This window comes from Hyaena hyaena, unplaced genomic scaffold (assembly GCF_003009895.1).
Source record: "Hyaena hyaena isolate Hyena2069 unplaced genomic scaffold, ASM300989v1 scaffold_1039, whole genome shotgun sequence".
Classification (NCBI taxonomy): Eukaryota; Metazoa; Chordata; class Mammalia; order Carnivora; family Hyaenidae; genus Hyaena; species Hyaena hyaena.
The window spans coordinates 262,338-406,516 of NW_024081674.1; the positions used below are offsets into that span (position 1 = coordinate 262,338).

Below are 144,179 nucleotides of genomic sequence, written 5' to 3' on the forward strand. Positions count from 1 at the left end.
ACTCACCTTCAGATGTACAGACATGGATCTTTCTGACACCCTGGTGTGCTGTGCACAGAAACCTTTGTTAGGTTGTGGGTATTCTACTGGTTATAAATATGAAGGGGAGAGACAAATGGAATGACTTATGCAGCCGTGATGCTGATGTCACTGCCAAAATATCTATTCTAATAATAGATAAAAATATATAACATGTTTAAATAACAACTAAATCTACAAATTTATTATTCATAATTTGTTCCTTCAATCAAGTCTCAAAATTTGAAGACTAGCATAACAAATCATTGAAATACTTTTGTATTTAAAGGGTCTCATGTTCAAAATATGCAAATTTTTTTTTAATTTTTAAGTGAGTTGGATTATTTCTTTGTTATTTAGTTACCTATATAAATTTAACACTGAAAAAGAAATTTAGAGATCTCATGGTTGGGTATCTCAGAAAATTTCTCTTTAAAACACAAAGTAAATCAAAACATAATGATTTAGACATAAGGTTCTATTTGTTCCCAGACAGTATTGCAAAAGCATATGTTTCTAAAAGTATCAGGAACCATTTTAAGAAAAATGGTTTATTCCTTTGATACTAAACAGCAGCATTAAAAGCAGCATTTTTGTTTAGAGAACATGAAAGTGCTTTGATCTAACTTTGATCAAACGTCTTAGAAGTATAAAGTTTACTTCAAAAAATCATTTTTTTATGAAAATATCTACTAATTTCATTTGTTTCACTAGTTGGTTAAATTATGGCATGCAAAACAGAGACTGTATATATATATTATATAAGACAAGATTTGCCCTTATATTTAGCACATTTAGAACTATGCCATATGTAGAATCAAACATAATTGCCTATATGGAGAGCTGTACTCTCCAGTACTTCATGGTACTCTTAAGCTCATGAAAGAATCTTGTTGCTAATATTTAAAAAATGGCACGTTAAATTCTGAATTATATAGTACTAAATATATATTACTTGCTTGTGTTAAAAGTGTTAATAGACATTAATTAAAACTAGAATATTATAAAATAGAAATGTTTTTATCCTATAAAACCTCTCACAGACATTAAGTTTTAATGAAAACATTGGAATTACTCTTCATTGATCCCCATATCTTCTCTTCCTCCCATATTTCCATTCCCAATAATTTGTTTAAGCCACACATTTTGATGTGGTCTTGACTTCTCTCTTTCCCTGGTCTACCCTTATGCTAATCAAATAACTCACTAACATTCTTTATTCTGCTTTCTTAATATTTCTAGAATCTATAATTTGTCTTCATCATGAAGACAATATTCAGCTAAGCCCATGATCTCTAGCTTGGTTTACTGCAACAGCCTATGAACTTAGCTACCTATGTCTTGTAAATAAACTCTTGTAATTCACTTTCTCTATGGCATTCCTTCACTCATTCATTGAACTAATATTTATTTAGTCACCTACTATGGAACAAGGCACTGTTCTATCTGTGACTAATTTTTCTAAAACTCAGAATTAATTGTATTATCTTCTTTAAAACTTTCCAGTGAGCTCACTTTTTTTCTGGGAAATCCAATTATTTAGAATCCTTGTATATCCTCATTACTTTGCTTTCTGTCAATACTGGTCCATTGCAAATGTTTAGATTTTTTTCTCTCGCTAAAATTTCCCTTTCCCCCAGTGCTTTGTTAAGACTCTTATATATCCCCATGTAGTACTCATGAAGAACACTCATTATATTCTATTGTAAGTGCCTCACTAAAATGTCTCATCTCTTAAAAATATGCTCCTTGAAAATAGAGATGTGCCTTAGTACTCATTATATGTAGACTATTCAGCAAGATTTGGAAACATCAGAATCTCACAAGTTACTGGTTAAACAAAGTCCTGGTCATATGCTAGGTTTACTTTTCCACCGTTTATATCAAACTTTTTAATCTTAAATAAAATATTAAAAGTATATACTGAAAAAGCTTATTAGGTACATTTCATGTCTCTCTCTCTCTCTCTCTATATATATATATATATATATAATTTTTTTTTTCTAGAGTCTGGACCACTCAGGAAGGATAATAAACCAAGAGTTATGCAAACCTCATAAGAAAGGTAAAGAAAAATTCTGCGACTGGCAGAATCTTTAGTATTTGGGTGTGAAGAATACTGGGAAGAATGCAGTGCAGTATCTGTGGTATCTCTGTCAAATATGCTTAACCTGAATCTAATCACAAGAAAATATCATACAAAAATAAAATGAGGAAAATTCTCAAAATAACAGGCATCAAGAACTCTAAAGACAAGTAAAGACTAAGGAACTGTTCCATATTGAGAGAGTTGAAGTAGACATGACTTCTTTAACACATGATCCCACAATCTGGGATCCCGGATTAGATCCTAGATCTTGGGTCCTGGATTAGAATTTATTTGTTTGTTTATTTTGCCATAATGGGTATCATTAGACAGTTGATAAAATTTACATGAGATCTTTGGATTAGAGGGTATTGTTAGTGTTAAATTTCTGATTTTGATCAATGTACTACATTTATACAAAGAATGCCCTTCCCTTTTAGTGATTATACACTGAAGTATTTAGGAATAATGGCACATCATGCTTTCAAATAGCTATCAATTGATTGAGAAATATCTAATGGGAGTATATGTGTGGGAACTTATAGGTCTGTGTGGAAAGAGAGAAAGAGAAAGAAAGAGAACAAACATAGTAAAGTGAGTAATACTAGAAATATTCGCAGCATCTGGAATTTCCTGTAGGGTCAATATTATTTCAAAAACTTTAAAAGCATAAATAATATCAGAGAAATAAAAAAAGAACTTATTAGGTGGAGAGCTATGGTCCATTAATATCCTTAAATGGAGAGTCATTCATGGAGTGGATGACTCAATGCAACAATGTACCTATTTTCTTCAACTTGATCTATCGTTTCAAGGCAATTTCAATAAAAATTATAGTACATTTTATTTTTGTAGAAATTTACAAGCTAATTATGAAATTTATATGTAAATGCAAAGGGGTAATATATCTAAGATTGTTTTGAAGAATAAAAATATATCTAGAGGTTGCACCATTCCGGATAGATCTACAGTAATTAAGAGAATGTGGTAAAAGTGCAAGGATAGGCAAATAGCTCAATGAAACAGATAAGCGATACATTGATTCATATTTCATCACCTGATTTATGCCAAAGTGCCTCTGCACAAAAATGAGAAAAGGTGATTTTTTTCAATAAATGGCATCCGGTCAGTTGGAATCTATATGAAAAATATGAATGTTCACCCCACCATACACAAACATTAATTCGAGGTAGTTTATAGACATAAATTTGAAAATTAAAATAAAGCTTTTAGAAGCTAACATAGGCAAATATCTCCAAGACTCTAGGATGGGCAACAATCTCTGAGTAAATATATAAGAAGATAATTTAAAGGAAAGATGGATAAGTAAGATGTTAAAAACTAAGAGACTATTTATCAAAAGACACCATCAGAAAGTGAAAATCAGGTCACAAGTGACAGAAGATATTTAAAATATATGAAAACAAAAAAGAACATATACAGCCACATGGAGAACTGCTACAAATCAATATTTAAAGGGGTGCCTGGGTGGCCCAGTTGGTTAAGCATCCGACTTTTGATTTCGGCTCAGGTCATAATCTCATGGTTCATGTGATCAAGCCCTGTGTTGGGCTTTGCACTGGGTATGGAGCCTGCCTAGTATTCTCTCTCTCCTCCCTTTGTCCCTCCCATGTGCTGACGCTCCCTTTCTCTCTCTCTGACTCTCTCTCTCTCTCTCAAAAACAACAACAAACAAATAATAATAATAATTAAAAAGTCAGATATCCCAGTAAAAAGTAAAAAAACTCAAACAAACACTTCACAAAAGAGGATACACAAATGGCCAATAGCATATGAAGAAATGTGTAACATCATTAATCATCAGAGAAATGAAAATTACCACTGTGCCATCTACCAGAGGTAGAAAGTAAAATCACTACAACAACAACAACTGATTATGCCAATTTTGAGTAAGGATGTGGGGAAGTAGAACTTTTTATGCTACTGGTGGGAGTTCAAGTTAGAAATCCACCTTGGAAAATAGTTTGCAGTATTTACTAAAGCTGAAAATATTCATGCTATTGCTCATCAATTCCATACCAGAAATATATACATGCACCAAAAAGTATGTACAAGAAGTTTTATGGCATCATTATTTGTGATATCTCTAAACTGGAAAGAACCCAAATGTCCATCAATAATGAAATGGAAAAATACAGTTTGCTATATACATACAGTGAAATATCATTCAATGAACTATTCCTATATGCAAGAGGGATGAATCTCACAGACATAATAAGGAATAAAATAAGCCAAGCTCAAATAATTCATACTGTTACACTCCATTTATGTAATATAGAAAACATTCAAATTTCTCAGTAGTGACAAATACCAGAATATTTTGTTTGGATACATCATTGATAGTCTTCTGGTGTGCTGATATCATTCTACATCTTGAGCTAGGTGACAGTTACACAGGTGAGTTAATTTTGCAAAACTCAGAGACATATGCCTAATATTTGTGCATTTTGCTAAATATAGAGTATGCTTCAATAGAAAACATTAAGTGAACAATAAGAAATCAAGCCCCCAGCTCATGCAGTTTGGTCAGCTTCATTGCAATTGGTAGCTCAGTGAAGATTAACAGCACTAAGCCACCAGAAATCTATTTACTTTAATAAGCTATTCTAAAACTTTTGAAAACAAATAGCAAAAACATGAAATACATATTGATGGCAATATGTGATGCTCAACATTTAGCTAAGAAAACATTTTTTTTTATTTTACACCTCATAGTTTTAAGATTGCCTTCTTCATACCTTCAAAGATTACCTTCAAAGAAAGACTGCAACTTCGACTGACTCTTTTACCCAAGATAGAAATACAAATATAGGAAGAAAATCTGAAAAGGAATTACCAATATAGTGTCATATTAAATTTCGGATCACATTATTTGACTATATTTCATTTTATTTTAAGTACTTACAGCATCCTTTATTGTAGAAATAAGAAGGCAAAATGCTTATTTGATCAAATATAAAGAAAACATTATCTTTTGAGTACTTGTCTCTATCACACATTTTGGTAAGGATAAGAATTACTATTTCTGGAATCTTCCCTATGTGGCTCTAGGTTAGAACTTGCTAATAAAAGTAATCTGTGTGAGATATGGAAGACAGAAGTAAAGCGAAAGCCATTATTTTCAAAGATCAGTCATGGTGTTTTAATCAGAGCAACTGTAGATGACTTTATAGGCTCATGCTGTCCCACTGTAGCAGATTTTGCAGAACTCTTCATGAACTCCCTCTCCATATCCCCATCTTTTGGCTAAACATACCTCATTATTGGACTTCCCTTTGAATACTAGCTTTTCCTCCCGCTCCAGTGAGTTAGGCTGAAGTTGTTAGTTATTGTTCCACTGATCTGGAGCATTCCAGATGTTCACACTAGCTCTTCCTGCTTTTGTGTCAGCTCTAATTCTTTTTATTAAACTCCTCACTCCCATAAAATTTTAATGATTCAGTTTTGCCTACTGAGAAGCTACTTTGACATTTCACATATTGAAGTTTTCTAACTTTACTGACACATTCACATATTTTTAATTAAAAAATGAACAGGATAACTTATTGACAGATTATTTAAATGCTTCAAAATAATTTAAAGAGATAAAACTCATAAAAATAAGTGCAATGAACAAATGTTAGCAGGGAAAGTATATTTTCTGTACTCTATATGACAACTTTAGATTTCTTTAGTATCCATACTTAATAACGTAACAATCTTCCTACTTTTAAGATTGAGTGGCTTCCTTTATTGATCTAAATGTCTTTGCAAACTTCACTAGGTAGTTAACAAACTTGAATTACTTGCCACAAGTTATTATTTTTTTAAATCCTTGTACTTTATCAAGGTTATAGGAATATTTCCAATAGATTTGGTTTTTGAAATATATTCTATGAAGCATAATAGCTATAGATATTAAGATTTTGCAATGTTAGCATTTTCATGTTAGAACAATGTCAATTAACAAAGGTCAAAAAGCATCCTTATTTATGATTAGCTTCAAATAAAGTAGGAATTTAAGTGTATTATCTGAATATCTGTTGACTACCAGATATTCACAGGTTACATACTTTGTGACATTTTTCAAAGATCCATAACACATAAATCCATAGATATTAGGTCTGTTTACCATACCCAATTCTAAACCAGGGACATCCTGCTTAGGAAGCATTCCATACATAAGAACTCTTTCCTAAGCAAGTACTGTCAATTTAATCTTTAGGAAGCCAGCTGTTAGCATGCTTCCCATAAGGTTTTATGAAATCGCACCCTCCACCTCTACCCTGCTATAGGAAAGAAATGAATAGCAGGTTTGCTGCTTTTTTACGGATCCAATGAGCTAATCCATGTAAAGTATGTAGTACAATGATGGGAAATATTAATAATGGCAACAGCAATTATTATTATCATTATTGGCTATACTGTTTTACACTGGGAGTTTACGAATGGTTGAAAATAATACAATAAGAGCTAAGATGTACTTAGTTTTGTGAAATGCAAAACTGTTGGTATCCTCTTGCATTCCTTTTGGTCTAATGACTTAGTGGAAAATATCTTTTTACCAAGCATATTTTAACAAAAAGGCTACAAACCACAACAATGAAGCATTAAAAGGAAGAAATAAGGAAAAAGAATGAATGGGAGAGGTAAGAGACAGGGAAAGAGAGAGGAAAGAATGAAAAGTATCAGTAGTATGAAAGGTTTAGATAACTCAATTTATGGTAACATGGAATGCTTTAGTAACACACAAAGTTTTGCTAGTAATTTGACACTTTCTTCTAAATGTTTAATTCAAAGGTGCATCACTAATTCACTTTTATTTCATAAAGTAAATAATATAAAACATACTTCCTTCACATTTCAATTACATTATTTACTATTACCAACTCAGAGAAATTATAAAAATAATTTTAACTATGTTGTCATACCAATAATCATCATATAAAGATATATTTACAATTCTATATTTTGCTGCAAAGCAAATATATTTTATTACAAAACTAAACCACTTGTGAGATGGAGTTATATTTAAAGAAATTTTTTAAATTTTACACTTTTGATAAAACATGGTGCAAGCATCTAAATATTAAAAGCTAATTTAAGCAAATCAATTGCTTTATTCTTCCTACTACTAAACAAGAAAAGAAAGAAGTCTAGGGAAAGAAGTTTAATAAGCTATTATCCAACACCTTAAAATCTTCCATTGTAAGGATTGTTTTGCAAGACATAATTGTTTCCACATAATTAAGTACCTACAAAAATAATGGTTTCAATGATTACCAAGGTTACCCAAGGCAAACACAATAAATTTAAAACGGGAACTAATCTAAAATGTGTTTCCCATATTCAGATCCATCAGAGACTAATAAGATCATACTCGAAATGAAGTAGCTATGTAAATGAGGGCACATGGAATATTCAATCCTTAAGTGACAAACTTTCTCTGAATTTCCTCCTCTTTCTCACTTAAAGAAAACTTTCTGTATTTTCAAGATTTTAGCAAGAAACAATGGCTCTGGTGGCCTCTTAAATTTGAACAGAATTTTGAATGGACATTATTACCTTTTCAATTTTCACTCCCTGGGGAAGAATGAAAATACTAAGAGCACATCCTGATGAGTCTGTAATTGAAAATAATTTTACCATTCTATTTGTGTAGATATAAAAAAAAAAAAATAGAAGCAATATTTACAAGGCAGTTAAGTTCTTTAACAAGGTTAACCAAAAGAGACAAATTCATCTAAAAATCTTAGTAAACAGCATAAACTAATTTGATTGATTACATTGTATAAACAATTATGTTAATAGGTAAAAAATAGGTTACCCTATTAAATTTTTAAAAATAAGTTTCAAATTATTCCACAAAATACAGTTTTCTGTATGTAGGAGATATAGCTAAAACAAAGTAATTCAAAAATAGGTCGGCAATAGTATAACAAACATACAGGAGTGAGCTGCTAATATCAGACAAGGTAGATTTCAGATAGAAAGCCTCAAATAAGAAAGAAAAGAATTGAGAGATTTTTTTTTCTACAGAATGTTTTCTAAGAATGTCTTCTAAGGTCATTTGTATTCCCGCCTTTATTAATTTTGGAATTGCTATAAATAAAGCGTTTTTCAGACTGTTCACTAATTAGGTAAAAACAACAACAACAACTAAGCATCCAAACAAACAAGAAAAGCCCCATAACTGATAAGCTGCTTCCTGAAATAACCCTGAAATGTTAATATAAAGGACTGGCTGGCAGAAGATGATAAGGAAGTAATAGTATTTTTAATTGGCACTTATTCTGAATACTTATAATACCAACTACATGAAAAGGTGAAAATTATTCTCTATTAACAAAAAACCAAATTTCTCTTAATTCAGTCAGAGGGATTCAAATGTAAAGAAATTATATAGTCACAATAAGAGGTACTTTATTTAAATGAATATTTATTTTTAAAACAATTGAAAAGAACAACCACATTTCTATGGTGATTGTACTTACTATAACAAATGTGTTTATTGGGAAAAAATAACCTTAGCTTGATGTCAGTTTCAGTCTAATGAGTGGAATAGACCCAAAGTTACATAGTTGGACAGCATAAAGTATAATATTCTCTGGCTGTATGATTCGATGGTAAATTGACAGAAGACCTGAGCAATAACTTAATGCTGCCACCAATCTAATTTCTAATTTTGGAAGATTTCATTTTACTTATCCCTTGTATCCTTACTTGTAAAATAAAAGTATTCATTTAAATGATAACTAATAACATTTTTATTTTAATATTTTGAGAGGTTTTCACTTTTTAGAAACTTTTATTGAGGGACACCTGGGTGGTTCAGTCAGTTAAGCAGATCTCAACAGTTTGCCAGTTCAAGCTCTGCATCAGGCTTCCTGCTGACATTGCAAAGTCAGCTTGGGATTCTGTCTTTCCCTCTCTCTCTGCCCCTCTCCTGCTCATGCCCTGTCTCTCTCTCAAAATAAATAAATACATTTTTTAAAAAGAATCTTTTTTTTGAAATATAGATGCTCATAATCATTATCTTCAAAACATTCCTTCCTTAAATTCACAAAATACATATTATATATCTTATATATTTATATAAGCAAATATGTAAGTTATATATCTATAATTAAAACAAATTTTCATAAAGTGATACTCTTGTTAAATCTGAAACACAATTTTCTCTTCTTTTCTCTTTTGTTTTATCTTTAAAAATATTGCCTTGATATACTGAGTTATTTATACAAGTATATAATTCAACAGTTTTTTTCTTCCATTTAACAAAATAGCTATGTTTATGCACATCAATGAAACTGTACTTTATTTAATCTGCAGATACTGATAGCTTTTGCAAGGATTGACATGTGAATGCTGAACAAATATTATTAAAATATTCCAATTTCAGTCAAGGAAAGTATGCAACAAAGTTATTACTATGGATTTAATAATGTACCTAGTCTTTAAATAAATGAACAAGATAAAGAGAAGAATGATAAGCCATCACATGGGTTTTTACTATTCTATAGATCATGTTCTTAACCTTGTGTAGGAAAACAGTAACTTAGGAGTTAAAAATGTGGGATGCTATCTAAAAGGAGACAGTGTCAATTAGAAGGATAGGTTCTCAGAGATAAATAATTTAAAAAAAAGAAAAAAGAAAAAAAAACCAGAGATATTCTGAAGCACACATTGGCACTGTCCATTTAAGCAGTGACCAAGGGGGAAAAATATAATTGTTTCATTTATTTATTGAAGTGTTATTTACTGAATACCTATTATTGGGTTTTTTCTACTTAATAATAATTACTAGGCACTGTTCTAGTTATTGAAGAGTACATTGAAGAAGACAGACAAAAATTTTCCTTAAAGAATTTTCATTTTATTGTGGTGAGACATACCCATGTCTTCACACAGTCTTCCCTCTATGACTATCTGTGTCCTAATTCCCATAAAAATACCAGTCATATTAGATTAAGATCCATCATAATGACCTCATTTTAACTTAATTACCTCTTTAAAGACCCTCTCTCAATTACAGTTAGTTCTGAGGTACTGACAGGATTTCCATATATGAATTTTAGATAAATACAATTCAACTCATGACAAAGCCCAAGGTTTTTATACTAGTTTATTCATGTAAGCACCTGCTGCCTAATACATATCAAATTTTCAGACCCCCAGATACAACGCATATGCCCTGCACAAACCATATTGATTTTATAAGCAGTTTAGGCACAGTGAACCAGTTATCACTTCATGAATGGCTCAACTGCCAAGTTCCCCAGTGCCAGTCAGGAGAGAACTTTTCAAGTAGGCTTTTCTAAAAAATACCAGTCTCAGGCCTACTGCATTAACTCTTTTGTGCATAGGCAGGCTGACAAATTCAGGGTTATTTTTAATTTGTGATACATTTTGGGCTAAATATATACATATGTTTATTACAATTATCAATTTTTGCTTTGATTTAAAAAAATGCAAAAAAATATTTTTTGCAAGTTAGTCTATGGTAAGCAACTTGGCCACTACTTTCACTTTACTTATCCTCCAAACTTATGTAATTTAAAAAATAACGGAAAATCATCTAGTTATTTTGTATAATGTTAGCAGAATAAAGATTTCAAATTACAAAATCAAAAACAGGGGGAAAAGAATCTCTATTGTCTCTGAAACAAGCAAACAAATTTAGAAAAAACTAATTTTAGCCATTAGTTGAAACCACAGCCTATGAGAAAGGCTTATCCAACAAAGAAAGAAGATACTAACAGCAGGCACATACCTTATCCAATCTCCATTTGTGGGAGGATAAACCACAGATAAACCACAAAGTGTGTAACTGCTTTGAAGGAGACATGACAATATCTGTAAGAAAAATAAATGAAATCGGCATACCCTTAATCCAGAAGTCTATGTAAAAGAATGCTTATTGTAGAACTTTTGTAGCAAAATCTAAAAATCCATAAATAGAAGACTGGGTAAGTAAATAATGGTAGTAACAGCATTAAACCATTTAAGTATAGTTAAAAATAAATTAAATCAGTGTACTCATATTAAATGACTTTCAGTAAAAAAATGGAACATGTAAAACATACTTAGTAACATAAATTTGCTTATGTTGGAGAGGAAGAATTTCCTCTGTCCTTCAAGATTATTCTAGCTGGACTAAATCAAATTGACATGAGACAGATTAACAGGAGAAAATCAAATTTAATAGCATATGTACTAGAAATCCACATAGGTATGGAAATTCTAAAGTGAGGCAACATGATGCTTAGGTGAACTAAGGAGTGGGGGGAGGGGTCTGAAGATTCAAAGGGGGGAAAGATCATTAGCAGGAAGGTAAAAGGAGATGTGTGGAAACCAAGGTTGCCCCAGTATTCAAAGCAGTTTCTTAGGTAAAGAGGAATCCCTGTTAATAGCTCTATTCCTGGTACAAACAGACAGTTGAGGGGGAGGAAAAGAGATTTTTCTGAATCTGCTGTGTTTAGATTTTTTTTTAACTCAAAATAATCTTCATGCCAAAGTGGCCTAACAGGCAGAGGGGCTGCCCTTGGCGCCTACACATATGTATAATGATATACATCTTATCATTGTTTGCTTTTGGGTTGTGAGTCATAGGATCTTGGAATAAGGGTCAATTATTTTACTTTATATTATTTTGATTTTTACCCACACATGCTTTATTTTACCATTATAAAATTCTGCCTCCTCTGCCTGTAAGGGAAACCAAAATGATTAAATAAATTATTGGACGGTGAAATTTGAGGACTATCATAGGAATCAGTATCTCTTGAATTCAAGATAACATAAAAGGCCAGATTGATAATTCAGACTAACAGAACTCAAAGATCTTACTCCATATCAAGTTTTAAGTGTCAATTAGATACTAATAATTCCAAAAATACATGTAATCATGTGATAGGTAAAACAAAGAAGTCCATGATCCCTAGTGTAGTTGCTCAAGTCCTATTATACAACATTAGATAGATGCACACGTTAATAGATGAGGTTCCTATGAAGGTTGCACTTACTTACTTCACTTTCATATAGTAACCAACTCAGGTTATATGACACTTCTATTTTCTAGAGAGAAGGCTACATTGGTTATGTAACATTCCCAACCAGATATTATCCATAACTCCAGTTTGTTTACCATAAACAAATCTAAACAGCTAGGCACATCCTGCTAAAAATATCCTGTATAAAAAAATTATTTTGCTAGCAAAAACCTCTGTTGTTGTTGCTGTCCCAATAGGATTGTTATCAACATGTTTAGAAGGGGATTAGTTCAGCTTCCTTGCCTTTTTTTCTTTCCCTGGAGCACCCCCAATAAAAGAAGAGACTGTATTGCAAACCTGCAACTTAACTTCCTTCTTTCCAGATGACAAGCTATGTTGGACATACGGATCCATTATATTTACATTAGAATGAGAACAGAGGTAGTTAATTCTTAAAAGCCAAAAAAGAAATTAGAATTTAATTCAAAGTGTAGTGAATTTACATTCTTCATTAAGAACAAAAAATGACTAAAATGGATAAAAATAAAAATAGATTTTGATAAATAGATGAATAGTATCATAGTGAATTATTGAGTATGTAAAGTAGTTTAGAGATTGTATCTTTAACATCTGAGATAGAATTGAGGAGAGAAACCAGTACATCAGTCCTGCCCCTCATGTCTTATTCAGGCTCTGTCAGGGTCATAGTGGTACACACTGAAGATAATAAAATTATACCATGTCGTAGTTTTATTGTTATTTTTCTATTATTCCCTCTAATTTTAAACTGATAAAGTCTAAAGTGACAAGTACATAACTGCATAGTTTGTTAATATTTAAGGGTAGGGGGATCTGGAGAAAGGTGGTCAAAATGTGAAAAGTTCCAGTTATAAGATAAATAAGTGCCATGGATATAATGTACAACATGATGACTATAGTTAACACTGCGTTTAATATATAGGAAAGGTGTTAAATATGTAAATCCTAACAGTTCTCATACCAGGAAATTTTTTTCTTTGTTTTCCTTTTTTTTTAAATTATATCCATATGAGATGATAGATGCTAGCTAAACTTACTGTGGAAAAAATTCACAATATATGTAAATTAAACCATCATGCTGCATGCCTTAAACTTTTACTGTGATGTATATCAATTATATCTCAATAAACCTGAGGAAAAATATTTTTAATGTAAGAAATAATTTTATTTAAAAAACGATGTGGAGAAAGAATTGTTTGCTGATTAAGAATCCCTTAGAACAGAACCAATTTCGAAGCTTTAAGATGAGAGGCAAATTCATTTTTCTAAGCCCAAATTTCCTCTTTGTAAAATGGAGTTTGTAATAACTGTCTTCCAATGTTAATGAAAGGGTTTCACAATGCACGCCTTGCTAGCTACCTAACACAATGAATGGTACATCATAAGCATTAGTTATCTGTTGTTATGTAACAAACTGTCCCAAAATGTAATAGCTTAAAACAACAGACATTTAGTATCTCACAATTCTTATACCACAGGAATCTGGGCACAGCTTAGCTGGGTGCATCTAGTTCAGGGTCTCTCACAAGGCTACAATCAAGCTGTGGCCAGAGCTGATATTTAAAAAAACAAACTGCAGCTACTTGATAAATACAACAAAACTACTCATTTTACTGGATAGGATTTTCCAACAATTTCAAAAACAATTTTTCTGCCACACCAAATGTTTATCACATAATCAATCTCACTAATAACAGTGATTAGGATTGTGAGGGCAACATATTCCAACAATTAAAATGAAAAGAAAAAAATCTTACTCAATGGAGAAAAGACAAGTCTTTCCAATAAATGGTGCTGGAATAATTGGATACTCACATGTAAATGAATAAAACTCAACCCACTCATAAAAGCTAACTCAAATGGATTGAATATGTAAATGTAAGATCAACTCATGGATTAAATATGCAAATGCAGATCTGAAACCCAAGAAACTCCTAGGAAAAAAATGTAGAAACAAAGTTCCCTGACATGGATCATAGTAATAATTTTTTGATTATAACAACTGAAGAATAAGCAACAAAATAAAAAATAAAGAGGACTACAACAAACTAAAAAACTTATGCATAGCAAAAGAAACTATTAACAACCTACAAAATGGAAAAAAAAATGCAAACAATATATCTGTTAAGGAGTTAATATCCAAAACAAAGAACTCCTACAACTCAATAACCAAAAAAAAAAAAAAAAATCCAAAAATCCAACTTAAAAATGGGAAAATGACCTGAATAGACATTTCTCCAAAGAAGATATATGAAAAGGCCAAAAGATACATGAAAAGATGTTTGATATCACTAGTCATTAGGTAAATGCAAATTAAAACCAAAATGATATATTAAATCACATCTACTAAAATGGCCATTAACAAAAAGATAAGGAATAACAAATGTTAATGTGGATATGGAGAAAAGGGAACCCTGTGCACTGATAATGGAATTTTAAATTAGTACAGCCACTATGGAAAAACAGTATGGAAGATCCTAAAATAATCAAAAATAGAACTACCATATGACTGAGCAATTCTTCTTCTGGAAATATATACAACAGTAACAAAAACACTATCTCAAAATCATGGCTCCACCCCCATATGTACTATAGTATTATTTACAATAGCCAAGACATGGAATCAACCTAAATATCCATCAATGGGTCAACGGATGAATGGCTATTTCACACACACACACACACACACACACACACACACACACACACACAGAGGATGGAATATTATTTAGCCAGAAAAAAAGGGAAATCCTATCTACCATACATGACAACATGAATGGACCTTGAAGGGACTATGCTTAGTGAAATAAGTCAGACAAAGAAAGACAAATGCTGAATGATCTCTTATATGTGGAATCTAAAACAAGCAAGCAAAAAACCCAAAAATTGAAAAATAATACCACCCACCACCACCACCACCAAACTCCTAGAAAAAGAGGTCAGTCTTGTGGTGACCAGAGGTGGGTGTAAGGTATCGAAAAGTACATATTTCCAGGTTTTTAAAAATGTTTTATTTATTTCTGAGAGAGAGAGAGAGAGAGACAGGGTGAGCAGGGGGTAGGGGGGTCAGAGAGAGAGGGAGACACAGAATCTGAAACAGGCTCCAGGCTCTGAGCTGGCTGTCAGCACAGAGCCCAACATGGGGCTTGAACCCATGAACTATGAGATCATGACCTGAGCCAAAGTCGGGCACTTAACCGACTGAGCCACCTAGGTGCCCCGATATTTCCAGTTTTAAGATAAATAAATACTAAGGATGTAATGTAGAGCATGATGACTATGACTAACAATGCTATGTAACACATAGCTAAAACTATATAGAAAAATTATTAAGAGAATAAATCCTAAGATTTCTCATCACAAGGAGAAAATTTTTCTCTTTTATTCTTTTCTTCATTTCCTTTTTATTGTATTTATATGAGAAGATGGGTGCTAGCTGAACCTACTATGGCAATCATTTCATAATATATGTGAATCAAACCATCATGCTATATGTCTTAAGCTTAAACAGTGCTATGTCAATTACTGCTCAATAAAACTGGGGTAAATTTTTAATTAATTAGTAAATTAATCAGTAATGTCCCTATTAATGCTACTCAAAGTGATGCTAATAATAAAATTATTGATTGAACATCTCTACAGACCATGCATTTTGCTGTTTTTAATCGACTTAACTCATCTAATAGCCCTATAAAATAAAAGTTAGCATTGTGAAAATTTTGGAGCAGAGGAAACTAAAGCCAAGAGTTGAAATAAATAGGATTCAAACCTCAAGTCTACATTATTAATACTGTACTATACATTCTTGTTGCCTTTTACTATCAAGGAATTTTCCCCACCTGTGATGTGCTGCATGACTGGTTACCTTAATTTTATCCTATTCTCATTTGAAACCTTAAACTGGACATAATGTTTCTTTTATTTTTTTTTTAAATGTTTTATTTATTTCTAGGAGAGAGAGAGAGAGAGGTAGAGAGAGACAGCGTGAGCAGGGGAGGGTCAGAGAGAGAGGGAGTCACAGACTGAAACAGGCTCCAGGCTCTGAGCTGGCAGTCAGCACAGAGCCCGACGCGGGGCTCGAACCCACGAACCGCGAGATCATGACCTAAGCGAAAGTCGGACGCTTAACCGACTAAGCCACCCAGGTGCCCCTGGACATAATGTTTCAACATTACTTTTTATTTAATATTTCACTATGATTTGTTTGTGTTATCATCTAAAATACATACATTGGGAATAAATGAAGAATTTTCCCAGTTGATACTTAATTTGGTTCCCTTCTTTCTGCATGGTCTGCATCACTTAACAAGTCAGAAATCTGTATTTACTGTCAGCTTTTCATCATCAAGATAAATATAATATTGAAAAATAATAATTCTAGTGTAATTTAGAATTTAATCTAATTTAATCTAAATTAAATTTAGAATTTAATCTTACCCACTTAAATGGGTAAGATACTGACAAAGAGATATACCTTTTAATTTGAAAAGATACTGTGTGGTCTTTACCATATTCTTGTGTGTGTGTGTGTGTGTGTGTGTGTGTGCGCACTATTTAATAATGACTAAAATGTAATCAAGAAATGAACAGCCTGAATGCCTAGCACAGTACTGTGCACTGCTGACCCAGGAGATCCAAGCAATGTAACTCTCATCAAAAGCACCTAGAATCCTATTAAGGGCCTAAGACCCAGAGAGAGTCATCAAGTAATGAGAGATAAAAAAATCAATAAAGGCAATAAAAAATCAGGTGTTAATTTCCTCTGCTGTAGTGGTAGTATTGTACTAGTGATAGGGACAAAATTTCTCTTAACATATTTTTTAAATATAAATTTCCATATTCTCTTTTGTAAAGATCATAATTATTTGAAAAAATCTAAAACACCAGCAAAGAAGTTATTTTACAGAAATATAGAAAAGCAGTTAACATTTGATAAATTACATATCTTCAGAGAATGGTTTACTTCAATATTTGAGTCAGTTCTCATGGCAATAGGAGGTGTGTTTAATCAGAGGCAGTAGCTAACCAAAAGCTAAGTAAGCTTTTACCTACCAAAAACAGACCACTTCAGAAAGTTCTCATTTTTTTTTTTGCCTACTTTTGCTGACTCAATTATGGGAGGTTAAATAAAATCATTATATCTCTGTAAGTCTTAGAATCATTTAGAAACACACACACACACACACACACACACATATATACGTATATATATATCAGGATGATTCTGATATCTATAATTTTGTAATTTCTAGACAGATCCTTATTTTGAGCCCTCTGTCTAATCACTATATTAGTGACTATCACAATAAAACCTTTTTTGACATTCTCAATATATCCAATTTTCTCCATTAGCAGGACATTCTGTAACTTTTCATACTTGGTTGAATGGTGTCCTACCCTAAAATTTAATCCACTCAGAACCTCAGACTATGAAATTATTTAGAAATAGAGAATTTGCTGATGTGGTCTGGTTAAGATGAGGTCATACTGAATTACTGTGGGCTCTGAATCAAGGATTGGTATCCTTAGAAAGTGTTATACTAGTGATGATTTGAAAAGCACATTAATGTTCACTCCCTCTTGAGGATGAAACCCCAAGACTTCCATGTAAAAAAGCTTGATCTAAACACCTGGAATATGAAAAGAACATCTGTACAGAGTGGTCCAGCAATCCCAACCATTCAAGCCATCCCAGCCAAGGCCCTGGCTGGACATGTGAGTGAAGCCACCTAGATTATTCAGCTCCAGCTGAGCCAATCCAGACTAAAAAAGAAATGTCAGTTGACCCAGAGATTTGTGAGAAATAATAAATCATTGTTTAAAGCCATTAAATTTTGTGAATGGTTTGTTACAAAGGAAAGACCAAGATAGCCTCTGAAAAGACCTGGAAGTTCATGAAACTTCAAACACATGCTCCTCTGTCATCTCCAAGAATACTACAAATCCTTCTTCACACATAACCATCATGGACTTTCTGCTTCTCTATTCTCACATTCCAACTGCTTTCCTTATAAAAAGAACTTACTTGTTGGATGTGGGGTTTTTTTTAGGGAATTCATTTGCTTTGCTGGTGTGACTGTTCTCTCTAGAATTCAAGATTATCTGGCCTTGTCAGCTTCACCATAGCAATCATTCCCATCAGCTCTGTTGTTTTTAAAGTAGGTGAGATGGGGAAGAAACCAAAGTTATTACAGTGTCGCCTCAACTGTCTCTCAAATCCATTCTTTCCCCTTCATTCTTATAGACTCCTTATTTCAGGACTTCAGTGTTTCTTGACTATGTAACTACACATAGTGAAGTCTCTCAGGCCTTCTGTCCAACCCCAAAAATCCATCCCCCATATTTGTTGCCAGAATACTCCTCTAAGTTGAGAATTTGCTTAAAACCCTTTGATGGGTTCTCATTCAGGTATGCCCAAGTCAAGACAAAAAAATATACTGGGGGTTCACTAAATGTTCGCTAGGCACTATGCTAAGTGTTGTGCATATTATATTGAATAAACCAACAGTTGCTTTCCAGGAATTTCCATTCCCTTCAAGAAAGATTGACAGGTAAAGAGATATTTTTGATGTAATATGAAAAATGCTAAGATGGAGGAAAGCACAGAGGAAGCAAATTTGGCTAAAGCTTAGAATGCCAGAAAAACTTTAGAGAGATGATGACACTTAAGCAGCCTTAAAAATTGATTGAAATTAGCCAAGCAATGAAGTGCACAGGACTGCCAGGCAGGGGATAAGAGCACAGCAAAAACACAGTCTTGAACCAGCAGGTTCAGTTCCACACACAAGTCCACATCATTTGAGACCCAGTTTTGAGAGGTGGTGAGGGAAGTTGTGTCTTCAAAAGGGAGAAGAGAGCTGTGTCTCTTCTATATAGGCAGTATAATATCCCTCACAGGTATCTACATTTTAATTCCCAAGACCTGTGAATATGTGTGTTTCATGGCAGTGAGGAATTAAGATCGCTAATGGAATTAAGGTTGCTAATCAGCTGACCTTAAAATAAAGAAATTATTGGAGGTCATCTAGATGAGCCCAATATAATCAACAGATTTTTAATTATAGAGAGGAAGGCAGAGGTCTGAATCAGAGAGACATTTTGAAGATGCTACATGCTGGATTTGATGTGGGTGAAGGTAAAGCTTCTAGAAGCCATAAAGAGGTAGGTCGGATATTGTGTCCAACTCCTCCAGAAGAATGCAGCCTTGCCAACACCTTGTTTTCAGTAGAATGAGATTCATTTCATGCTGCTGACCTCAATTATTGTAAGATAATACCTTTATGTTGTCTTAAGCCACAAAGATTGTGGTAATTTGTTACAGTAGCAAGAGAAAACTACTACAGGGGCCAAGTCACAGAGGCTGCTATATACTTTGTTAAGTCTTAGGGCTATTGGAGATTTACTACCGGGGGGAGAGAGATGGCATCAGAGATCACTTTGATAAAAGATGGCTTGTTGGGATGAAAGGTGGCAAAGAGATAAGGCTGTGGTGATCGCACAGACAAAAGAATGATGAGTGGCTTAACTGAGGGAGTAGAATACAGGTGGATAGGACAGGACCAATTAATTTCAGTGATAAAATCATTAGGACTAAGAGGTCAACCGAATGTGGGGAATGTGGGGAAAGGTAAGTATTTAACCACTATTTCTCAGTTTCTGACTCGGGTAGATACTGATATTGTCACTGAGATGGGAAATACAGGAAGAACAGGGCTTTAGCTTTGTCTTGTTTTGGTGAAGAGGTGGGTTGAGACTTAAGTACGTTGAATTTGAGACAATTGTGAGACATCCATGTGGAGAGGGGCAGTGGACTAGATCCTAAAATCAGATTTCCAATTTAGGAGTCCTATGCATCTGAGTGCCATTAAAACAAATAGAGCAGATGTAAAACTAGCGAATTGATTAAGAAATTGCCTCTGGGGCTATTGTTAAATAGTAATTATCATTCTCCTTAAACCTTTGGGGGGGAAAGAGGCAACTATTGGCAAGGCTGTTTGAAAAATGTGGTGAGTATTTAGCACAGTATCTAGAGTTAGTATATTCTCAGTAAGTAGTAGTTATTACTACTAAATAGCTCAGAAATAAGAAAGAACAACAGTGGGTTAAAGAATATTAAAGGTCTAAGTCCACATTGCTGACAAATCAGATACAGTCTGGGCCCTCAAAGTCTTTCTAGTCTAGTTAGCTCCTTGAGGACTGGGCCAAATATTACTCACCACCATATCCCCAGTGCCCTGCTCACTGATGGGCCCCAAGGAGTCAGGTATTTTATAAATTCTGGCTGGATGGTTGACAGGAGGCGAAAAGGGGATCTAGGAGAAGGCAAGGAAGGCAGAAAGGAGAGAATAGAAGAGAGAGAGGAGAGAGCTGGAAAGGAAGGAGGAGACTAGAGGAGAAAGGAGGGCAGGAGAAAGGCAGTGAGCCTCAAAGGAACCTAACGAAAGTGCCTTATGTGAACCTGGAGGGGGAAGGTGGGGATGGGGTGCTTTCAGTGGATGAAAGGAGGCACATACAGAAAACCAGCCCTCTGTCCCTAGAAGGGGCTGTACAATTGCTCCTGGATTTTGGTTTTTGCCCTCTCCCTCCACTTCCCCACTTCCCTCCCCCCTCCCCTCCACCCCCCTGCACCTCCACCCTCCCGCGGGCCAAACCATAGCTCCTTCCTTGGAGGCCAGGAAAAATCAGCCAGCCACCCGCCTACAAAGTTTTCAAAGTTTGGATTTTGGTTTGGCATGACTGAGCGGTACTGATTTCAGAGAGAAATAGTACACTGACTTGTGACTCTCAGACCAGGCTCCTGGGACTTATTTCCCCAAATCTGGGGCGCTCGTGCCGCAAGCACCTCCGGACGGCAGCACCCTTCTAGGGCCTCCAGGTTCGGAGCCTGGAACGCCGCGAGCGTGGGGCCTCGCGGACGCGGGGTACTGGCCATTCCGGGTCCAGTCGCGACGGAGGGACGACGACGGGGAAAGGGGTGCGAGGGGAGGACCCACACGGGCGGGCGGCTGAGGACAGAACGGCCCGGGCTGGCGATGGAGCTGTACCTCAGCGCCTGTTCTAAGGCTGCTAGCGTCGCTGCCACCAAAACGGCTACCAGTGGCCTGGCCTCGGAGAGCCAGCAATGCGGAGACGTGAGTGGCAGGCAGGCAGCCAGCCCGGCGTCGCGGTCCTTGGCCCGGGCTTCCGGCCCGGCGGGCGGGGGCGGGGAGAGCGACCGACCAGTCGCGCGGTTCCTAACCGCCCGCTCCTGGCGCCCTCGTGCGGCGCAGCCGGTGGCGGTGGCCGGGGCTGCGCTGGCCGCCACTGGCTGGTGGTGGCCCGGGCAGCGGGAGGTCTCCCGGGGCTGTCTGGTAGGGTGGGACCCTTCGACCTTGACCGTTTGACTCTTCAGTTCATTTGGCTGGAGCAGGGGTCCATTTGCCTAATACCTAAAGGGAAAGACCAAACTCTCCAATTGCATCTGACAGGGCGTGCACAAAACCCAGTTTCCAGGGGTCGGAGTGGGTCAACTACTGGATCTGCCTCTTGGGGTCAAGTTGCCTATGATCCCAGGAAGCAACACTGTATACTATACTACGAAGTTAAGTGAAAAGGTAAAGTAATTTCTCATTGTCTTACGTTGGTTTTCTTTGCCCTTTTCTACTTGCTGTTAGATTCAGGAACTACATCATACAAAGTCTGTTTAGGGAATTTGCGCTAATATACAGAGAAAAAAATAACCAACCCCATATCTAACCTAAGGTATTGTTTAGGATGCATATCAGGCAACTTCATATAGTATAGTTTGTGCAGAATCTTGGGCTAGAAAGTTTAGATTCTTAACTCTGTCTTAATTTATAATTTACGGAACCGCGTTGACATGTCTTTATACTATCGCTTTACATCTACCTATTTAGTGAGATTTTGTTGCAAACCTATTTGGTTGAGAGGGGAAAGGTTATCAGTGCTAGAGCTGGACATTTGATTGTGTTATGATTTTAACCAAAAATAAGTTCGACAAAACTCTCATTATAGAACACTTTTCTACGATTTTATTTTGAGTTGTATTCTATTTCATATACTAAGTGAGAAAAAAAATGAAGTTGAAATGAGTTAACACGTTCAGGATTTAACTAATGACTGCATGATTTGCCCCAGCCTCCTCAACCAGTTTTTTCCCAGCCAATCCAGAGCCTCAGCTTTTTCCACTTGAGGTCTTTTATACCTACTCACACATACTACATAGTGTTTCTGTGCCTTTGTTCCTTTGTTCTGTGCCTTGCCTCCCAAACCTGGCATATTCTTTCCTCTTCTGCCCAATCTGTGAATTTGAACGATCTTTCAAGATTCTTTCTGATTACAGCTCCCAATCAGCTTATAGTTCCTTAAAATTTGTATTGCTCTTGGTTTGTATAGTTTTCCTCAACAGTATAATTTTATGATTATAATTTTGTTTTAAATCATCCTGGAGTATAGTATGCTTCCTTCAAACCCTTTCATGTTTTTAGTCCTCAGCACCTCCGCATCTCTACCCTCAAACCTCACCAGCCTTTGACCCAGTAACTAATGCTGAAGAAAGTGCAGGGCATTCTTTTTCAGTGTTTCTTTGATCAATATTTAAAAAAAAAATTATGAGGAAGAATTCTGAGTGACCCTCCTGCCCTTCTTTTATCTATGATGTCATCAGAAATGAATAACCCCACCCAAAAAAGGGGGCACCTGGGTGGCTCAGGTAGTTAAGTGTCCCACTCTTGGTTTAGCTCAGGTCATGATCTCACAGTTAGTCAGTTTGAGCCCCGCATCCAGCTCTGTGCTGACAACAAGAGCCTGTTTGGGATTCTCTCTCTCCCTCTTTCTCTGCCCCTCCCCCCTCACACGCGCGCATACGCGTGCCCTCTCTCTTTCAAAATAATTTTAAAAAATGAATAAGCCCCCTTGGTATTTGATACTTGCCTAATAAACAGCTTTAACCTGACTGATCCTAATAAATGTGATTTCCTATAGTAAGTTTAGGATGTTGAACTTTTGCTGTGATGGTTGTATGTTTCTCAAAACCAAACTTGGGCTACTGACCTTTTAAACATATCCATTCATTGGATATATCTGGGTGGCTCAATTGTTAATGTCCAGCTTTGGCTCAGGTCATGATCCCACAGGTTTGTGGAGTGGACCCCCACATTGGGCTCTGTGCTGACAGTGTGGATCCTGCCTAGGATTCTCTTTCTCCCCCCCCCCCCTCTGCTCCTCCTTAACTCATGCTTCCTTGCTCCCAATCTCAAAATAAATGAACAAACAAAAAAAGTATGTTTTTTTCATGGAAAATATATAGTTTTCCTTTTAAAAACAAATTTGTTCTGTTAGAATAGAGCAAGTTCACTAAAAATATGCCACCTCACACTGTTAGACTGAATCACATCCAAACTAGCTTTCCTAAAGACATGCTTGAAACCTCTAACATCTCTTCTGTAGGGTGTAAACTTAGCCCAGTCTATTGTTTGCTTATTCAAATATACCATTTCTGTCAAATAATAATTCACTTGTCAATTACTTTTTGAAAAGGTGTCCTCTCTATTCTTTATTATATTCATCCCCCCAAACTATCTTTATTTAATCATAATTAGTCACCAGACTATTTCCCTGAAGAATGACTTTGTGAGACCCTTCTTTTTCTTTCAGTACAATCTCCTCAATAAAGTAAGGCTTTATGTTTACACTTTTAGTTTTTTGTTTTGTTTTGTTTTGTTTTGTTTTAAGGGAAACTAATCACTGTAATTGACAACAGAATGGTTACCTTGGCTCCAATGAATGGATATATTTAAAAGGTCAGTAGCCCAAGTTTGGTTCTGAGAAACATACAACCATCACAGCAAACATCCCTTAGATGTTAACATCTTTGAAAAAAGATGTCAGTGTCTTAAAAAAGTATCATCAGTCCACTCCTTGACTCATGATTGTTGATTATTCCCCTTACAGGAAAGATATGGGCTTATATCTGGTCTCACTGAATTCAAGACAGTGTCCTATGGGATTCTTTTCTTTGCCTTCTCAGAGAAGCATTGGTAATTAGTGAATTCTGCTTTATGATTTAGGTCCTTGGAAGAGATTGAGCTGGTGTCAAACAAGGGGTCAGAAACTTATCAAGGAAGCTTTTAAATAGAAAAGGAAAGTTAGCATCCTATCATTCGTAGAGCCTGTCCCTTTGCCTACCTATGAAACATCCTCCCAACCTACCTGGAGGGAGTTCTTTATTGGGTCCCACCCAGCCAGGCTCCTTAGTGTTCAGAATCTGACTGAGGTGGCTACTATCAGACTGAACACGGAGGTTACAAATCGGCACCTGCAGACAGATCTGGATTGGTGCAAAATGTGTGGGGTTTTATCAAGTGAACTGAAGGCCCACAAGCCATGCAGGGGCTCTCAGGTTCACCACATTTTCCACACATTCCAGTTGCCTTTCACTTGAGCCAACTCCTGGTTTGACTATACTTGAGACTAAAACGTCATTTTTTCTGGCCAAGAAAACTTAAAGGAAAGCAAAAAGAAAATTGCAGAGGCAATATTAGGACGATTTCCACACCCACTCATGTCCTCTACTTTTTCCCTTTCAGAAATTCCCCCATAACCCATTATCACCATCCTGCCATTGAAAAATGGACTAAAAACTCATACACACAAAACAATCCACCTCCCTTTTGTAATGTTTTAATTTACAAATGGGATTAGATCATTCATCTGTTTCCTCTAACGTAACAGAGAAACATGACTATTAGCTGATATTTTCCTTCTTTTATATATTAATGACTATTGTATACAGTGGTGGTGGTATTTGGTCTTTATACATATGAAGAAACTTCAATCTTATCAATATCTATTTTTTAATGTTTATTTTTGAGAGAGAGAGAGGTAGTGAGTATGAGTGGGGGAGCAGCAGAGGGAGAGAGTGAGACAGAGAATCTGAAGTAGGCTCTGAGCTGTTAGCACAGAGCCCAATGCGGGGCTCGAACTCACAGACCATAGAGCCATGACCAGAGCCTAAGTCAGATGCTTAACGCTGAGCCACCCAAGTGCCCCATTATCAATATCTTTTATAATTGGCTCTTCAATATGTTGAACTTCGTAATATAGACCTCGATTTTTTTTTTTTTCCTGACTGTAGCATTCAGGGATCATTGGGTTTCTTGTCTTAGATAAGACCTCAATTCAAAATAACTCTTTAATCGATTATCTTTAACATCTGATTTTTAATTTCTACTATTTTTGTTAAACCTGTTTTCATGAATCTTGATGAAAGGCTTTCTATTTTCTTCATTTTCAGATTATTGATATATAATAATCATAATTAACATTATCCTTTTATCATTTAAATGAAGTGAGTACGTTGACCTGGAAAAGGGAGGAGTAAAAGAAAGCTTTAGGTTTCTTTATACATTAAAGCAAATTTTATTCTATTCTATTTCTTCCCTTTTCCTTCTTCCTTCTCTGGCTCAGGACAAATGACTGATGGAGATCAGGGAAGGAATTAATTGAATAAGAGTAAGTTTTTAGAATAAGGTCAGTGGGGAAAAGAGGGAGGAATAATAAATTTATGTTGCCTAATCTGAGTCTTTTCTGACTCTCGTTTTTCTCGACACCAAATTGTTCTTGCATGCTTTATTTTCAATGAACATTCCAGTAATTTCAATAGGTTGACATTTAAAAGTGAAATTCATTAGTTTTACCTTTACAATATTTTAAAATCTGTGTTTGCAGCTTTTTCGACCTTCTTACGGTTTTAACCTGACTGATCCTTACTGTCGACTTTTGGAAAACCAATATAAAAGTCTCCATGATCCACACTTAAGAGCATACTATAAGCGCAAAGATATCCTGAGAAGATTAAAGAAGGGTGGCTATATCACCAGCAATAATAAAGTGGGTTAAAGGTTAATTCTTTTTAATCATTGCAAACCTCTAAGACTTGATAAAGCTTGCTTCTATACCTTACTACAGGGTCTGTATCACCTTTAACTTGGTCATGAGAAATACTTAAGGAAAAATTTCATAAATTACTCAGTATTTGGGGGAAGGAAAACGAATTGTTTTTTCTAAATGAAACTACTTCTTTCCTCCCTCACCTTTTTTTAAAATATCAAATTATGATTACCAAATAATTTGAGGAGGTAAAGTAATTTTCCCAACTGTATCATAGTCCTCTTTCTCTGTCTCTAATATCACTCTATGTTTGCCAAGGATTATGTCCTGTAAACTTTTTAAAAGCTTGAGACAAAATAGAAATCTAGCAAAATCAGCCTGAAAGAATAGTGATGGGCTATATTCTTATTGGGGTTGAATATTATTATTACATTGGTCTTTTAAAATCTCAAGTTGTGTGTACTAAATTGTCTACCATGGCATAATGCATACTAATAAAGTAATAGTTTTGGAAAGATATTTCTTCTTGATTAAATATTGTAGAGAGATACTGCTTGCAAAATTGTTAGCATTTTATTACTCTTAATACCAAAATATTATCAAATGGTATGTCATTACTGTTTTTCTTCTGGAAAGTAATTGTTATGATTTTTAAATACTTGTATTTATATATTTTTGTTATTATTGTTTTGTTTTCTAGATTGTATGTACCTTGAGGGAATTGAATAAGTACAGGCAATATCTTACCACTTTGAAATTAGACTTTGAAAGAAACTATATGAGAGATCAAGTAAGTTAAATACTTAATTTGGCTTCGTTTGGAAGAAAGCTTTCTTTGTATGCAAAATATTTTCTTATAATAGTTTTGACAAACTACTTTTTTCAAATGAAAATTTAGAAGGTGAATATAATATTTTGAAGTTGCTATATTGAGCTAAGAAAAGAAAAGGGACCAAGACATCTATCTATTAATATGCCTGTGGTAGCTCACTTAATTTAGGAATTAAATTACCATTCGGATATGTCATTTCTACCTGACCTAGGACCTATAGGAAGAATCTATTGTGACAGCAAGATTCTTATTTTTTTTTAAATTTTTTTTTAATGTTTTATTTATTTCTAGGAGATAGAGAGAGAGAGAGAGAGAGACAGCGTGAGCAGGGGAGGGTCAGAGAGAGAGGGAGTCACAGACTCTGAAACAGGCTCCAGGCTCTGAGCTGGCGGTCAGCACAGAGCCCGACGCGGGGCTCAAATCCACGAACCGTGAGATCATGACCTAAGCAAAAGTTGGACGCTTAACTGACTAAGCCACCCAGGTGCCCCGTGTGACAGCAAGATTCTTAAGCTGGAGCCCCCAAACAGCAGGAATAATAGGAGAGGAAGAATATGATAGTTATAATGTCCCACAGGTGACTGAAGGAACATGCACATTGTGTATTGTACCCCATAAAAAAATGTTCTTAAAGGTGAAGTGGAGTGTATTGGCATAGAATGAGTGGGTATAGATTGTGACTTCCTTTCAATATTTGACTCAAAGTTTGTGTGAGACTGTGTGCCCACATGCACATGTGCATTGGTGAAATCAGGGTTTAGGCTTAAGTGGGCTGGATAAAAATGAGAAATGTATGTGTATTTGTACATTTACAAATTTATATTCAAAGGTTAAGAGTTGTAGAAAAATAATAATGACTTCCCTAAACTATTAGATGTTCTGTGTTTTCCCCAATTTCTCCCCTGTGCCTACTGCTTCTCCTCCCCTTCTTCCTTATTTTCACTTTTTCAGAATGGGTAGAAAAATAAGATGAAATATTCATCATTTATTTTCAGAGAAAGACGTCTTTATTTTTGCTCAGTTGTCCATGTCTATAATAGAATTAAGCAGAAGTATCTATTCACAAAATACTAAACACTAAATAAAAAAGAATATCATAGGACAGTTTTATATCTGGAGAATGCAAAAAGATTTGATATATATGTGTGTATATATATCCACATTTACATACATATATGTCTATGTATGTGTATATATGATATACTTTTTTTAAATAGGAAATGCTTGCAAAGCAAGTAAATAAACTACAGGAAGATAATCAAACACCTGGACGCTCTGATGTTGCACGGTTCCAAAATTGGTTATTACAGAATGACACCCAATCTATTAAGGACCAAGAACGATTATTAAGGAACAGGTAAGATTGAAGTTAATGCATATATTTATGTATATATTATAGACCCAGATACATAAGAAGATACTAGAATTAATTGAAGGTAGGAATTTTTTAAGAAAATGAGACGCTATTTAACTCCACTACTATTCCTACTGTGGAGAGAAAAGGAGGTACAGGAATTGGGAAATTATGGTGGCAAAGCTGTGCAGAGAAATTTCTACCAGAGACGACAGGGTTTCTAAGAATCCAAAAGGTAATCCAAGCTGATAACTGAAGAACAAATCAGATCCAAAAATTTTCCTATTGTAGGAGATGAGGGAAAGCATTGTTAGCACATGCTTCCTTTTTTTTAATTTTTTTTTTTTTTTTACTTATTTTGAGAGATACAGTGTGAGTGGGGTAGGGGCAGAGAGAGGGAGAGAGAGAGAAAGAGAGAGACAGAGACAGAAACAGAGACAGAGAGACAGAGAATCCCAAGAAGACTCCATGCTGTCATCACAGAGCCCAGGGGGGCTGAATCTCACGAACCATGAGATCATGATGCCTTAAAGGTCTATGAACAGAGCTGATAGAAAATCGGTAAAATTCTTGCAGTTTAAGAAATAAAAAAACAAGCCCAAAGGTGGTTTGGGAATATCAAAGCAGATGATGCCATCATAAGGGAAACAGCCAAAACACTTTGACTTATATTTGCACTTTTACTTAGATATTTGGATATGATAAGTAGGGAATTAGAACAACTTGAGCGTACAGCAGAAGAGCAGCACCTGCTCCGGATGGATAGAGAAGAAAGACGACAGCGAGAATACACAAGAAGAAAACTTAATCTTCGTAGAAAAATTGAAGAGGTAAGATAACAAATTTAAAATATTGAAAGATTGTCTACAATTGTTTCAATTGTAACTAATTTAGCTGTGCATCATACTTCCTGAAGTTATTTCAGGTCTGAATCATATATCCCCATTAATCTTTCTTCACAGCTATAAAATAGAAGTTGTTACATAAAATAATGAGGCTGACAGCACAAACTATGTATATAAGTCTTAAAGAGATGGTTGTGAAAGTTGCTAGAACACTGTTTAACTCCCCTTAAGTCTTTATTGTGGGGTGTAAAAATTTTTAAATTTAGCTTGAGTAAAAAATAACCATCCTGCATCCCTAATAGGAGTGCAGTAAGGAAAGTCCATCCTAAACCCAATATGACTTTCATTATGCTTGTCCTGATTTCTCTTGGGCCCCTGACATGTTCTAATTTGCTTGTTGGTGGTGGACAGGACACAAAGGTTTATTGTGAGCACGTACTGAGTATAGTATCTTCATGCTCCCTAGGAATGGAAGACAAAAGAGATGCTACTTCTGATGAAGATTGGCGAAGATGTTAAAAGAGAAGCTAGGATAGAGGAACAACGGCGTCGAAGCAGAGAAGAGAGTGACAGGAAGGTAGGGTGAGCTTTAAAACCTCTAATTGGGACTGTTTGAGCAGAAGTTTTCGCTAGTTTTGATATCTGAGTGTACACTTTGTGAGATAACAATGGACCAGTTACCCCAAATGATACGCATTATACAAAACTGAAAGTTATGAAGTTCACTATATTTTGGCTATATTATATTCTGTCTATAATTCAAAAAGTACTGTCTAATTATTTAATACAACTGCTTTTGACTTTATCTCAGGACATAAACTATACTTGTAATTCCTCTAGAAAGAAAATGACAAACTGATTTTTCTTAACTCAGAATTTCTTGGAAAAAGTTCTCAGTATTTCCCTAACAGCTGATTTTTTAGACCAACTATTTTTTATTTTAAATGATACATAATACTTTATGATTTAGAGTGCTAGCCAGTGTAAAGAGAAAGAGAAATTATTTGTAATCCCAGCACCACCTATTGTGGTAGATGCACACATTGTGTGATACTTCTATGAAAATTTATTACAATAAATAAATTCATGTTATTACACCTTATAGAGTGTTTCGTAAATTGCTTTTTCATTTAATAAAATAACACTGACAACTCTCCATGTCAATTAATGTTTGTCTAAAATTACAAGTAATTTCAATAGCTTATTGATTTTTCATTTTTTAAAAATTTTTATAGCTTTTATTTATTTTTGAGACAGAGAGAAACGAGCATGAGTGGGGGAGGGGCAGAGAGAGAGGGAGACACAGAATCTGAAACAGGCTCCAGGCTCTGAGTTGCCAGCACAGAACCCGATGCGGGGCTCGAACCCACGAACCGCGAGATCATGACCTGAGCCGAAGTCAGACGCTCAACTGACTGAGCCACCCAGGTGCCCCAATAGCTTATTGGTTTTTATTTTTTATTTATTTGTTTTTAACAGAGATAGCAGGGGAAAGATAGAGGAGGGGGAGAAAGACAGAGAAAAAGAGAGAGAGAGAGAGAGAGAGAGAGAAGCTTAAGCAGGCTCCGTACTCAGTGCACAGCCCAACATGGGGCTTGACTCCACAACCCAGGGATCATGACTTGAGCAAAAATCAAGAGTTGGACACTTAATTGATTGAGCCACCCAGGCACCCCTCAGTAGCTTACTGTCGACAAACCTATAGTGTAAGATATACATAATTTGGTTATATTGATACATACTGCTATGTAGTATTTTTTAATAATATAAATTTAAACATGTATGATGATATTTTATTCTACTTTTGTTACATATACCTTAGTATTGTCAGGGCTCATATGGTGAGTGCAGCTTATTCCACCTTATTGTAATTATTATTTTCTAATACTCACTTTCTTTCAATGGGAGTTCTCTCCAAAGTGACCTTTTTGTTTGCTTCCAGACATTTCTGAAAGTATCTGGTTTGGAGAGCAACAGAATGCCCCATGTCTCCCCTTTTTGCCTCATGCCCATTACTATCCACGGAGTCCTGGCCAGTTTTCATGACAACCAGTGCAATGCGACAAGCGCTGGCACTGGAAGTGCCGGTTAGACACGGCCCCTGATGATAGACATGGTGATGCTGCAGGATGCTTGAGCCATGTTCATGGCAGAGGGCTATCTGACTTATTGATATTTCCAATGGAGTTATTCTAAATTGTTTCTCTTGAATTGTGTTTTAAGAGAAGTTTTCAATTCACTGGTGTATCCTACTTAATATTTTTTAAGATTGACACTATATATCTTCATATAATTTGTATATTTATATATATTTTTACTCCAAAGTATGTGCTTAAATTACAGTTATGAAAATCTTTAAAAGATTTTGCCTTTGTATCTTTGTAAAAAATCAGTTGTATAGTGGATGTGTATTTTTGCACTCTTTTCTACTCTTTGGTCTATTTGTCCATTATACTGCCTTGATTACTGTACCTTTTATAGTTCTTTAAATTAGTAGTGCTAACCTTCTAAGTTCTTCTATTTTTAAGTTGTTTTGGCTAAACTAAGCCTTTTACATTTATATATAAATTTTGGAATCAGCTTTTCAATTTCTCCCAAGAAATCTTACTGAGATTTTGATTAGAATTATGTTGATTCAATTGATCAGATTGGGCACAATTGATCTCTTTATAATATTGAGTCTTCCAACTTGTGAACCAAATATTTATCTCCATTTATTTAGGTTTCCTTAATTTTTGCAGTTTACAGGTCTTACACATCTTTTGATAGGTTCATCCCTAGGTATTTCATAATTTTTATGCTATTATAATTGGATTTTTAATTTTAAATTCTGATTATTTGATGTTAGTACATAGAAAAGCAAATTTTTTATATTCATCTTGTAGTCTGCATTGACAAAATCACTTACTCTAGTAATTTATTTCTAAATGCCAGTTGACATTCTAAATAAATGATTATGTTGTCAATGAATAAAGGTTGTTTTATTTCCTTTCTTTGGATAAAGATGCCTTTTTCATTTTCTTGCCTAATTGCACTGATTTATAACCTCTGTTATAACCTAGAATAGAAAAACTGATAACAGACATTACTATCAAATTTTTTTTATCCCTTCTCTCCTTTCCACAGGCTTATATTAATTAAGCTGCTTGATGTTGTTCCACATCTCACTTATACTCTTTTCATTTTGTAACTTTTGTCTCTCACTCTTTCCTTTTGGATGGTTTCTTTTCCTGAATGTACTTTAATTAATCTCTTCTTCTGCAATGTCTATTCTGCTATTAAAGCGTATTTCATATTACATATCTCATACATTTAAAAAATTGATTTTGGTCTTTTTTATATCTTCCATGTCTTTTCCTTACCTTGTAAATATATGGAATACAGTTATGCTTTAATATTCTTATCTTTAATTCTAGCATTTGTATCATTTATGGGTCAACTTTAATTGATTGATTGACTCATTTTATGGATCATATTTCCCTGCTTCTTTATACACTTGGTGCTCTTTGATTAGATGCCAGATATCATGAAATTTACTTTTTGGGTGCTGAATATTTTCATATCCTTCTAAATATCCTTTAGCTTTTTTCCTGAATGTAGATAATTTCTTTGGAAACAGCTTTTTAAGATTTGTTAGAATGGGCCAGAGCCATGTTTATCTGATACTAGTTACTCCTCACTACTGAAGCAAGACCCATTTTAGTACTCTGCCCAATGCCTTGTGACTTATGAAGTTTTTCGGGAGTGGATGGTGAAAATAGGCATGATAGGTTCCAAGCACTGTTCTCTCTAATCCTGTAGGATGGCCTTGGTTAGTTTCCTCGCATACCCGTACTGATCCATTCTCCTGCTGAATATTCTAGGGAACCCTTAGAGGATCTCTAGGGTTCTTTCTCTCTGTAGTTATTTCCTTTCAGGTACTCAAGGGTCAATATTAGCCCAGAGATTATAAAAGAAAGTCACATTTCATATATTATGTCTATCTCTGTTAGGCCTGGGTGATTTGATTAAGTCACTCAGGAATCTTCCAACTGAAGATGATTTAGTAATTAGCTAAACTCTTCAGAATACCTATGGATTAAAAGACCCCCCTCCTAACCTGTAACTAGACCAGTTCCCTGAAGGTACATAGTAAGGTTAATTGTATTTAAGTGTTAAATGCATTCTTCATGTTTAATCACAGATAGAAATTTATCCCTTTCTGACCTCCCAAATTTGTACCATGTAACTTTATAAGGCATAAGAGAGGAGTGACTGTTGATTTCCAATATATACTCTCACATTTTAATTATTTGTTGCATTTTTAAACAGAAAGCTGATGTTAACTTTATATATCTTAATATTTTAGAAACAAGCCCTTCTAGAAAAAAAAATGGCTTATCATTTACAAAAAATGCAAGAAAATGGCTTTAAAAGAGAAGAGATGGGAAACAACAATACGTTTCATTACAGAGAACAAGAAGGAACATATAAAGAATGTGAGAACATTAAAAAACTTATGTAAAAAATGCTTATCTATGTATTTATGTAAAGCTCCTTTTGTAAAATTCTGTTTGTTTACAATTGTTATCTGCTTTGTGCTGGGCACAGCTCTAGGCATTTCTCTATTACACTGGAAGTGGAAAAATAGACATATATGTAAAAATTGAGTCAAAGTGAAATAATCTTATCAAGTGGTTCAGTAGACAAGTATGCCTATACTGCAGTTCTAACCCACTTCCCTATACTAAAAATAATGTATTTTTTGCTACTAAAACTGTAAAACCTTGTATGTAAGATAATTGCTATCATATACCAACATGCTATTCTACTGTGTTGCCATCCGTAATGAATAGACAGTACCAGAAAAAAAAAAGGGTCGGATGGGACAGGAGGTCAGGGAATAAGGAAGGGACGGAGTGGAGAAGGGAGAGTAAGGAAGGAAAGAAAAAAGAAGGAAACGAAGAGTTTAAAGGAGGGATATTCAGTTATCACTTTGCTATGCTCAATCTCTACCAACTTTCTTTTATTTCATAAAATATATTAAGTTTGTTAAATTAAATCAATGATATTAACTATAATTCATAGCCAGAATGCAAAAAATGTAGATTTGCTTTAAATATAATGACTACGCAGTATCAGGAAAGAACAAAATCATCTTCCATCCCATCAATCCTATCTCTGTCCCATCAATTCTCTTTCTAGACGAGAGCCTCCTTGTGTCGCTCCAGTAGATTACTAACTCGTTTTCCCTGGCTCTTTCTTCAAACCTACTTCAAATCTATTTTTCAAATTGCTACTAATTACACTTTAAATCTGTTCTGAGGCTTTCTTCTGGTCCCAAAACATAAAGATCCCCATTGCCTCTTAACTGAAGCTCAGACTTTTGAGGCAACCATTCTAGAGCCAACCCAAAGCTAACTTTTAAACTTTGTTTCATACTGCCTCCTTGAAGAAGGCAGCTATGATCTAGGGGTGATGTACATAGGCTCTGGAGCCTAACTGCTAAAGTCCATAATCTGTACCAAACTGCTTTACCATAATCTATCCATGAAAATAGCTTGGAAAAATTACTTCACTTCTTTGGGCCACAGTTCACGATCTGAAAACAAAAATAAATTCTCTAAATTCTCAAAAAGATCTCAAAAGCTCTAGTCTATAGTAAGCACTCAATTTATTTCATTGTCCAATCAAATGAGACCACTGACCATTCCTAACACACAAGGTCCTTTTCTTACTTCTTTGCATCTCTTTGTCCAACTTTCTTAGCCTGGAGTGATGTGCTCAGTGTCCATCTATCCCAATTCCACAACTCTTTAAGCCCCACTGTAAGTGACATTCCACAAAGTCTTTCTTAATAACCCTAATTGGAAGATCCATCTCCTCTGAATCCCGCTTAGTACTTTGTATCATTCTCAATACACTTATTACATACTTCCCACAGTCTTAATCACCCATAATATCATAATTCCCACTTTTGTGTTCACAGAGCAGATAGTACTGTATTATGTATGCAGGTATGCATGTGTGTATTTGTGTCTAAAATATATATTTGCTAAATGGACTAATTCAATCTCTTCAGCTCATTGAAATAACAAAAACAATCTAACATTTCAGAAAAGAAATCAGTTTAGTAATGATATACATTCCTACAAATTCAACTGTTAACCTTCTCAATGGGAAAAGAATTTCAAATAGACATTTTAAACTTTGTTACCTCAAATCCCTTCTTGAAGAAGATGTAAATGGGGATGCCTGAGTGGCTCAGTTGGTTAAGCATCCAGCTCTTGATTTGGGCTCAGGTCATGATCTGACTATCATGAGATCAAGCCCTGGATTGGACTTCGTGCCGAGCTAGGGTGCCTGCTTAAGATTCTCTCTCTCCCTTTCCCTCTGCCCCTCCTCATCCTCATGTGCATGCATTCTCTCTCTCTCTCTCTCTCTGTCTCTCATCTCTTTCTCTCAAGAAATAAAGATAAAATAAGAAGATGTAAATGAATCTAATTTATATTATCAAGGTGACATGAATATCTGTTTTACACTTCCAAGTAATATTGTCATCTTCCACCAAGTAGACAGCTTCCAGAGGGACAGAGAGACAATGAGAGAGAAAGGGATTGTTAGGTGAAATTTGCTCCAGTGGGAAGACAGATTACTCTCATATTTATGTTTCTAATGAAAACCCATTGAGTACACATGACATGAGGAGACTTTGTCCTCCTTAAATGGTTAAAAATAAGAATCATAATTACCTCTATCACAAAGGAGTAATATGTATACAGTAGCCTATGTCAGGCTGGGAGGCACATCCAGGAACTGCAATAGTCACTGTGGGCTAGTGGGTCTCTAGCCAGGAGCTACATTGATATGCATCCCCACAGATCGAAAATATATGTTACAGCTTGTCTGGATGTAGCTTTTCTCTCTACCAGAAAAAAATTCTGTCCCTCCAAGTATATCTTTTAACTTAGAGTGATAATTGCAAGAGTCATTATCTTCCCATGTCACATCTCTCCATCTTCTCCAATACCTCCCAATAATCCCACATATAAATTAGCATAAGGCTCACTTCCCTTGGGCTTGACAAAATAGTCTATCTTGGGTAATTCTGTCATTACTATTACTAAAAATAAATGTTTTATTACTTTTTTTAAAGCTTATTCTCCAAAGAAGAAAATGAAGACTTTTGATAATATAAACTTAGTTTACCAAGTTGGTGAACAGAGACCAAATAAAGGAGTATATGGTAAATGAATATTTTGATGATAAATACTGTAGTAATTTGAGGAAAGGCCGAGTTTGGATAGCGTCTTTTGCTTAAACGCTTTAAATGCCTAAATCTTCTGTTTTCTGTTGTCAAATGACTGATTTAGAGTGATGCTTACCAATAATGATACTGCTTTCAGAATTTGATCTGTAGTTACTGATTTAGTGCTCTAAATTTAACATTATGTCATAATTTTAGAAAAACAAAATGAAAAGTCAATTGCTGTTAAACAGTCTATGAAACCTAAAAAAATGCAAACCCGATTTTTATGGTATTCAAAATGAATTTAGGAAACTGTGAGGTTGGTCAGAAATTAACTCCAAAGCTACTCCAAACCCTACTGAATTTTACTTTATTATGTATCCCATACTGTTACTTCATGTTGTCTATGAGGGCTCACTGGATTAGACCAGGAGCACAAATGGCAGCAGAAAACTCCCCCAAATAATACACTGTCAAAAGTGTGAGACTGTTAAAAATTGAACAATATGAATCTCCTCCCACTACCAAATTTCCAGGGAAAAATTAAAGCAAAAAAGTTAAATTACTTTGGCAATATTGGTTCAAATCTAAAGAAAAAAATTCCACCATCTTTCCTCCCTGAGTATGTAATTTGATTAGTCTCCTCAAGACTCAGAAACCTGGGGAGCGACAGAGCTGCCTTAGCAGAGGCTGTCTTCCAGTCTCAGGACCACTGAGGCAGCTTTGCCTCTTAAGCTTCTTGGGTCCTACTTTTAAAGTTCAAGGACTTTTTTTTAAAGACACCAATAGTTATTACAATGCATGCAGTTATGACAACACCAACCCCACCTCTACAAAACGTATATGTTCATCAGTTGAAGGAGCTTTGGGTTGTTTCCAGGTTTTGATGATTATGAACAGAAAACTCAGAAGTATTTTTAGTCAGCTTTTTATGTAAACAAGGGATTGTTGAGTCATGGCAAATGTATGTTTAAGTATACAAAGTACTGTTCCAACTGCTTTCCAGAGTGCCTGAAATATTTTGCATTCCCATCAGTAATGCACCAGAGATCCATTCGCTATGTGTTCTTGCAACCATTGTATTATCAGCAATTTTTTTATTTTAGTCATTCTAATAGATCTAGTGTTATCTCATTGTGATTTTCATTTGCATTTCCCTGATGGCTAATGATGATAAATATATTTTCATATGCTGTCTGCCACTTGTAAATCCTGCTTAGTAAAGTATCTGTTGAAGCTTTTTGCTCATTTTTTTTTGGGTAGTTTTCTTACTGTTAAGTTTCAAGAGTTATTTATATACTCTGAATACAAATCTTTTTCAGATATGTGATTTGCAAATATCCTCTCAGTCTGTGACTTGCCTTTTAATTTTTTGTTCCATCGATCAATTTATGTGTCTGTCTCTTTGCTAATACTGTAATATGTTAGTGTAGCTTTTGACTGTCTTGAAATCAGGTAGTATAATACTATCATCCAAAATTTTTCCTCAAAAAATTTTAGCACTACGTTAATTTGTTTGCCTTTTGCATATAAATTTTATGATTAGTTTGTCTAAAAAAATTAGGGTGACATTTTTTAATGAAGTACATTAAATCAATCTATAGATCATTTTAAGAAGAAAAGAAATCTTCTACAAGTCTTGGCCTTCCAACCCATAAACATAGTATCTCTTTCTGTTAGTTTAGGTTGTGCTTGATTTCTGTCATAAGTGTTTTTATAGTTTTCAGCATAGAGTTCTTACATATGTTGTGTTATATTTATACATAAGTACTTCATTTTTTGATACTATTATACAAGACATTCTTAAAATTTGTTTTCCAAGTGTCCATGACTATACTTTTTACTATACCTCTTTTTACAGATTTTTAAGTGGTTGTTCTAGATAACACTATCTTTTCACAATTCCACTTAACCCTTTAAGTGGAATGTAAATATTTCCACTATATAGGACGCCTTATCCCACATCCCTTTGCTATAGTTGCCCTATGTATTACATCTACATACATCAAGCATCCATTCAAAGTAATATGTTTTAATTTAAATAGCTAAATGGAAGAAGACTAACCTATTATATTTACCTAGCTACCATTTTGAATGCCCTTTAATTTCTGATATCAGAGGTTTCTTTTCCAGTATCTTTATTTTTCAGTCTATAGTACTTCTCTTAGTATTTCTCTTAAAACAGATTTTCTGGCACTGAATCATCTTAGTTTTCCTTCCTCTAAAAATGTCTTTATTTTACCTTCATCCTGAATGATAGTGTTTTCATTTGATATAGAATTGTAAGTTGACATTTTTTTCCAGACTTGAAAACTGTTCCATTTCATTGTGTTTCCATAGTTCTGATGAGATATTGGCTATATTTGAATAGTGATCCTCTGTAAGTAAGGTGACATTTTTCTCTGGTTGTTAAAATTTTTGGGAGTGGGAAATAGTTTCTAGCAATTTAATTATGATATGTGTTGGTGTGAATTTCTTTCTTTTTTTTTTTTACCTGCTTTAATGTTCACTGAATATCCTTAAACTTGAGTTTATACTTTTGCCAAATTTTGTTAAGCAGACTTCCTTGTCTCACAGAACTACTATCCAAATCTAGTGATTATTATAATCATTACTTTTTAAATATATTTACTACATGGGTGTATATCCTCAAACTACATATATACATATAGACATAGACATAGATAGATACTATTAAAAGTATTTTAATGTAGGGGCGCCTGGGTGGCTTAGTCGGTTAAGCGTCCGACTTTTGCTTAGGTCATGATCTCGCGGTTCGTGGGTTCGAGCCCCGTGTCGGGCTCTGTGCTGACTGCCAGCTCAGAGCCTGGAGCCTGTTTCAGAGTCTGTGTCTCTCTCTCTCTGACCCTCCCCTGCTCATGCTGTCTCTCTCTCTCTCCTAGAAATAAATAAAACATTTAAAAAAAAAAAAGTATTTTAATGTAACTGATAAGCTGTTGTATCCAGTCTTATGTGACTTGCTTTTTACACTAAGCATTATGTTTCACAAGTTTTATCTCTGTGTTGTCTGACACTTTATTTCATTTCACTACTGATATATCCCATTGTGTGAACATACCACAATTTATACATATATGTCTGTTGATGGAAGTATCTGTTATTTGACCAATACTGCACCAAACATTCATATATATATATTCACACACACACACACACACACACACACAATCTTCTGGTAGTCATTGAAAAGAGATTCTCTAGGGGTTATATGCCTAGATATGGGATTTCTGAGTCATGTTTCCTTTTCTGAGAAATCATATTTTCAAACCTCTTGTCCATTTTCTTACTGGGTTTTCTTTTTCCTATGGATTTCAAAGATTTTTTAAAAATACTAGAAATCATGTTATTTTATATATATGTATATAGTTATATATAGTATAATAAATATAATATAATAAATTTTAAACCAGTCCCACATTCTTGAGATTAACCTTATTCATTCATTATGCATTATCTTTATCATTATTGTTAAATTCAAAATATTTCATTTATAATTTTTGCAACTTTGTTCATGGGGGATGGTGACTAAGGTTTTCTTTTCTTGTAATGTCTTTTAGTGACTGGTGTCAGAGTGATTTTGGTCTCAAAATATGAGTTATGAGAGTAGAAGGATTCTTCTTTAATTTTCTGGAAGAGTTTGTATATAATTAGTGTAATTTCTTCTTTAGATATTTGGTATGATTCAGAAATGAAGTCAGTTGAGCTTGGAGTTTTCTTTGTGGACGTGTTTTTAACTACATATCCAATTTCTTTAATAGATATGTAGTTCTAGTTCTTCATATCATCTATTCATGAATGATATTAGTTTGTGTTTTTCAAGAAATTTATCCTTTGTATATAATTTTTAAACCTACTGCCATACAGTTTTCATAATATTCCTTTCCTTTATTATTATTTTTAGTATTATCTATATAGACTTTTGTTGTGCTGTTATCTCTAATTTTCCTGATTCTACAAATTTGTGTCTTTTTCTTGGTAATCTGGCTTATCACTTTTATTGAATTTTTCAAAGAATTAGCTGTTAGTTTCATTATTTTCTTTCTTTTTTCAATTTCTTTGATATTCACCTTTACTATTTCTTTACTTCTGCTTACTAAATATTGATAAGGAACTGGAAGAATTGAAACTCTGATGCACTGCTGAATGGTCTGTAAAATGGCGTGACCACTTTGGAAAACAGTGTGTTGTTTTGTAAAAGTTAAACATATACCCACTAATAGGTATTTACCCCATAGAAATGAAAACACAATGACTTGTACATGAATTCTCATAAAAGTTCATTTGTGAGAGGCCAAAATGGAAACAACCCAAATAGCAGGTAAACGGATAAAAATTTATGGTGTATCCATATAATGAAGCACTTCTCAGAAGTAAAAAGGAACAAATTACTAAAATATGTGAAAACATTATACTGAGTAAAAGAAACCAGGAAAAAAAAAAAAAGAGTACAAACTATAAGATTCCATGAATACACAATTCTAGAAAATTCAAGCCAAGCTTATGTGAGAAATATAGAGTGGTGGTGTCAGGATGGGAGGAGAAAGAAAGATGGATTACAAAAGTGGGTGAAAAAAACTTTTAAGAGTATTAGAAAAGTTATTTTGATTGCAGCTTCATAGTTGTAGACATATTTTAAGGTTGAAATATTTTCATTTTAAATGAGTATAGTTTATTATACTTCGATTACACTTCAATAGATTGTTAAAATAAAATAACTATGGTTTTCTCTCTCATTTACTTTTAGGAACTGCAGCAAATGCTATTTATCAATCTCTAAGTACCACAAAAAATATTGTCAAAAAATCAACTTCAGTTGTACAGGTTAATGGTACTGAACAAAAGGTATAAAATTATGCCTCAAACTTTTGTATGGTGATTACTTATCTAGTTAACTTTTCACTTTTTTGACTGATCTCTTTCACTGGCATGATACCACTTGTTTAAGGATATTAGGGTCTATTCATGAGGCCAGATTTCCTTTCCTTTCTTGGGTGTATTGAGTCACTATGTAATTTAACAGAATCTAATCCAAAGATTTATCAATTATAATGATAATAATAGCTAAAACTCATTCACTTTTGGCCCAGCTCTGTGCTAAACCAGAAGGAAGGGAAAATGAGGAAATTGGGACACACAAGATACAAAGATGAGTAAAACATAATCAATTCTCTTGAGGACTTACTGCCTGATAGGGCAGACAGATACAAAATGTTATCACAATAAAACAATGTCAAAATCAAAGACAACTGTTTAATTAAACTGTATGCTGGATTGGAATAGGTTAGATTGTATTTCCCTGAAACAGACTGAATGACTCTAAACTGTAGAACCAACCATTGGATGGATTACTATGCCTTTAAACAAAATATGGAATACTAGAAAAGGAACAACTTTGTACATTGCTACATATTGAACTCAACTTTAAATTTGAGATCCCTGTAGAAGGTATTCTAGGAGGTTGTTTATATATATTTTCCTGAGACAATTTTCATGTGAGATTTAGGGGATAAAAGAGGGGAAAAACTGTATTAATTTGGTTGATTGACAGTGACAAAATTTCTTTTAGAAGTACAGTTACTAATTAATGTTTTTCTCTTTAATGTACCATGTAGAAAGATGGAGTAACTAGAAAATCAAATACTTTTGATGATAAAGGTGAGAAAATGAAAACCAGTCATACTTGTTATACTGTTAATTTCATAATCATGACAATATATTTTTTCTTTTTATCATATAATTTTTCAATTTTTTTGCTGATTATAACAATCATGGTTATTTTGGATAATAAAGCATGGTACAAAATTGTTTATGAATATAGACATAATTAGCTCACATTTCAGAGCTTGCTTGATGAGTATGGCTTTTGAATTTTGCAAAGTACGGAAAAATTTGCAAAGTGACACAGGGTCACTGCTGTGGCTGTTTATAGTGAATGATTATATTACTGACGTATATGACTCAGTAAATTACAGTACAGAGAACTGTCTCTGGAAGTTCCCCACACTCCAGTGCCATCAATTCTCCATAGACAATATATCCTATTTCCCAATTTCCCTTCAGTGGACTATACAATAGCTAAATTTTCCCATACCTTGTTAGATCTCTGGAAGGCACTAAAGTTATTCACATGCATATCCTACATATACATAAAGAAAATATTAGGCACCTCCATCCAGTGGCCAATGATCACCTCGAATTCCATAGAATATCAAACTCATCATCAAAATGTTAATTACTCTTTGGCTCTTTATTGTATTTTGTATCCCAAAGTTGCTACTTTCTTTCTACTCTGTCTCCTTAATTTCCTTTGCCCTTTCCTCTCTTTTCATTCCCACAGCCTCTACCTTGTTTCTTTTATCCTTGGCTATTTCAGTTACCTTCCCCCATTGTTGTCCTCCTCTTTTTAATCCCCATAAATTTTGCTGTGAAAGTAATTTTCCTAAAACACAGTTTGGGTTATTTCCTTATCCAAGTAGTGAGTGGTTTTCCATTGCAGACTGAACAGTTAATTCTGGCAGTGGTCTGTGTTTAATTATACGGACTAAGCTGGCCTAATAGAAGTTAGGTTCTAATAACTTCTGAACTAATAAATTAGCATCAGAGGTTAAGGATTTCAGGATTATCTCTAAAGGCAATGGTGAACCACTGGAAATTTGTAGCCAATGAACACTAAAAAAAGGTCATGTAATTCTTGGAGATACCGCTTTACCTCAAATAAATCCCTGATTGTGGTAATTCAGTGATTGTGGCAGCTCAGCAGTGGGGACTTTGGATCAAATCTATTCATCAGCATCTCCCTCGTTCCAGAAATATGAGTTCCTCATAGGTAAAATTAATCTGTTCTTTCTCTAGGAGCTGTAAATATCTCAGCTCAAAATTCAATTACTTCAGCTCAAACTTCACCCACAAGATACTGTCCGAGATCTTCACACTCTTACTTGGATCCTCCAAAAGATGAGGTATATAATATTTCTTTGCTCCAAATGCAAGCAGAATTAATGAGAGAGGTACAATCTTATGATCAGCATGGGTATAAAAATTTTCATTCATGAAGTGACCATACCAAACAGCTTCATTCCCTGAAATTAGTCATACCATAATAAAATTTTAATAGCCCTAGGATAATCTTCCTAAATATAGGCTACAACATTGTAGTTTTCAGTACATACCTGCAGCCTTCAGAGGAAGTATTAATTTGGCCTTCTTTGGTTGGGCTTCTACTAATACTGATGGAGTGTTCAGATGTAGTCATATTATCTCTCTCCTTTGTTTTTGACCAGTGATCAGTTACCTGGTATTGAAAAGTTAGCAGCATAAATTCAGGGTATATCTTCTGATATACATTACATTTTTTTTCCCCTCCGTGAGTTACCAACTTGTTTTAGGAGTCAAAACCACATTCCATTAGTAGCACAGTGTTAACTGGTTCACCTGGTGCTAAAGAATTAACATGGCTTGAAAATGGAAATTAACTAAGTTCTCTCCAAATGAATTCTACTTGAATAGGGTAGGAAGTGGCATCACTTTCTGTTTCTTCGAATGCATAATAATCAACAGACTATACCACACATAACGTCTAAGATGTATATTTACCATAAAATGCTTTTCTGTAGTGCAGTTTTATTATAAACATTTTACAGTTCAGCGTTCTACTATGTCAATATCCACCTTAAGTATGCTAAAGTATAAAAAGAAATTTCTTAACAACTTTGGCATTTAAAATTCTCATATTACCTAACAGATTCCAAAGGCCGTGTCCTTTACTAAAAAGCAAACAAACAAAAACTCCTATAAAAACAACCTAAATTTTCTTACTGACCTTTTTTGGTTAATGTGTATATTATTAAATTTGTCATCGATATTGATCTCAAATGAGTACCAAATGTCCACAGATTCCTAATTTACTATGAGAAAAGCATGGCCATTTTATTATGCTAAGTATTACATGCTGTATCCAACGGGTTATATGTGGTCTATCACTGTCATAAAATATTTTTTTTGGTGGCCGATGTTCAGTTCTCCTATCTGGTGGGCAAAAATAGAAGCCTGTTTCACTGGATTTACCTCCTTGAGCAGATTGAGTTCTTGAACAAATCAAGAGAACCACATCCCTCTGTAATCAGAGAACCTGTTATCTGCTTTCTAGCTCTAAAACTTTTCTCCCATTGTAGCATTATCAAAAAAGCATGACAGGGTGCCTCATAATATCTTGGTTTGTGAGTTCAAGCCTAAGCATTTGACTTTGGCTCAGGTCATGACCTCGTGGTTTATGAGTTCAAGTCCCATTTCAGGCTCTGTGCTGACAGCTCAGAGCCTGGATCCTGCTTCAGATGCAGTGTCTCCCTCTTTCTCTGCTCCTCTCCCATTCACACTCTGTCTCTCTCACTCTCAAAAAATACATTTAAAAAAATACTTTAAAGGGTGTTATATGTAAACCAACTTGACAATAAACTATTTAAAAATAAACAAAATAAAACAAATTCTAGAAAAAAAATTTTAAATAAATTAAAAAAATTTTTTAAGCACACTATTCTTCTGTCCCATGGAGTTGACTGACATATTTACCAATTAGTGCATTGCACAGATAGTTCATTTTAGGATGCTAGTGAATATTACTGTGCAGAAAAGAGTTAACAAAGTAGGCTTGAAACTGGTGTCTTTAGAAGGGCCTGTCTGCAAGGTTGCCCTCTGGCTAGCATTGGGAAGATGACTTTTCCAATAGTCCCGAAGTAATATGGGAAGTTTCCATAGCTGGATGGATGGTGCACTATACTGCAAATAACATGATTTTTGCTGAACATCTGATTTTCTTTTGAGACGCTGGAATTTTGATATGCACTAAGGTACAGGGGTCCTCATAACCAGCCTTCAATAAAAACCTTTGAGTGCTGAGTTTCTAATGGATTTCCCACGATAAAAACACTGTACATTTTGCTGCATTTTTTTTAATTGCTAGAGAAAAGAGCATACACCAGTGTGTCCTCTCACAGGAGGGAGAGAGCATATGAAGAACGGTGCATAGATTTTTCAAGATTCGGCCTATGTCTTTTCCCCTTCTTTATCCTACAGTGTATTCTTTTCCTATAGTAAATCCTAGACATGAGTACAACTATATTCTCAGTCCCATGAGCCTTTTCAAATCACCAGATGTGTGGGCAGTTTTGTGTATCTCCCACGATACAACTATGAAATTTTAAATTCTGTAAATACCACAAAATGCATGCAATTCTTAAAAATTGACATTTAAGAGTTCTCAAAATCTTAAATTTCTGTATTTTAAATATATAAATAATAGTCTATGTTCAAATCCTGGAGGAGGAAATCCTTTGAGGATGTTTGTTTTGTTGTTTGGATTATATAGAAGGAGATAAACGCTGGTTTGAATGAACGATCAAACAAGAAATCAAGCTACTTCTGTCAATCAGGTAAACATCGGTAACAGCTACTGAGTAAGTTATGCAATCTATTAATTCATTCTTTCACTAACATTTATTGAGTTCGTGCTTCATGCCTGGTACCATGCTAAGTATTCCTGGAATGTTTGGTACAACTCACTGGAAAAATATTTAACCTCATCCTGGCTCCCTTAACGAGAAAAACATTTTTAAACTACAGATTCAATAAATTTGAAGCTATTCATGTATTCTGTCTCTTTTATCCATCTAAATTTTCAAACTTCTTGGCAGAGAGTTACCATATATCCTTTTCAAATGGATTATATTATTGAAAGGCAATGTAGCATAATGGGTAGGAACATATATTCTGACCCAAATACTTAAGTTGAATCCACATTCCAACACTTAAAATTTTTGTTTGGCCAAGTTATTTAACTTCTCTGTTCTTTATTTTTTCTACCTCTAAAATGAGAATGTTACCTAACCCAAGTTCACTGACCATCACTCCTCAAGAGAGGAGTTTTGATTGGAAAGAAATTTGAGCTTTATTCAGGAGGCTGGCAACCTGGGGAGAGGTGGACTCTTGTCCAAGATTTTGGTCTGACCATAAGATTTTTAAAGGGGTTTAATCAGTTAAGGGATACGCAGTGGTCTGTGACATTTCTGGATAATCTGCAGACTCAATGATGCCAGTTATCTCAGAGCTCGGAGGTTGTGCAAGTTCTAGATCCTTGGTGCCCAGGGTGGGGGCTGTGCAAGAAGGTGCAGTTCCTTGGTACCCAGGGTGTGTGCAAGACCACTCTGTTCTTTCTGCATAGGGGAGCAAGGTCTACTAATGTGCAAAGGGAGGACAGTAAAGTCATTTGTGTGATCTTGCAAATGAAAAACAATTTGTGTGATCTTGCAAAACAAAAACAATTTGCTAAAAGATTGCTGGGCCAATCAGAAAGCTGAAGTGGCTTCAAACAGACTTCTGGCCTCTATGGCCTGAGAACATTCCAATCCTTCATTGCCCCATGGCCAGTGGTCTGTAAATCTCAAAGAAAGTAAATTAGTTCTGTTATAGATCAAGGGCCTTAGGTCAGGAAGGAAGGAGTATGTTAACTTGAAGCAACTTAACCCTTAGAACTGGTTGGAGTCCTGTTACAAGAACAGCAATTATACATCATTCATGTGATTCCTATGGCAATTCAGTAAGTCAGTATTTTAAAAGTGCTGAGAACAATGTGTGCCACTTGATTGGTGATATGTAAGAGATTTTGAAATGTATGGGAAAACTTGATATGCAGTATTTTTTTTCTAATTCATATCTAAATTCTAATTTTGTCTTATTTTGTATTTATGAATTCATCTTAAAATTTTAAGTATATTGCATTTCTAGTTTCCCTTTTGATATTACTTTCCAATTTAATTGCTTTGCAGATTGAGACACGGCCTTATTGTACGAGCTTTTTCAAATATCTGCAGGATTTCTGTACTGGCTTAGCACATGATTAGTTTTTAAGAGTTGTGTATGGCTGAAAACAATAAATATCCACTTGGTAGTACCATGTTCTAAATATTTCCATTCAATCAAGATGTTTAGTTGTGTAGCTCAAAAATTCTATATACTTACTTTGATTTACTCTGTTCTAAAAATCATGGGGATGGGGCAGCTGTGTGGCTCAGTAGGTTAAGTGTCTGACCGTTGATCTAGGTTAGTTATTAGGCACATCGAGGACTATCCTGGTGAATTGAGGGATTTTTTTAAGCTTTCATTTAAATTACACTTAATTAACATACAGTGTAATAATATTAGTTTCAGGTGTAGAATTCAGTTTTTTATTAGTATGTGTGATCTTTACCATAAGTGATGCTTTTTGTCTCAGATTTAGTAGGTCTGAAACTAATACAGGTGTATCAGCTTTAAATCTTACTATCTTTTTATGGATAGATGTGACTTTTGTAATCATTCTAATCCTGCATTTGTTTCATTTTTACTGAGTCTTAGAATTTGACTTTTAATTGAATTTAAGCCATTTATATTTATGTTAATTACAATCTTTGGAAGATGTTTACTGCCATATTAGTGCTTTGCTTGGTTCTGCTTTTTCATATTTTCTTCTAATTTCTCCTTTCTTGCTTTCTTTCAAAGTATTTAATTTGCTTTGATTCTCTTTCAGTTTATTAACTTATTTTTAAAATATTTTTTTAAAAAATAATTTTTGAGAGAGAGAGAGCACAAGCAAGGGGGGGTGAGGGCAGAGAGAGAGGGAGACACAGAATCTGAAGCAGGCTCTAGGCTCCAAGCTGTCAGCACAGAGCCCAACATGGGTCTCAAACTCATGTGAGATCATGACCTAAGCCAAAGTCGGACCCTTAACCGACTGAGCCACCCAGGCGCCCCAATTAAAATTATTTTTAATCCAGTTTTCCTTCTACTGTTTTAGAAACTGTATGCTGTGTATATTCCTTTTGACAATTACTTTTGAATTTTAACATGTATACTTAAAGTAAAAGTTAGAATAGTTTATTACTTCTAAATCACTATCTCATATTTAACCAATAATTTAGTTTTGATTTTTTTTACCAGCTAAATTAAAATTCTGTTTTTTATACATCCAGGTTTTGTTTATATTTTTTCATGCTTACCAATATTTTTTTGTTTATCATTTTTTTGCATTTTGTACTTTATAGAATTACCTTCATTCTTCCTAAAGTAAATCCGATGTTAATACAGTAGTGAATCTATGTTGGGAGTAAATCCTCAGATTTTATTTGATAAAATTCTATTTTACCCATGTTCTAGGATATAGTTATGCCTGGGTATACAAGCTTTTAAGAACAATTATTTTTCTACTAGCACTTTAAAGATACTCTTCTATTTAAATGTTCTACTTTTTTCTACTTAGTAATTCTTGTGTAAGTGATTCTCCCCCTCTGCCCCACCCCTCCCCCACACACATCAGTCTGCTTTTAAGGCCTTGACTTTGTTTTTCCTTAGTATCACTGTGGTGAACAGATCTGGACAAGTTTCAGCTATTTTTCTCTCCTGTATTGCCTCTTCTCACTTTCTTTATTATTTTCTTCTAAAACCCCAGTTATGTATATGTTAGGTATCTTGTTTTTCTTCTACATCTTTTAACAACTATCATATTTTCTATTTTTCTGGTGCTGCATTCTGGTTAATTTCTTCAAGTTTGTCCCCCAAACCACCAATTTTTCTTCAGTTTACCTAATTCAATTCAATGCATTTTGAAAATTTTCTGGTTAAAGGTTTTATATGTATAGACACACACACACACACACACACACACACACACACACGTGTGTGTGTATGTAGGTATATAATTTCTGAATAGTTATTTTTCAAATTTGACTGGACTTTTTTGATAGGTTCTTGTTCCATTCCTGCGTTTTCCAATTCCTTCTTCATATATTTAAACAGAAAAAAATCACTTTTTAAATATTCTATATCTAGTAATTAAAATATTTTAAATCATTGATGTCTACATCTAATGCTTTTGTTCTGCTAACAGCATGGTGTTCCTTCATATCTGTGTGTGTGTGTGTGTGTAGGGAGCATTATTAATGTTATATATGTGAACAGAGGAGGGAGGAGGGGCAGAGACACACACACACACAGACAGAGAGACAGAGAGACAGAGAATCCTAAGCAGGCTCTGTGCTGCTAGCAGGGCTCAAACTCAGAAATAGGCTTCTAATAGGCATCTGAAAAGATATCAATGCTGGTTCATTTTAAATTAATTTTTTATGGAATACACAGTATATTTGAACCTCAAAGTCATATAAGAATTCATAATTGCAGATTATCTCTTAAGAGATATTATTGGGGCATCTGGGTAGCTCAAAGTGTCTGACTTTGGCTCAGGTCATGATCACACAGCTCATGGGTTCAAGCCCCACATGGTGCTCTGTGCTGACAGCTGGGATCCTGGAGTCTGCTTTGGATTCTGTGTCTCCTTCTCTCTGCCCCTCCCCTGCTAGCTCTCTCTTTCTCTCTCTCTCTCAAAAATAAAATAAACATTAAAGTTAATTTTAAAAAAGAGAGGTTTTTATTTTTCCTTTCCAAGACTGAAACCAAGACATAATTTATTTGTGCTGCTACTTCTGCGGCATGTGTTTTTTTAAAAGACAACTCTTCCACCAGGGGCATATAGCTCTTTGGGTTCCAGGATATTTTTAGAGATTCTTAGTTTTGATTCCCCACCTTTTATTTTCAGGTATTGTCAATGCTCATAAAGCAGGCATCAGCTTTAACACTTGCTTACCACTCTAGATTTGTGCTACCCCCAAATTTTTTGCTTGGCTGTTTTAAAAGGTCAGTTTCAATGTTTTATATAGAATTCAGGCAAAATTTTATATAGGCAATTTTTTTAAATTTCTAACTCTCACATATTAATGGTAACCACATAAACGTCTTTTTTTTAATTTTGTTTTTAAAATAGTACTGTCTTCACACTTAATCTCCCAGTTATTCACTCTTAACACCAGTTACTTATCCAAACTGAACATACACAAAAACATATCCACAAAAGCAAACCCCAAAAATGTTCACAGGATTTAAATAAGACTTTTTTATACACATCACTAGTAGCAACTGATTACTCATTTACTGAAAGAAACAAGAGTTACATTTAAACTTGACTGTCAACTGGTTCTAATTACTAATACTACTTCCTGAAATAAGGGCATTCTTTTTGTCTACATCTTTTATTCATTTGTGTTTTTGAATAGTTGACATACACCAATTCAGCATGCCTGTAGAAATGTACTACAGAGACTTCCTATATCACTTATATGCAAAGTATTTACTAAAGCCCAGTAATAGAATCTTGGTGGATTATGTACAAAGTAAGTTAGACAATATTCAAGCAGAAGGAGATTAATGACAGATAAACCAGTGAATAAATGGTGGGGAGCATATTAATTAAATAATGCATTCAGCAAATAAATGTTACTGAATACTGTGTGTTTAAGTGCTGAGGATAAAGTGGTAAATTTATGTCATAGTCAGGAAGACAGAAGAGTAAACATTTAAGTATGATATAACATAATGAGTTTTTATAATAGAAATATGTGTAGAAAGCTTTAGGAGCACTAAAAAAACAATTATTTACTTAGGCAGGTCTTTCTAGTGGAATTAACACAAACTGAATGAAGCCTAAAAGATGAGAAGTTAAAAGACAGGGTGCTCAAGGCAAAGGAAATGGCACAAACAAAGGCCCAGAGGCATGGAAAACATGTTATATTCAGGAAACCATGCCATTTTATGTCTCTGGACTATAGAACATATATGAATATATAGGCTAACCAGAGTAGACACTACAGAGGTAAGGACATCAGATTGTATGGTATATTTTATGCCTTGCTAAGGAATTTGGACTTCATCATGGAGAGTCTCTGGAGGCAGACAGTCTCAGAGAATAAAGATCTACTAAAGGATATTAATTTCCACTTTACAAGTTTCTGGGGAAGAATACAAACTAATTATAATATTCTTTTTCTAATAAATAGGACCTCAGATTCATGCCACAGCCCGGGGTACTTTCCCTTCTCATACTTTCACAAATATGTAAGTATCTAAGAAAATTAATGTGTAATTATAAATTAATACTTTAATAATCACGAGTGCTATTCAAAAGCAAATGATTACATGTAATCCTCTAGTAGTTCTACTTAAAATTTCTGTCTTTTGCAAACTCTCAGCACTAAGTGTAAATTGTAAAGCAGACAAAGCCAATGTTCTTCCTCTTCCTTTTCTGTTTCCTTAGCCCCACTGTGGTTCTACACTTCCTCTATATTCAGAGCCTTCATGCACCTTTCAAGTGTATTCTACATTAATGCCCTCACTTCAGGAGATTTCCAGGATCTAAACTTTGTTTCTTTACTTTTATCCCCTTTGAAACATTTACCATTTCTTAGGCTTCTTGAGATTATTGGCTTCCTAAGGATGGTAACTTAATTTTCAAGTATTAATGACTTCATCAATTATTCTTCTACTAAAGGGTATTTTCAGTATAATCCCAAATAATATCCACTGATGATGGAAATTGCAAGTCTCTGGAGAGAAATTTTTAGGGCCTGAGGGATTTCCACTACTCAAAACTTGGTGGTCACCTGTTCTTCTAGTAATTATGTATGATCTTATCAACTTTAGGAGAAAAACTATTATTTTGGTCCCGATATCAACACATTTTTAAAAAGTGATCAGCTCAGGTCATGATCTCATAGCTCATGGGTTCAAGCACTGCATCAGACTCTGAGCTGTCAGCATAGCTTGCTTCAGATTCTGTGTCTCCCTCTCTTTATGCGTCCCCCCCATAAATAAACATTAAAAACTTTTTTAAAAACAGGAATGTGACAAATGTATGATGGACAGTCATAGTCAGACCCGAAAGTATCTTTGGTTGTGTTTTATTTGTATTCTGACCTGAAGTTAGGTTGACTAATGCAGCATACTACTGGAGGAAGGAGATAAAAATAGGGCAAGTTAAAATAGCACAGAGCTCATTGTTTTTACATAGAGCAACCATTTTTCTTGAATAAACATTCTTTGGCATGCCGAAAACCTTTGGTTAATTTTCAGAGTTCAGAAAACTGAAAAAAGTGATTATTAAATATTTACCATGGAATTATTAAAAAGATTTTTTGCCAGTTTTTTCACTGCTTTAATAGAGGAGTAGGCTTTTAGAGCTTCTTACTCTACTCATTTTTCACCAATGTCATCCTTTATCTGGTTATTACAATTGTGTGAAGTGTTCTTCATAAAGCTGGTTAACTTTATTCTTAGGCGTTTTACTCTTTGTTTGGATCCATATGCATGCCTTTGGGGCAGAAACCCTGTTGGGGACAATTATTAGTCAATAGGTTGGACTCCTTGAGTTCTATCTGGTGTCTACAGTATAACGTGAAGGGAACATAAAAATGAATCTGGGAGAGTTAAACTGTAAAATATCTAAAGGTAGAAAACTATGCGTAGATTGACCTGAGAAATCAGATCCTGAAAAAATAAAGAAGGCCAAAAGACATGTCACTGACATCAGCTCTCACGCTCCAGGTTCCATATTGCAAAAATATTTTAGTCTAAATAGGGTTTCTACCAAGCCCAATTTCTGAGCGGAAATCAGTGAAGGGTTTTTTTTTTTTTTTTTTTTTTTGGTGTTTTTGAGGGTAATGGGGGTGGGGAGGTTGGTATTTTCTTGTTTTTTCTTTTTTCTACCAAGATTTAGTATGTACTCTCAGTCTTACTGTCTCAAATGATTGAACTTCAGAGTTTGGGAAAAATTGAGTTTTATAATGGATAGAATAAGCTTTCAAAAACAGAAAGAGAATATCAGTTATCTTTTAAGAAAGTAGGAATAGGGCCTATGTTGAAATTATGAGAGTATCATATATATGAATATAAGCAAAGAACCCATGTTGAAATTTATGAAAGTATCATATATTCTTAGATCTTGTTTTATTAACTACTTGGTTTCTTCCTATAATTTTCATTATTGTTCTTTTATTTGTTACAATTCTGAAACTGTGTTTTCTATTTCATTAGAGTGTGATGATAAATAATTCTAACTAGAACTCATGATAGAATATTTCCATATATCGAAAAGGTCTGTATGTAAGCTGGTATTCCATGGCTAGACAATTATTTTAACACATAGTTATTGAATAATCATTCACATATTCCCTTCCTGCTGTTTGATGAGAGTGCAAGATTGTCAGAAAGGTCTGGTCAAGTACCTTGCCACCTTATGGTGCCTTGTAACGAATAGAAAGGAGTAGCCCACCTTCTCCCTCCAATTCTGTGCCCTCCTCCAGAGAGCCACAGAGCAGGCATGGCAAAGGAGGGTCAGAAGTAGAATTTTTAGATAGATATATATTTTTATGCAACAGCTACAATTTTATTACTTCAAGCAATAAAATATGTGGGCCAGTATCAAAGGAACAGGTTAAATTGGGAGGAGGGGGAGGGTTTGACAAAAAATAAAGTTTATTCTTCCTTTTGAATTTCTATAGAAAAACCCTCAGATATAAAGACAAGAAATAGATGATTAATTATTAGAAGTTTTGGAAAAAGTTATATAAATTCTTGACCCTAGACAATAACTAAACGCTTAACCTTTCTTCACTTTACAGAGAACAGAACTGCATACAAAATTGCTTGCAAGAAAAAGTATGTATCATTGATGAACAGCATATTAATAGTATTTTCTAATGTGTCATAATAGAAAAAAACTGAATAAAATAATGAGGAATCACCTACTGATATTAATATCTTCCTCTTTGCCTTTCTTTAAAGCTTACTTTCAATTAACCCTTAAATTTTTTAGTGATCTGAAGTTCTTTTCAAAAGATAATGTTGGCCCTTCCAAAAGAAGTCTCATGGGCATAGAAGTGTGTGGAATGACATTAAGGGACCTAGCCATCATGACAGCGTCAAATACCACAAACCTGTTTTATCATGGGAAGCCATTTGGTGACATGGTTTTGCAGACTTGGCTGGTAAACTGGGATGCCTTGGTCTGGCTCTAGCTATTTTAGTAAGAAGTGGCCTGGTCACCTAAGAATGTCACATAAAAAGGTACCTGGTCACCTATGAGCTGAGACTTGGAACAGGTAGATAATATGGTCCAATTTACAAAGCCCAACTCTGGAACTAGTCGGACCAGTCAGGAAAGAGAAAGGGGGTTGAACAACCCATACTCTGACACACTTTTTCACATGGACACTTGCTCAAGTCTTAGAGTGTGTAGCAAATATAAACACTATATATATTCCCTTGATTCATGGGAATATTTCTTAGTTTAACATTAAAATGGAAAGCAACTGAAAATTAGGTTTTAATTCCTATATTTTACTACTTAGAAAACTTTTGGAATATCCCTCTTTCATATACAAAATTTAGAAACTCCTCCTCACATGCAGCCTAAGAAGAATAATGGAGATTTTTAAAAATCATCTCTGGTAATAAAGTTTGAATACAAAACTAGTATATGTAATAAATGTCTCATATATATAATCAATGTATTACAGTGGTTTATAACAATTACTTTTTTCTGTTAAACTTTAGATTTTATTTTTAAAATACTTGATTTAGGATGTCATTGTATAAAAGAAGTATTATACAACATATGCTGTCATCCAAAATGTTTTCAAATCACTAGCCATGTACAATAAGTGATAAAATATCTTGGAAGACTCATGGATTACCGTAGGCTAGAATTGCTCTCCCTAGGGAGTCTCCAAATACTCTCCAAAGTATCAGGAGAGAGTATGTTACATAGATGTTAAGTTTTCTTTGAATGTTGCCTTGAAATATGAATATTTCCATGCTAACTTAAGGTAACATTTTGGGTATGAAAAGCCTTTTTTCAGGAATCATACCAGCCTTCCAGGCTTTGAGGCCAATTACTTGTTTATAGCCTTTATGTCTTAAGAGTAATAACAATTTAAAAACAGACAACTCATTTATTATAGGCAAAAGGATTTTTGCAAAGCCAAAATTATTTTCAGGAAATAAGACATGGTTTATAGAATTCTACACATGCATTCTATTTCTGCTTTTGGTCCAATGTAATCTGTGACATCATCATTAACTACTGAACAAATGGTTACCCAAATCTGGTCCTTGGGTTTATATTTCTGGCTCAAAATGAGGAATTCAGTTTCCCAACTCTTGTTCCTTTCCTGACTCTTTCAGACCCCAATATAGGGGAGCCTTTTTTTTTTTTTTTTTGTTCTTTGATTGCATCATCTTTTCTCAGCCTTCCTATCTAAAATAGTTTGCGCTGATACTCTTTTTCCATACAAAGTGATTCAGTCTCCATAACCATTTCTCTTTTTGTTGCTTATCAAATAATTCTTAACATTGGCTCCAGTCATTTCCATATATATAATCACAGGTTCACCTCTATAGCAGGGAATGGGAAGGAGGGAGGGCTTATTTTTCATCCTTACATCCTAGCTGGACAGATGCCTCTGAAAGCACCCAAATGTTTTGACCACATCTGTTTGGAGAAATACTCTGTTATAAATAACCTGGCATATTACTAAATAATATTTCTGGGTTGTAGGCACTGTTTCTTCTTGCCAACACTTGCAAGAAGCCTTGTTGTATGGCTAGACAGCAGTTTGGTGAGATTTCTTTTTTCTATTTTTACCAAAAAGTCATTTATCTAGGCAATAAATGTTGAGGGAAACAACAAAAAACTTATGAGGGAATGTGAATCAAATGAAAACTTATAAAAAAGTTTTTACTACAGTACAAAAGAAGCCAATTTGAAATTAATCTGAAATTATAAATAATTTTTTTGCTATGTTTTCTTTATAACCATGCTATATATCCTGCTATGAACTGTTTTATATAAAAAATTAAATGCTACCCTCTGTCCCAGAATTAATTATTACCTGATTTCCTCTTCATTCTTGCTTGCCTCCTTTCCTTTCAGGTAACTTCTGAAGAACTGAATAGTATAATTCAGAATGTAATGACGTGGGTTGTAGCTACAGTGACCAGTATATTATACCCAGCCATCACGAAGTATGAAGAAAGGTTCCGGAATAAAGCATACCCAGGGTCTGTTGACTCCATCCTCTCTTCAGAGAGTTCAAGTTTCTGTAGCACATGCAGTGAAGAGTTTACATACAGAAGCTACACATCTGCTACTACTAAAACATTTCAACGAGAGCCTTGTGCCTTTGAGTTTGACATCTCAGTAAGGCGACCAACCACACCTTTAAAACCACCTTCTGCCCACGTCAAAAGAACATTTGTGGGGAAAACATACCATAAGAAAGGGCCATCTATAACATCGGAACTCAAATTTGATAAAACCAGTATGGTAGATGCAAATCCTAAGCTTCGAACTTGTAAATCGGATAGCCACCTTTTGACATCATTTGAAACAGGCACAAAAAAGTCTAAGGATGCTACCACTGAAACAGATGGCTTAGAGAGTTCACTTGTTCCTGATCAAAAAGAAAAAGCCATGAATGAAATGAAGAATTTGAAGAATGTTTTCGTTAACTTTAAGTGTCACTTAAAAGGGGAAACCCAATTGATTTTAGAAAGCATTTTTCAAGAAATAATGTCTGATTTAACACAGGCCATTCCTTCTATTTCTTCTGTTACTGCTGAAGTTTTTGTTGACCAAAGTGAACCTGAAAAGGAAGACTTGCTTTACAATGTCGATATCTGCTCAGCAGCCTCAGAGATTGTGGAGAATATGCTTGAGAAGCTACAGTCAGCAGTTGAGAAAAAGTGCATTGAGATATTTTCACAAGAATATATACCAGTTGACATTAAACCAGGCTTAACACCCGATAGAGAATACCTCAGTCCATCAAATGGAAAACCTTTAAAAGCTTCACTGCCTTGTAATTTGGAACCCATGTGTGACATTGCAGAGGATATGGTACATTCCATTTTAGAAAAGCTGATGACTCTTGCTTCATGTAAGCAAAATGAACTTCCTTATCTTGAAGATGGAGTTGAACTTCCCCATCAGCAACCTGTGACAGACCCAACATATGTGTCACTCAAAAGAGCAGACAAAAAGAAATGTAGTCCTGAACCTGATGCTGCAAATTCAGTTGTTAAAGATGAAATAAAAAATTTAATGTCAAATATTTTTTCCCAGTCCTCTTTGGTTGGCTATATAGAGGAAGCAGTCAGCACTATACTAGGATACATACAATCTGAACTTAATGACGAGAGACTTATTGCATCTGAAGAAACAGTAATATTCCTTCAGCTTCTTGATGATATTTTCACTCACCTACATCAGGATCCAGGAAAAGATGATGTTAAAAAATGTAGACACCCTAGACTAAGAAATCCTTCTGACACTGAAGAAAAGTACAGACTCACTGACACCAGATTATCTAATGGTCCTAGGTCTAGAAGACCATTTCCACCTGTTAATGTTCCAGGCATGGTTTTTTATTCTGAAGATGATAATGAAGAAATAGACAGAATTGTGAAAAATGTGCTTGATTCATCTTTTAAAGATGAAAAACCAAAATCCTGGGAACGAATTCCTGAGAATTGGTTTAAAAAAGGGAACACGTGCTTTGAATACAAAAGAAATAGCATACCACTTAAAGAAGCTTCTGCTCGAAGAAACAAAATTGCATTTTGTGATGAGGGATTAAAGATTGGGCTACCATCTTTTAATAATAAAGAAATTTTAAAGGAAAAACCCTGTTTGAATAGAGACAGCTTGATTTTCAGCCAAGATCAAAAGTATCACATACAAAAGGCTTCAGAAAACATAGTTAGAAATATTTTAACAGAAATGCTCAAGGACCTATCTTCTGTTCCTCCTGGTCACTTAAACAGTAAAACTGGCAAAGCAGCTTCTTCTGTTCTTGTTTCAGAAAAATCTCAAGGACTGTCACATCAAGAATGGATGGACCAGGTGTTCTCCGTGTCAGAAATTAGTGCAGTGGCTCAAGAAATAACAGACGCTGTGTTAAATATACTCCAGAAGGCCTTAAGTTTCATTCCCAATACCATTAGAGGTTCCATTTCATCATCAGTTCAAACTTCTCTAGATAGTTCTGATACTCCTCCCATGGTCAAAGAAGCACCAAATAAAAAGCCATTAAAAATATGGTTTGACAGTGAAAAGAAAGTGAAATATTTATCTTCTTTCAGTGTAGATCCTGAAAAGCCTTCTCTGTTAAAATCTGAAAAAAGTGAACCTCAACCTATAGATGGCATTGCTGATAAGATCATTAATACAATTTTTAAAAGGCTGAAGTTATTCATTTGTCAGAAATTGCAGATGGTCTTCAAACCTTCAGTTGCTAAGCAATCTTCATTACGATCTCAACTTAGTACTTATACAACTAAAGTGGTAAACATTGTTTTGCATGCTATCCAGACTGAACTAGAACTCAGTAAGAGAACTCTAAATCGTAGGGAAATAGACCATACCAAATCTCTTACAGGTAAAGGATTTTTTGATGACACTGATAAATTAGAATCTCTTGTCTCAAATCTCAGTGATGACATTATGGGATCTCCATTATTAACTTGTATTTGTGAAATCTTATCAAGTGGACATTCAGATCAAAGCACTATTTCACTCCCTTCAGAACAGCCAAAGCCTACAACTTCATATGTGTCTGACAATGTTGATAAACAAAACATTTTGCCAAGTAGGCAGGATAAAAGATCTTTTCACAAATATTTGGCCACTCCATGTGCTCTCCATAGTGTTGTGAATGGAAAAGATCTCAAAGAAAAGGCCAGATTGCAAGTGTTAGACAGTATTGGAGAAATACTCTATGAAATGTTTTGTAATCTCATAGGAGCCCATTCTCACCATCAGCCATCTTGTGGTAGTAAGCAAGACAGAGAAGAGAATGAAAATCCTCAAATGGCCACTTCATTGCAGTCTAACATTCAGCTGATTTCCAAAGCAATTTTGGAATACATCCTTGCAAAATTATGTAGTGTTAATATGGATACCAGTTTTGCAAGTTCTGGATTTAAAGCTGTCTCAGAGCCTCAGTCTCTTGATATCGACAGCCTATCATTTGCTTCAATTATTGAGGAAATGGCCAAATGTGCTGACATGATCTCCAGCATAGTTTCCAGGATAATTCAGGAGGGTAATAAAGAGGTGACAAAAAGCAAAGCAAAAACTATTGCTTTGGTGACTTCCAAAACAGGGAGCACAAAAGAAATACAATCAAATGAACTGAAAGCTGTAGCTACAGATATTCTTAATATGGTTTTTGCCAAACTGGAACGGTTTGCTAATGGAAATTTAGAAGATCTGGGTTCTATTAATGATGGAAATGAAAAAAGCAATAAAATAGACTTGGGATATGAAAGTCCCAGTATTTTCACAGACACATATGAAGAACTATTGCAGTCTGCTTTATACATGAATGCAAAAAAGATATCAAGTACTATTTTGAAAGCTATTCAAACAGAATTAAATACGAATTCATTAGATTTGAAGACAAGTGCAAATACCCCACCACCTGAGAATCAAATGCTTAAGAAGATAGTTAATTTAATTTTAGATGTAGTATCCTCAGATATGTTTAATGAAACTGAATCTGAAGAGGGAGGCACTAAAACTTATCAGTACAGGCCAACTTATGGAAATTTTCTTCCTGGAGGAGCTGAATCAGATTCATTTCTAGAAAATGCCTCACATACAGAGAAGGAATTTACTGGGGAGAGAACATTACCAAGAGAAGAAACTAAATCAGATTCTCTTAAACAGTGGGTTCTAGAGAGAACCTTAAGCAAAATTGAAGTGAAACTCAAAGAACCACAGAAATCACCAGTCGTTCCCATTATAAGAAATATTTTGAATGAAATTTTTCAAAGTTCTTTGGTCAATCAATTAAACGTGCTTTCTCTCTCTCACTCTCATTTAAGTGGCATCCCTCACAACACTGATGAGACAATCCCTCAAACACCTGTTCAATTTATAGATAAAATAATGGGTCCTTTAGTGTCTGAAGCAGATGTAATCATAGTGGCAGATGATGTTGTTAGAACTGTATTTCATAAGCTTTATGCAGCTGCCATGCCAGAAAGAAACACAAGTGAAAATAGGTATAAATCCATCACCTTTAGAGCAAATGTTTCTTTACAGGAACACACCCTTGGAGGAAAGTCTTCTGTCACTGTGCTAAATAAGAACCCTTGTACTTCTAAGTCCAAATTCAGTGTTGACAAACAGGCTAAAGTAAATGTAGTTGAAGATATTGTACAGGCAATATTAACAAATTTAGAAACTTTTGCTACTTCCAAAGTAAAATCTCTCTTTTATCCCAAAATCAACTTCACAGTTCCAATGGCTTTATCTATTCAGCAGGATAAAAATGCATTAAGCAATGCATTATCAGCCAAAGATTTGTATTCTGAAGATCAGTCTTCCTCTTGCTCAGTGGATCATATTACATCAGAAAAAACCAACTCAATGTGTCAACTGTCTTTGAATAAATTAAATATGTATGCAACGGAAGTGGCTAAAAAAATTTTACAAGGAATCAAACATGAGTTAGATAAAGAAAGGGAAAATAGTAGTTTCTTAACTCACAACATTGTGGTTTCTGAAAATATTGCAAGTCAAATTGTTAACACTGTGTTACATATTGTGTCCTCTAAACGAAAATGTGACAAAAGCAATTCTGAGAAAGAGATTAATTCAGATCAACAAGAAGGTATTATTGAAAAGCTGTTTAATAAGACTGAATATAGAAAAGTACTTCAGTTTCAAATACAAGATACCATTGAAGGTATCTTACATGATATTTGTGAAAAAACACTGTATCAAAATAATCTATCTAGTGCTACATCCACTCTGAAACGTAGCATAGCTGGAAAACATTCTGGAGCAACCTCTGAAATATTCACTGAGGATGCAAATAAGATTATCCCAAAACTTTCAGTTCCTAAATCAGATGTCATTTTGATATCTAATGATATAGTAGATATTGTTCTTCATAATGTCAGTTCTGCTGTCATGCTGAGCATAAATGCAAAGAATCTTACTTCTGCAAGATTGCCCCTGACCATTTGTGACATATTTTCAAAAGCAGAGTGTCAACAGCCTCTTCTAATGGAGTCAAAAAGTGAAGAACAAACAGAGAATTGGCCATCCTCAAGAGATCTGGAGTCAGCTTATGTTGATGATTGTCAGATAACAATAGAGAAAAAAGATGCCAAGAAATCTGCTCCCGACCCATGTGAGGAGAATGCCAACTTCATTACTAGAACTATTTTCAATAGGTTAGAAGCTTTTGCCACAGAAAGAATAGATTCATTAATTACTCTTGCTTTCCAGACTAAAGAAGAGTCATCTGATAGCCAGGAACTGGAAAATTATATACAAGATGATAGCATCTTTCATGAATCAAGCCAAGTAGAATCAAATGTGAATGTCCTGAAAATATCCACTAAAACTATCCTCAGCCAAGAACTCACAGATTCCACTTTTGCAAGTTACAGAGAAAATATTAACTCCACAATTCATCTATCACAAGCTACTCTTAAGGAATATGCTGATATCATTGCAAGTGCCATTTTGAAACTTATTAAAAATGACTTAGACTTAGAAATCCAAAAGATGTATCCATATCCAAACAACATTTTGTTCCAAGAAAACATCATTGTGAGTGGAATCATGAACAGTATCTTAAAGAGTTTATATGATAAAAGATCTGCAAAGGAAATTGATGTTTACTCAAAAGAGAATCCTAGATTATTTTCACAACTAACTGTATCGAATGAAATATTGCTAGGACAAAGAGAGCAGGAGAAAAATAAACTATCTCAGCTCTCAAAATATCCTTTAGAACAAAACCAAATGGCATTGGAACAAGAAAGCCAGAGAATTGTTTTGGAAGAAATATTTATGAGAAATGGAAAATCAAAACAAAAAGAAAAAATTGCACTGCTCAGTGTGGTGGAAGAAGTTTTAACTAAAGTTCATGAAAGAATAATGGAAATCATGGGCCATTTGCTGCCATTTAATGAAAAACCCCACTGTGTATCTAATTCTAAGATTAAAACGTCAGACAAAACACAAAAAAACTTTCAATCACAGATTAACAGCATAGCAAATGACATAGTTCAACGTGTTTTGGGGAAAATGTACTCTGTAGTTACATCATTAAATGAGAGTAATAAAAAAGAAACATCTGACAACAATGATACCTTGTCTAAGAAAGCAGGATGCATCAAAGAAACTAAACAAGCAGGAAAAGGAAGAAATCCCACCAGATATGTGATACCACAAGTTTATCCTTATGCAGGCAGTCAAAATGTCTCTCTGTTAGAAAACAAATTTTTTCAATATTCACCACTGCAAGTGGGGAAGGAATTAGTCCAAATAGTTCTTAATAAGATCATAAAATTTGCCTCAACTCATCTAGAAGAGACTTTGTCCCCTGAAAGTTGTTCTGATGAGGTACAACATCTAAATATACACAGTTCTAAAGTGGGCTCCAAGGCCAGCCCTAAACTAGATTTTAAAACAAGTTTAAAAGCAAAATCAAAAGTTACTCCTTTGCCTAAATTTAAAACAAAATCATACCTAGGACCTAGCGGTGCTAAGGTCAAGAGCAAGACCAAGTTAGGTCCTAGAGAAAAGACTCCAAAAGATAATCAGTCCAAGGTCACCACTGGGCTGCCACACACCCTATCAACAGGCGATGCCCAAAACTTACTGGAAATGAAATTGCCCACTTCAGAACTAAAAATGTATGCCAAGGATATAGTAAGTAATATCCTGGAAACAATTGTGAAAGAATTTGAAAAGATGAAGCAAGCTAGAGCAATGTTAAATGTTAAAGCTTTACCATCTGATCAAATCATGGCAGCAAAAAAAATAGTTAATACAGTTTTGCAAGGATTATATGCTACAAGTAACCAGAATTTGGCTTATCCAATTAAGCACTCCCATGTGGATGATCTCAGACTTACACAGGGGAATTCAGATGCAGAGTATCTCGCCAAATCACAAGCATGTTTTTACTTGGAAAATGTTTCTTCACAGCTAGAACAGATTTTTCCTAAAGAAGGTATATTTAAAAAATTGTTTGACAAATGGCAAACAGAATCAAATGATATGGAAAATGAAAAGTATACACTAATGAAGATAGCTGAAAATGTTTTGACTGAAATCCCAATAAAAGCAAAAGAGTTAGAACATTCTCTTTCATTTTTAAATTTGCCACATCTGAAGGACTGTGAAAGCAGGTTCTATAATCATTTTAAAGTAGCCTCTACTAGAGTTGAAGACACCAAAGCACAAATTAATATGTTTGGAAGAGAAATTATTGAAATGCTGTTTGAAAAATTACAGCTGTGTTTTTTGCCAATCAAGGACATCCTCAGCAGTGTACCAATATCTAACACAAAGACAATAGACCAAATTTCTTTGGGCTCAAGCAACCAAGTTCGAGAAATTGTAGAAAGGGTTTTAAACATTTTAGAGTCATTTGTAGACTTGCAATTTAAATATATCTCTAAATATGAGTTTTCTGAAATAGTGAAAATGCCTATAGAAAACTTTTTTCCGGTCCAACAGAGACTATTAAACAAAAAGATGTTGCCAAAATTAGAACCACTGAAAACGTTTTCTGATGAACCCAATTCAAATTCTAGTATTTCCAAGGAAGACATACAGAATACTCTTCTACAGATTCACTCATTCCATTCAGAATTATTTACATATGCTGTTAAAATTGTCAGTGGCATGCTTGGTATAATTAAGAATAAGCTAGAGAAAGAAATAAGTCAAGTGGAACCATCTTCAGTTAGCACATTGAAAGAGACTGTTCTAGCAAGTGAGATCATCGGCACACTGATGGACCAGTGCACCCATATCAATAAGCTTCCAAAGGAAAGTTTGTTCCATGGAGCAGAAAATACCTATATTGTTAATCAGGTTGAATTGGCAACTAATATGAAAATGCCCATGTCAAAGTTAAAGGAAGTTAGTTTGGGGAATAATCCTTCACAAAACAGTGTACCTAGTTTTGTGTGTTATTCAGAGGAAAATATGAAAAAAAAGCCTTCATCAAACTTACTCTCTTATGCCAAAGCTTCTGTAGAAGATACAATTAAAAGCTCAGAGCCAATGGAAAGGCTTGATTCAAAAAATAAACCATCATGCTTTATAAACACAGTACAAGACTACAGCCCCAGGGAATCGAACTTTGGTCATTTTGACCAAACCATGAAAGGAAATAATTCTCTTCCTGAAGGCAGTGTGTTACAAAAACTGTGTAAGAAAGCAAATGAATCCACCGAAGCAGCGTTAAAGCAAGTCATGTCATTCATAGAAATAGGAAAAGGTAAAAATCCAAGAGTATTTCATTATGAAACTCTAAAACCAGTTGAGCCAAACCAAATTCAGACAACTGTTTCTCCACTCAAAATATGTTTAGCTGCAGAAAACATTGTCAACACTGTGCTATCAAGCTATGGTTTTCCATGTCAACCACACATTACTGAAAACATGGAAACAATGAAACCATTTTTCATATCAAAGCAAAACTCTTTGTCTATATTATCTGCACAAAAGAATGAGGAGAAAAGGCTACGGAGAATGTGGGATAATAAAACCAGCTGTATACCTGAAGAAGAAAATAAAAAACCTGAAGCCAGTAGAGGAGATTTTTCTTTATTGCAAAAATGGGAAAGTAAAATGTACCCAAAGATAAAGACCCTGAAGGAAGTTAAAGTCATCGCTTTTGCTGATCACGAGCTGGGTCCAAATGAAATTCATTTGGTAGCCAGACATATCACCTCATCTGTGGTCACATATTTCAAGAACTTTGAAACTAGAGGTAAGCAAGAAATAACCTTTAAAAGTAGGCATAATTCAGAAAAAAAAATATATATATATATAAAAGCTCTTCTATCTAAGAAGCTGCATTTATTGTTTCTCTGAAAATAGCCTTGGAGGTGGAATATTTAATTACTTCTTAATATATATCAGGATACAAAAGCAAAGAAAGAAAGAAAAGAAAAAGTTTAATGTATACATGGTTTGAATCTGAACAAGTCTGTTTCTCAGTTTTCCATATGTGCAGATGAGAAAAATAGGTTTACTTCAAAGGAGAGGATTTTGGTTGGTTATAAGATACAAGTTCCACAGCATTCTGAAAGGGTTTTTTTTTTATGTGACTTTTTTATACCCATACCAAAGACACAGTTCATTGATTGAAGGTTAGTGATTCCTCTTTCCAAGGTGTACAGTTGAATTCTTTGCCATTATTAGTCATGATTTATAAGACAGAGGTATTACCCAACTTGTGTTTGTATTCTAGTATTCTTACAATCCTTAAAATCTAAACATATCTTCGCAAAGTTATTTCCACTCATTTTTAAGAGGTTGAATCATATGTAATAGACATTTTTTTGTATATTAAAACCAGTTAATTATTGGCAATTTCGTAAAATTTAATCTAATAATACTGAAATGGCCCTGAACTGGGTCAATACTTCCAATAATTAGTTGCCGTGTATCAGTTCAGATACATCACTTACCAATCATCCAAATAGCAGAACACGTACTATCAGTCCTATCCACCTGCATAGGGAGGTCATTTCTCATCCTTAAAACTGGCATTCTTTCTTTTCTCTTTCTTTCTTTCTTTCTTTCTTTCTTTCTTTCTTTCTTTCTTTCTTTCTTTCTTTCTTTTCTTTTCTTTCTTTCTTTCTTTCTTTCTTTCTTTCTTTCTTTCTTTCTTTCTTTCTTTTTACCATTTTTTTACTTATTTTTGAGAGACAGACAGAGTGTGAGCAGGGGAGAGTCAGAGAGTAAGGAAGACACAGAATCCAAAGCAGGCTCCAGGCTCTGAACTGTCAGCATGGAGCCTGATGCAGGGTTTTAACCCACAAACTGTAAGATCATGACCTGAGCTGAAGTTGGTCGCTTAACCGACTGAGCCACTCAGGTGCCCCAAAACTGGCATTCTTTCAAGAGGACAGTGTGTGTCTGCAATTTCAAGCTCATAAACAGACTTTCTCCAAACATATTCTAACTAAATTTAGGGAATAATAAAGAAAAGCAAGAGAGAGAGAAAGAGAGAGAAGATTCATGAATTCATCCCATTGGTATTTATTTGTCCCTTTCTATCCAATCTAGTCTCTATTTCCAGACATGTTTAGGGACTCTAGTGATTTTACTCCTGCTCCTTCTTTCTCTTGGAACTCTTTTTTTCCTCATTCCCTTCATCTCAACATGCCCAAATCCCATCTAGTAGTCAAAACTAGGCTTAAAGCTTCCATCTCCACAGAGTTTTGCCTGAGTTTACACGCAGAGGTATAATAGGTGATTACATTTTGAGGATATTTTGAGGAAACATAGTGCGTTTTTATAGATCCCGCTTCCAAGAAGTTGGCCATCCCAAGTAGGTATATGATTTTCAGTATACATTCTGTTGAATAGAAAAAAAGGGTACAGTTGTGACAAATTATAATCAAGGGTTTAAAGTACATTATAACCTATCCCCAGCCTTTCTAGCACATTTCCATTTCAATCAAGTCATTACTACAACACATCCTAAAAGTAATGAATAGCCTAACATTAAATGTTTTCACTAAAAAAAAATAATAATTACGTGAGCTCTCTAGAGATCACTGCAGACATGATAGATTATAATATTAAACTTGGAAATCATTTCTCCGTATGATTTGCAGCTTCTTAGAGCCCTTACCCATTTAAGCAAGACAGATATCAGCACTTGACTGGGAGACTTGAATTCTTTAGGATTATTTTCTAAATTTTCTGGCTAAAATTAATATTCTACAGGTGAGAAAAAAAAGATTCTACAGGAAATAAATATGTGAAGAAAACCCAGTATCTTTCTTGATTATGGTTTTCTTTTTCTTTAGTGAGATATTCCATAGGTGAAATTTGTTTGTAAATAATTACCAATATATTGAATTTTACATATTTCTCTTCGTGCATGCTAAAAATAATCCTTTTTTTCAGCTTCCATTGAGAAGAAATCCATTATTTCTACATTTTCAAGGAAAAAATGTGAATTGGAACAGCCTCTAAGAAGTATATATAATAATTCTTCACTGAATCAATTTTGTGAAGATCTCACTGAGTCTATCATTTGCCATTTAACTTCAAGCATTTCTGGTAACACCAAAGATAGTAGAGAAAAAGAGAAAGCATTGGAAAGCCAAAATGCAGCATTTAACAGGATTATTTCAATTGATTCTCAAATGTTTGAGAGTAGGTCAATTTCTATTGGGGAACTTGCTTTAAGTATCTCCGAAATCATCACTGAAATCCTCTTTAACAGTAACATTATAGAGGTTGACATTGCACAGCAAATGTTTCCTTTAAAAACAAAGTACATCTACTGCCCAGGAGTAGCTGCTGCTGACTTTGATAATCTCTTTCAGGATCTTTTAACAGGAGTGATTCATGTAATGTCCAAACAAATAGGAATAAACCATCACCTTGAAAGCAATGGAAGAAAAAAATCATTTTCCATGCTTAGGAGAAATAGCGTGCCCATTGGCAATGAAACAAATACCATGGAAAGACAGAAAGGATCCAGAAATTGGAAATCGTCTACTTACCAAACAGATAATCTCCTTCAAAAAAATAAAATAAATTATCTGGCACGTAAGTTAGACAATCTGGTTGGTAGTCTAAAAACGACTGAATCCAAAGAAGTAGTCAATAAAGTTTTTAATATTGTTTTAGATTTATTTTTACCAGATGAATATCCAGGTGAGGCTATGAATTCTGATAAAAAAGCAGGAACATCATTCTCATCCTCAAATGATCAGCAAAGTAGTAGAGTACTTGGAAATAACATTGGCCTCACCCCCAAATCAGTTTTTCTTCTCAATGTCGTGTGTGAGAAACTTATCAGAACACTTTTGGAAAAATGCACAAGCACTGTTTTTCTTGATAATAGCCCTTTTTCTGATGAAATATCAGCAGAAGAATGTAAACTTTTAAAAATACTGCAAAGTGTAGAAGATCAAGAATTTGTTTATTGTATGGGAGCAATGGACTGTGAACAATTTCAAGGAGATTATATGTCAGACTTTTTGGAAGATCTGGCAGAAATGGATCAAGATTTATTATCATCAGACTCGATGCTTACTATCATTTCCCACAGCTTGGTTAAATCATTGATGGACAAATTATGTCACAATACACAACTCCCCCAAAGCCCACCTTTTGCAAACAAGCATTTGAAGTACACGGGAAGAGAAATACAATCTAGCTTCATAAATGCACAAAGGCCAGAATTAACAGAATTCGGAAAAGGTAAAGCCTTTTCAGGATTCATGAGTTCTGATAGTAATGCCTTGACAGCATCCTTGAATAATCTCAGTGGGGTTAGCCCCAAAAAGCAAGCACCATTTGGCAAGGAATATTCGGTAAATTCCACTTTTGTGTCAACTCTCAAAAGACAGGGAACAAAGTATATGGATGCAGTACCCTTCCATAATAAGCTATATCCAGGAGATATAAATACCAGTGTGTATTCAGCCACATTTTTGGAGGAGATAATTTCAGAACTGTTTTTTAATCTCTCTACTTCACTGTGGGGAAAAAATGAAAATATCACTGAGGGCCGGCTCAATGAGGTGAATACATTATTTGTCAACAATGTAGTAAATGAGTTTAATAATGCACAAGTCACTGTTTTACGGAATGTTGAAGAAAGGCTGTGTTTTCCACCAATCCATAAAGAAACTATTAGTAGAATTGTTGACTCAGTTTATTATGATGTTTTACAGCAATATAAATTGAAAGTGACTTGTGATGATCTGGCATGTGACAATACCTCGATAGCAGAACAAATAACTAATAGCATATTGTTAGAGATTATAGACTACCAACTCCCATCTTGCTTCAGAACAAAGCTCGTACCAAATTCATATTACCCTCTACAAGCTGAAATTATATTGCAGAAAGTTCAAAATAACTTGAGAAAATTTACTTCCCAGACCAGGTCTTCAACAGGCTATAGCACCATGTTGTCTCATTCATTTTTAGAAGACATCATCAGAAGACTTTTATATCAACTGATTCCTTCACCCAAAAAGACCTCCTCTTTGGGAAGCAAATATTTCATGAGTTCAGATTTCAATGAAATGTCTACCTGTATAATAAATAAGGTTATATCAGCCATTTCAAAACATAAAATTTGGTTCACTATATGTGATAATCAATATCTATGTACTGGAAAAAACCTTCAGAAGATGGTGGATACTGTTTATCATAATATTATGCAAATGTCTGATTCTCTTGTTTCAATACAGAAAAGTATAGTCAGCCGAAGCCCAATTATGATTGACAGAATAGCCAGTTTTATTATCCAAGAGATTATTGAAAATCATCTTCAACCATTTTTGTGTGGAGAAGGTTTACCTTGTCCAAATACTCCATTGGATGCAATATCAAATATGGTTAAACAGATTCTCAATGAAGTCATAGAGTCTTACAAACCCCACACACCATCACCCTCAGGTATTTATCCTGATACATTTGTAGGGGCAATTGTTGCCAGACTTTTATCAAAGATTTTTAGTCCAAAGCATAACACTGAAATTGAACTAGAAACTATGACCCAAAAAATAGTAAGCTCAATAAATAACCATTTTAACAAAGCTAAAATTCACCTTCTATATGATGACAAAGAACCTTACACCTTTGCAGATACAGATATTGTGGATGAGCTCGTTAGCTCGATTTATACAAATGTTTTAAAACAACATGAGTTAGACCCTAAGGTTGATAAACAGTCTAAAGACAGTGATATTTTTGTAGAAAATATTACAAATTTAATTTTAGCAGCTATTTCAGATTACCTTCTTCATCCTCTATTTTCTGGGGATGTGTCATCATCTTCCTCTTCAATTTCAATGGTTGAGAATATTGTTCAGGATGTTCTTAGTAACATCAGTAAATCTAACAAGTCAAGTCAGAATTTATCTCCATATAACACCTTGCTGCCATACACATTTTTGGAAGACATGATAAGAGTGCTATTATCTAGAATCTTTCCTTCTACACCTAGCATTGTTCCAGACAGAGACACTCCAAATTACAGATCAAGAATGAATTTCAATGAAATTGCTTCAAAGATAATCAGTGATATTAGGACGAAAATTTCCCAACATGAAATTCGATTTTCAAAAAATGAAGAAACCAAGTCTGTTTATTCAGAAGATGATGTTCAGCACCTTGTTGACTCAGTAGTCAAAAATATTTCACAAAACTCTGAGTCTCAAGAATTAGCTGAGCAAAATATCACAAGCAGTAATGATGTTCTTATTGATAGAATAGCAGGTTTTATCATTAAACATATCTGTCAACAACATCTTCAGCCATTTGTGGATGGAAAGTTATTACCTTCTTCATCATATACATATTTTGATGATGAAAGAAAACAGTGGTTTTATGCCAGTGTTTATTCCTCAACTTTCTTGGAAGATGTAGTCTGTGGGGTTTTAAGCAAAATATTCCACAGGGTGTTAGGCATTGTACAAACAAAATCAGTAAGAGATTCAGAAGAAGAACTGTTTGATAAAGCTGAAAAACTCATTCATTTGATAGCAGAGGAATTCTCAAAAGTTGAAGTTAGCATTCTAGAGAATGCTGAGGAAGAATTGTGTTTGCCTCCAGTAAAGAGAGATGTAGTCAGGAACATTATTGACACAGCATACAGCAAAGTTCTGCAAGAATATGAAATGGAAATAATGCCTGGAAATTATAAAGATTTTCTAAATGACACAAAAACATTGGCATCAAGGATAACTAAAATCATCCTTGCTGAAACTTTTGATTTCCAAATTCATCCAAACCTCATAGGAAAGTTTCCTTTTAAGTTACACTCCAAACTCAATACTAATGTTTTAATAAAAAGAGTTCAGTGTAGTATTACCAAATCAAGATATCAAAGGCAGGCATCAACAATATATACTACCATGTTATCACATACTCATTTGGAAAAAATTGTCACTCAGCTTATATCTCAGGTGACTCCACTGGCCTCCAGGACAGAACACCCAGATACCTCTCAATCAGACTTAAGTAATACAGTCATAAAACTAATAAATGAAATTATTTCAATAATTTCAAAGCATGCAATATGCATTATTAAACATGGGAATGAAAAACAAAGTATGATTTCAGAAAAAGATATCCAGTCTATGGTTGATTCCATTTATGCTGATCTTTCACATTCAAATCTGTATCAATCTCTTAAAAGAGATAAAAAAGGAATAAGTAACTTACCTGTTTCAAAAATAGCAAGTTTTATAATAAAAGAAATCTTTAACCACCATCTTCAGTCATTTTCATCTGGAGATAAAACTCTTATTTCAGCTGCAGTTGATCAAACTTATAAACAGAAAGCAACAGATCCTAAACAAAGAGAGTTGTCTTTCATTGTGAACTCGGCTGTGTTTTTGGAGGAGGTAATTTCTGAGCTTTTATGTAAACTCCTTTATGCATTCTCACACAATTTCTTGGTTGCTGAAAACCCAGATACAGTAAAAGTCAAAATTACTGGTATTGTTACAACATTAGTAAATTCGATTGTTTTGGAGCTTACCACATCTGAGATTCTAGTTGCAGATAACTTTGATGATGATATGTGTTTTTTAGAAAGATATAAAGAAATTGTTAAAAAAACAGTCAACCTCATTTATGAAAAAATTTTAGATGAATATAAATCTCTGATTCAAGTATACAGGGCTATACAAAGTGACACTATTGGTTTTGGAAGAAAAATATATCATTTGCTATTGGAGGAAATTTATGATTATCAAGTGCAGTCATTAGTTTCAGGAGAATTAGTGGCTTCTTCCTATTCTTGCCCTCAAGCTGATAATATCATCACAAATGTGCTCAATGTCATCACAAAGGATAGCCATACTTTGCCTTCATGTATTACTGTGCTGCCTCGTTCTCTTTTGGAAGATATTATATACAAGCTGCTAGTGCATATCTTCCCTTCAACTGACACTGAAAGTGAACTTAAAGAGAAAGAAGTTGCATCCGATTGTGAGTTTGTAGATGCAACGTCAAAACTGACCAATGAAATTATCAAAGAAATTTCTGAACATGAGATCCGCCTTGCCATAGCAGAGGAAAATGCAGAAAATATACAATTAGAAGTGATTGAGAATTTGGTTGACTCTATATGTAATAATATTTTGAAGAAATCGGAATTTCAATCTGAAGTACAGAAAGGCACAGACAAAAAAGGAGGCTCATTTCTCAGTAAAATAGCTGGATTCATCATGAAAGAAATTGTAGATCATCATCTGCAGCCATTTTTACATGGTGAAGAATCATCTTCCAGTGACTTATCTGATTATGAGCACATGTCTGTACTTAGCAAACCTGGTAAAGAAAAAACACGGCCTGCTCTTTATTCAGCTACATTTTTGGAAGATGTAATTGTTGAGCTTGTTCGTAAATTTTATTCTCTTCCAAGTATTAATGAAGATTCTAAGAAAAAAGAAATGGTAGAGCCAGACCTTATCGGCTTAGCTATAAAATTTGCAAACTCTCTGATAGGAGAATTTAGGAAAAGTGAAATTAAAGTTCTACCAAATGCCGAGGAAATGCTTTCTTTTCCACCAATTGATAAAGAAACAGTTGACAAAATATCCAATTTTGTGTATGATCAGTTCATAGGAAAGTATGGATCTAATGATATTCAGAAGGATGGGAAAAGTAACATTGTAATAGAAATGATTGCTGCTTTAGCTCAGAAGGCAATCTCTGCTTTCAAGATTCAACCACTTTTTTCAGGAGACTGGTCTTCCATCTTCTTTTCATTTCTAAATCCAGATAACATCACCGAAAGGGTTCAGCATCTACCACAGCAAACCTCTACACAGATAAGCAAATGTTCAAAAGGGAATGAACTTGCTTTACCAAAACAATCATATAAACACACTTCTGCAATTATAGACCAGAAAACTGTGTTGGACACTTCGGAAATAGACAGAGGTGCAAAAAGTAGAAAGAAAGGTTTCAAAACTGAAGAGACCTCAATGAAAAAAGGTGACATCCAAGATCCAATAGTTCCCTCTGCAACTAGAATTATGAAAAGTGACATGGTTAACCTGTTATCAGGTTCAGCTGCAAGTGTGACAAACAAAAAGAAAGAGACAGAAAATAAAATGGAAACTTCAATTAAAAAATATGAGAACTTATCAAGAGCTACTTTTACAACTACGAGTGTGAAAAGTAAAGTTATGCAGGAGCCAGATTTGAGGGTAACTCTAAAAAATGATGACATTGAGAAGAAAAATATACCAGTTTCAAAACACAAGAAAAGACAATATAATAATATAAACACAAAATTTCCAGTAACTACTGATGATAAAGAATCTGAGGAGGAAATACTTGGACCAAATTTTGAAATAAACATTGAAAAGAAGATTGACAAAACAAGAGAAAATACATTTAAAAAAGATGATCAGTTATCTTTGGCATCTGAAGCAAGAAATACAAGGACCACAACAGAGAATACTTTGAAAACAGTTACCCAAAAGCCAAATAATGAGGATGGAAAAGACTCTTCATCTCAAACAGATATAAATGAGGAACAATACTCAGATTATGAGTATGTTCAAAATGTCACTGAAAACATTTATGAAAATGTCTTAGAAATACACACTTCTCCAGAATCATCAGATGATTCAAAACTACACAGTCTCCCAAATGATACAACATTGCTTGTAATTCAAGAAGTTGGTCAAGATTTTACACAGTCTGTTTCAACAAAGGATCCATCCCTCTCAATTAACAAAAGTCTCTCTGTCAAGGAGAGAGAGAGAAAGAAAGAAATAGAGAATGAGGGAGAGAGAGAGGAAGAAAGAAAGAGGGCGAGCGAGACAGGGAAGAAAACAGAAAAAGTAAAAAGTAAGGAGATTAAAAATGAACCCAGTAAATCAGACAGTCCTCAGTACCCATCAAAAACTAAGCCTGGAGTTGTTCCTGCTAAATTTTTAGAAGATATTATCACTGACATGGTTAACACATTGATCTTTTCTTCCTCATCAGAAACACAGACATGTGATAGATGTCAAAATGTAAGGGATGATGAAAATCAAGCCGAACTTTATGACACAGCTGTGAAACTTATGCACTCACTGTTAAAGGAATTTTCAGATGCTCAAATTAAGGTATTTAGGCCACATAAAGGAAATCAGTTTTTTCCACCTGTAGATAAAGTGTCATCAGTTCCTAAAACACCTCTTCAGCAAAAAGAATCAACTACAGATGAAACCGCATCCAACGTTAAGAAAATAACAGTGGATAGAATGCCACATATGCACGAAATGACTAGAAAACCTTCATCAAATAAGATATCTTTCTTAGAGAAAATACGAGCAATTGATAAAGCATTGGTCAACAAAGTTGTTCATTCTTCTGTATGTAATATTTTGAAGGAATTTGGATCTCAAGATTCCATTTGTAAAAATATAAAGAGTAATGGGGAAAATTTAGCAAGAAGACTAAGCAGTGCAGTGATAAATGAAATTTTTCAACATCAGCTTAATTTCATACATTGTGATGAGGTTCCAGCTTCAGCATGTTTGCCTCTGGAATTTAAAGATATTGTTAAAAAGGTCCGAAAAGTGGCACAAACAGCCAGCAAAGAATGTCAAACATCATCACCATATACCATCAAGCTGCCTCACAAATTTTTGGAAAATGTGATTTCTGCTCTTTTATCCAAAATTTTCTTAACAGTATCCAACACTGAAGTAGAAACGTCTGAGTACAATGGTTTCACAGAATTGGATTTCCTTCAAATGAAGTTATTAAGTACAGTTACAACAGCAATCTCCAATGATAAAGATATAACTATACAATATGTGGAATCTCTACATCCAAATGATGATGAAATTATTCAATTAGTGATTCATTCCATTTATAATAATCTCTTGTCACAGTTTGGATCACAAGAGATAATACAAAACTGTGTAGCCAGTGGATGTAGAATTCTTTCGGAAACCATCGTTGACTTAGTTCTGCGAGAAGTGGCTGGCAATCAATTGCAAAACTATTTTTCTGGAGAGCTAACTCCACATCAGTGTGCAGAAGTTGATAGTGTTGTTGAAAATATTCTTAAAGATGTTATCCAAACTGCTGATGCTGCCCAGCCTCAACCATCACGTGTTCATATACTGCCTTATAACATAATAGAAGAAATTGCTGTAAAGTTTTTATCAAAGCTTTTATCTGTGTTTCCAGAAATGGATAAGGAAAGAACCAAATCTCTAGAAACTGACATGCAAAAATTAAGCTCAAAAATACTAAATTCAATACAAGAATTTATCTCCAAAAGTAAGATTAAACTTGTACCACCGGCCAAGGAATTGCCTACTGTACCTTTAGCTAACAACGAAACTATTGAAAGGGTAGTTAATTCTGTTTATGCCAGCATTTTAAAGCACTCTGGCTCACACAGTTCTATATTTAAAGATTTGATGGGTAAGAGCAATGTCCTCTCTGATATAATAGGTTTTTTAATGGTGAAGGAAATTTCCAATTCTGAATTTCAACCTCAAGTAGAGGACAAAGCATCAAGTTCAGAATTAGTTCTGGAAGCTGTCAAAATTATGGAAAAAGTGGTCACAATTGTTGATGAATTTAAGTCCCAGAAAAAGTCTTCATCCAAAAAAGGGTTGATGTTAGATGCCAGGTTTTTAGAGGAAGCATTGGCCTTGTTCTTGGCTAAAATAGTAAGATTGCCAAGTGCCTCAAGCAAAGATGCAAAAAATTTATCAAAGCCCGAGTTAAATAAAATTGCATCTCAACTGACAAAATCAGTGACAGCTGAAATTTCCCAAAGTAACATTAATCTTGTTGCTGCTGATCCTGAGCAATACTTTTTAAATCCAGAAAGCATAGAAATGATTTCTCAGGTTATTGATTCCATTTACAGTAACGTACTGCAACATTCCAGAAATGATAGTGAAGTCTACGATGATATAAAAGATACAAACACTGTTTTCCCTGAAAAAGTGGCTGGTTTAATTATTAATGGAGTTTCACAGTTTCCATTAGATACAGTTAGCACAAAGAATTCAAATGCTAATCTCTCTGGAAATCTAGATGTGAATAGAATTATTCAAAAGGCACAAGAGCATATGACTATTGATACAGTCCCTGAGTTAGAGGACGAAGAGTCATATCAAGATTCAATTGAGAATTTTCCAATTAAAATAGTTCCACATGTTGGGAAGAAAGCAATAAAAATAGATCCAAAAATTATCTCAGAACACTTAGCAGTACTTTCTGTAAAAACCCAACCTCTTGAGAAACTCAAGGTGGAGTGTTTGAGTAAAACTGGACATAGCCTAACAGAACTGAGAAGAGCATCAATAAGCGGGAGAAGCTACCCCTTACTAAAAGCATCTAACATAGAAAAGATACAGAAAGAAAGACGCATCTCATTGAATAAGGTGGGACGACTGGATGTAAAACCCTTCCAGGTAAGTGCAAAAGCCAATAGCAAATCCATAAGCAAATAGTGGTTGTCCTTTGATTTCTTCCTCCAATGGGAACGCATTTTTTGTTGTTATTCCATGCCCAATAGGAGAACTGGTTGCACAGGCTCATTCATGCTGTCACATGATTTACTGGGACTTGCCACATCAGTTCAGTGGCTCACTCTAATGGTCTCAGGCTAGTTTTCCAATGGAAGTCAGTTTAGACTAACATTTTTTTTTTTTTGCAAATAGTTTATTGTCAAATTAGTTTCCACGTAACACTCAGTGCTCATCCCCACAAGTGTCCTCCTCCATGCCCATCCCTCCTCCTCCCCACATCCATCAGTCCTCAGTTTTTGTCAGCATTCAAGAGTCTTTCATGGTTTGCCTCTCCCCCTCGTTCCTCCGTCAAGTTCCTCCTAATCCTCCTATATGTGCAAACATATGATATTTGTCCTTCTCTGCCTGACTTATTTCGCTCAGCATAACACTCTCAAGGTCCATCCATGTTGCTACACATGGCCAGATTTCATTGTTTCTCATTGCCATGTAGTATTCCATGGTATAGATAAACCACATCTTCTTGATCCATTCGTCTGTTGATGGACACTTAGGCTCTTTCCATGTTTTAGCTATTGTGGAGAGTGCTGCTATGAACATTGGGGTACACGTGCTCCTATGCCTCAGCATTTCTGTATCCCTTGGGTAAATTCTTAGCAGTGCTATTGCTGGGTCATAGGGGAGTTCTATTGTTAGTTTCCTGAGGAACCTCCACACTGTTTTCCAGAGGGGCTGTACCAGTTTACATCCCCACCACCAGTGTAGGAGGGTGCCCGTTTCTCCACATCCTTGCCAGCATCTAGAGTTCTCTGATTTGCTCATTTGAGCCACTCTGACTGGCGTGAGGTGGTATCTCAGTGTGGTTTTGATTTGTATTTCCCTGATGAGGAGGGATGCTGAGCATCGTTTCATGTTAGACTAACATTTTTTAAAGAACAGAAATACAGTGAAATATCCTTAACAGTAAAATAAGGATGACTGAAATTATAATCTTCATTTGCAGATTAAGAAGAAACAATCTCCTGTAGTTCTTTTAGTTCTTTATTGTGAATATCGAAAGCAGTTTTTAAAGACTAGTTAATAGAATATCAGGATATATGAGGTTTCAAAAGCCATCTAAAATACTTTTAATTCCTCAAACCTACGACTCTACAGCAGTGGTATTCCTTACTTTCAGGAACATTCACTAACAAACATTACATTACAAATGCTAGATTATACTTGTTTCCTATCATTTCACTTTAATTGTATTAGACTTCCTCAATTCTACACTTTCCATAAGTACCCAGTTTCCTCTTCTATCCATATTCAAGATCCAGTTGCCCTAATGCTGCCATTTTGAGAAACTGGACCTAGCTCTGCCCTAAATTAGCTCCATACTAGGGCCTCAAATAAATTAAATTAATCACGACTTTACCACTATACCACTGAGGACAAAGGGATTGTCAGGCCTATAGAGTCACACTGATTTTTGCCAATCCCCTTACACTGATGGTGTTCACTCATTAGAAGACTGGATATGCTTAGGGATATAATCTGTTGCCTGGACAATGAGCAAAGAATGAACCATTCTCCATGAAGCATAAACTTTAGCTGAATTTTTTGCCAGTACTATCCTGCAAGGATATGTTACTTAGTGCTTTATATCTTCATACTCAAATACTGAGATCACCATGGGCTGAGACACTAATTTAATCTTCTTTGGCCTAAACTTTTTGGACCAGATGATGGTTCTTTCCAGCTCTAAGATTTACTTTTCCATATGTGTTCTCTTCATTGTATTGGCATATTGCTTAGTAGTCTTCATTTATACAGAAATAATCCCTTGCAGTAAGATTTGTGTGAACAGATCTTACTTAAATAGTAAGATCTTAAAAGTAACTTACTTAAAATAGGTTTTTAATTATCTGTAGTATTGTCTGTCACAAATCTTACTCTTAGTTAATGCCTCTCTTTATTTAAGTCATTTATAGACCACACGAAGCAGGAAAGAGAATATTTATACCAAAAAAAAAAAAAAAAATTACCCCTGTCCTTTTAAGGGGAAGAAAAGCCATCTTAAAAAATAAAAACCATATTTAAAAAAGCAGATACATAGAACTTTATCAAGACATATGATTTGCACCAATCTGCGTTCTAATACTATCTATCTTTAGCATAGGGACAGAAAAGAGAAAAAAGAACAATAGATTAAATCAAAGAACCTAGACATTTGTTGGTTCCATGTCAAGGCTTTGTTTTCTGTTTTGATTACTATAAATTCCCAACACACTAGGCATATACATATTAACACTATATATAATATAATAAGTTCCAAAGCCATATGGAATTATATTTTGATTTTCTAAACCACTAGTTCCCTCTAGTAACACTGAAAATAAAAGTTAATTTTTGTGCTTTAACTTCCTGAAAAAGCTGTTTCTATATTTTGTTTCCATGGAAGATATTCTTTTAGGGCACCATTGTCTGAAAAACTAGATCACAGTGTTACAAAAGGATTTTGAGGTCTAAGATTACTAAATCAGTCTGGAGGTTCTGTGGCATCATCAAAGGCTACAGAGATTAGAGAAATTGTGTTATTTAATTATAATTGTCTTTTCTTTGATCTGTCTTTAAACATTGAAAATGGAAAGTTTTTCCATTGACTTGACTTGGGAGGATAAGAAAAAAATTAAGAGTTACGTAGTGAATATTCTTTTGGAAAATATAACCAAAGGATTAGGAGTGGAAGAACAGGGACTGAGGTGTCAAAGACCTTCACAAGTTTGGATATTCATCATTTTAAAAAGCCAAGATCAGACAATACCTTGATTTTTTGTTACAGTATGTACATTTGGGTTCTCTATTATTACCTATGTAGAATTTTGGAAAAATGGAGTATAGTGTCTACTTCTGTCCCCCAAACTTTCAAAGTCAATGAAAAAACAAAAAGTAAATTATGATGTAACAAACTATGAAATTTAAGCTAAAGAAAGAAAGAAAGAAAGAAAGAGAAAAAGACTAGAAGGAAACCTATGTTAGACCTTCTTCTGTACTTGGGAATAAATTAATTCGATCTCTGAAATATTAAAAAAATACTAGATACTGACAAATACTTTTTATAACTTTCATTTGTTTCTTTATACAAGTAGTAGCTTTTGAAGATAATACTACTTAAATTGAAACTATAAATCATATTAAAATAGCTATATTACAATAGAACCACAAGAAGAGTGATTGAAGCATTGGTTTTTAATATTCATTTTACCTTCAATTCCAGGCTGTTTGCAGAAATTCATTTCAGAATATAAGAAAGCCTGATATCACCAAGGTAGAGCTTTTAAAAGATGTTCGGACCAAAAAAGATCTTATCATTCGGTTTGTAGCTCATGATATTGATCAAGAAGATTCAGAAAGTACCATAGAAGAGGAACTAATGTCTGACGATGAAGTTGTTTTAAGAGAGGTTGTAAAAGAAGAATATTTCAGAGAACAATTTGAAGACCAAGTGAAAGAAGTCACGAAGCCAGTAGAAAGCAAAGTTGCTTCTCCCAAGCCGACACTAAGCACAAACAGCCTGAAAAAAATATTTTCTTTAAGCAAATGTTGTCAATCCACATCCAGTGCAAATATTGAAAGTTCTGAAGCAACCTCAAATCAGAAAATAGTACCTAGGGAGAGAAAAGTTAAAAGAGCTACTGCTGAGCTTGACATGTCCAGGTGCTCAACAACCATGACTGAAACAGACTCTTGGAAGAAAAAGCCACAGAGTAAGGTGAATGAGAAACATAACTGTCAGTGACCAGATATCTATAGAAAGAAAAGAGATCTTCAGAAATTCTGTCCATGAATGTATCTTAATTAGAAAAGAATACTAATATTGTTCCATTCTCTTCCTAAGCCTGATAATAATTACAGTATAAAAGAAATTATTAACAGATGAAACCATGAAACTCAACTAAGAGAAAGCAGATAATTGAAAGAGACCTAGATTAGTTAGGAGCCCAAGGAGAACAGAAAATGGAAACCATTGAAAAGAAATGCAAACTAATTATTTAAATATATTATTTAATAAATTCCAGTCTTTTTTGTATTTTGGCTGGTAAATCACAGCCAAAATTGACATATTTTTTAAGAAGACTTACACAGGTAGGATATGACTAGAAATTGGGTCAACATAAGAGGAAGTAAAAAAACGATCCATACAAATTCAAATTGTCTAGGTATGAATTCTGACTCTTCCTTAATAGCTATGTGTCCTTTGGGCAAGCTACATGGCCAGATTTTTTTCTTAAAAATGACTTAGCCAACATGCCCCAAATTAAAAGGCTAATCAAAATATTTTAAGTATCACCCTTGCAATCAGCCCATAAAGTCCACTATCATCATGGGGTACAGCTCTTGTCCCTGATATCATAACTCTGAAATGACAGTCTCAACTTCAGTGATCACAGGGGTTGGCCCTGTCCTAAAATTAGTACCAAAACATGTTTTTGTAAAGTTTATATGATTTGGTATTTCCCGATGAGACAATTCCATTGATTATCCAATTGACATGATTCATGGATAAATACAAAAAGCTGAGATGAACCAGAGAAAACAGAAGAAAAACTCTTCAATTCAGGAACTTAACAAGTAGATTATCTTCACACAAATTCTGATCTATTTGCTGGGAAGCTATGTGTGATTTCATGACCAACTGCAGAATAGTTTTCTTGAGCCTCATATTCAGAAATGCTGGCTTTATAGATAGCCAAAGAAATGGTATAGCATAACTAATAGGGAAAATTCAAAATGGGTTATATGAACAATAATCCCAATAGTAGCTTTTTTTGAGATTTCAAGAAAAATCACAATAATGATATTCTCATAAAAAATAATGCTATTAAATCACACATGACTTCCCAACAAATAGATCAGAGTTTATGTTAAGATAATTGAACTGAAAAGTATCTGAATTGACCAGAGTTATGTCTCTGTTCTTTTCCTTTCTGAACTTGGTAAGATATGATTTAAAATATTTGTAATGTATAGAAATGGAAAACAATATTCTTCAAACAAGTTTTTTTAAATAAATTAATGTTTATTTTTAGTTTTGAGACACAGAGAGAATGTGAGTGGGGAAGGGGCAAAAAGAGAGGGAGACTCAGAATCGAAGTAGGCTCCAGGCTCTGAGCTGTCAGCACAAAGCCTGAGGCAGGCCTCAAACTTACAAACTGAGATCAAGACCTGAGCCAAAGTGAGACACCCAACTGACTGAGCCATCCAGGAACCCCAAACCAGGTTTAAATTTATATTTAAAATCCAGTCAAACTCCCATATTATAGTATAGATCATCCTCGCTGAGCCATTCCCCTCCCAAAAAATACAGGAAAGAGACCTTTTAATTAGAATTATGGGGTTCATCCATCTTTTAAGTAATCTCTAGAAATTTTTTTCATTGTAGTGTAGATTAGAGCTTAAAATATGCCAATAAGGTTAGAAAGCACATGTCAAACTCTATGTGACAAATGTTTTTCACTTTTCCAGAAAGAAAAAAGGACTATTAGTACTGAACCAACACATTACCTCATACACAGAATTATGAGTTCATCTTCATATAACCAAGAAGATCTTATTTCATCTGCCAGGTGTGTGAAATTTAAGCAATATATAAAAATAGAAATCTGAGATGAAAGTATTACTTACTGAAAGAATGGGGCTCCTGGTAAAACTATGGTTGGGCAAGTATTCAGTCTTAGACTTTCCTTCACTCCTTCATATTCTTCTCACATAGAGCTTCCCACTGTGGAGATTTCCTAAGGCCTTCCCCCTTCTGCCTGATCTCTCATTTCTAGTTACCTGGTTTCTACATTTTTTTCTAGTATAGCAGTATCTTGGATCAAGAATTTACAGGTGTATTTTGAGAGTTTGTTTGTTTGTTTGCTTGTTTGTTTGTTTGTTTTTTTAACCTGGGAGATAGGTACAACGGTATCTGCACTATCAGCACAAAGGGTTCCTGCTCAACTCTCTTCATGAATTAAACGTTCCAGTGTATATAACTGCTTGTAAAAACAAATCAAAGATGAAAGGGGGATAGTGTAAGGTAGGGTATTCAGAGATGAAGCTTAAAAAACAATAGAGTTGGGGCGCCTGGGTGGCTTAGTCGGTTAAGCGTCCGACTTTTGCTTAGGTCATGATCTCGCGGTTCGTGGGTTCGAGCCCCGCGTAGGGCTCTGTGCTGACTGCCAGCTCAGAGCCTGGAGCCTGTTTCAGTCAGTGACTCCCTCTCTCTCTGACCCTCCCTTGCTCACGCTGTCTCTCTCTCTCTCCTAGAAATAAATAAAACATTTAAAAAAAAAAAAACAATAGAGTTTGATGTAGTCCTCTGAGGATAGAGAGCATTTACATGAAAAGACAGTTCAGGTTTGGACAACTATAGAGGCAAAGTCTGGAGTGTGTGGCAATTATAAAGGACAGAGAGAACAAAGTATACTGTAGATTTTAAATCTAATAACTATATCTAGAAGAGCTCAAATTTGTTAAAAATTGTTCTTAAGTTTATAAGACTATAGGGGAAGCAATAGGAAAGGAGAAAACCCTGCCTGGTTACATTTCTTTCCATATACTATAAAGGAATGGTTTATTTTTGACACTAACACTATTTTGCGGACACCTATTCCTGGCCCACCATTGCCTGTTTTTCCTGCATAATGGTTGTTTTAAAATACACTGGTAATGCAGGTACCTCTCTACTGTTTATATGAATGATGAAGGCAGAGGCACATATAACATCAAATAAATGTAAATTTAGAGCAAGACAGCAGACTGGGAAACTTCAGTCCCTTCTTTCCTTAAGAAAACAAACAAACAAAAACACAACTGCATACTGATAAAAACAACTTCATATGAGCTCTTACCACTAGTCAGATATCTGCAGCAACCATGCGAATGTCTCATCAAGGAAAAGGCATATTCAAACCAGTAGGAAGTTCCACCAATTTGTCCTTGCCTTTGCCGAATCCTCTCTGCAACATGACAAGACATAGTTGGGAAGAAATGGCTCAATTCCCTTCCCTCCCTTGGGTTGGAAGGACCAGACTGGAACTTGTTTGCATTGTTCTGGCCTACCTGTCGGCTGCCAGAGGGAATGCTTCTGTCTCACCTAAATAGATTGAGACAGTGGCACGGTTTGGATCTATGCCTGAAATCACAGAAGGCAGCTGATGGGTGCCACAGTGTATGAAAATCACAGGGGACTGCAGATGCACCTTACAGCAAGAAATTACAGGTAGGGGGATATAATGAATATTCAAGGCCCTGAGAAGAAGCATGATGGGAAGCATTCCTGGAAAATAAAATGTTTAAAAGCAGATCACAAAGAAGGAGTTCTTGAAGTTCAGCTGAGAAGATGGCAGATTAGGAGGACGCTAAGCTCATCTTGTCCCATGGATACAACTAGATAACATCCATGCCAGCCATAATTAACCCAGGAAATGACCGGAAGACTGGTATAAGAGACTCCACAACCAAAGGCAAGGAAGAAGCAATATGAAAGAAGGTAGGACAGGTGAAAACATGGTGTACAAGCAAAACAGAGCATGGCCTTCTGTGACAGGGAGGGAACTGATGGCACAGAGAAGGGCAGAAAATAGACTTTCACATGGGAAAGCCCACAAATGGGGAGGATGAATCTCTGTACTATTTGCTTTTGAGAGTAAGAGGAGCCAAATTTCATGAGTTCTTAAAACTAGCATTTTAAAAATCTAGAATTTTAAAAATCAGCAGGCTTGGCTGTTATAGAGCTCAGAAGGTGTTAGAAAGTGGAGTCCTTGCCCTTAAGGAGACAACATGACAAACAGCCCATGCAGATATAGCATAGAACCAGCTGTTTGAAAAACTCAGAGGACAGACAGGGGAGAGAGTGATCTGCTCTTGTCAGAGCACAGCCCAGAGACACAAGGGTCATGGGGAGACCCCTCCAGGAACAAAGGAGCTAGTAGTTGCCATTTGCCTCCTCTGTCTCTGTCTCCAGCATAAACAAGGGCCACCTGCAGGAACCAGCAGAACACTGACACTTCTTACATAACTTGCTCGCACAAAGCACTCCCCATACTTCAGCAGATCCACGCTTTCCAGCCATGCTAACCTCAGTCCCAGCACTGCAGGCCCCTTCCCCAGAAGATCAGCAAAACCCTGCCAATACCACACTATTTGACCCCTAACCATTTTGCAGGACCTCAGTTCCAGCAGTAGCAGGAGCAGGTCTCATTTTGCAAGCAGACCATTGCACATGTTGCTACCCACAATAGGCAAAGACAGCATCTGCAAAGAATTGGACTGAAGGACAAAGAGGCCAAGACTCAATAGCAGAGCACACGCAACACACATAGGAGATACTCCTTGAAATGCCAGGGCCTGGGGAGTAAAGGATACTGCACGGCAGGGCACTACAGGACATCTTCTCCGTAAGGCTGTGATCACTAAAGAGCAAGAGAGTAGCTAACTTTTCTAATACATAGAAACTGACAAATCACACAATATGTGATGAATTAATGACCTAGAAGACAGAGTAATGGAAAGCCATCAAGCCGATAAAAAAGAGAAGAAAGAAAATTATGCAAATTGAGAATTATCTTAGGAAACTCCATCAAGTATAACATCTGCATTATAGAGATCTCAGAAGAAGAAAGAGATAAGGGGGCAGAAAATTTATTTGAAGAAATACTAGCTGAAAACTTCCCAAATTTGGGGAAAGAAACTGATATCCAGGTCCAAGAGTCACAGAGATACCCCAAAAATTCAACCCAAGGAGATCCATATCAAGACACGTAGTAATTAAAATGGAAAAAATTGTGATAAAAAAATTTAAAGCAGCAAAAGTTAAGAAAACAGTTATATACAAGGGGAAACCTTATAAGACTATCAGTGAATTTTTTCAGCAGAAACTTTGCAGGCCAGAAAGAAGTGGCATGATGTATTCAAAATACTGATAGGGAAACATGTACAACCAAGAACATTCTATCCAGCAAGGCTATCATTCAGAATAGAAGGAGAGATAAAGAGTTTCTCAGACAAACAAAAAATAAAGGAAGTCATGACCTTTAAACCAGCCTTATAAGAAATATTAAAAAGGACACCTTGAGTGGAAAGGAAGACCATAAGTGAGACTAGGAAAAGTAAAAAACACAAAAGCAGTAAAAATAAATATTTCTGTAAAAATCAGCCAGGGGATTTGAATATAAAATAAAAGGATTTGAAATATGATACCATATACCTAAAACATGGGAGGGAGAAGAGTAAAAAATAGTTTTATCTATTTTTAATTTTATTTTTAATTATAAACAGCCATCAACTTAATATAGACTACTCTATACATAAGATGTTATATGCAAACCTAATGGTAACCATAAATCAAAAACCATATATAAAGATAAAAGAGAAAGGTATCCAAGTATATCACTAACGAAAGCCAACAAACCATAAAAGAGAGCAAAGGAAGAAAGTATCAGAGAAAATCTTTAGAAACTACCACAAAACAAATAAAAAAGTGGCAATAAATAGGTACCTATCACTAATTACTCTGAATGTAAATGGACTAAATGCTCCAAACAAAACATAGAGTATCAGAATGAATTTAAAAATAAGACCCATCTATATGCTGCCTCCAAGACATTTCAAAAAAAGACACCAGCAGATTGAATGTGAGGGGATGGGTAGCAATACTTACATCTGACAAAGTAGACTTTAAAACAAAGACTGCAACAAGGGACAAAGAAAGACACTGTAAAATAACAAAGGGGACAATCCAACAGGAGGATATAACAATTGTAAATACTTATGCGCCCAACATGAAAACACCCAAATACATGTAAAACAGTTGATAATAAACATAAAAGAGATAACTGAGAGTAATACAATAATAGTAAGGGGCTTTAACACCTCAGTTATGTCAATAAACAGACCATCCAAACCAAAAATTAACAAGGAAACAATAGTTTGATTAACATAACTGAACCAGATGGATTTAACAGACATATTCAGAACATTCCATCCTAACGGCAAAATAATACACATTCCTTTCAAGTGTACACAGAACATTTCCCAGAATCTAGCATACATAAGGCCACAGAACAAGTCTTAATATATTTAAAAAAATCAAAATCATACCATGCATTTTTTCTGACCACAACACCATGAAACATTATGAAACACACACACACACACACACACACATCTGGAAACACCAGAAATAACTTGGAAGGTAAATATTATGCTATTAAACAATGAATGGGTCAAACAAGTAATCAAAGAAGAAATTAAAAATTACATGGAAACAAATGAAAATGAAAACAAAATGGTCCAAAAGTTTGGGATGTATCAAAAGTGGTTCTAACAGGGAAGTTTGTAGCAACACAGACCTACATGAAGAAACAAGGAAAATCTCAAATAAACAACCTAACCTTACACCTAAAGGAGTTAGAAAAAAAAGAAAAAAAGAACAAAAAAATCTAATCCCAATAGAAGGAAGGAAAAATAAAGTTTAGACAGAAATAAATGATATAGAAAGAAAAAGAAAGAAAGAAAGAAAGAAAGAAAGAAAGAAAGAAAGAAAGAAAGAAAGAAAGAAGAAAGAAAGCAAGAGTAGTTCAATGAAACCAGGAGCGTGTTCTTTGAAAAGATCAACAGGGGTGCCTGGGTGGCTCTGTTGGTTAAGTGTCTGACTTCAGCTCAGGTCATGATCTTGGGGTCTGTGATTTCGAATCCCATGTCAGGCTCTGTGCTGACAGCTCAGAGCTTGGAGGTTGCTTCAGATTCTGTGTCTCCCTCTCTCTGCCCCTCCCCACTCATTCTCTCTCTCTCTCTCTCTCTCTCTCTCTCTCTCTCAAATACAAATATATATAAAAAAAGAAAAGATCATATCTTCTAGGAAGATTCATTAAAAAAAGAGAGAGATCCCAAAGAAAGAAAATTAACAATGAAAGAGGAGAAATAACAACCAACACTAAAGAAATACAAACAATTGTAAAAGAGTATTATGAAAACCTATATGCCAACAAATTAGACATTAGAAGAAATAGATAAATTCAGACATATAACCTACCAAACCTAAAGCAGGAAGAAGTAGAAAATTTAAACAGACCAATCACCAGCAATGAAACTGAATCAGTAATAATAAAAAAGAAATTAAATTAAATTAAAAAAACTGCCCCAAAAGAAAAGTCCAGGACCAGGCAGCTTCACAGGCAAATTCTACCAAACACTAAGAAGAGTTAATACCCATTCTTGTTAAACTATTCCAAAGAATACAAGGAGAAGGTAAACTTCCAAATTTATTCCATGAGGCCAGTATCAGCCTGATAGTAAAACCAGACAAAGACACCATAATTAAAGAGAACTACAGGCCAATATCTCTCATGAATATTGATGCAAAAATCTTTAACAAAATACAAGCAAACCAAATCAAAAAATATATGTAAAAAATCATATATCACAATCGAATGGAATTTATTCCCAAGATGCAAGGATGGTTTAATATGCACAAAGTCATCAACATGATACATTGCATCAATAAGAGAAAGGATAAGAACCATATGATCATTTCAATCGATATAAATATAGCAAAAGCATTTGACAAAGTACAAAATACATTCATGATAAAAACTCTGCAAAGTAGGTCTAGAGGGAACATGTCTCAACATAATAAAGGCCTTGTATGAAAAACCCACAGCCAACATCGTATTCGATGTTGAAAATCTGGGTGCTTTCCCCCTAAGGTCAAGAATAAGGGAAAAATGTCACTTTTATTCCACAAATTACTGGAACTCCTAGCCATAGCAATTAGACAACAGAAAGAGATATAAGGAGTCCAAATTGGTAAGGAAGAAGCAAAACTCTCACTATTTGCAGATAGCATGATACTATATGCAGAGACCATCACAACTCCACCAAAACATGAGTAGAACTGAAAAATGAATTCAGTAAAGTTGCAAGATACAAAATGACTATGAAGAAATGTGTTGCATTTCTATATACTAACAGTAAAGCAGCAGAAAATGAAATTAAGAAAACAATCCCATTTGCAATTGCACAAAAGCAATAATATATCTAGGATAAATTTAACCAAAGAAATGAAAGGCCTATACTCTGAAAACTATAAAACACTGATGGCTATAGAAAAACATAAAGAACTAAAGAAAATCAGTGGGGAAGTATATGAGAAATATGAGAATAAAAAAAGAAATATAACATAAAAAAGAACCAAAGAGAAATTCTGGAGCTGAAAAATATAACTGAATTGAAAAATTCACTAGGTGGGTTTAAGAGCAGACTCAGGCAAAAGGGAACTTGAGCACAAGTCATTTGAAATTATGGAACCTGGAGAGCTAAAAGAATATGGACTAAAATAAAATGACCAGAATTTGAAGAACTTATGGGATACCATCAAACATATCACTATATGTATCATGGGACTTCCAGAAGAAAGAGAGAAAAGGGCAGGGTGATTATTTGAAGAAATGATGATTAAAACCTCCCCATATTTGCCAAATGTCATGAGTATTCAAATACCATAAGCTTAATGAATTCCAAGTAGCATAAATATACAGAGGCAAAACCAAGACAGGCCAAAGTGTCAAGAGGCAAAGATAAAAAGGGAATCTTGAAAGCAGCATCAAGAGAAAAATGACTTGTCATTTGTCTATAAGACATCCCCACAGAACACTCAGGGAAATTTTCATTAGAAAGCTTGCAAGCTGGAAGGCAGTTAAGGATATATTTAAAGTTCTGAAAGAAAGAGAAATATCAAATGAGAATTCTTTAACTAGCAAAAATTCTCTTCATAAATTAAAGAGAAAATAAAGACATTATAAGATTAAAAAACAACAACAGTAAGAGTTTTATTACCAGCAGATATGGTCTAGAAGAAACCCTAAAAGAAGTCCTAAATCCTAAAAAGAAGTTGAAAGTAAGAGATGCTAAACAGTGACTCAAAGACATATAAAAATATAAAATTCTTTTGTAAAGGTAAATACACGGACAAGTATATAAAAACCAGTATTATCATTTTGCTTAATAACTCCACTTTTTATTTTTTACGTGATTTAAAAGGTAAATACATAAGAAATGATTAAAAACTTATGCTGATGGGTATAAAAGATATAAAGACATTTTTGGGGACATCAATAACATGAAGGCAAGTGGGTTAATTTAAAAGGAAGGAGTAGAGTTTATATGTAATTGAAGTTAAATTGGTTTCAATTTGTCATCGTTTTAGGATTCTATAAGTAATTCCTGTGCTAACAACAAAGAAGATATCTATAGAATAGTCCTGAAATAAAATGCAAAGGGAAGCAACTGTGTATTTGCAAAATATCAACAGTGAAGGAAATGAGGGATAAAAGAGCTGTAAGACACACAGAAAATAACTAACCAAAGGCAAAAGTAGTCCTTCCCTATCAGTAATTTAGCATATATGGACTAAACACTCTAATTAAAAAACACAGATTAATAGAAGGAACTTCAAAAGTGGATCCAACTACAGATAGTCTCCAACTTAGGGTGCAAGTTATGATTTTTTGATTTTATGATAGTGCAAAAGTGATATCCATTCCATAAAAATTTGTACTTTGAATTTTGAAGTCAGGCTAGCAATGCACTCTACACTACTCTCTTGTGATACGTGGCAGAAGCAGTGAGCCACAGCTCTGTTACCACAGTCATGAGGGTAAACAACCAATATATGAACAGCTATTCTCTACACATATAATCATTCTGTTTTTCACTTTCAGTTAAGTATTCAATAAATTACAAGAAATATTTAACACTCTATTATAAAATATGCTTTGTGTTAGATGATTTTGCCCAGCTGTATACTAATGTGTTTTGAGGATGTTTATGGTGGACTAAACTAATTATGATGTTCAGTAGTTTAGGTACATTAAATGTATTTTTTACTTATGATATTTTCAACTTATAATGGGCTTGTCAGGACTAACCCCTTCATAAGTCAAAGAAGATCTGTACATATTGTTTAGAAGAGACTCACTTTAAAAATAAGGATGCACACAGGTTGAAAGTGAAAGGACAGGAAAAGATACCTCAAACAAAGAGAAACCGTTAGCTATACTAATATCAGACAAAATAGACTTTAAGTGAAAAACAAGAGACAACATTATTATAATGATAAAAGGGTTCATTCACTAAGAAGACTTAACAAATATAAACATATATGAAACAAACTTGAGAGCTCCAAAATAAATGAAGCAAACATTGACAAATTTAAAGAGAGAAACAGACAGCTCTACCTCTACAACAGTAATAGAGGACTTCAACAGACTGTTTTCAATAGTGGACAGAGCAACCAGATGGAATATATAGAGGACTTCAACAACACTATAGCTCAGTTAGAACTAACAGACCTATACAGGACACTCCATCCAACAACAGCAGAATATGTATTTTTCTCAAGTGTACATGGAGCATTATCCAGCATAGAACGTAGGCTGGGTGATCAGGATGTCACATACAGATCACAAAACAAGTGTTCATAAATTATAAAATATTAAAATTATGCACAGTATCCTTTCAATCACAATGGAATGAATTTAGAATTTAATAGCAGCGGGAGAACTGGAAAATTCACAAATATGTAAATATTAACCAATACATTCTTTTTTTTTTTTTTTAAATGTTTTATTTATTTCTAGGAGAGAGAGAGAGAGACAGCGTGAGCAGGGGAGGGTCAGAGAGAGAGGGAGTCACAGACTGAAACAGGCTCCAGGCTCTGAGCTGGCAGTCAGCACAGAGCCCGACGCGGGGTTCGAACCCACGAACCGCGAGATCACGACCTAAGCGAAAGTCGGACGCCCAACCGACTAAGCCACCCAGGCACCCCATTAACCAATACATTCTTAAGCAACCAATGGGTCAGAGAAGAAATCACCCAGGAAATTAGAAAATACTTGAGACAAATGAAAATGAAAACAATATACTAAAACTTACGGGATAGAGTGAAGTATTTCTGAGAGAAATTTATAGCTGTAAGTTCACTAATAAAGATCTTATAACAATAACTTACCTTCATATCTTAAATAACTAAAAGAATAAAAACAAGCTAAACTCAAAACTAGGATAAGGAAGAAAATAATACAAAGCAAGTATAAGCAAAATACAAAATCTAAAAAGAATAGAGAAAATCAGTGAAACCTAGAGTTAGTTCCTCAAAAACACCAACAAAATTGACAAAACTATTGCAAGACTGCCTGTGAAAAAAAAGAAGACTCAAAAAACTAAAACTATAAATGAAAAAAGGGCCGTCACAATTGATTTTACAGAAATAAAAAGGATAAGTGAGTATCATGAACAATTATACACCAAAAAATTGGATGACTGAGATGAAATGGATAAATTCACAGAAACACATGACCACTGAAACTGAATCATGAAAAAAATAGAAAATATGAACAGACTAGTAAGGAGATTGAATCAGTAATCACAAACCTAATAAAGAAAATCTCAGGACCAGATGGTTTCACTGGTGAATTCTAGCAAACATTTCAAGGAGAATTAACAAAAATTCTCCTTAACTCTTACAAAAAAAAATTAGATAGAAGGGAATGTCTCCAAACTCATGAGGCTAGCATTACTTTGATACCAAAAACTAGAAAAAGGCACTACAAGAAAACTACAGATTAATAGTCCTGATGAATATGGATGCAAACATCTTTAGCAGAATTCTGGCAACAGAATTCAATAGCACATTAAAACATTTTACACCAGGACTCAAGTGGGATTTACCCCAGAAACAAGGGAGGTTCAACAATTAAAAATCAGTCAACGTAATACAACATATTAACAAGATGAAGAACACACACACAGAGACATTCTCAGATAAATTAATGCAGAAAAAAACATTTAACAAAACTCAGTGCTTTTTCATGATAACACTCAATGAACTAGGAATAGAAGAAAACCACTTCAAAGAAATAAGCCGTATGTGGAAAACCTACAACTAATATTGTACTTGGGGTGAAAGCATGAAGGATTTTCCTCTAAGATCAGAAACAAAGTTGCCCAGTCTCGCCACTTCTGTTCAAAATACTGGAAGTCCTACTCAGAGCACTTAAAAAGAAATAAAAGACATCTATATTAGAAGATAAGACTTGCAATGATCTTTGTTCACAGATAACATTATCTTCTATGTAAAAACCCTAAAGAGTTCATACAAAGAAGAAACAAAATTTTTAGGATGAACGTATTCAGGGGCACTTGAGTGGCTCAGTTGATTAAGTGTCCGACTTTGGTTCAGGTCATGATCTCAAAGTTCGTGGGTTCGTGCCCTGTGTCCAGTTCTGTACTGACATATACAGACTTTCATAAATAAATCACAAGAATAAAAGGTACATGATAAGAAATACAATTGAAGATATTTTAATAGCATTGTATAAGGATAAGAGCTACAATAGCAGTAAACATAGCATAATGTGTAAACTTATCAGCTGTACCACTGAAACTAATGTAATATTTTGTGTCAGTTATACTCAACTTTTAAAAAATAATTTAAAATTCATGGATTGGAAGGTTTACTAGTGTTAAGATGTCAATATTACACAAAGTATTCTACAGATTAGCACTTTATAAGAATTGTGTTTGATGTCATTTTTTGCAGAAACAGAAAAAATTCAAATATTTACATATAAAAAATTCTTTCTAAAATTTTTATAGGGACTCCTAATAACCAAAACAATCTTGAAAAGGCAGAAAAAAGTTGGACATACTGATTTCAAAACTTACTGCAAAGACATGGTAATAAAAACAGTATGGTATTGACATAAAGACAGACATAGAAAGCAATAAAATAAAAAGCACAGAAACAACTCTTTCATTTATGGCCAAATGATTTTTGATAAGCAAGCCAAGGGCATTTAATGGGAATAGAACATTCTGAAAAACAGTGTTGAGAAAACTAACCACACACACACAAATGAAGTTAGACCCTTCCCTTATACCATATATAAAAATTAACTCAAAATGAATAAAAGACCTAAGTAAAGCGATAGGCCTCTCATGAGAAAACATGGTGGAAAATCTTCATGACATTCGATTTGGCAATAATTTCTTGTGTGTGACACTAAAAGCATAAGCAAAAACAACAACAAAAATTAGATATACTGGACTTCACCAAAATTAAAATCTTCTGTGCTTCAAAGGACAGAATGAAAAGTCAATTCATAGAACGGGAGAAAATACTTGCAAATTGTATATCTGATTAGGGGTTACTAGCCAGAATACATAGAGAACTCCTATAACTAAATAACAATTAAAGAAATCAAATAACCTGATTAAAAATTGGGCAAAGGATTTGAATAGATATTTCTTCAAAGAAAATATACAAATGGGCAATAAGTTCATGAAAAGATGCTCAACATCACTAATCATTAGGGAAATGCAAATAAAAAAACCACAGTAAGGTGCTATTTCACACTATTTGGACAGCTATTGTCAGGATACATACCCCAAACAATTGAAAACAGTGACTCAGATATTGGTACACTCGTATTCATAAGCAGCATAAAAATAGCGAAATCATGGAAGCAACACAGGAGTCACTGATGAATGGTTAGGCAAAATGTGGCATATGCACTCAATAGAATGTAAGTAAGCCTCAAAATTGAAATTCTGACACATGCTACACATAAGAACCTTGAAAGCATTATGCTAAGTGACATAAGCTGGTCATAAAAGGACTAATATTACATGATTCCATTTATATGAGATACCTCAGGTAGTCAAATTATAGAGGCAGAAGGTAAAATCGGTAGTTACATAGTTCCTGGGAATAGAGAGAGAGAGGATAATGCAGTGTTAAATATTTAATGGGTAAAAGAGTGTCAGTTTTGAGGAAGATGTAAATGTTCTGTAGAATAGATGATGGTGATGGTTGCACAACAATGTGAATGTACTTAAGCACAGAAATGTACACTTAAAAATGGGTTATGATGGAAAATTTTGTTATGTGTATTCAACCAAAATTTTTAAAGTGGAAACAAAGTTAATTTAGAAATCATTTTCGTTTGATTTGCAAATTCAATGATGAATTACTCTAGATTTACTTCCATATGAAGAATAACTGACAGATTGTTCTTTTGCTTAACCAGTAATTTCTTCATTCATTAAATACACAGAAAATTAAATGTTATTTTTCTTTTGTTTTAGTGAGACTGAAGATTTTTCCTCAGATACAAGTGCCAAAAGAATAGAAGGTTGGATTTATTATTTGTCTTAAATTAGAATGCATTCAAAAGAAGACTGCTTTACTGCTTTGATAAGCTTTTTAGTTATTGCTTATTGTTTGTTTACTGCCTTGTTTACTGCTTTGATGAATTTTTTAGTTACCAAACCTGAGATTGATATTTTTCCCTGTAAATTTACCTATTTTGAAGAAAAATAATCCATTACTACATCACTCAGATGTTAAAATGAGCCAACTATTTGACTTTTCTGAATTGCTGTTAAGACTTTAATGATTTTGATCAAGAAAATGGTGTGGTATTATGAATTCACAGTTACCATGCTCCTTTGAAAAATATTCATAAAATAAAGATGCATCATACAGTAGTTTTCACTTGAGCCAATACCCATTATACTAGCATTTAACGATTTCTTACCCTTTCTTTGTACTTCGTGCTACCATAATGTACAAAAAGGGGGAAGGGGCTTTTAGAGCTAAATATATTTGCTCACATTAATATCTGACTAGTATGGACTTCACTTTGAAGAAAAAATATCTATTTTTATTTTACTCTAAGGAGTGATACCTACTCCTTAGACTATTTGTGAGAAATTTTTGGTGAAACCTCAGAGGATCAATGTGGTTGTAAGAGTGATCATATGTACAAGAGATAGAGTGTCATGTTTACTATAAAGTGGCCTTAAAATTCAAACCACAGTGGGGTGCCTCAATGGCTCAGTTGGTTAAGCATCTGACACTTAGTTTTAACTTAGTTCATGATCCCACAGTTCTTGAGATCAAGCTGTATGTCAGGCTCCACACTGATAGGGAGGAACCTGCTTGGGATTCCCTCTCTCTCTCTCTCTCTCTCTCTCTCTGTCTCTCTCTCTCTCTCTCTCTGCCCTTCCTGTGCTTGTGTTCTCCCTTTCTATGTCAAAATAAATAAACTTGAAAAAAGAAAACAACCCTCAAACCACAGGTTTACCCTGGCTATCTCAAACACAAAACCCACTCAAGTAGTTATTTTAAAACACATTTTCTCATCTTCGAAGTGAAATTATTTTCATTAGGATAATTCATAGAATAGCAATAACTATGCCAGAATTCCGTGAACACACCATAATCTGACGATGTCATAGTAATCACTAATCACACTTGTATTATGGAATCATAGGTGTCTAGTGTCAGACAGAAACCATTCGATACAACCCCCCACTCTTCTTTATGTTCACATGAGGAATCTCAAGCTCAGGTTGAGGAAGCAATTTTGCCAAGGTTATTTTGAGTTAAAGGAAGAGCCAATTCTGGATCCTAAATCTCCTCACCATAAATGCATTAAGGGTTTTTTCCCCAATTAATTTTGCAATGATCATGCTTAATTCTTATATCCTTTCGCAATATTTCAGCTGCCCAATTCAACCTTTTATTTATTGATTCATTCAAATATTTACTGAGCATCTCCTGTGTGCTCTAGGATCCTATGTGTGAACAAAACTGACAAAGTCCTTAATCTCAGAATTTATACTTGGGGTGGGCATCAAAAGGTAAGGACATAAACAAGATAATTCCAGATATTTATAAGTATTTCCCATCTCATCTGAGACAAAAGCCGAAGACATTACAATGGCTTGCAAAACCCTACATCATCTGGACATCACTCCACCCCCTTTTACTTCTCTAACTTCTTCCTCTGCTTCTCTTTCCAGCTCTCTGCTCCAGCCTCATCGCCCTTAAACTTTCCAGGCATTCAGATCTTTGCTCTTGCTGATCCTTGTGTACTGCTCTTCCTCCTACATCTTCCTTGCTTATCCCTCACCTTCAGGTCTTTGCTCAAGTTTTACCTTCTCAGTGAGGTCTTCTTTGACTATAGTCTGAAATTGTACCCTCATTCTCACCACGGCACTAACTATTCAACTTCTTTGCTGAGCTTTTTCACTGGCACCTATAACTATCTGACAGACTGTTAATTGTTTTTTCACGACCTCCTTCTAGAATGTAAGCTCCCACAGTTGTATTCCCAAGAGCCTAAAATAGGCGTATAGTAGGAGAACCATTTGGTAATATAAGGCAGACAATGGGAATAACTAATGAGAGGCACAAGAATTCAGTTTTGGTTATGCTGAGATTGATTGACTCTTTAGATATTGAAGTTAAAGTGTCACATAAGAAACAGGATTTTTAAGATGGACTTTAATGGAGAGTTCAAGGGCACTTCTTGGGATGGGCACTGGGTGTTATATGTAAACCAACTTGACAATAACCTATTTAAGGAAAAAAATAATGGAGCGTACAGAGCTGAAAATTTATATTCTTTGTTTCATATAGGTATACAATAAAATAAATTAACTCTGAATATCTGAGATCCTCAATTACCAGCAATTTTTCTATGACTTTTCATCAAAACAAACTTCTAGTATATCCTGGGAAGTTGACAGCCCTTTAGCCTAGAAACTTAAAACCTATATTTGGAATGGTAGACCTAGAAGTAAACCCAATACCCTCACTCATTTCAAAGCAAACGTCAGCTCAATTATGTGTAATATAGAGCCAGGTACTTTAGAAAGATGATCAAGCAACAATAAAATTTTACCAATATTGTCAGATAAGTGCAATAATGAATCCCTGTCAAATTTTAGTTACTTGAAGTTTTACTACTACTTTTCCCCCTCTACACCTTCATTTGTCCAAAGGATAATTCAGAGAATAACCACTTGTGTTGGACCTTGGTGATTACATGTCTATAAAATGCACAGTTCTTATATATAAGCTATGTCACTGAGTCCTGTTGTGAGACAGGCAGAGAAGAATCTCATTCACTTTCTACATAATGAGGAAATAGTCAAATAAGTTAGATTCAATTTGCCAATGTTCTTCACTCTAAGAAGTGAAGCTAAAACTCAAACACAGATTTTCTGCCTCCCTAGTGGTGGGTTTTTGTAAAACTTTTCTAATAATTTCTTTCTCTCTCTCTCTCTCTCTTTAATGTTTATTTTTGAGAGAGACAGAGCACAAGCTGGGGAGGGGAGGGGGGAGCAGAGTAAGGGGAGGCACAGAATCCAAAGCAGGCTCCAGGCTCTGAACTGTCAGCTCAGAGCCTGACACAGGGCTCAAACTCACAAACTGTGAAATCATGAAGTCAGACCCTTAACCAAATGAGCCACTCAGGCACCCTGAAACTTTTTTCATAATTTCTAACTCCTTGGGTTAAATTTGTTTTACAGTAGCCTGCCTGTAGCCGTTTTATAGTACTGCCTTCCCCTGGAACTTAGGTAACTTTTGATTCTGTAGCAACTCCTCCAGATTTCCTCTTGGTATTGCCTCAAATTTCTCCTGGTTCTCACTCAAAGTATGTCATAAGACCAGCACCTTCCACTTTGTTCCAATAATCTGCTTTTAATTAGCTATGTAGAATCAAAGAGTGTTAGAGCTGGAAGGCCCCTAGGAGCCATCTATAAGGTAATCTCTTATTTTCATGTAAATAAATAGGCCTATAGAGATTGAGTAGTTATGGATACACATGTGGCTACTAAGTAACAGAGTCAGCCTCTGCTACCAAATCATAGTTTATCTCATAATTCCTAAAGGAAAGTCTAGGACATGCTCAAGAACTCTAGGGATCTTACCCATTTCAGTTTTGTTCCTAATGTCAATATGGTGAAAGTAATAATGATTTCTTCTACCTGACTAAATTCTAGAACTTTCTGGTGAAAAAAAAAAATACTATTCATGCCAAAAAAAAAAGAAAAAAAAAAGATAATTTTTCCTTTTCTTTCTCCCCCTCCCACAGGAAATTCTCAGGAGCAAAAGCTAGAAAATTCAAACAGTATGAAGGTAAATATTTTTCAATAAATTCTAATTAGCAATATACAGGGTCCAACTGAATATATAGCCCAGTTTTTTCCAAAACATTTTTATTTATTATTGAGAAACAGAGAGAGACAGAGCATGAGCATGGGAGGGGCAGCGAGAGGGGGAATATAGCCCAGTTTCCAAGGTCAAATCAGGGCCTGGGGTGGTACAGATTGAGGAATATCAGGAAGCATGCCCCTATTCAGAATTTTTTCCTGCTCAGATCTTTCCCTCTGGCTAAGAACTATCCACGGAACTGGAGAATATCCTTAATCAAAATTCTCACATTACAGTTAAGTTATTCCTTGCGTAAGTGCACAGAGTAACCCACTGTTCCTCCCTAGCACCTAAATAGAGCTCCACTCAACTCTGTTACTACAGACTCTGGAGAAAACCCCTGCAAGAAGTCACTTGGCCCTGCCTAGGGCAGGTAGACCCAAGTGAGGAACTTGGTGGAGGCAAGGAGGGAATAGAAGCTTTCAGAAATAGAGACTGGCTTGCAGGAAAAGAGTGCTGATTCCATCTAATTTTTCTATATTCCTAAGTACGGACTGTTTAAAGGCAGCTTTCTGAGAGGCTCAGCTACGCTCCATTATGAGCTCAGGAAAATTTTTCCTCTTCCTTATTTCTTTTTAAAAGTTTCCAACAGGGGCGCCTGGGTGGCTTAGTCGGTTAAGCGTCCGACTTTCGCTTAGGTCATGATCTCGCGGTTCTTGGGTTTGAGCCCCGCGTCGGGCTCTGTGCTGACTGCTAGCTCAGAGCCTGGAGCCTGTTTCAGTCTGTGACTCCCTCTCTCTCTGACCCTCCTCTGCTCACACTGTCTCTCTCTCTCTCTCTCTCTTAGAAATAAATAAAACATTTAAAAAAAAATTCTTAAAAAAAAAAAAGTTTCCAACAAGGGCTGAAGCTACAAATCCTCTTCTGCTTTTATCACTTTGTTTCTTGGCTCAATTTAACCTCACTTCTGAGTTTCCCCCAACACTATGCACATGTAATCCATCAATTCTCCAGTCCCTTCTCATCATCAGAGTCATTTTCATCATACTAATGCCAAAGCTTGAAGATGCAGGGATAGTTTCTTATTCAACCTAATTCTCATTTATGAATATGAACATCTATCTGACAATCTCGGGCTTCACTTAGGCCATTATTTTCCAATTCAAATAAAACAGAAATAAAGGGAGACAGAAACTGTAGACTGGTGATCATTACAGACTATCCCTTGTGTCAGGCTGAATCCCTGGCTAATCTGGAACCTTGTTCAGTTTTTTACCCTTCCCATCTCTTGCTGCTTTTTCCATGGTAAAACTATGGTTGAAGTTGTTATACCCAATCCAATTCAAAGTAAGGTTGAGTAAGCACATTCTATCCCACTTCTGTCTCTGATTACAACTAAAGCTTCTGGATACTACTGAGGATGCTGGAAAATAAATAATAGCAGGAGTTTGAGGAGACAAATAGAAATTCAAAGAATCACCAATTTCATTATGAGTTTCCTGGTTTTGTCCCCCTCCCCCCCCCTTATCTCCTAAATTAGACCCAGAGCAATTCAAATCCTGGAACTGCATAGAAAGAAGGGTAGAATAAATCCTCAGGAGAAACCATTGGTCTCTCACCAGAATTAAGAAGTTCCTGTGGACTGGGAAGTAGAAGAAACTCACTTTTTCCCGCTTTTCCCATCTTTTGGTTCTGCCTAAAGGCAAGTTTCAGACATGAAGCCCCATGGCAATGGCAGTATAGGCTTCTGAGTCACTTAAAACTCTGAGAGAAAAACCCTCCCCCAACCAGAAGAATTAGGACAAGGTCTCCAGTAACCTGAAGAAGATTAGAAGGAAATCTGCTACTTTTTTCCCTGCTTTCTTTTGTCACTTACTCTAGATATTAATGCAATCATGGGATGTGTGAAACAGCACACAGAATGAGTAGCCACAGTATTCTAGCCATGAAACCAGGAAGGGGGCTACTGAGAGTTAGGGACACTGGAAAAAAAAAAAAATCACAGAGAATCATCAGAAAGATCCCTTACAAACCTGTATGTAAAGTCTCTCCTATATTGTGCATGTATGGGACGGGCCTGAATTTATATAAACAAAAGGCTTTGAGAACTTGAACTATGGCTTTATTAGTGGTGCACACACAGGGATGCTAAAAAAGAAAAATACTGGCAAGGCTTTGGAAACTAAATTTACATTGGAAACTTATAGAAGTGGGTTAATTACCTAAATCTAAATGGGTTAATTACCTACTTGAGGAAACAAATAAAAAACTCAACCATCTCCAGAGTACTCTAACAGTTCATGGAAACTCATAAGTTGTTTAAAATGTCCAAGATAGAATCCAAAATTATTTAACATACAAAGAAATAAGACAATGTCTACAACTTTTGAGGGAGAGGACAAGAGATGCCAAGTCTGATGCAACCGAGATTTTGGAATTTTCAAACAGTGCTTATAACAGTGTTCCATGAAGAAATGGGAAATACTCTTAAATCTAATGAAAAGATAGATGTTCCTAAAAGAACTTAAGTATGTTTACTCATCTCAGATACTTGGTAGCATATCCCCTACAGCTTTTAGATTAGGGGTTCTCAAGTCAGTCTCATACATGTGCGCAATTTTTTTTTTTTTTTTTTTTTTTTAGAAATATCAGTATCAGCCCCATCCACAGAGATTTCAGTTCAATTGGAGATGTGAGACCCAGGGATTCATACTTAATAAAAAAATTCCTCAGGGGTGCCTGGGTGGCTCAGTTGGTTAACGTCCAACTTCAGCTCAGGTTATGATCTTGCAGTTCACAAGTTTGAACCTTGTGTCGGGTTCTGTTCTGACAGACACAGATCCTGTGTCTCCCTCTCTCTTTGCCCCTCCCCCACTTGTACTTTCTCTCTCTCTCTCAAAAATAAATAAAACATTATTTTTTTAAATTTCCACATATAACTATTGTGCAGCCAATACTGAGAATTAGTGCTTTAGATAGTCTTGGTTCCATTTTATTCCTCAGGTATGTATTTGCTTTGAAATATATTAAGAGATAAGCTACCTCAAGTCCTCTTGGAGCAACTATGATGAAACTCCTTTAACACTTGGTGTTTTTTTTTTTTTTTTTTTTTTTTACATAATCTATACATAACATAGTTTATGTTTCTTCATGAGTTTAGTCCTTTTATTAAGTTTCTCATCATTGATTTCCTTATTTAATAGCTGGTTTTATAAAATATATATACAATGAATCCCAGTTACCTATCCCAGTCTACTTTATGCCTTTCTGAGAAAATTGCTGCTTCTCTGTTCAAAGAGGTGATATAGGCCTACAGAGTATAGCTAGTATCTGAGCCATGTTCCGTGCCCAACTAGGTCCAGATAGCCAGTTTATTGCTCCAGACTCCAAAAGACCTAAGATTTCCATAAGAGGAACTTGGAGTTATACAGTGAACAGCCATTTTACCCCTTAACATTATCTCTCATATCAGAAAAGAATTTATAATTTGTTATTTATTTCAATTCACCCAAAAGAGGGAGGGGACAGACAGAGCTGGCTTTTTTTTTTGTGACTTAAGATGGCTGAGCCTTTGATCATCACTGAATGGTTTCGAAGGCCCACATCTATGACAAGGGTCAACCCTAGGTGCCATAATTGGCAAAAATTATGAGCCTGTCTCTGGATAATTCTTTGAGAATGCAGAGCACAGATATGATTTATGTAAGGTGCTACAAAGGTTGTACTACATCTTTTGGGGAATTCTAGGTATCTTCGTGTGTAGTATCCAATAAAAGATTAAATAAGTACTTTGCTTTTAAAAAAAAAAAATAAAAAAATAAAAAAAAAAAAATAAGTACTTTGCTTTGTCTTGGCAGTTTATCACCATCTTTGAAGGACACAAGAATATTACTGGAAGTGTATACTCCTCAAAAGAAGTCATTTCAGGTACAAAATATACTATTCAGCATTCGTTCTGGAATGAGTAGCTCCCTCCTTGAAGTATTGATACCTATTATATGAGACTATAATATTCTTACTATGTGTATGTATGTGTGTATAACAATTTGCAGTTCATTGTGTGTTATTTTAACCTCAAACCACCACAGTAATAAGTAATGGAACTAATATTTATTAGGTATTAAATATCCTCATTTTATTAAACAGGAAAGTGACAGCAACTGAAGAGGAAAGTGAGAGTAGGTTATTCAAGGTCACCCCATAGCTAATAAGCTGCAGAGCTGGGATTCATACACAGATCTGCCCAACTTCAAATCCCAAGCTCATTCAATATAACCAGAATTCATACACTCAAATGGCCACAGGAGCCATACAGGTAATGTTATAAACAAGCACAGTAGGCTGAGCAAGGGTCTGTGGTGCACTGGAGATGGCACATCCCATCTAAAGGAGGGAGCTGCTACTCAGCAATCCCTGATACACTGGCTTATTGCCAGGCCTTCCCACTGATGTCTTTGCATCTTTCAAAAGAAGTTAGAGGTGAAAATTTTATGTGAAAATTCCTGACTTTTAAAGTTTGTCAAATAATTCAAAGTTTTTGTGAAATGTTTTGTGGACCAAACAAAACTCGTCTATATCCCCTACATCATACTATTCTGCCTCTCTAAATCATAAAGTCCTGGTTTAAAAAAGAGAAAATGGAGGGAATAGCTGCCTGAGGTTACACAAGATCTACACAAATAGAGAGCTTTAAGGGCTCAAAAACAGATTTTCTTACTTTGATCCTCCACTCTTTCCTCCCTTGGTAACATGGTTCCATAGTCTTGCCATTGTATCCCAGAATAAGCCCCATATTGGGTAATAACTAAAGCTAGTCTGTAGTTTTGCTACAGAAAGAACTATTAACAAGATAAACTCAGAATTCATGACTCCTCTCTCATGTATTTTATTAACCTAGAATACCAGGCACCCAATAGTCTTGAACAATATACGAGCATCAAATAAAGCATGAAGATTTGAGGCAGTATCCTAAGTGTGTTTCCAGGAACTGATTTGCATTACAACCACCTAGGGTACCTTTTTAACAATGTAGGTTCCTAGACCTCTAGCCTGCCTAAGATAGCATCTCTGAGTAATGGTGCCCAGGAATCTGAATTTTCAATAGGACCACAAAGTTTCAAGAACAGGAATTCTTTTGCCCCTCCAGTGACAATTTCGGAAGTCTTGCAACAATGCCTCAGTCATGTCAGTAAAAATTTTATCTTACTTTTTCAGAAAGGACATCTTTCTCTTTCATCTATGCTTTTGTTTCTTATCTGCTGCAACTTTTGTTTTTTTCCTTTTACATTGATAGGTCATTTAAAAAAATAATAGAATAGTAAAAAACCTGAATATACTGTTTTGCTCTATATTTATAGTTAAATTTACTGTTGGCTATCTTTAACTATAGAAGCTATCTTGCTAGAAAAGACAAATCTAGGTACCTACAAGATGTGTGGTCATGAACTTTGGCACACAATGGAATTATGAAAATTTGGGGGCACCTGGAGGTCTCAGTTGTTTAAGCATCTGACTTTGGCTCTGGTCATGATCTCATGGTTCCTGAATTTGAGCCCTGCATTGGCTTCTGTGCTGACAGCTCAGAACCTGGAGCTTGCTTTGGATTCTGTGTCTTCCACTGTCTCTGTCCCTCCCCCACTCACACTCTGTCTCTCTCTCTCTTCCTCAAAAATTAATAAACATTAAAATTTGTTTTAATTTAAAAAAAGAAAATTTGGTCTTGTGTGTTTTCATGTCCTACCATAAAGTTTCAAACATGTACATAACTGTTCACTTCTCTTTTTACATGTTTATAAGTAAAATTATAATTTTGTGATAACTAAACCATGATATTCTTTAAGAGCCCATGCACTGAATAAGTGGTGTACAAAATGTATCAAAATGAAAATTCTTTTATTATCTATACAGTCTTAGCTCACATGATAAAAGAAATCACTTGAAATTAGCTAATTGAAAATTCACCTGAAGTAGGTGAGAAATTGTAAAAATTTTAATGCACTTGTGCTTTCACTTGAGCATTCTGAAATAGATACCCTCATTGTGTAGAGTTGAAAGTTACTTTAAGTTTAGCTGATCAGGCTTTTTCCAAGAGTGTTCTGCTAGAAAAAGAAAGACATTCTTTGCATAACTAACTGGAGAAGCATCAATATGTGGTAGGTCCATGCGAGTCACAAAGCTGGGCCCCTATTCCCAGAGGGGCCATTTTCTACTCATATGACCTTAGGCAAGGTATTTGACCTTGCCAAGATTCAGTGTTCAAAAATGGAGACAAAACCTGCTTAGGATTCTCTCTCTCTGCCTCTGTCTCTGCTCCTCCCTACTCTCTCTCTCTCTCTCTCTCTCAAAATAAATAAACTTTAAAAAAGAATGTTTCTAAATGTTTTTAAATCCCATAAAGTATTTTACAAACATCAGTTTCTTAATTCTAAATCATCGATTCTATAGTATAACTGTCTCAATTAGAATGTCCAATAAATATCTATATTACTTTTTTGCTTTGTCCACAGAAACTTCCAAGCCCAGTGTTTCCATACAAGGATCTAAAATGCTGGCAAAGGTATCTTCAGCTCTGTCAAAGGTGTTTTCTCGAAATAACACCAATATTTCCAAATCTTCCTCACCACCTCAGCGGGACGAGCACTGAAGCTTTTATACCTGATAGAACTATGCTTACTTCCCTTAGAAAATAAAGTGATTGTTAAAGCGTAACATATTGTCCAATAAGATGGTTTTTATAATACTGAGAAGAATTTTAAGATCAAAGAAAGTGCAATATAAATTCGAATAAGAGAAAGGTATGATGAATACTTTTGATAAGCATTTTGCATGAGAAGAGGCAGAATGTTAGTATTACATGTGTAAGTTACCTGTGTGCCATAAATATGGCCAAAAGTGTACCTGGTAACCAATCAGTGCTAAGCAACCACTAGGAAATGATCTTGGATGTTTCCTGTTAAATTTTTAGGGGAATAATTAGTATATTGAGATAACATTCAAGTGAATTCTATAACACAGCTATGAAACTGATTGCTTCACTATTAAAAGTGTATTTGTATGCTCAAATAAAATTATACCAGATATAAGAAATCAGTTTTTCCCACCTTCAGATAAAGTTTCATCAGTTTATAAAATACCTCCCAAGCAAAAATATCCAACTATGGATAAAGCACCATCTAGAAGTAATGAATTAATTACTGATAATTTAATTACTAGTAAAATACATAATATGCATAAAATAACTTCTATAACTTTAAAAAACTTTTCAGAAAAGACAAAGGTATTTTGTGGGTAAAATACCATCAATAGGTAAATTATTGGTCAGCAACGTCATTAAATCCTTTATATTAATATTTTTCATGAATATAAATAAAAAGCTCTATTTGTAAGAACAAAAAAAAAATAATGACAATTTAACAAGAGGAATAGTTACTGCAGTGATAAAAGAATTTTTTCAAAATCAGTTAACTTGCTACTTTGTAGCATATTTGCCACTAGAAGGTAAGGATCTTGTTTAAAAGATTCAAAACAGCAAAGAGTGTCAATCATCATCACTATCTAACCTAATGCTGATTCATGAATGTTTAGAGAATGTGACATCTTCTCTTTTATCTAAAATTTTCTTGACAGTAGCCAGACTATATTAGAAACATCTGAGAAAATTTCATCTTATAAAACTGGATTTCCTTTAATACAGTTAGGTTATGACAGGGAGCTCCAGAGAAAAAGATGTGATTATATAGTAGAATTTTGATGTTCTAATGAGAATGAAGTTATTAAATTAGTAATTTAGTCTATTTATACTAATCTCATAAATGATTTGATCTCAGAGATACACAAAATCATGTAACTTACAGATGCAGACATTTCAAAAATGATAAGAAATGACTGGCAGTCCTGTTCACAATCATCTTCAGAATAATTCTACCGATGGGTTTATATTGATAAGTATTAAGTTGAAAGTGTCCTTACAGATGTCACCAAAACCACTAATGTTCAATATCACATGCTTTTAATAAAAACTGCCTTTTAACATATTATTTTTTAGAAAGCTTTTATCCATCTTTAAAAGTGGATAAGGATATCTTTCACAGGCGAAATTCACTCTGATTTCAAAGTACTCTGATTCACATAGTTCTGTAGTTAAATATTTAATATATAAGGATAATGTACTCAGGGACACCTAAGTGGCTCAATGGGTTGAGCATCCAACACTTGATTTGGGCTCAGGTCATGATCACACAGCCCTGAGATTGAGCCCCAGCTGCTTAAGATTCTCTCTCCGTCTTCTTCTGCCCTTCCCCCTCTTCATACACTTTCTCTCTCTCAATAAATAAATAAATAAATAAATAAATAAATAAATAAAACAGAATAATGTACTCATATGAAGTTGTAAAGGAGACTTTATCATACTCATATGATATGAAATGTACTCATTTTAGTGGTAAAGGAGACTTCCAATTTTCTCTACTTTAAGTAGAAGAAGAAGTATCAAGTTCAGGATTAGTGTTGAAGCTGTCAAAATTATGGAAAAATGGTTAAAATTATGGTTAAGTTTAAGTCCCAAGAAAAACCTTAATTCAGAAAAGGTTCTGTGTCAAAAGTCATGTGTTAAACAAAACTTTAGGCATATTTGACTAAACTAGTGAAAAAGATGCTAAAAGCATCAAAGATTAAATTAAAAAAAAAAACAAACATTACCTGATAGGGGCACCTGGGTGTCTTAGTCAGCTAAGCTCCAACTTCAGCTCAGGTCATGATCTCAAGGTTCGTGATTCTGAGTCCCACCTTGGTCTCTGTGCTGACAACTGAGAGCCTGGAGGCTGCTTCACATTCTCTCTCTCTCTCTCTCTCAAAAGTAAATAAACATTAAAAATTTTTTAAAAGCATATTGCCTGATAAATTTTTGGTAGCTGAAATTTCTAGGAGTAACTGTCTTTGAGCTGTTGATCCTAAAGAATGACTTTTAAATCCATAAGGCCTTGGAATGATTTCTTAGGTTGTTTATTCTGTTTATGTTGTCCTAAAACAGAGTTTGGCAAACTTTTTATGTAAAGAGGTAGAAAGCAAACACCATAGGTTTGCAGAGTATGTGATCTTTATCAAAGCTAATCCATTGTGCCTTTATAGCACAAAAGCAGCATTAGAAAATATATAAACAAATAATGTAGCTGTCTGGGATCCAATGAAAATTTACTTATCACGTCACAAAATATCATTCTTCTGATTTTTTTCAGTGAGGGGAGGTGGGGAGATAAGCTAAATGGGCAATAGGCACTAAGGAGGACACTTGTGATGAGCACTGGGTGTTATATGTAAGTGATGAATCACTAAATTCTACTCCTGAAACCAATCTTACCCTATATGTTAACTAACGAATTTTTTAAAAATCTTGGAGGAAAAAAATTGTAAAACCATTCTTAGCATTTAAGCTAAGTCAAAAATAGATGATAGGCTAGATTTATGCCATTGGTGGTAGTTTGCTTACCCATTTCCCGTAAAAATTTGGGACCCCTAAATTAGTTGAGTATGGTATGAAGAAGGATGCAGAATATTTCTAAAAGCAGTGGACTTTAGTAGTAAAGTACATTACAAAAAATCAGTGATTACCAAAAAAAACACATGAATTTCAAACATTCATCTCCTTAGTGATTTGGTTATTTGAGTATACTGCCAAGAAAGCACATGAGCATTAAAAATCTACCTTGAGTTAGAAAAAGAAAAGGTAGATTTAATTTGAAGCTGAAATTCTAGTAAAAATTATTTTTTACCTGCAGAATAGCCAATCAAATGGATCTAGACATAATTTCCGAAATGTAGTAGTCATACTTGTAAATGATTCATCATCAATCTCCACTGCAATAAAAGGGGGTAAGCAGCTCCAAATTCACACCTCCCACAGAAAGACTGACAAAGCAAAAAATGCCAACATTAACTTTGTCACAACTCTGGAAAACAGTCAAAGTTTACAGTAACTAACTGAACACTGAATCAAGAAAAAGGTAAATTGAAAACGACAGCAGAGATTTGTGGTGTTTACTTACCCTTGCTCCAACCCCCCCCCCCCCCCCAAGGACATGAGCAGTCTTGAAAAAGAAATCTGCATCCTTATTTTAAGTCCTTGGGCTCCGAGCTCTATAGGGAGCACAGCAAACCTTACTGGAAAATGACTGTGTATGTAGGTTTCCGAACTGTCTGGGGGAGGTATGAATGAGGAATGCAAGACGCTTGTCTCTGTTTCACCTCATTGGAATCAGACCAGGAAAACAGTGGGCATTAGTCAAGACAAGGGCAAGCCAAACTCACAACTCAGATTCCTAGGGAAAGAGTATGCTGGAAACATGGAACAGATGCCAAAGGCCCTGGAACAAAAGTTAAGGAGATTCATTAAGAAGTTAGGCATTCGGGGCGCCTGGGTGGCTTAGTCGGTTAAGCGTCCGACTTTCGCTTAGGTCATGATCTCGCGGTTTGTGGGTTCGAGCCCGGCGTCGGGCTCTGTGCTGACTGCCAGCTCAGAGCCTGGAGCCTGTATCAGAGTCTGTGACTCCCTCTCTCTCTGACCCTCCCCTGCTCACGCTGTCTCTCTCTCTCTCTCTCTCTCCTAGAAATAAATTAAAACAAAAAAAGGAAGTTAGGCATTCAAACCCCCCCCCCCGTGAGGAAATTTAGAGTGTCATGCACATGCCCAGAGCAAAATTCATGCTCAGAAAACAATGGGAAAGAAAGCTTTCACTTCAGGCTAATCCTTAGGCTCAATGTAAGCCTAGCAAAGTACTGGAGTGTAGTGCCTTTGCACAGAACCATTCTGCACAAAGGGATGAATTATTTTGTTTCCTTGTCTGCTTGTTTGTTTTGTTTGTATATGTGGGGGTCAGGGGTGTGAGTGGAGGGTTGTGTTTTACCTCCTGGTGTTCAAGGGAATCTCTGCCAAAACTAGTTTAACACAAAGAACAGAGACTTCAGTGACCATATAAGACAAACAACACAGCCTTTAAAACATAGGTTGGGAAAGTCACTACACAAATGGACTAGTACAGCCTTCAACAGTCGAGAAACAATACGTCGTGGCAAAGAGGGAGATCTGATTTCCCGAGTTACCAAGTCATACTCAAATGTCCGGTTTTTAACAAAATAACTCATGAAATACAAAGAAACAGGAAAGTATGACCTATTTAGAGGAACAAAGTGTTAAGAAATCATCCTTTAGGGGACACCTGGGTGGCTCAGTGGGTTAACCGTCCAACTTCAGCTCAGGTCATGCTCTCATGATTTGTGGGTTCGAGCCCCGCATGGGGCTCTGTGCTGACAGCTCAGAGCCTGGAGCCTGCTTTGGATTCTGTCTCCCTCTCTCTGTCCTCCCCCGTACCCCCATCAAAGATTAAACGTTAAATATATGTATATATTTATATATATCATCCCTGAGGATATCCAGACTTTGGGTTAATTATACAAAGAGAAGAGAACAATTACATTAAATATGGTCAAAAAGCTAAAGAAAAACATAGACAAAGACTGAAGAAAATAAGAAAAAGAATGTATAAACTGAGAATATCCATAAAAAGTAGAAATTATTAAAAAGCCACTGTGGAAAATTTTGACATTTCTTCAAAAATATTATTCAGTCTTAAATAAAATTCTGGCACATACTACAATATGAATGAACCTTGAAAATATTACACTAAGTAAAATAAACCAGACACAAAAGGGTAAATGTTGTATAATTCTGCTTATCTGAGGTACATGGAAAAGGAAAATTCATAGAGGAAGGAGAAATTTTAACAAGAACTAGAGACAGTGTAGAATAGGAAGTTACTGTTTAATGGGTGCAGAGTTTCTATTTGGGAAGATGAACAAATTCTGGAAATTGATAGAAGTGATGGTTGCACCACGTTTGTAAATGTAGTTAATGCCACTAAAGTATACATTTAAAAATGGTTAAAATAGTAATTTTTGTTAGAGTGGTTATTTTTACCATAATTTCTAAAAAACATTTTAAAGGAACATTTTTTTAAATGTTTTTTTATTTATTTCTAGGAGAGAGAGAGAGAGAGACAGCATGAGCAGGGGAGGGTCAGAGAGAGAGGGAGTCACAGACTCTGAAACAGGCTCCAGGCTCTGAGCTGGCAGTCAGCACAGAGCCCGATGCGGGGCTCGAACCCACGAACCGCGAGATCATGACCTAAGCGAAAGTCAGAAGCTTAACGACTAAGCCACCCAGGTGCCCCTTAGAGGAACATTTTTAAAGGAACCACACAAATTAGGGAGGTGAAGAGTACAGTAATAAAAAATTTACTAGAGGGGTTCAACAGCAGAGTTAAGCAAGGAGAAGAAATAATCAGTGAACCTAAAACTAGGACAATTGAAATTATTTAGTTTGAGTATGGGGGGGGGGGGAATAGAATAAGGAAAAGTAGATAGAAACTAAAGGACCTATATGAGATGCCATGAAGCAGACCAAAATACACATTATGTGCATCTCAGAAAGAAGAAAGAAAAAGGGACAGAAAGAATATTTGAAGCACATTTTCATAAGCACCACAATTCTGTCTTTTACTTTGTCCTACTGTTGCCAATTTTATACACAAGTTTTAATACAGGAGCTTAGCTGATCAGTATTTTTTATCTCATATTGTATCTTTTATCTCATATTGTATTTTTGAAAACACTTAGATTTCATGACCAAATTCATTGTGCAATTTTGTTCTGCAGCATGGTCAAAAATGAATGTAGAAATAAAGGGAAATTTTAAAGCATTGTTTTATTAATTTATATCAAATTCTTCTTTGTCTAATGCCAGACTTACATTCCTTTTCAAAGAAGAAAGGAAACCAATTACTGAATCAACATCCTACATCATGAACAGAATTGTGAGTTCATCCTCAGATATTCAAGAGGATCCGATTTCAGATCTAAGATGTCAACTAAGTAAAGTGAGATCCCACAAAAGTTCATGGAAAGGAATATTAGAAAGCTTAGAGAAAGACAAAGAAACAGAGTTTTCTCTAAGCATCTGAGTATTATGAGTAAATTTGCAAAGGTTGTGGCTGTGACTTTTGGCTATGGCTTTGAGGACTTAAATAAATCCTCTTGCTTATAAAACAAGTATAAAACTAGACAAAATTATTTTTTTATTTAAAAAATTTTTTTAATGTTTTCTATTTATTTCTGAGAGAGAGAGACAGCATGAACAGGGGAGGGTCAGAGAGAGAGGGAGACATAGAATCTGAAACAGGCTCCAGGCTCTGAGCTGGCTGTCAGCACATAGCGCAATGCAGGGCTTGAACCCACAAACTGTGAGATCATTACCTGAGCCGAAGTCAGATGTTCAACCAACTGAGCCATCCCGACGCCCCTAGACATAATTATTGAAGCAAACCATATCAGGAATCTGGAAATAGACCAAGGGCAAACAAAAAATTGAGAAGAGATTATTCATAACAACCTGACAGAATTTCAAATAAGAACAGAAAGAGATCTGTTTTTGCATAAAGCTGCTCCCTACCTTCTCTCTCTTTAACTTGGTCAGTTAGAACAGTCACATTTGGAATTTCTAAGAAATACCTTAATTCAAATTTTTTTACTGAAATTTTAAGAAACCTGCAGAAGAGAGGTAATTTGGGGAAAATGGAAGAGTTAAGATAACTAAATTATTTGCAATGCATAAAGCACTTAGGATAGCCTGCAACACAGTAAACTAAATATATTCACAGATATATCATCACTCACACTTTATGGAATTTTAAAATTACAATGGATTCTTTTACATAAATTATAATTTAAAAATTTGATAAAACAAATATATTAAAAAAATTTTAAACCAGGATGTGCATTGTGCTATAATCTTAAATAGAAAAAATAAACCATGGTTGATTGTCAATATATAAGTTTAAATATAATGTATATAATTCAGTTGCCTAAATCAATTCCATTAAAAACAACTTGTTTTTAATGGTCGAAGTGACATTGTTATAGAATTTTATTGGGTTATCAAAATATTTCGATACAAAATATCAGAAGAAGCTTTCCTATCTTTAGAATTTGGTTTGTAAATACTTAGAATAATTATATTGATCTTCCTTTGTTTTTCTCATTAAATCTTTTTTATCTACTACCGTGTATTCCTTCTATTAAGAAGTGCATGTCTAAAATGCTAAAATCAATTTTTGGTTAATCCATATCTAAGCATTCATATTATGGTAAATAATAATGCAGAGTTGGGAAACCAACATATCCGGGTGCATATTCCCTCTCTGTCATCTACTAACTTTTACATCTCAGAAAGGTTACTTACTCCTGCTGAAATACTAAGAATTCTTATTTCATAAAGATGTTTTGAAAAATTATGGAGATATGTAGATGATCAATTACCATTATTACTTTTTAAAAAAATTTTAATGTTTATTGTTTTTGAGAGACAGAAAGGTACAGTGTGCACATGGGAGATGGGCAGAGAGAAGGAGACAGACTTGGATGCAGGCTCCAGGCTCTGAGCTGTCAGCACAGAGCCAGACATAGGGCTCGAAACCACCAGCCATAAGATTAATACCTGAACCAAAGATGAATGCTTAACAGACCAGGCCACTCAGGCACCCCACTGTTATTACTCTGAATTATTATCGACTACAGATCTTATTTAACAATTTCATTTTACAGATGAGAAAAGAGAGATCCAGAAAAGTTATTTAGGCTTATTCAAGGTCATAGATTGTAAAATTTAAAATAGGTTTACAACTATTTAATCTAAATAACAATTACTTTGCTATACAACATGTTGGTGGACTTTAATTGAATTTACCATTCCCTCAACTTTTTTCTAAAATTAATGAATTAATACTTGCATAAATCACAGATAGTTTTCATTCAGATCAAATACCCTAATTGCTGTAACTTAGAATAATCCCACTATGTTTCCTCACAAGCCACAAATGGTCACTCCACTATTGAGTTTTGTGCAGATGTTCCATACTTTATAAAAATATTGGGAGAAAGCAAACATCTTACCCACACTCCCCTGTATTCCCAGAAACCTTTCTTGTACTACACTGACAAAACAGTTTCCAGGTAATAATTTGAGAAGTCCACAGGACTCACCTTGTTTGTTTGTATTTTCTCAAAGGGCCATCAATCGTACACTGTATTTTGTCCAATGCCTAAAAACAATATTGCATATATTTTTGTCTGCTTTTAGGTTTTGTTTTGCATAAAGAGAGGGTAAATCCAGACTACTACTCTCTCATGAATGGAAAGAGAAGTTATGGTTTTATTTTTACTCTCTTTTTTAAAAAAAATATTTTTTTGTAAAATAATTAGGTAATTTTAGTTGTAAACTTTCTACCAGGTTCTGGTCAGTTGATATGCTAAAATATTTTATACTCTAGGGTTTTTTCAGTGTAAGTATTTTATACACTAGAGTTTTATCAGTTCAGCTAATGATCAAGAAGTTTATACACATTCCTTATTGAATTCCCTCTGATCTCATTGAGTTGCCTCTAAGCTTGAACACCAAGTCTACATATACCTGACCTTAGAAAACAACTAAGAACATACACTTTTAGTTTTTTATTGACTGAGAAGTGTGCTTTAGATCAATCATTTTTGATGTTCTAAACTGCTTCATCATATCATCCAGGAACAATTACATTTTGTGTTTTCAAGTTTCCCATTGCTAATATGTGCCAGGCTCTGAAATAAATAAATGTATTTAATAAAATTTTACATCTGATCATCTTTTGTATATGATTACACAGAAGATTTAATTTTCTTTAAAAGCTTGAAAAATTGGTCTTTTTTTGGTCTTAACTGGGAAATAAGAGTTTCGAAATAATACTACAACACACTTAGAATAACTGATCATCATCAATATTTTTTGGTTAAAATTTTGTATTCATTTTCTGAAAATTATAGATTTCTAACTTGCTGACAGCTTATTTTAAACACTGAATAAACTACTTTACTCTCCCATGTATTACTCTTATGGTTTATTTTTTATTGTAATATAAGGAAGAAGAAAGCAGCTGCATTCTCCAGCTGTGACAAAGTGTTTCAATAAATGAGGCAAGCAACATCAGTAATAAATAAAGCAATTTACTTCCTTACAAAAATGACTATCTCTATTTAATATCAAAGCTGTAGCTAGTAGCACAGCCTTGCAGCTGGTATGGCTAAAGTGAATACTCACTGGGAAATTAGGTTGCCATTATATTAGCTATATTATACTGACAAGGGCATACTAAGATTCCTATAGAAAACGTTTAAAAGCTTTCCTTTTGAATTCAGTACCAAGAAACTCTCATTTCACTTAGGTCACTGATATTGGTTGAATGACAGAATGCAGTCTATTGTCGCTGCCACAAAGCAATTAACTTCCACTTCCCCCTATAGGCAGAGTCCAGAGTACTCTTTAATGATAAGTAGGATGAAATGTGCTAACTCCGTAAGATTGATGAAAATTGCTTACCTAGAGGTTGCTATGTTTCTAGAATAGCTAGAGTTTGTAGAACTAGATAGAGCATGTTCCAATATGAAACTCTCAGGCAGTTCATCATTATACACACACACACACACATACACACACACTTCCCCTAATTGTCAACTCTCACAAATTAGACTAAGTAACAAAATTTCCCAAAGTATCTTCAGAACTAATTGTATTTTCCAGTAACCACTAAATCTATGAGGATCTTTAGCTAAACTGAGTTTTCTAATGCTCAGTGGAAAAACTACACAACTACTCAACAGCTGCTTATCACCTCTCAACCTGGATTCTTACATTAATATTTGGGTACAAGAGATCAAGGCATCATCTATTCATGGATCCAGGTTTGTAATTTGAGTGTATGCATATCAAGGGCCAAGGACTAGTATTATTCATTGAAATATTTATAGCTTATATTTGTATATCATGTTGCAGTTTACCTTATATTTCTGTAAATTTAGTAACAATGTAAGAAATATAGGAAAGGAGTTATTGTCCCACTTCAGATGAGACCACTCATGTCATAAGGGTAAATAACACCCTAATGCTATGTGTCTATCAGTTTGCATCTTTCTGTTTGCTAGACTGTGAACAGGGAAAATTCCACAAAATAACTGTCAAAATAAAACATAATTAAATTGAAATACCAAGTTTGGGAAAGAAGTTAATGATAGGATGAAAAAGAAAAAGAAAGAGAATGCCTAAATAGAGATTTTAAAAAGTGAAGATTACAAAGGAATTTCTGATTAACTTGTATGTTTCATGAATATTTCATCTTCTATTTTTTATAATATGGCCTGAAATGCATTTCTGTACATAAAAATCCAGTTAGTATGTATATTATTTGTTGAGAAATCCTGTGTTCTGAGTGTGCTGTCCTTCTTCGCAACTAGCTTAAGCTGCTCAATGTTCACCAGGTATATATCCCTAAGGGGGCAAGATGACCCTGAGGACAGATAAGATAATTTTTCCTTAGCTGCCAAATGGTACAATAAATGATTATAGCAAACTACTAGGTAACTTTAAAAGCTGCTTCTTGATTTTCTATGTTCCATAAAATGGTTAGTGAGGTCAAAACTATTTTCTGAATAAGAAGGAGGAGGAGGAGACAATGGCAAGTTTGCCTTCTTCATGTTCACACTCTTGTAAGTATTCCAGACCACATGATGTGTGATATTAAAGCAGTTTAAATAAGCCCTCTTCTATTAGACCAAACACAAAATAGATTGTTAAAATGATAAAACAATCTTACTCTTCTTGCTTTGTTTTAGATATTTTTATAGTTCTATAATTATATAGAAGTTTATAAATATTTCATAAAATATATTTATATTATTTGCTGTGTTATGTATTATATAGGCTAGCTATTTTAAATAAATGAATATTCTAAAAATTCTCCATTTAAATTTCTAATAGGGAAATATAAATAGAATTTACAAATCTTAAGGTTCTTAATAATTTTTAAGAACTTAAAAAGTTCCTGAGAATAAATTTTGAGAGCCACTACCCTAAATTAAGTATTAGAATGTTACACCAGGTACATAGCTAGTATATTCATTTTTGCAAATGGGAACAGAGTTCTGCTTCTGCTACATACAACTCTTGTTAAGTTTTCCAGTCTAGTAATTGAAAGCTTTAGGAAAAATATTTTCTTCTGAAAATGACAAATACTGGCACATTATCATTAAGCAGATGGAAAAAATCATTTTAATCATATGGATCAAAAATTGTAATTTAATTTGATATATAGTCTAGAAGCAATGAAAACAAATTGAAATCATCAGTGTACTAATAAAGGAACTATAGAAACAAGTGAAGACGACCCAAATGAGAATGAGCAAGGGCTATTCAGAGCTTGCTCTAACAAGGGAGTCAGCTATCAACACGTTTGTTTGGCAGGGATTCAAAGGCAGGCAAATGAATGGGAAAGCTTTATATGAAAAAAAGGGAAGCCTTCAAGTATCCTCTGATTGGAAGCTGTTGTCATGGAGAAGCTGTGTGTGGGCTAACTAAAAGCAGGGCATTCAATATGATTGGTTATGGAAGTATATTTGGCTTTCTCCAGTTGGTCCTAAGTTGGAAGCAGGGGCAAATTTTAGGAATGCTGTCAGTTACTGATCAAGTCCTGACTGTTTGGGGCCCAGACTGACTGCAGCAGGTTGAGGGTCAGAATTCTACTTTATGTATGGTCTGGCTATCATCCATTTGTATATTCAGTTTTCTCAGTGAGAAAACAGTAAAACATTAGCACAGAATTTTATGACCAAATTATACTGTCAGTTTCTGAACAAAGCCCAAGTAATATACACTCTTTTTCACTTTTTTCCTGGAAACTAGAGTTTATATGTGGAATTAAAAGTAACACTAACCTGTCATATATAATTAGAATTAAAATTACATTGTAAAGTAGGAAAAGTGTTCACAAAGCACAAAATTAAGTGCAATAAGCATGAACGTACTATAAAACATTGAGGAGGAAAAATAAAAGCCTGGAGTTCCCTAGAGGGCAGGAATGCAATGCAAATCACAAATAATACAATCATAATACAAGATCAGCAGATGAGACATCTTAAAGGCAAATTGTACTTTTTAAAATTTACCACGTTTTTCCAGAAAAAATTAGCATGTTAGAGAAGGCATATACTCCAAGGTGCTGGTAAACTTAGTGACTAGAGAACAAACAAAATCTTAAGCTTTCAGCCAGGGTAAAAATAAACATCAATTAAATTTGCTCTCTTTATTTAAGAGAATGAAAAATACCAAAACCCCAAAGAAGAGAAAGTACTGTTTTATTTTAAATACTAAATAATATTTCTCATAGTTTGATATGATGATTGACAATGTAGTTTCTGTGGGGAACTGGGTGGCTCAGTTGGTTGAGTGACCAACTTTGGCTCAGGTCATGGTTCATGGGTTCTAGTCCCGCATCAGGCTCTGTGCTGACAGCTCAGAGCCTGGAGCCTGCTTCAGATTCTGTGTCTCTTTCTCTCACTGGCCTTCCCCCAATCACACTGTATTTCTCTCTCAAAATAAATAATAAAAACACAAATTAAAAAAAAAAAAAAACAAGACAAAACAGTGTAGTCTCTGAAATCAGACCACCTAAGGTGAAAGCCTATCTCTGCCACTTATAAATTGACCATTTCCCTGTATAACATGGTATTCCCATCAGGATAATGTATCATATATTTAAACTACTTAACATAACACCCGGCATCTTGGTCAATATCTCTTAACTAATGTATAGATAGCTATACATATATTACTCACATAAGAAATAAGCATTGAGTGTCTAATATTTTCCAGACACTGTTTTAAATACTGGGCTATAGTAGTAAACCAAATAGACACACTTCTTGGTTTTGTAGTTGCATTCTGGAGCAATATAAATGCTGTAAGTAAGACAAAGGCAAAGTAGCAGCTAAAGAGTGATAATGCATAGAATAGGCCAGGAAGAACTCTTCAACAAAGGAAACTTTGAGAAGAGACCTGAAAGAAGAGAGGGAAAAGGCACTCAAAAAGGTGGAAGAGGGTATTTGATAGAAGGAGATTTGAAGTGTCAAGTACATTTCAATTCATTCTTAATATGTTCCAAGAAAAACAAGGCCATATTGGTGGACTGGAAACCATTGCGTATTTTGAACCAAGCAATGACTTGACTTAATTTTTTTTCTAATGTTTGTTTAATTTTATTTTTGAGAGAGAGATACAGAGTGTAAGTCAGGGAGGGGAAGAGAGAGAGGGCAATACAAAATCCGAAGCAGGCTCCAGGCTCTGAGCTGTCAGCACAGAGCCCCAGTGTGGGGCTTGAACCCACAAGACATGAGATCATGACCTGAGCTAAAGTCAGATGCTTAACCGACTGAGCCACCCAGGCTCCCCAGCAATGACTTGATTTTATTTTCCAAGGATTATGCTGGCTGCTTTTAGTAGTATGGACTATACAGAAGGGCAAAGAAAAGAAAAGCCATTGTCTCTTTGTCAATGTCCCCACCTCCCTCTTCCCCTCCCTCCCTACCCCCCTCCTTCTCTCCCTTTCTTTCTCCCTTAGGTTTACTGCTTAATTAATTTTCATTTTGTTGAGTAGATTTCCCTCAACATCTAACAATGTTTGCAAATTTGATTTTATCAGTTCTTTAAGAAATTCCAAACTATATCTGAAAACTGAGTCTATTTCTCTCCACCATTTGAAATACCTACTTCCAAATGTAGCCGTCTTTTTAATGTTTCAAAAACTTATTTATATCTAATAAACCAGACTCAGTTTTTAAAAAATCCACTTAAGTTTTCAAACAAACATATAAAGTACAATGATTTTAAAACTTGTCACTACACTCAATAAATGCAATTTAAACCACAGTGTTAATGTTACAGATTTTGATAAAATATATGAACACAAACACCGGCATTTACACACATGCATAAATATGGATAATTAGGAGCACTGAGGACAGCATTAAAAATAAATATATCAACTCATCAAACACTGATTCACTCAGGAACACCTACTTTCTCTCATTCTCAAATCGATTCACTCTAAGAACACATTCAAACCATCATACATGCCCATATGAAGATCTATTCATCCAAAAGCACACATAGACTTATATTTACATACACACATACAAATATAACTGGAATTAAAACATAATATTAGAAATATTATTGGAATAATATCAACTATAAAATAATCCTGTATATTAATATGTTCTAATAATTTAAATATAAATGTCATATAATAATTAATGTCAAAATACTTCTAACATTTGAATTGTTTCAATTCAGTGTTACAGTATACTCATATGAAGAATTCTTGTGGAATTGGCAACTCTATATTATATCTATTTTTTTCATTTAAAATACATCATTTCTTGAAGATTTGCTCCAAATCTCTGAAGAGTGATTTTTAATCTTCACAGTACATGTCATAAAGAATAGAATTTTTTGTATAGTTTATTTTTTATATTTGTATGTTTCCTTAGATGTCATCACTTATTTCAGCCATTTTATGATTATTTTAGGCTTTGAAATTTTTGATCTGGCCATCAGAATTTTTGCTGCAACTTCTGAACAAACTCTATTACTAAAAGAGTTGGAAACAACTAGCTGAAAATGGCCATTATGAAATAGCATCTGAGTTGTATACTCAGCAGTAATGGAATTTGCAAAATGAAGCAAAAACAAAATAAGGAAACAAAACAAAACAAAAAACTAACTTATTCTGTTAAGAAGGTTGGATTTTAAAAGAGAAGAGATAATTTCATGTAGTAAATGGTTGATTCATTTCTCAAAATGCAAAACTCCTACTAATTACCTTCCAAATACAAATATATTGTTTTGTTCTGGATATATATAAAGTTTTAGTCCTTTAAAACATGTAGGTTTTAGAAATTAATCCGAAGATACAGTGTATTTAAATACATTTTATTAATGTTGAGTATGTTATAATTCATCTGTGAGCTTATTTTGGTTTCAGTGTGAATTTCACAATGAGAGCAACCATTGGCTTGAACATAGTTTATGTCTGCAACTGAGAAAGTAAATATTTTGCATAATTGAATCATAAATTTTACCCATTATACCTGGACTTTACATCTATATCCTTCAGAGGAGCTCTAACATCCTTAATTGCACCCTGTACTATTTTTGTGAAATAGCTTTGTTCTATAGATTTATTGCACAATTATTTCAGAACAATATGAAGACACGGAGAAAATCACATTTATTTTTATAAGCATGTTGTTCTTTCCATTATGTTTCATGGCTGCGTAAGGAACTAAAGTTCCATATTTTGTATTTTATTTGAATACTGGATACCACATAATTTAATTGAAATTTTAAAAAAATTATAGTAGTCCATAATTAAGAAACTTTATTTCAACCTTTCTCGGTAGATATGGAAATGCACCAGCAGATCTCCCATCAGGAAGGTAGAGCCTAATGGAAGAGAAGGTCAGCAGCCAGCCTCCAGCCTGTAACTGCTCCAGAGCCTGCCCTAGCTGCAGAGACCTGGCTTCCCCCAATTTCAGGGCCTTTCCTTCATCCAGTGACTGAAAGAGATGAGAGGGCAAAGCCTAATCCTTTGGGCCCAACAAGGTATCATCTGATAGGCAATACTCTCCTCAGAGCTCCCTGCCAGGGTGACCAAGGGTTTTCTTGAGCCTGCAATTTAGTGTGTGTATGCTACCCAAAGCCCATACCAGCAGCAGCAGCAGCAGCAGCAGCAACTGTGACCTTTTTAAAAATTCAAATTCTTGGCTGATCTCAGAACTACTGATTGGATATTCTTGGAGTGAATATCAGGAATTTCTGGATCCTTTTGATGGGTGCTGAACTTTGAAAATGACCACTCTCCTTAATCCTTTCTCTTCCTTCCCATTACAAACATTAATCCCTAATAAATATCTTACAGCTCAATTCTTTCTTAGCATCTGCTTATTGGAAACCTGATCTATGGCAACTTTGCTGTACCAGTACCTACATGAATCAAGGCTCTTACTATTAACTTGAAAATAAATATGCATGACATTTTTAGGCACTCACAGAACTTTATATATGTTCAGGCCATCAGTAACCTAAAGCCATTGCAACATTCTGTTAGGGAGCACTTACTTACCTTTAGTCTCCTACTTTTAAACCTATCCCTCTATACTCCATTCGGTGGTTCTGGGGTTAGAAATCTGCAAACCACATTTAACCAACTGCCTTACCAGCTGAGTTCATCTCTCCTGGTGCTAGCCACTGCTGGAAGCTAGGAAGGCTCCAAGTGAGACCAACTTCCAGCTCCTTTGTCTGTTTGATCTGTCTCTGGTTAGGCCAGTTAAGTTCAGGATTCAGCTTCTTTTGGCACACTCAGTGGCCCTGCACCACTCCCTTTAGGGTATGAATAGCAGCCCAGGAACACGCATCAGGAGCTAGAGTTTCAGAAACTCCAAGTTGCATCCACCTCTCTCTGTCCTCTGAGCACCATCAAACCACAGCCCCTTGGCAGAGGTCTGAGCACCCACTGCAGGATGTCCCTTCCACCAAGTTCAGGTAATACCATCTCTTCCTTTTAGGCTGAAAGGGTGGTGGGAGCTTTATACAGTTTTCATTCTCAGAGTTCCGTTAACATCCCTTTTATCCTGTTTTAGACTTTTCGACTTTACTGATGAAAACAGCAGCCTGTATTAAACATGAGATTTTGTTTTATTTTGCTTTGTTTTGTTCTGTTCTGTGTTGCTGGACCCTGACTTATCCAGAATGTTTTCTCTGAACTCGGGGAACAGTGGTTCAAATTCTTATATATCAAGAATTTGTAATGTATAAAGGTAGAGATACATGTAAAAAGATGTGGTAGCATGAGAGCACAAGCCAAGTCTCATGAGAATTCCTTTACTGGGAAATTAACTGAAGAAACAAATTTAACAAAATCACATTTTAGGTACAGTACTAGTCTTCTTCATAGTGCATACATACATAAAATAAAAGCTAGAAAGTACAAAAAGAGATAACTTCATCCACATCTAATTAGAATCTGATAAATTATGTCTTAAAAAGTCTACTGAGGAAATTTTCCATCAATTAAAGATTTGTGGTTTCCCTTTTAAGATAAGAAGTACAGTAAAATCTTGGATTGTGAGTAATTTGTTCTGCAAGTGTTTTGTGAGATGAGCAAATATTTCTAATAAATTTTAACTTGATAAACGAGAGATATCTTGCAATACTAGTAGTACATGATGCCAAACATCACATGATCACAACTGAGCCAATGGTTCCTCTCTCTGTCTTCTTCTCTTACTGTGGGATTGTGGGTAATTGTCTCCCATGCTCAGATGCTCAGTCTCAGGCCATGGTGTTTGGCATAAATTAGTGATTTTTCAGAATGTTGGAAGGAACCTACAACTGGTACTAGTGTATTTTTTGTCACTTCAAAACACCTGTGGATAGTACTTTGCTTTTCCATACAAGAGTAAGCTTAGGAATGTTTTGCTTCATTCAAGGTCAAGTTGTCTGCAGACATAGACCCTTTCCTCTGCTGCCTTATTGCAATTACATTAAATACAGTATATGACAAGAGTTTATTAATACTGTACTCTAGTAAACATCTGTGCAAGAGTATACAATGCCCCCCCAAAGAAAAGATTCCATTGAGTCCATAGATAGCAGTGATTCCATTAGTGATAGTGAAAGTCATCCTACCCAATAACCCTCCTCTCTCTTGTCTCCCTCACACCAGCCATGAAGGCTTTCAAAGTAAGTGCAAATTAATTTATTTTTCAATATATTTTGTATTTTCTTTATTATTTTGTATTACATTGCAGTATAGTAATCATTTTTATATGAATATTTTTGGGTTTTAGAATGAATCATCTGAGTTTCCATTATTTCTCATGGGGAAATTCACTTTGATACACAAGTGCTTTGGATTATAAGCATGTTTCCAGAATGAATTACACTCGCACACCAAGGTTTTACTATATATATTTTAGAGGCAATATTTTGCTCAATATAATGGACAATTGCAAATCACTAATGGTATATATTTATACAAAACAGCCTTGAAGATGCTCTTCACCACATCACCCTACAACCTCCCATCCCAGAGACCCCTACCTGTTGGAATTCAAGCCCTTGTGTAATACTCTACCCTTTATGTGGGTTGAACTTACTGACTCATTTCTAGTGAAAAGAATATAGCAGAAATGAAGAGATATCACTTCTTATATCAGGTCATCAAAAGACTTGTAGCCTTAGTCTTTAGCATTTCTCACTCTGTCCTAGACTATCTATTCAGATGAAACCCAGCTGGCATGCTACTAGGCAGCCCAGTAGAGAGGTCCATATCACTACACTTGAAAGCAGATCTGAGGCATTCCAAGAATCATGAGAGTAAGTTTGCATGTAAATCCTACCTGAGTTGAAATATGAGGTGACTGCAATCCCAGCTGTCACCTTGACTGCTGCACTCTCTTAAGTCTCTTGAGCTTAGGCAGAAAAACCCAGCAAATCTGGCCCTGGACCCACAGAGACTGTGAAATAATAAATGTTTGCTGTTTCCAACCACTAAGTTTTGGAGTAATTTATTAGGCAGCAATAAATTATTAATTCAGATTTTGGGGCCTGAATGGAAGACTGCCATCACAAAGACCTAATATGTGGAAATGACTTTGAAACTAAGCAATGGACCTTGGGGAGAGCGTTAGTGAAAACTTAAGGTGCCTTGAACACACTATTTGTGGAATTTTGAGAATTTTGAACTTTGAGGGTGCTGAGAGTGAGGACCTGTAGGAAAGTGAAGAAAATCTTGTTGGAAACAGGAAGAAGAGGAATTCTTGTTATTTAGTAGCAGACAGATTAGCAACACTCAACTGAATTGTGTAGAAAGTGTGCCTGAGTTATTTCCCTAAAGAGATGTCTAAGAAAAGTGTTGAAGATGAGTCCTGGTTTTATTCGTGTTGGTAAAAATGAAATGTAAAAGAAAGGATATAATTGCAAAGAAAAACAAAAACAAACAAACAAACAAAAAGCCAGGACTCAGTAGTTTAAAAAGTCTTCAGCCTCTTCAGACAGCACGTATGCCAAAATTAACCAAGCACCAAATGAGAGGAGGCTGTTGTACCTTCAGAATTCTACTTGTAGGAAGCAGGGAACTACATCTACTTAGCTGGAAAAAAAAGTGCTTTTATGCAAAAGGAAATGACTCCCAGAGTGAAACCAGGAACCCAGGGAGTAGACATGAGTGTCAAGAATAAGTATTTTCCTCAGCACTGGGATATAATCAAGGAGCTTCCAACATGTGGATAGATTTTAGAATTCATAAGGACAAGTGACTACTCTGTACCTCTCATTTTCCCCTTTACAATCAGAATGTCTATAGCAATTATCTTAATGCCTATCTCATCACTAATGTTAGTTCGGTATACTGAGAGCAGATAACATGTCTTTTTGACTTTCTGGTTGTACAGATTGAGAGGAACTATAACCGAAGAGCTTTACTAAGGAAACACAGCTGAAGGGTTTCTTCCATGCATGGTCCTGATTTAGATGATGAGAGTCCTGCCTTTGAGCTAATTCAGTAACGAAATAAAGAGTTCTTTAAGGATAAAGACATGATATATATCAGAGAAAAAAATCATTTTGAAATGGGATTCTCAAAAACTATCCAAACTTCATTACTTTTTAAAAATCATGAGTAGATAAATTTTATAAGCCTCTGAAATTAAACAAAAAGTTAATTTTTAATCCAAAGTCAGAAAACATAATGACAATTTGAGTGTCCACTAGTATTATTAAATGTAATTTCTTTGAAAGTTTTAAAAATAAATTTTTATTTTACCCCTCAAAATGATTGGTTCTAAATTTCTCAAATGTTAGAGGTAGCAATTTATAAATGTTTTTGGGTTCTTTTGTGTTTTGTTTTTATTTGAGGGAGTGTATGAGGTGGGGAAGAGGGACCAAAGGAGAAAGTGAGGTGGGGGGGAATCATAAGCAGGCTCCATGCTCAGTGCAGAGCCTGATGGAGGGCTTGATTCCATGACTCTAGCATCATGACATGAGCTGAAATCAAGAGTCAGAAGTTCACCTGAATGAACCACCCATGTGCCACTGAGAGGTAGCAATTTAATTCAGAATAGAGTTAATGGAAAATATAAGTAAAAAATGTGTGGAGTAATTTTAAAGAGATTTTACTTAGAGGTTACTATAAGTGTATATTATAAATATCTTACCTTTTTAGAAGTAAAATGGAAATGAAATATATTTAGCAAAATAGAAAATTATTTACTACTCCTTAAAAGTATATGTTTGTATGGTATGTTAATATAAATATATTTTTTAAAATAAGTAAACAACAAAATTTCCTAAAAATTCCTCAAGCCAATTTTCTTAAATGAGTTATGAAGTTTTCCTTAAGCTAAACTTATATTAATATTTTTAATGTTTTATTTATTTCTGAGAGACAGAAAGAGAGAGACAGCATGAGCAGGGGAGGGTCAGAGAGAGAGGGAGATACAGAATTTGAAGCAGGCTCCAGGCTCTGAGCTAGCTGTCAGCACAGAGCCCAAAGTGGAGCTCTAACCCACGAACCATGAGATCATGACCTGAGCCGAAGTCGGATGCTTAACCGACTGAGCCACCCAGGTGCCCCTAAACTAAACTTATAAATGGGGACCTAGTAGATCTAAAGGTGTCATCATGATGCTCTCTGTTTAAATAATAAACTGTCTATCAACCAACAAACAACAAAATCCACCTTTGGGGAACCATGGGTATTTTGCATGCAAGGAGGACATGACTCACTGGAGCCCAGAGGATATACTTTAATTGGTGCTTCTATGATGGTCCCCCAAATTTTCATCATCTCTTGTTATTAACACTCTTGTGTAATATCCTAACTTTGTGTGGGTGCTGAACTGACTCACTTCTAATGAATAGAATATAATAGAATAAATGGGATATCATTCTGAGATTACATTATAAAAAGGTTTTTGCCTGGAACACTCACCTACCATTTATTCAGGGAGCCAGGTAAAGAGAGGTCCCTGTCTCTGAGGCTGCAGGTAGATCTGAGGCTTTCCAGGCCATACCACTGAATTTGAAAGATAATCCACTCCCACCTGAGCCTTAACATGACTGCAGCTTTGGTCTACACTTTGACTGTAGTCTTATGAGAGACTCTTCCATAGAAGAATCTAGCTAACTCTTCTAGGATTCTTGGCCTACACACACTGTGAGGGCATAAACGGTTTTTTGGGTTTTTTTTTAATGTTTTATTTATTTCTGAGGGAGAGAGAGAGAGAGAGAGAGAGAGCAGGGGAGGGTCAGAGAGAGAGAGGGAGATACAGAATCGGAAGCAGGCTCCAGACTCTGAGCTGACTGTCAGCACAGAGCTCGACCCGGGGTTCAAACCCAAGAACTATGAGATCATGACCTGAGCCGAAGTCGGACGCTTAACCAACTGAGGCACTCAGGTGCCCCTAAACATTTCTTTTGAATGGGGCTGCTAAGTCTTGGGATAATTCAGTGCACAGCATTTGGTAAGTCATAAATCAAGCCATATAATGGAAGAAAATATTTTCTTTTTTTTTTTTTTTAATGTTTTATATATTTCTGAGTGTGAGAGAAACACACTGTGAGCAGGAGAGGGCCAGAGAGAGAGGGAGACACAAAATCCAAAACAGGCTCCAGGCTCTGACCTAGCTGTCAGCACACAGCCCAATGCGAGGCTTGAACCCACGAATTGTGAGATCATGACCTAAGCCGAAGTCAGGGGCTTAATCAACTGAGCCACCCAGGTGCCCCATTATTTTCAAAACTCAATTAACAGCAAGAACAAAATCTCTTCCTCATTTTTATTAGATTATGTTCTCATTATTATTGAGTTTCAGCGTTCTTTATGTATCTGAGTACACGTCTTTTCCTGATATATGTTTTGAAAATAGTTTCTCCCATTCTATCTGCTTTTGTATTTGCTTATGGTGACTACTGAAGAGCAGCATAGTTTTAATTTTTTAGATACGGAATATGAAGACAGGCTCCAGGCTCTGAGCTGTCAGCAGGAACTATTAGATCATGACCTGAGCCAAAGTCACAGGTCCAACCAACTGAGCCACCCAGGTGCCCCAGCATAGTTTTAATTTTGACGAAGTCCCATTTATCAAGTTTTTTACATTTTATGACTCACAATTTTTGTGTCCAGTCTAACAATCTCACTCAAGGTCACAGAATTTTCTTCCTTTAATTCTAGAAGCTTCCCAATTTTAATTTTTACTTTCATGTCAATAATCAATTCTAAGTTAAGTATTGTAAATGGTATAAACTAAGTTTTTAAGTTCATTTTTTTCCCATGTGGCTCTTCAACTTTCCCATCATTATTTTTTTTTAAATTTAATTTTTAAAAAATTCTCTGAGAGAGAGACAGAGCATGAGTGGCAGAGGGGCAGAGAGAGAAAGAGGGAGACACAGAATCTGAAGCAGGCTCCAAGCTCTGAACTGTCAGCAGAGAGCCCAAGGCAGGAGGAGGCGGGGCTTGACTCCAACAGCTCCAGATCAGGAACCAAGCCAAAATCTGAGGGCTTAATCAATGAGCCACACAGGAACCACCCCCCATCACTATTTTTTAAGACTGTTATTCTACACTGAATTTATTTGCCACCTTTATCAACATAAAATTGATCATATCCATTTGGTTTATTTCTGAACTGCCTATTCTGTGCCAACAAAGCATACATATGTATATTTAAATAATACCACCCTATCTTAATTATTGTAGCTTTATGGTAAATCTTGAAATCAGGCAGTTTAAGTCCTTTAACTTTGCTTTTCTCTTTCTAAATTGTTTTGGCTTTCCTAGGTTCTTCATATTTTCTTATCAATTTTAGAATCAGCTTGTCAATTTCTGAGAAAAATTCCCAGTGGGGGTTTGATGGAATCTACTGTTTACTGGGTTCTACATATGGCTGTTTGCTAAAGATTAGTAGCATACACAAGAAAATAGCTTGCTTTCAAAACTGCTTACCCTAGGAAACTATGAATTATTAATTAGACACTAATATGGAAAAACATTGGCCAAATTTGTGTAATCAATTAATAATTTTCTTTATTAAAGTACATGAATCCAACAGTAGTTCTTTAATATGAGAAATAAAATATTGTCTTATTCTCTTTCTGTATCTAACTTTACAACATTAAAATGCAATTGAGTCTTCCTCACTCAATTGCAGGTGAAAATTAAAATGTTGGCGCAAATTAATAAGACTTGCTGTAATAAGCAGAGTGTAGACTCTTCTTAATGTCCTCAATATTCATTAATGTGACATCAACACATTTTATTTATATAGTATTGGTTTTCATTAGAAATATAATTAGCACTCTTATTCTTCTCAGATACACCACTTAATTAGTTTGATGATAAAATTCTCAAGAGAGAGAAATATATAGTTTTGCATGGCTAAAAGTAAGGTTTCCCTTAACAGTTTGTCTCAAAAGTATCTGACTTAAAAGTGCATAGACATGTTTAAACTCTGTTTAAATAACAGAATATCAATTTAACAATACACATCCAAAAATTTTTAGGTTTAAGTAACACACTTATAAACAGTCACAACATCCTGTCATCTCTTTTGGTCCATATTTATAAAATTTAGCTTTGATATAGAGGCATCACTAGACATTTGCACCTCTATTGGTTGGGATGGCAACAGTAAATCATAGAATCTTGGTGAAATATATTTAAGTATTCTGCCCTCTGGGGAGTGAAGGCTCTGAAATATTTCATCCTGGCACTGTTTCCACTGAGTGGGCTGGAAAGGGTAGGCAAGCGTGTCCAGGGAACTACAAGGGATCAGTGTTTACAGGTATGTTAGGTTATCTGTTACTCAGTTCCTCTTAATAGTTGGCTAATTATATTTCACAGTATGTTTAGGTCAATCCATATGCCTGAAACTCTGACCACTTTTTACTACAACCACTGCTACCTTTATCGCCACCATTTCTCAGCTAGATCTTTGTAACAGATTTCCAATGGGTCTTTCCTTGCTTTTCTTCTATTTTCTACTCAAAAGCCGAAGAGATCCTTTTAAATGATAATTTAGATCATTGCATTCTATTGTTCGAATCCACTCAGTGGCTCTGCATTTCACTCCAAGCAAAAGCTAAAGTTTTCACAATGGTCTTTTTGATGATCTGTGATTCTCAGTCAAGTTAGGTCTCTACTTCTTTTGAGATAGTATTAAAGGTCATAAGAATAAGCCAACACAATTCTACAGTGTCACATTTTTCTTCTCAGTTCTCTAAACTTCCAAACACTGGAGGCCTATGATAGAAAGAATTCAACTTTTTCATAGAAGAAATAAGAAACAAGCTCAGTATTGAATTTTTGTTCTTAAAAAACTTTATGAGTGATCCATATCAATGAATAATAAGGAGCTAGTATAGTATCTATAATAAGGAAAATGCACCCTAACAGATATTAAACGATCTGATGCCATTGCAATTAAAATAATGAGTAACTGGTATAGACATACAAGAGTCCAGAAATAATTATGATTTATATAGAAGTATCATCACAAACAAATTTGAAAGTAACAGAATTTTCAATAAATTATTTTGAGAAATTTGACTCACTTCATAAAAAAGAATTTTATCATTATTACTAACTCATATCATATATGAAAATATGTGTTCCCAGGTGGATTAAATATACAGATATGACAAGCAAAATTGTAAAGCTCGGGAAGATAAAGCTAAAGATGCATTTTATAGAGTGGGAAAGATTTCTAATACAAGATCAAACAACACAAACTATAAGGTACATTTTTAATGAATTTAACTACAAAATATAACAAGAAATTCATGTTCATTTTCCTACTATAACTTTGATCTAAACAAAATTTAGATTTTTCACACCCTATATCTTTTAAAGCATAATTTGCGGTAAATATGTTATGTTCTATGTCAGATAATTAAGCATGAAAAATATATTCAATAATTTTATGTGAATTCTCATTTATGATAGTACCAATCAAACTTACTAATACATTTGCAAAGATGCTTCAAAGTATCTATTGATTTCTACTTAACGTTAAGCTAACCTAAAACTTTAAATATTATGTTGAAAGTATGTAGGCTTTCCGCCCCCCACCATGACTGTATTATGAAAATTTCTCTGTAAGCCATATACCATATGGACCACACCAAAGAAAATTCATTTAGTATATTACAAAAGGCTGTACTCCTCTCTTTAATTAGGACTTTAATGCCTACAAATTAAATCACATTAACCACTGCATCCCAAGTTAGCCATAAAATTATTAACTACAATGCTTAGATTTAATTAAACATTTTGTAATCCTTTTCAACCTGGCAAATATGTAAACCCTTTTCCCATGTCTAAGAAAAGAATGACAAATAGCTAATAAATTATAATTGGGTTTGTAATTTTTATATCCAGGAAAGCTAGGGTTTTTTTAATTTTCCTTTTTAAAGTTTCTTTTTATTTTGAGAGAGAGGGAGAAAACAAGCAGGGGAGGGGCAGAGAGAAAGGTAGAGACACAGAAACCCAAGCAGGCTCTTCACTGTCAGTGTAGAGTTCCAAGCAGGACTCAAACTCACAAAACTGAGAAATCATGACCTGAGCCAAAATCAAATGTCCAACCATTTAACCAACTGAGCCACCAAAACTAGGCACCCCAAACTAGGTATTTTTAATATGCATCTAGCTTATCTGTAATAGCCGAAAAATGACATCAAGATACATCCAGGTAACACTGTGGTTATTCTGTTATGTTCAGTTACAAGTTAGTGCTATATGTTGAATGGTCAACGTTTGCCAAAAACACACAACATAATGTATCACATATTGTAAATGTTCAGTAAATATCCACTTATTTATATTGTCCTTTCTCTTAAGACAAAGATAACATACTCATTTATGGAATACTGTAATAATCTCCTAACTAGCTTTTACCACCAGCTTCTCTCCTTTGAATTATTCATTTAAAGTGCTTCTTGCTTATTCTTTCAAAAGCACCCTCAAATGATTTCTTTGTTCAAGAGTCATCAATTCTCCACTGCCTGTAAGAAAAATGTCTATATTCATTTCCCTACTTAATGTCTTTTATAATCTTGCGCAAATAGTTTTTCAACTATATTTCCACTAATACAGAAAATAATGCAAACAAAAAACAAAAGATCAAATGTCTACTTACAGCTACATAACTCACTTGTAATTTACTCAAATCATCAAGCACCTAGTATGTGTTAGGTACCACTTTAGTCACCTTTGTTCATCTAGTGTAAATCACATGACATCCTCTGGTTATTCTAATTATTAAAAGTCTATGTGTCTTTCATGTCCTAGTATAGACCCCATCTGTACCATGACACCTTTCTGGACTCATTCATCTCTATTTGAACCAAAAGTCTATATTCTATATACTCAGAAATACTGACATAGCATACTTCTTTGTGTTGTATATATGTTTTGGTGCCATAATTCATATATATATATATATATATATATATGTCTTTCATAAATATATATATATGTCTTTCAGAAAAAATCACCAGTCCCTTCAGTGCAGAGACAAAATATGGAATATAAAAAAGAACTTTTTCCTGCTTTCAAGTGCTTTTAGGTCCCAAATAGACAGCAGATGACCACTCAAATATTTCCTCTGCTCATCAGGCATACCATATGTCAACACACACACAAACACACACACAGCCTTCACACTAACTTCAAGAAAGTACTTCTCCATAATTTACTTATATTTTTCTCTTTCACTCACTCTACAACTATCTTTAACTACTTTCATATCTTTTGTTCTTTTTTCAAAACTCTAATATCTTTCTTCCTCCTCACTCTCTGTTGATGACGTTGGTTTCTATTTCATTGATTAAAACAAAGAAATACTACTCCCAATTTTTTGTCCTCCTCTCTACCTGAATCCATTCCTGTATGTTCTGCTGTCCCTCCTGTTAATATGGTTAACCTGTTCTGTGTCCTGTCTAAGGCCCAACACTCTACTTGTGCCCTGAATCTAAGGTTATTATACATCCTTAATTTGCCTAGGATAGCCTTGGTTTACAGATGAATTTCTTATGTAATTATCACTGTTATGACTATATACATAAAGTTCAATAAAAGAAAACTTCCTTGTCAGTATTTCTTTTAGGCTCTTATTTTTTCCATGGTTATAGCTGAAAATGATTTCAATGTATAGAGGAGGAGAGTGTTAAGAAATGATCTGTTCTTTGGGGCACCTGGGTGGCTCAGTCGGTTAAGCATCTGACTTCGGCTCAGGTCATGATCTCACTGTTCGTGGGTTCGAGCCCCAAGTGGGGCTCTGTGCTGACAGCCAGCTCAGAGCCTGGAGCCTGTTTTGGGTTCTGTTACCTCCTTCTCTCTCTGACCCTCCCCTGCTCATGCCCTCGCTCTCTCTCTCTCTCTCTCTCTCTCCCTCTCTCTCTCTCAGAAATAAATAAAACATTTAAAAAATTAAAAGAAAAGAAATGATCTGTTCTTTGTGTCAAGTACTTTAGGTATGCTAATGTCTCCATGTAGACAAATCCAGTGATCAATTTCCTCCCTCTACGTATCAGCAAAGTTGACAAAGCTGATCACACCCTCCTCCTTGAACATTCATTCCCTCAGGACATCATTCTCTTAGTGTCTGCCCCTCATCAACCACAGCTTTTTAGTTTCTTTTCCTCATATCCCTTCTCCTCTCTGACCTCTAATTGTTGGAGTGCTCACATTAGATTTTATCTTACCTATGCCAACACTTATTCCCAGTTATCTCATCCAGAATCAAGGCTCTTAATAAAGTATAATTGCAAAAATGTTAAAATTATGATTCTTTGAATTAGTTATTAACATAGACTGATTTCCAGCCAGACTGATCTGAGTAAAAAAGAGAATAGAAACAAATTATAAAGTAGCAATACAAGGACTAGTAGAAGGGATATAACCACAAATGCTATAGAAATTAAGGGAGAATAATAAAATATGGAAAAATTATGCCCATAAACCTTACAAGTGAAATGAACAAATTACTGAAAATATAGTGTTTGGTACCTGCCCCAAGCAGCTCCTGCTATTCTGCACCACTGCACAGAGTTCGCTATTCTTTCTTAGGAGCCCCCAGGACTCTTAAGGAAAGAGTTTTTGCCAGTTTCTCCTGTGTCTGGAACGCTAGTCGTCCTAATCCAATACAGTAATTCACACATAGCATTTAGAAATTTATTACAATCATAACTGATTTTTTTCTCTTCTGTCTTTATGGCGTTTAGCTCTGACATGCTCTAATAAAGTTGTAACAGTTCCTGTGACCTGTTTCTCCTTGGAGTGGTTTGTCATTCTTTGAAGCCTGGGTTACTTGGTGGCCTTACAGCATCAGCTCTCTGGCCCAGTAGGCCTCTTAAGGCACAGTATGATTTCTTTTTTTCACATTGTCTGGTCTTATCTCATTGTTAGAAAGACCATGGTGTTCTTCTACTTTGTTCTTTTTTTAAAATTTAGTTTTTGTTGTTGTTGCATTCTTTTTGTTTGCAGCTTTATTGAGATTTAAATTATTCACAAAAACATATTTAATGCATACAGTTTGATAATTTTGGACATATTTGAACACCCATGACACTATCACCAAAATCAAACTATTAAACATATTCATCAATTCCCCAAATATTCATGTGTCCCTTTGATTTGTGTGGGGGGGGGGGAGGGTGCATGTGTATGGTAAGAACACTTAGCATGAGCTTTTCCCCTTGCAACAAATTTTTCAGTGCATAGCATCATATTTTTAACTATGACCGCTATACTGTATAGCAGGTCTCCAAAGTTTATTCATCTCGTATAACTCTAACTTCCTACCCCATGAACAACTTCTCATTTTCCCCAATCCTAAAGTCCCGACAACCACCATTCTTACTTTCTGCTTCATTGACTTGTCTTTCTGTGACCGTCTTATTTCATTTAACATGTCTTCCAGATCTATCTGTATTGTTACAAATGGCAAGATTTCCTTTTTTTTAAAAGGCTAAATAATATCCCATTATATGTATATACCACATTTTCTTTATCCATTTCTCTGTCAATGGACATTTGAGTTGTTTTCATATCTTGACTATTGTGAATAATTGCCATAGTGATCATGAAAGTACAGATATCTTTATTAAAATCTTTCTGATTTTAATTCTTTTTAAAAATACCCAGGAGTATAATTGCTGCACTGTATGGTAGTTCTAGTTTCAATTTTTTGAGTAATCCCCATACTATTTCCCATAGTGGCTGCACCAGGCCATATTCCCACTGACAATGTGCAAGGTTCCTTTTTCTCCACATCCTCACAAACACTTGTGTTTTTTCCTTAGTAATAGCCAGCCTAACAGATATGAGATTATACCGTATTTTAGTTTCAATTTGCATTTCCCTGATTAATGATGTTGAGCACTTTTTAATATACCGTTTGGCCATTTATATATCTTCTTAGAGAAATGTCTGTTCAAGTCATTTTCTCATTTTTTAATCAAGTCTTTTTTGCTACTGAGTTGTAGGAGTTCCTTATATATTTTGAGTATTAATTTTCTATCAGATGTGGTTTGCAAATATTTTCTCCCATTCTGTATGTTCCCTTTTCACTCTGTTGGCTGTTTCCTTTGCTGGATAGAAGCTTTGCAGTTTGATATAGTCCCACTTGTCTATTTTTGTTTTTATTGCTTGTGCTTTTGTTGTCATGTGCCATAAAATCTTGCCAAGACCAATGTCATAAAGCTTTCCCCTAGGACTTTCTTCTAGGAATCTTACAGTGTCCGGTCTCATCTGTAAGTCCTTAATCTATTTTCAGTTAACTTTTGTGGATGGTGTAATATAGAAGTCCAATATCATACTTTTGCATGTCGATAACAAGTTTTCCCAACACAATTTGTTGAAAGAAACTACCCTTTTCCCACAGGGTATTCTTGGCACTCTTGTTAAAGTTCCATTGCCCATATAATGTGTGGATTTATTTCTGGGTTCTCTACTCTGTTCTATTGGTCTATATGTCCGCCTTTATATCAGTATCATATTTTTTAACTTACTGTAGTTTTGTAATATAGATTTGAAATCAGGAAGTGTGATATCTCCAGGCCTGCTCTTCTTTCACAAGATTGGTTGCCTACTCAGTCCTCTGTGGTTACAAATGCATTTTAAGAATCACTTTTTCTATTTTTGTAAGAAATGTCATTGGGAATTTGATCAAAATATTATTGAATTTGTAACTATTTTGAGTGCTATGGACTAACAATATTCTGATAGTTTTCCACTCCACAAATATGGGCCATCTTCTCTTTATTCATGTATCCTTCAATTTCTCTCATCAATGTTTGCACTTTTCAGAGTACAAGTCTTTTACCTTTCTTGTAAGTCTATTCATAAATATTTATTCTTCTGGATGTTATTGTAAATTAGATTTTTTTTCTTAGCTTTTTACTGTTCTTGTTAATGTAAACAATTTACAAGAAAAACAATAGCAACATGAATCTAGTAGTGTCTATATATATTTCACCCTCTTGCATAAAATCTTTCAAAATATAAATTCCTCAACATATGTGCTGTCTATACTCTGGCCATCGCTCTTATTTCTCTTAGGAACTCAGTACATTCTATTTCCTCTACCTAAAATTCCTTCCCTACATTCACAAAAGCCAAATCTTTTTTATAGTATATATCTCTGCTGAATTCGAATTACTTCAGGGTGTTTTCCGTGGGGCATCCCATAAATATGATGACCTCACACCCATTTCTGCTATTTACTTTCAAAGTAGTCTCCTGTTTCCTAAGAGCAGCTATATAGTTTTCCTTCTTCGTGAAGAGCTTTTAACAGTTCTGTTGGTGATAGAGTTCCTCAGTTTTTGTTTGTTTAAGGAAGCCTTTTTTTCATCTCCCTTTTTGAAGAATAATTTCACCCGATATAGAATCCTAGGTGAGTAGGGTTTTTTTCTTTCAATACTTTAAATATTTCACTATACTCTTTTCTTGTTTGTATGGTTTCTGTGGGAAGTCTGCTATATTGATTATCCTTATTCTGCTATAGAATCTGGTTTTCTCTCTGGTTTCTTTCAAGATTTTATCTTTGTCTTTGTCTTTGTCTTTCTGAATTTTGAATACACTTTGCTATGTGTAGAATTTTGAATATTTATCCTGCTTGCTTTACCTAAGCTTCCTGGATCTGTCATTTGGTGTCTTGTCATAAATTTGGAAAATTCCTAGCCATGATTACTTCAAATATATCCTCTATTCTACTGTCTCTTTCTTCTCCTTCTGCTATTTCCATTACATGCATATCTTTCGTAATTGTCCCATGGTTGTTGTAGGTTCTGTTTTTTGTTTCTTTGTTTGTTTTATTCTTTTTTTTTTTTTTCCTCTGCATTTCAGTTTGGGAAGTTTCTATTGACTTCTTGTTAAGTTCACTGATTCTTTCCTTACCCATGTTAAGTCTCCTGATGGGCCCATTGGAGGCATTCTTGAGTACTGTTACAGTGTTTTTGAGTTTTGGCATTTCCTTTTAACTATTCCTTACAGAATTTGCTTCGCTGCTATCAATAGGCCTTGTTCTTTAATATTCTCTACTTTTCTCATTAGAGCCCCTAACATATTAGTCACATTTATTTCAAATTCCCCGTCTGATAATTCCAACATCTGTGTCATATTTGAACCCAGTTCTTAGGTTTGCTTTGTCTCTTCAGACGATTGTCCATTACATGCCTAATAGCTTTTTTGTTCAAGTCAAACGTGACGTGGTAGCCAACAGGAACTGAAGTAAATAGGTCTTTAGTGTGAGGTTTTGTCAGTTTGGCTTTGTTTAATGTTTTCTGTAGCTGCAGCTTCCACTCATGGCCTTGTGTTTGTCCCTTGCTTTTGTTGTCTTTGGGCTTCCTTAAGTATTTTTTTTTTAATTTAAAAAAATGTGTTTAGGGGCGCCTGGGTGGCTGAGTCGGTTAAGCGTCCAACTTTCGCTTAGGTCATGATCTCGTGGTTCATGGGTTCGAGCCCCGCGTCGGGCTCTGTGCTGACTGCCAGCTCAGCCTGGAGCCTGCTTCGGATTCTGTGTCTCCCTCTCTCTCTGACCCTCCCCTGCTCACGCTGTCTCTCTCTCTCTCTCCTAGAAATAAATAAAAATATTTTTAAAAATGTGTTTAACGTATATTTATTTTTTGAGGGACAGAGAGATAGAGCACAAGCAGAGGAGGGGCAGAGAGAAAGACACAGAATCTGAAGCAGGCTGCAGGCTCTGAGCTGTTAGCATAGAGCCCAACATAGGGGCCACACTCATGAACCTTGAGATCATGACCTTAGCCTGACGCTTCACCAACTGAGCCATTCAGGTGCCCCTGGGCTTCCTTCAGTATTTCTGAGAGTCCATCCTGCAGCTCTTTCAGCAGTGATCTAGAATTATTACAGAGTCTTGTTGGTGTGGTGGTACGATGTGATGCCCTGTGGTATTAAGCTCTTGGTAAGATTTTCCCCTGGAGACTAGGCTTTTGTTATGGAAATTGTTCTGGTGCTATTTCTCTATTGTTAATCTTCCCTATTTCTGTGTGAACCATGTGGACTTTCCTGACTTTTCACTGTGAGAACATAGTAGAGTTCCTGAACAAAAACCCCACAGCATATGGGTTATTCCTAAGACTGTAACACCCAGTAGTTTCTCACTCCGAATAATACACATTCAGCCTCCGGCAATTTGTAGAAACTGCCATTTAAGAATTCCTACCAGGTTATACCTCCAGCAATGTCTGTGGATTTGCCCATCTCCACAGATTTTAGACTGGCAATTTGCCCTTGGATCTCAGTTCTCTGATGGTCTTCGAAAAGTCATTGGTTTTCAGTTTGTTCAGCTTGTTTCTTGTTATAAGGACAGGAGTGGCCATTTCCAATTACATATCAGAATTGAAACTGGAAGTCCTTATGTATTTATTGTATATTTATTATTTCTTTATTCTTCCCTCCAAAATTTATAAATTACTTGAGGACAATGATTATGTACCTTCATTTCTGTGAACCTAGTCTCTAGCCCAGACTCTGGCATATGATAGCTACTCAATTAATTTCTTTGAATTACTGAAAATCTAATATTGCCTATAAGAGGAGCGTTTCACAATAATATACCAGAGTATATTTTCCAATGTTAATTTCCACTTTGTGGGAGAAACAACGAAATGTTTGGTGAAAATTATACTTTTTGATTATTAAAAAAAGCTTAATTTCTTCCAATTGGGAAAATTTTTCATATATATACTGCCACAGTGATCATTCCTTTTATATGTGTATACTATCAACTATATAGTTAGAAATTATTAACTACAACAAAAAACTTTAGAGAAAAGACATCTTTTAAAAATATCAAAATTTTAGGGCACCTGAGTGACTCAGTCAGTTAAGCATCCAACTTTGGTTCAGGTCATGATCTCATGGTCCATGGGTTCAAGCCCCATGTAGGGCTCTGTGCTGACAGCTCAGAGCCTGGAGCCTGCCTCAGATTCTGCATCTCCCTCTCTCTCTGCCCCTCCTCCACTCTCTCTCTCTCTCAAAAGTAAATAAACATTTTTAAAAAATTTTAACTCAATTAATAGTTAAAGAATGTAGAAATTGTTAATCTTCTCCTTCAAAAACCACAACAAGCAGTCATTACAGAGATAAGCACCTCATATTTCCTGATCCTCTCTTATAGAACATTAAATGAAGTAATTATAAAGGCTTTGTTATAATGCAAATTGTAAATGGTTTTAAAATGAACCAAAAAGGGAAGCTACAGAATTTTCCATAAGAATCAAGGTGTTTTGTTTTTTTTTTCTAAAATATACTGCTGGATCTTTTCCAAATTTAAAAATATGTATAATTCTACTTCATAGAACTCTTACCCACTTTTGAGAGATAACAAACCCCAGTTATGGAATCAAATTTAAAAGTTTAAATCCTAAATGCACAGCTGATGTTCACTTCTGTTTATGGATTTACATACATGGATTTTCTACTGTCTTTAAGCCAATTATCTGAGTATAGTGAACTAAAACTCTACCCATGATTAGGGCCTTATAATCAGCACTACAGTTCCTCATTTTGCTTTCAATGTCAAAAAATCAATTAAAAATATTAGTAGTGTTTATTTTTATGTCACAAATATTAAGAAAAGTACTGTAAAACTTGAAATAGAATCACTTATGTGAAAACAAAATCCTACTGTAATAAAGTTAAGTGTACATATATACCTTGATCATTTTGGAAACAGAGCATTGTGATATTTTATGTCATCCCAGTATAGTAAACAGCCACTGCTTAACCTTTAATTTTACTGAGGAGTGATACAGGCAAAAATGTCACATGGCACCAACAATACTTAGTGGATATTGTGAATGTTATCTGAATAATCCCAATCATGTTGCTGAACCCAGTATGAGTACCATTGTTAATAGTAGCACTTCTCAGAGTAAGGTCCTATATTAGCGACATCAGCATTACCTCGGAACTTGTTAGAAATGTAAATTCTCTGGCTCTACCAAAAGCTACTGAATCAGAAACTCTGGTATGTATTTTACCAGGCCATCCAGATATCTCTGAGAAATGCCAATGTTGGAGAACCCCTATTCCAGACATCTGGTTTACCCTTTAGCTGACTTTTCACATCACCAAGGGTGAGTACCCTTGATTCTCCTGCTTTGAATCTTTCCTCTTTCTTCTGTCTCTGCCCACAGCGTGAAAAGACTTTTCTACCCTTGAGGATTCATGTGATTGGCCTGGCCCTACTTAGTAAACCAAGACATACTCCCCATCTCAAGATCTTTAATCTTCATTACATCTGTAAAGTCTCTTTTGCCAAGTAAGATAATATATTTACAAGATCAGAAAATTATGACATGAACATCTTTGGGGGTGAACAACATTATTCTGCTTACCACAGCTCAGAACTCTATAAGACCTGTACCTGCCAGTTTTCTAAAGAGAGCTTTATAAGCATTGACTCCTTAATGTCAAACCTAGGCACACCTAAAATTTCCAATTATGCCCTGGTACAAGGAGTATTGATTTATTGAATTTTGTGCAAATAATTATAATGCCAAAAAATTAAGAGTTTTCAATTCTAGAGAAGTCAGGCAGAGAAAAATAACATATATATATAAATGTCTCATTTCCATTTATAAAAGCTTAGCCTATTAAATTGTGAATTACAGACAGCTTAAGAGAAAACAAGGTTTTCTTATATATTTAATGAACATAAAATTAAAATACCAATAATTGCAAGTAAAAATCAGTCATCCCTCATCAGCTCATACCTTCTTAAATAATTTATTATTGTTGGGCTCCATCTTGAGTTTAGCAGCTTCATGAACCCATCTACTTTTCAACTAGAATTCTGGAATTCCTGACTCAGTTCACTGGCATAAGTTTGAAATTTGTTTGAATGATCTCATCAGAAGCTGGTCCCCAGATATAACTGGAACAGTCCAGTTTCTGGACTCCTATTTCATGGAGCCCTGTGGCAGCCCTTCTTTTTTAAGATGAAGTGCTGTAGCCTATAGCTGATGGCAAGTACTTTTAGGGAAACATCATGTAAAACAGAAAAACTATTGTTGGATGACAAAAGACTTGGAATTGCTATGTTTGCAATTAACTTATTACTTATCACTGTTAATTTCTAAAAGTGAAAGACCTGATGAGAGTTCATGTAAAGAACAGTACAACTGACAATAATATCTGGCATGCAAAATGAGATAAAATCAATCCAAAAGCATTTGAGAGAAAACATCTATAAACACAATTACTCCTATTTGGAGAGTGTGGATATTACATTAACCCATAAAATGGAAAAACATAATCATTACACAGAAAAAAATCATTAGCTTTAATTTATAATAATCCTAATATATAATATGCCATGAATATAACAAGCATATAGTTAGAATATACCAAGAATACATGAAGAATGTCAGGAAACAAAATCAGTAGTTCTGGAATAGAACATAAATATATGTCTGTTAATAAAACTCAATACATAACTGACATGAATCTCCAACTGTGAACCACTTGCCTACAAAATGCAAAATTCACATTAAAGAAATAAAGTAGCAATCAAGTTGACATTTTAAAAAAATTAACTGAAATTATAGCTGATAATACTACACTGTTAATGTCTGATTATCAGGCACTGCAGCCACCAGAGGTCTGACAGAAACATATGATAGATAGCTAAACATTAAAAAAAATTTTTTTTTTAATTTCAGGAGAGTGAACATACAGGGTTATATTAGTTTTAGGCACACAATATAGTGATTCAACAAGTCTATATATTGCTCAGTGCTCGTCATGATAAGTGAACTCTTCAATTTCACCCATGCCCCCACCCACTTTCCATCTAATAACCATCAGTTTGTTCTCTATAGTTAAGATTAGGTTTCTTGGATTCTCTCTTTCTTTGTTATTTGTTTTGTTTCTTAAATTCCACATATGAGTAAAATCATATGGTATGTTGTCTTTCGCTGACTGACTTATTTCACTTAGGGTTATACCCTCTAGATTTATCCATGTTGTTGCAAATGGTAAGATTTCATTTTCTTTATAGACAATATTCCATTACATATATATGTACCACATCTTCTTTATCCATTCATCTATCGATGGACACTTAGGTTGCTTCCATAATTTGGCCATTGTAAATAATGCTGAAATAAACACTGGGGTATGTGTATCTTCCTGAATTAGTGTTTCCATATTCCTTGGGTAAATACTCAGTAGTGAAATTACTGGATCATATGGTAATTCTAATTTTACTTTTTTGAGGAACTTCCAAACCATTTTCCACATTGGTTATACCAGTTTGCATTCCCACCAGCAGTGCAAGAGGCTTCCTTTTGCTCCACATGCAAACATTTATTTCTTGTGCTTTTGATTTTAGCCATTCTGACAGGTATGTGGTGATATTTCATTAAGATTTTGATTTGCATTTCCCAGATAATGAATGATGTTGAGCATCTTTTCATGCGTCTGTTGGCTAACTGTATGTCCTATTTGGAGAAATGTTTGTTCATGTCTTCTGCCCATTTTTAATTGGATTATTTGTTCTTTGGATATTGAGTTGTATCAGCTTTATACATATTTTGTATACTGACCCTTTATCAGATATACCATTTACAAATATCTTCTTCCATTCAGTAGGTTGTTTTTATGTCTGATTGATTGTTTCTTTGCTGTGAAGGAGCTTTTTTTGTTTTATGTAATCACAACAGTTTTTTTTTTTTTTGCTTGCTTATTTGTTTGTTACCTTTGCCATAGGAAACTTATCTATAGCAATGTAAGGATGTAAGGGTACTTGCTGCCTTTTTCTATTATTTTTATGGTTTCAAACTCACATTTAGGTCTTTAATCCACTTTGAGGTCATTTTTGTGTATGGTCTAAGAAAGTGGTTCAGTTTCATCCTTTTGCATTTAGTAGCCCAATTTTCTCAGCATCATTTGTTGAAGACACTGTCTTTATCCCATTGTATATTCTTGCCTCCTTTGTTGAAGGTTAATTAGCCATGTAATCACAGGTTCATTTAAGGCTCTCTATTCTGTTCTATTCATCTATGTGTTTATTTTCAGTGCCAGTACCATATTGTTTTGATTTACTACATCTTTGTAGTATATATTGATATTGTGAGAACATGATACCTCCAGTTTTATTCTTCTTTGTCAAGGTTGATTTGGCTATTGGGGATCTTTTGTGATTCTGTAAAATTTTTAGTATTATGTGTTCTAGTTCTGTGAAGGATTCTGGTGGTATTTTCATAGGGATTGCATTACATTTGTAGATTGCTTTGGGTAGTATGGACATCCTAACAATATTGGTTGTTCTGATCTATGAGCATGGAATGTCTTTCTATTTGTACTGTCTTCAATTTCTTCCATCAGTGTTCTATAGTTTTCAAAAGATAGATTCTTACCTCCTTGGTTAAGCTTATTCCTAGATATTTTATCATTTTTGGTACAATTATATATGGGATTACTATGTTAATCTCTCTTTGTGCTACTTAAATGTTATTGTATACAAAGGCCATGGATTTCTATATATTGATTTTGCACCCTATGACTTTACAGAATTCATTTATCAGTTCTAACAGGTTTTGGTGGAGTCCTTTGGGTTTTACATATATATTATCATATCATCTGCAAATAGTGAAACTTTTACTTCTTTATTACCAATTTTGATGTCTTTTATTTCTTTTTCTTGTGTATTGGTTATGCATAGAACTTCCAGTACTGTGTTGAACAAAAGTGGTGAGAGTGGACATCTTTGTCTTGTTGCTAATCTAAGGAGGAAAGCTCTCAGTTTTCACCATTGAGTATGATGTTAGCTGTGAATGATTTATGTATGGCCTTTATTATGTTGAGGTATGTTCCCTCTAAACGTACTTTGTTGAG

General features: G+C 34.9%; 1 protein-coding gene and 1 long non-coding RNA gene across 3 annotated transcripts; one reads left to right on the forward strand and one right to left on the reverse strand.

Annotated features, from left to right (window-relative positions):
• Positions 1-4,842: 4,842 nt before the first annotated feature.
• Positions 4,843-21,236, reverse strand: LOC120223800. 2 transcript variants are annotated; one of them, XR_005526368.1, is made up of 4 exons: positions 21,180-21,236; positions 10,878-10,960; positions 7,670-7,728; positions 4,843-4,946 (listed from the first exon to the last, which is right to left on the reverse strand). It is a non-coding gene; the product is annotated as an uncharacterized LOC120223800 (long non-coding RNA). The 2 variants fall into 2 exon arrangements; XR_005526369.1 differs by lacking the exon at positions 21,180-21,236 and adding an exon at positions 20,911-20,971.
• On the forward strand, positions 21,145-105,494 carry FSIP2 (fibrous sheath interacting protein 2). Its single transcript, XM_039222034.1, has 24 exons — positions 21,145-21,266; positions 21,603-21,728; positions 25,864-26,025; positions 26,726-26,815; positions 28,075-28,214; positions 28,900-29,041; positions 29,523-29,633; positions 33,405-33,534; positions 36,192-36,281; positions 41,050-41,147; positions 41,918-41,960; positions 43,158-43,264; positions 45,667-45,730; positions 51,218-51,275; positions 53,837-53,873; positions 56,149-62,618; positions 62,667-65,029; positions 67,183-76,697; positions 80,014-80,508; positions 82,263-82,363; positions 94,929-94,975; positions 98,732-98,775; positions 102,648-102,717; positions 105,297-105,494. The coding sequence occupies exons 1-24, from the start codon at positions 21,168-21,170 to the stop codon at positions 105,431-105,433; spliced, it is 20,739 nt and encodes a 6,912-aa protein (XP_039077965.1). The 5' UTR covers positions 21,145-21,167; the 3' UTR covers positions 105,434-105,494.
• Positions 105,495-144,179: the final 38,685 nt, after the last annotated feature.

What these genes read in the sequence shown, in the direction of transcription:
- FSIP2 (XM_039222034.1), top strand. Translation starts at nt 21,168, where the DNA reads ATGGAGCTGTACCTCAGCGCCTGTTCTAAGGCTGCTAGCGTCGCTGCC. An exon ending in TTCGTAGAAAAATTGAAGAG is followed by an intron (nt 29,042 to 29,522) that starts GTAAGATAACAA and finishes CATGCTCCCTAG; the next exon opens with GAATGGAAGACAAAAGAGAT. An exon ending in GATCTTATTTCATCTGCCAG is followed by an intron (nt 82,364 to 94,928) that starts GTGTGTGAAATT and finishes CTTTTGTTTTAG; the next exon opens with TGAGACTGAAGATTTTTCCT.